Source organism: Vigna unguiculata, chromosome 7 (genome assembly GCF_004118075.2).
Source record: "Vigna unguiculata cultivar IT97K-499-35 chromosome 7, ASM411807v1, whole genome shotgun sequence".
In the NCBI taxonomy this organism is placed as follows: Eukaryota; Viridiplantae; Streptophyta; class Magnoliopsida; order Fabales; family Fabaceae; genus Vigna; species Vigna unguiculata.
In genome coordinates this window covers 6,985,641-7,098,970 of record NC_040285.1, presented here as the reverse complement: position 1 = coordinate 7,098,970, position 113,330 = coordinate 6,985,641, and the positions used below count along the sequence as shown (strand labels likewise).

General features: G+C 30.6%; 6 protein-coding genes across 8 annotated transcripts; 1 reads left to right on the top strand and 5 right to left on the bottom strand.

Annotated features, from left to right (window-relative positions):
- Positions 1-14,285: 14,285 nt before the first annotated feature.
- LOC114190835 (protein BIC1-like) lies at positions 14,286-15,049 on the bottom strand. Its single transcript, XM_028079883.1, has one exon. The coding sequence runs from the start codon at positions 14,872-14,874 to the stop codon at positions 14,455-14,457; it is 420 nt and encodes a 139-aa protein (XP_027935684.1). The 5' UTR covers positions 14,875-15,049; the 3' UTR covers positions 14,286-14,454.
- A 21,640-nt stretch (positions 15,050-36,689) lies between these two features.
- Positions 36,690-39,309, bottom strand: LOC114190387 (cell division protein FtsZ homolog 2-2, chloroplastic-like; the record flags this gene model as incomplete). Its single annotated transcript, XM_028079244.1, is given in 4 exon segments — positions 36,690-37,470; positions 37,970-38,050; positions 38,053-38,059; positions 39,004-39,309. Coding segments are annotated over 4 exon segments (519 nt in total), but the record flags the coding sequence as incomplete, so codon positions are not given.
- A 2,396-nt stretch (positions 39,310-41,705) lies between these two features.
- On the top strand, positions 41,706-62,854 carry LOC114192363 (ubiquinone biosynthesis monooxygenase COQ6, mitochondrial-like). 2 transcript variants are annotated; one of them, XM_028082064.1, is made up of 10 exons: positions 41,706-41,927; positions 42,073-42,181; positions 44,996-45,095; positions 46,206-46,349; positions 56,551-56,609; positions 60,200-60,267; positions 60,352-60,403; positions 61,078-61,251; positions 61,358-61,957; positions 62,413-62,854. In XM_028082064.1, exons 1-10 carry the CDS (start codon positions 41,920-41,922, stop codon positions 62,626-62,628), a joined length of 1,530 nt encoding a protein of 509 aa, XP_027937865.1. In that variant the 5' UTR covers positions 41,706-41,919; the 3' UTR covers positions 62,629-62,854. The 2 variants fall into 2 exon arrangements, with proteins under 2 accessions (XP_027937865.1, XP_027937866.1); XM_028082065.1 differs by lacking the exons at positions 41,706-41,927; positions 42,073-42,181 and adding an exon at positions 42,461-42,586.
- A 7,618-nt stretch (positions 62,855-70,472) lies between these two features.
- LOC114192520 (cell division protein FtsZ homolog 2-1, chloroplastic-like) lies at positions 70,473-79,950 on the bottom strand. Of its 2 annotated transcripts, none has more exons than XM_028082266.1 (8): positions 79,796-79,950; positions 78,427-79,196; positions 77,464-77,763; positions 76,430-76,520; positions 75,304-75,428; positions 74,691-74,783; positions 70,928-70,993; positions 70,473-70,848 (listed from the first exon to the last, which is right to left on the bottom strand). In XM_028082266.1, the coding sequence occupies exons 2-8, from the start codon at positions 79,072-79,074 to the stop codon at positions 70,717-70,719; spliced, it is 1,455 nt and encodes a 484-aa protein (XP_027938067.1). In that variant the 5' UTR covers positions 79,075-79,196; positions 79,796-79,950; the 3' UTR covers positions 70,473-70,716. The 2 variants fall into 2 exon arrangements, with proteins under 2 accessions (XP_027938067.1, XP_027938068.1); XM_028082267.1 differs by lacking the exon at positions 79,796-79,950 and adding an exon at positions 79,633-79,747.
- Positions 79,951-87,860: 7,910 nt separating this feature from the next.
- LOC114190505 (glycinol 4-dimethylallyltransferase-like) lies at positions 87,861-92,587 on the bottom strand. Its single transcript, XM_028079416.1, has 9 exons — positions 92,512-92,587; positions 92,169-92,252; positions 91,980-92,069; positions 91,661-91,762; positions 91,456-91,551; positions 91,148-91,219; positions 90,967-91,062; positions 88,533-88,637; positions 87,861-88,059 (listed from the first exon to the last, which is right to left on the bottom strand). The coding sequence occupies exons 1-9, from the start codon at positions 92,581-92,583 to the stop codon at positions 88,018-88,020; spliced, it is 759 nt and encodes a 252-aa protein (XP_027935217.1). The 5' UTR covers positions 92,584-92,587; the 3' UTR covers positions 87,861-88,017.
- Positions 92,588-100,096: 7,509 nt separating this feature from the next.
- On the bottom strand, positions 100,097-106,648 carry LOC114190504 (glycinol 4-dimethylallyltransferase-like). Its single transcript, XM_028079415.1, has 13 exons — positions 106,515-106,648; positions 106,350-106,400; positions 103,393-103,670; positions 103,205-103,288; positions 103,041-103,115; positions 102,217-102,300; positions 102,029-102,118; positions 101,716-101,817; positions 100,983-101,078; positions 100,819-100,890; positions 100,639-100,734; positions 100,367-100,471; positions 100,097-100,287 (listed from the first exon to the last, which is right to left on the bottom strand). The coding sequence occupies exons 1-13, from the start codon at positions 106,567-106,569 to the stop codon at positions 100,246-100,248; spliced, it is 1,230 nt and encodes a 409-aa protein (XP_027935216.1). The 5' UTR covers positions 106,570-106,648; the 3' UTR covers positions 100,097-100,245.
- Positions 106,649-113,330: the final 6,682 nt, after the last annotated feature.

Here is a 113,330-nt window from a genome sequence, read left to right as displayed (position 1 = left end):
AATTGTCATAGTAAAGTGGTGATTGATTTTCGCATGATTCACAAGAAATTAAATTATTAATTTTGGATTCGATATGGTTTTGGGCAGGTTTATAACCGGGCAAAAATTATATAGTAGGCCGGTGGGTTCTCAACGGTTGGATCAAAATATGTCACTGTTTCTTTCTTTTTATTTGGCTTTATTTAAATTTAGGACGGCAATTTCCCTTTTGCATATGAAAATATTTTTCAATTTACCTTATTTTAGCATTTGTGATTCCTATGTGTAAGAACTTTATGCTTTTCTTATTTTCTCACAAGTGGTTTTACTGCAACTTACTAGTTTTGTAAGGAATTAGTTAAAAGATTAAGGTTTTGTAAAGTTTAAAGGCGTGGGTTTACTAAATGAAAGTTTTGTTTTTTTTAATATTTAATGCTAGTTCTACTTTTATATTTCCTTTCCCATTATATAATTCAGATTTTTTTTAGGTTAAGTAATCCAAAAAGTATTAAAAAAACAGTATTAAAAAGCTCTTAAATAAAAGTCAATTCCAATGACTAAAATATCTTTAGAGACAAATTTAAAGATAAAATTTCTAATTAAAAACCATTTAGAAATTAATATCCTGATAGTATTAATGATCAATTTAGAAACTAATTTATAAATAAAACTATTTTAGTTAAAAATTTAGAAATCAATTATAATTTTTAAAATTATTTTAATTATCAATAACTTTTAGTTTATAAATTGATATGTAAATTGGTTACAATAATGACTAATTATCTTTTATCATTATAATTTATCATTATTTAATAATTTTCTTGTAATAAAAACGTGAAAAATAGTGTTATGAATTACATTATCTGAAATATAATTGTAAATCTATTTTTGTAAATAACGTATTATATTAGCTACTTCTAACTTGTTTGAAAGATGAGTTTGCATTAAGTATATGTAAAGTTTTTTTTTTCTTTAACATTATTTTTCTAAGTTATCTAGATTGTTGAGAAATTATGGTTAATACCTTAGTTTTTGCAAAAGTCTTGAAAGCTTTCAAGATCTCTTTGAAGATTCACCATATGGACTATTGCCTTTAAGGGAGATAGAACGTTAACCAAAATTGATTATAGGCTACACAAAATAGGTCAACCTATAAGACCAACCTAGAAGAGTCCATGGAGATTTAAGCTCAAGTGGAGGCACACGCAGAAAAAGGATGAGATAAATGCTTGTGATACTTGTCTCTAAAGAAGATGGCAAATGATAAATGTGTATAGATTGTGGAGTAATACACAATAGAACCATCACTTATAGGCAACATTTCCTATATTATATTACATGATAAATAAATTCCATCGATCTAATTTTTTTTTCAAAAATTTATTTAAACAACGGTTAAAACTATATAAGAATCAAGAAAGGTGACGAATGGAAAATAACATTAAAAACAAAACAATGCTTATATGAATGGATGTTTATGTCTTTTGGTCTCACAAATAAGCCTAGTACATTTATAAGATTAATGAATCATGTGCTAAGGTTTGTTGTAGTCGGTGGCGGATCTTGACCATAAATTTTGGAGGGACCAATATACTCAAAATTTCTATATGTTCCAAAGAGTTAATATGAACTCCTCACTTCTACCTATAATTCTTTGAATCTTGAAAAGGTCTCTCTAATTCAATAATTGGATCATTCGTATCATGTTTCAAAATATGTGAAGAAATATAATCTATCTTCTTTTCATCTTCACATGCTCCTTTTATCATTTTTAATAAATGAATCTATTCTTTATCTATATATCTATTTAAAAACAATTTAAGAATAAAAAATAATTTATCAAAATCTAATAAAAAAATTGAGAGACATAATTATTCAAAAACAAAATCTATGATAATCAAGTTACAATTAAAGAACAATTATGAAAAAACATATAGTACATAATTTTTCCTGCTATATTCATAAAATAATAACACTCATAAGATGAAAAATATTATTTATTAAACTAATATTTCACTAATTAGTGAGACAAAGGAAAGTTACACCTATCTTCAATAATGAAATATAATATATGAGAAATAAGAATAAAAAAATAAATTTGTGTCTAACATATTATTTTTTTTCAAAAACAACAGAAAACACGTGAGAGTGAGAATATGTAAAAAACTCAAAAGATAATGAAAAAGAACATAAAAATATCTCAACAAATTTGTTTATTATACTTTATAAAGAAAATAAAAAAACTACCTAATTTAATTTTCACTAATATAATATATTACATACAATTTTAAAATTTTAAAAAAAATTATTGGCACATTAAGTGTATTAGTGTATTATATATATATATATATATATATATATATATATATATATATATATATATATATATATATATATATATATATATATATATATATATATATATATATATATATATATATATACTACAAGAAATGTAATTTTTTTGACAAACAAATAATGTTGAGGATAAATTTTATCATTATTAATATTGTGATAGTATTATTTATAACAGTTACAAGATGAAAAAACTGTCACATTAAGTTTATTACAAAAATAAATATATCTTACTAATTTGTAAATTAATAATAATTATTTATTAAAATGTTAAAATCGTTGTTTGAATAATTTATATAATAAATTTATTTTATATTTAATAAAAAATTATATATATGTATAAGAAATTAGATGTGAAAGTTTTTTTAGTTATTATTTTATTTAATGAAAATGCAACTAATAACGATAAATAAAATATTCTCACCGTTTACTTATTAATTGTGACTAATTTTATATTTATCACAAATACTTTTCACAATAGTGATAAAATAAAAAAAATTCACAATAATTATATTTCAAAAAAAATAAAAAATACATATGTTAAAAAAATATTACATTATAAAATTAGTTTTCTTGTAATAAGAATACAATTAATATAAAAATTATTAAATATGTATAAATTGATAATTATTTATTATTATTGACAAATTAATAATACTTTACAATTTTGATATTAGTGGAAAAAAGTATTAAATTTATGTTATTTTAGTCCATATTATTTTTATTTTTTAATAATATAGTTAATAATAGTGATAAATTTTACATTTGTCACGAATTTTATTAAAATTGATCAAATATACATATCACAAATTTATTACTACAATGTTATATAATAAAAATTTTTTATTTGATAAAAATATAATTAATAAAAACTTTATTAAAAATAATCATTTAATGGCAATTATTATTATTAATTGATAAAAACCTTTTATTTAAGATTTGAAATCATGAGCTTATAGTGATTAACCAAGTTACACCACTATACCACTTCACAATTACTATATATATTTTTTCTTATTTAAATATAGTCTTGTACTTTTTATTAATATTAGTAAATAATATATTCACTACAAATTTAGATTTGGTATGCAAAATATAAAGTGGTGCCTATATTATTTTCTCTCTCCCCCTATCTCTTATGTCTCATATATAAAGTAAATAATATTTTCATAGACAAAAATAAATAGATAAATAGAATAAACAATAATCAATTATCATCACTATCATCTTTAGCAATAATATCATTTTCTTCCTCCTCTGTTAAATTAATATTTTCATCATTGCTTTCTTCATCGGTATTGTCAATAACTTCCATAGGCATCATTGGATTTTCATTCGTTGTGAATTGGGTTAGGTCTTTCTATCTAAAGAAAACTTGTGTTCTTTATCAAAGACATTGGATATAAATGAGATTGAGTCAATCTCTTCATTTTCTTGGCATGCTTCATTGGTTGTGTTCATCTTCATCACATTTCTTTGCTACTTCTCCATGAAGATCCCATATAACATAATCTCTTCTTATCCCAATTGTGATCAAGTGCTCATATATGATTCTTTTAGACCGAAAGAGATTATTGTTACACTTTTTGCATGGACAACGTATTAACTCTCCTTCCCCAGGATCGGTAAATGCAAATTCAATAAAGTCGAGAACTCCTTTCTCGTATAAAGGTTTTGTTCGATCAGTAATTTGCATCCAACTTTTATTCAATTCCATACCTATCAAATGCAAAAAAAAATATTATCAAGTTAAAAAAATTTCTTATTAAACATGGTAAAGAACAAATAAAATCTTATAATCAAAATCCACGAAATCATAAAATAAATAATTAAAAATACATATTTCATAACTCACCAAAATTTTTTGATCTTTTCTCTTCAATTTAACACTCTCCGATTTGATCATGTCATTCTTTTCTCTTTGCTGCGTACTCCAAAATTTATATAGAATTCTATTATTTATTAAATTTTATCTTTTTCTAAACAAAAAATCACTATCTTTAATATATTTTATATTGTTAGTTTGTTGAGAAAAATACGTTAAAAAGTTTGTTAATATGTTTAGAAAATAACAAAATTTTGTTAACTTGAATACTTATATAACACAGACTAATTAATCAGTAAATATAACTCAATTAAAATCAGTAAATAAAACATTTGTATTTAAGAATTGATCTTAAGAAAAATTTCTTTTTAAGAAAAAAATGTTAATGAAAATTTATCAATGCGGTTATCTATAACAATACATAAAGAAGATTTCCTCTTTTGTGTGTCTACATTTCAAAATACCAATTTTACCCTTTAAAATATAATTATTTATTAAATTTTTGAAAATTAACCGTTACTTTTACAAGCTTTTTTATAAAATCATCTATTTCTGCTTCTTATTTTTTTCTCTATTTATCAATAGTTATTCTCTCATATCTTCTTATATATTCTCTCATATTTTCTGATATATTTCACTTTATTTTTTAATAAATATAATTTTATTTTATATATTAACTTAATAACAATACATTATCATCACCTATTAACATAATATCACGCATATTTAAAAAAATGCGTATACACAGGTGCAACGGAAGCGCAACAGCGCCTATGTGTACCCTAGTATAGTAAAAAGAAAATCAATGATGATTTCTTTTCCAAAAATAATATAATAAAGTTTGTTATTAATATCATAACTTATAATTTATAATTATTATGCTGTTACTAGTAAAATAATATTTTAAAATAAATAAATAAATAAATAAAAAATAACAAGCGTGAATTCTTAGAAAGTTTCATCATAAAAATATTCAATTTTTAATTTATTAAATTAAATTAATAAATATAATTATAAATTACATGTTAATTGATTTTTATTAAATTTTTAAGGTGTGTTCATCTAGGCCTATGACAGTTACCCAAAAAATTCCCCAAATTCCCTGCTTTCCAATTTTTCACATTCACGTCATTCACGTCTACCTCTCACTCTCACATAAATATTTACTTCTTCAGTTTAGAAACAAAATTATGGTTCAACCATTATTTCAAAAAAATTTGGTGCAATTGCAGTTGGGGTTGTAAAATTTTGGTGCAATCATAGTTCGGGTCTCTATTAAATTTAGCAAGTTATAGTTTCAAATTCCTCCTTTTAAGGTATGAGTTTCATTTTTCAAGTTTTAATTTCTACCCCTTCAAGATATTAATTTCCCAAGGTATTAATTCACGTTGCAATGAGTGTCCTCTGGTATATGAGTCTCTTTTTCTTCCTCCGTGAACAATCACTGCACAATTCTGGCTCATTCTTTGCCTTTTTGTCAAATTTTTATTTTGTTTTTTTCCCAATTTTAATTCCTTTAGGTACTGCATGGAGAAGAATGTTTGAATTTTAAGTGGAGTAATATTAAAACTGATAACGTTGCATTTGAATCTTCTCTCCAAGTGTACGAAAGCATAACAATGATTGTGCTTATGATGTTCCTGATAATAGGGGCAAAAAGCATGATGTCATTCTTTAGAAGTTCTCTTGCTATCTCTGTATGTTAGGTAAATAATTATCATTGCTTTAGTATTGACACTCAACTATTGGTTAAGTAGATATTTTTCTATTCTTATTTTTAACTTATCTGAGTTATATATACCATCTCTTAGTTACATATCTTTCCATTAAATTTTATTTTACATTACTTTGTTATTTATTAGTTTTAATTCTTTTTTTTTGGAATTATAGTGGTAAGTTGAGATTCCAAATTTATGGTTTCATCTCTGTGATATAAATTTATATCTTTTATTTCTTTCTAATTTATTGTCTTTATGGTGCAATCACAGTTGGGTTTTACAAATTTTAGCAAGTTATAGTATCAAGGTTCCTCCTCTAAGGTATGAGTTTCATCATGTTTTAATTTACCTCCAAGGTATTAATTTCTATTTTTCATTACTTTGTAATTTATTACTTTAAATTATAATTATTTGGAGTTGTAACTGTCTAAACGTTGTCTTTTAGTAATGTAAATATGTCATTTTTTTAGATGCAAAACATGTCTAACTATGAAGAAGAGAGACTACAAAGAATTGCAAAAAATGAAACAAAATTTGAGGCTTTAGTAATATCACGCAAAGCTTCTTCTTTGAGAGTGTTAACTCAAAATACCAAGAATAAGAAGGGAAGAAGAAGAGATGAAAAGAATGATGAAGAGTATAAGCCCAAAGAATTAGAAGAGTTACAATCTTCAAGTGAAGAAGATGAAAAGTACAATAAGAAAAAGGTAAGTAATGAGAGTCTTAAAATATATAAATGCTTTTGTTAGTTTCATGACATTTCTTTATGATTATTTTTATTTTGTAGATAACTAAATCATTAAAGTTAAATTCTAAAAGGGTCAATGCTTCTGAGTTGGAGAAGGTTGAGTTGGATAAGGTTCAGGAGTTTGAAAACATGTCTAGGTATTCGTATAACATATTTTTTCTAAAACTAAATAAACCATTACTAATATTGGTATTGATTTCTTTTTCCGAATTTAATTTAGATCAACGTGTAGTTAAAAAGATATGTGGACATACCATTAATGCAAAACTCACAAGTAAAAGAGAATAATTAATGGTATTGGGCAAAACATTTGATATCCAATTTCCTTCCCCCTACTTCAAGCTTTGTGGAAAACATGCAAAATATTTCAAGGCTGAAGCAACTATATGTATAAGTCACAAAGCTCCTTTACAAGTTAAAACATGGAAAGAGATATTGACGATGATTTAACTATAATGTGGAAACATATGGAGGTTCGTATAACTTTATTAATGTGAATGTATTTAATTAATTTTTATTTATGTATTTGATGTATTTTGGCAATGATATATTTGAAACTTTTAATTATTTTGTCACATTCAGGATGCATTATGTTTGAAGGAAGAGGATAAAGAACGTGCAATGAAACAATTGCAAAAGCAATATAGGAATAGACATCACCACTTGTATCAAACATACATTCAAAATAAAGGTAGACCAAATGACGTACATCCTCAAGATTGGAATTGGTTAATAAATAACAAGTGGAATGATTCAAAGTTTAAGGTAAAGTTATTCTCTTTTTATATGTTAAAGTTGAATTTTAATTTTTTTGTACTTTTATATTATAATACTAAATTATTTCTGCATTTATAGGAAAGGAGCTTGAAAAATAAAGTTAGTCGAAGTAAACAAGAGATGAAATCAGTTATTGGCACAAAATCAATTGTCCAAAAGACATTTGGGATGGTAAAGCTACTATTATGTTTTATATATACTAATTTGTCAAATTTTAACAGGGTTTTATATATGATTTGTTTTATATGTTTCACATATACAAGTTTGTTTTTTTTTTCTTTTATTTAACCTAAAATCACATTATCTTCTTTTTTATTTTTTCAAAAGAAAGAAGAATCAAAAAGTGAGGAATGGCCAAGTGCATTGGAAGTATGGAAGGCTACACGTATGAAATCTAATGGAAATTGGTGTATTCCCAATGGAGAAGAAATTATGGTAAGTAAAGAAAATACTCTAACTTCTATTTTAATATATACAAGTTATATTTTACTATTACTAATTTGTGCAAATATGTTTCTTTATTTGATCTAAAATCAAATTCAAAACGCTTTTATTTTACTATTACTAAATATTTTAAATGTTAATTATTTTGTCTTAATATTGTACAGGATAATTTGAAAATTGTGGGTGAGGTCTACGAGGAAGAAATCTCGAAAGCACCAGTACCATTGGTTAAGCATTTTTCATTTGTACTAGGAACAACACCAAATCATTCACAAGGTATGGGAACTATATCAATCACAAAGAAAAATATAGAGAGACAAATTATACAAAATGAATTAGAGAATGCACAAAAAATAGCAAGTGATCTAGAGTTAGAAGTTCAAAAGTTGAATAGCATCATTCAAAATCAAGAGGAAACCAACGCTCAACTTCATAATGAATTGCAATCTCAACGACAATTAATTGAAGATCAAGAACTTGTTTTGAGAACTCAACGTGATCAAATGAAGAAGATACTGAAATAGAGATGAAATGTCAAATGACTAATTTATTAGGAAACCTATCATTTAGTGGATCAAATCAAATGTTTCCTCAAAATGAAGTAAGTTGTATTATTAATATTTAAATTTTTTAATTAATGTGTCTATAATTTCATCTTTATATATTTCTAAAGTATTATTAATTAATTCTTTTATTGATATTTACTATTTACTTTGTTTTATTTTGCAGGATCAAAATTCTTGAAGACACTATATTTATTGTTATTTTTAAGTAACTATTTAATTTAATCGTTCTAAGAGAGCCCCTTAAATAGGTGAGCATTATGGGTCTCTTTGCAAGCGAAAAAGTTACAAAGGGTGTCTCTACAAATACTAAACCCTAGCTTCTAGAAACTAGGTCAAGAAATTAGGTTAAAATGAGACACATTTGGTGTGGAAATGGTGGCTCTCTATATTGATTCCACCTACCACATGCTTGGACAACCAAAGGTACATGTACCATGGTGGTACAAGTTGTTTTATGCTTTATGCTTATGTTTTCCTCTCTCCTCCATATCTTATGCGGCCCACCTTTGATTTGCCATGTAGACATGCTCTAATCCACTCCAATTAGTGTTCACCATCACTTAATTAAGATCAACCTACAAAAAAAAAAAAAACAAAGAAAATAATTCAACCTATCAACTTAGGTCAAGTCAACCCTAGTCAAAGGTTAAAAAGTCAACTAAGGTCAAGTCAACCAAGCAAGCTTAGAGAAACTCAACATAAGAAAAGGGTAAACAAAGAAATAGTAGAGGGATAAAAGTCTCTCCTCTTGTCATGCTTCTTGTTACTCTTCTAGGGAGGGCCTTTATGGCATCATGTGTGGTCATGGATCCCTCATCGAGTTATATTGTTGAACCCATTAGCTTGTAGTTGTTCGGCCTGCTAAGTCCACCAACTTGTCGAGCCACAGGCAGGACGAGACAAGCCAACCCGCTGGCCTATGTTATTAACTTTAATGCATCGCTCCACTAGAAACCCTTGGATTTCATCCACCGCTTGAATGTCGTCAAAAGATTGTGTAAACCGATAGAAAAATAATGAGTTGTTCATAAATAGAAACACTTCTAGGTTTAATGGCAAATGGATAAATATTGCTAAACAAAAATGACAGAAATATTATGACTACTGTGTGAGTGTGTCAAACATGTTCATTGGGGGAAGACACGACAAAGGTTTTTGAGTTACATGTTGTCACCAAGGTTTTGAGAAAAAGCGAATCATAAAGAGAATGAACGAAACAAAATGATTTGATTTCATTTATCTAGGAAGTTTGGGAATTATGACAGAATTTTGAACTATCTCATTTGATTTCAATAAGCCTGGATTGAGTTGCAACTTAGGCCAAATTATGGTTTTTGCATTTCTAATTTCGTTTCAATTTGAATGAGATGCAATTTGTTTGTTTCTTTTATGACAGGGGTTTGGAGATGAAGCTTTGTCATATGAAAAAAAGTGTCAAAAAAATATAAAATTGGCAGGCTAGCTTGCCAACCTACCCAATAACAAGGTGGGTTCAACCTTTCAACCCATTTTTTTTTTGTTTTAGGCTAGCTCGACTCGATCCAAATTTTGCGAGTAGTAGTAGGATAGGTCAAAACGGGTTAGGCTGCCCATTTTGATACCTTTAATCTTAGCCAAATAAGTGTTGCAATGATTATCTAGCAAAAATTATATAAAGGATTCAAGATAAAGAAAAAAACACACAACTACAACATACAATTCTTTCTATATTCTAGTGATCATATAATGGTAGGTGTTCTTTATAGGTGAGCGCAAGCATTGTAATTTTTCACGTAGTGAAGTAATCTCTGTGAGATTTATTCATTCTCTCTTTGCGAGTTTTCTTAATAATGGAAGAGACTCTCTTAAAAGGATTTCTATAAACATGACTAGAAGGGATATCTCTTTCTCACTTTCTCTTATGCATTAAATTAATAGCAATATGTTTGTTTGTCTTATTTTTAGGATGCTCACAGACACCTCCTTTTTCATGACAAAACCCCTTTTTAGAGGAGAGGAGTTTTGAAGCCTAGGCACAACACACATGATGAATCAAACCACTCAAGAAAGGTCACCATTAATCTTTTAGGAGGAGATGAGGGTGCTCCTTCCTCTCCAAATTTAGGGGGCCACCTCCTAGGTTGCCCTAACTTCTAGAAATTGTGTTTTGCAGTTCTCTTTGGGTCCCCCAACCATGCTTGTATAATAAAATTCTCCACCACTTGTAAAGGGTTGAATATTGTTTAGAAAAGTAGAAAGTTTTAGTCGTGAGCCTTTGCTTGTTCTAGGAGTGTTCTTCTCCTTTGGTGTATTATCGTGAAACTTGTTTCAAGTGGTATCAATCTTCACTCATCTTGGGTTGGTCCATTCCCCAAGTAGCATGTTGCACTATTCCCTTCCATTCCTCATCTTCTCATTTTTTTCATTATTTACTTTCTTATTCGTGTTTATTGATTGATGTTCACACATATTCCTTGCTTTTTCCATTAAGTCAATTACTTAATTGAATCCTCTATTCCTCTTAAATCCATAAGAATTGAACCTTCACACTTAGATAACATTTGAGATTATTTTTGTGTCTAGTGAGAATATTTCTTGAGTTTTCTTAGTCACAATCCATCAAACACTTTATATGCTAATTCTAAAATGAACCTACAATAGTTTTTGTTTCTGTATGTGACGTCTTAATCTTTGGGAGAGGTTAAGACAATATAACTAGGAATGGTTTGTGTATAACCATGAGTGGTTTATGTACTTGTTGTAACAAGTGGTTTATGTACTTGTGTAATTATTAATTTGATTAGTGAAAATTGTTGATCAATTTGCTTAAAGGAAAACTAGACATAACCTATGAGTTTAGGTGAACCAATATAAAATCTACTTTTTTTGTGTTGCTTGTGTACTAAATGGTCTTGTCTAGTTTTCCAGGAAAATGGTTCAAATTTTATTTAATTCCTTCTTTCTAGAGTTAGTTATACAAACAAGAATTCTAAAATCGAGTAATAGTAAGTAGCTAAAAATTTAGTAGCTAATGTTCGAGATCAATTTAGGCTCTAATTTACAAACTAATTATAACTTTTTTTATTAATAATAGAGACTATTTTAGAATCAATAATTTTTAGTTTATAAAATGTTTTCTAAGTCAATATAATGACAATTATTTTCTGTCTCTAAATTAGTTGTTATTTAATTATTAGTGTTAATAACATATAATAAGTGGTTAAAAGTTGCTAAAAACATTCATTGCTTTAATCTTTATATTCCTTAAGCTTAATAGGAACATTGTTCATGTTCATTTAGCACATTAATATAGTTTTCAAACCTTTTATGTCAACCCTTTCTTGTAAACCTTTATTCAAAAGTGATGCATTCCAAATAATACTCAAGTTTTAGCTAGGAGTGATTATGTTCCGAACAATACTAAAGGTTTAGCCAAAAGTGGTCGTGTCCCAAAAATACTCAAGTTTTAACTAGGAGTGAATGTGTTCCAGATAATAGTTTAAGTTGTTGGCTAGAAGTGGTTGTTATTCCAAAAAATGCTTCGGTTTTAGTCAATAATAGTTGTATTCCAAATAATATTTGGATTTTTAGCCAAGTGTAGTTGAATGTTTAAATAATACTCAAATTTTTTTAGCCAAAATTGATTAAGATCCAAAAAATTACTCACTTGTAAATTCATAATGTAAATCTTCCTTTCCTTGAGCTTATTTATTTCATGTTATAAAATTTGCTCTAACAAAAGAAGGAGAGTTTTTAAAGCGCTAAGTTTCTATAAACATCTTTTATAGATGTTTGCCACATTAAAACATGTATATGTCCTCCTTATTGGACTCGACTTTGCAAAAATATGAAAGTTTTGACACAATTCAACTCTTCGTTCTTGTGTATCTGACTTTTTTTCCACAAAATGGGACACATTAGGAACGTCATAAGATATATGATCGTCTATTTGTCTTTAGTATTATAAAGAGTTACACAATATGGGAAAGACACTAAGAAATTTTAGACATATCAATTGTGCTGCAAATAAAAATGGTTAACAGACATGGGCCATCATTCCTAGATAATGATAAAAGATGTTGGAGAAGAATAATTTATAAGATCTTGTGTTTATGATTCTTTGAAGTTTGATTTGAAGCAACCACTATATTCTAAATGCACTACTTTTACGACATTGTGAGCGATTTAAAGATTATTCAATTTAAAATAAAGAAATATATGGAAGTTAATAATTTTTTAAAATTATTAGAGTTGTTGAAGGAGATTATTCTAAAAGGAAAAAAATGTTATCTAGTCATAATTATGAAGTTAAGAAAATATTATGTCCAATGGGTTTGGACTATAGAAAGATACATGTATGTTCTAATGATCGTAAATTATAAAAAAGAGTTTACATCACTAAAGGGGTGCAAATATGTTATGCTACTAGTTATTAATAGCTTTGGAAGATGTTTCCATAAGAAAGATGCACAAACTTGACATTTCATGCAAATGGTAGGAAATGTGATGGACTAAGATCCATTTAATTCTCTATGATAGAAGATGATCTGTGAATGTTTTCCAAATTTTGAGTAAAGTCAAGAAACGTGAGAAAAGGACTAGGTACAAATGAGATGAATTATTATGGAAACTTTAGACGTGAACTCAACTCATAATCATTTTTGTTGGTCATTTTATTTGTCTCAGTGGTTGTGTATGAGGAGAAAATATGTTATGTATGACGATTTCAAGCATGTGACAATAAAGAAATGACAAATTTATATTTGAGTCCCTTGATCGATATTTGAAAATGTTCTATTGTGAAGATAACTTTTTTGGTTGCATGCAATGTTGTTTTGTACTATAAACAATATGGTAGACCAAAAAAAAAATATTTGAGAAAATCATCTATATTTCTTTTATCTTTCATATTAGTCTAAATGTGATGCATATATAAGAAAAGTGAGAATGATGAAGTGAAAGCACATGAGATGGGTATATGCTTAAAGTCATCACTCCATGTTATTGGAAAGCATATTGTTGCCCCCAACTTGTCATACACTGTCCAAAGAGAAGGAAAATTTTGTGAGTGTTTATGTGATATGAAAGTGTCATCAAAGTACTCACTAAATATTTAGAGATACACGAAGATTTTGAAAGCATATGCAAATAATTAAGACCATCCAAAAGCTTCTAATAAGGAGAGGTACATTGTGGAAGAAGTCACTGAGTTTTAAGGAAGCCATTGAATAAATCATAAGTAAAATATTTTAGTTCTTTTAGGATCGAAACCTTATTGTCTTAATATTACAAATAAGACAACAGTAGAATTGTTTCCCAACATAAATAATAGTTAAGGTTAATCATTGTTTCCATATTAGTTTATTTGGATTAAATTAGATAATTTCATTCAAACTTATATTTTATTTTATATCGTATGTCTGAACTAGAGTAAACGACTATGTATTGAATTGTGGGGATTTTTGTTTTACAAGTTTTCCTTTGATTTCAAAACAAACAATTTTCGGGAAACAACAACAAATATTTATACCGATTATGACTATATACTTGACATAAATCATCGTTATTTACCTTGGCTGCTGTCATTAATTACATCTAGAAGAAAAAAAAAAATGCTCTTTTTGATATGTAATTTGACGCATTAGTGATTGTAAAGATTTTTTAATTACAAGTTTAAACAGAATGATTTCAAGTTGAATAGATGATTTGCTTATTATTCTTAGATCGCCCTGTATGGCTTGAATCCATCAATTACCTAAATCAAAACGATACGAAAATAAAACCGAAACATCGTTTTGATTCAGAGAAGGTAAAGCTCGTGGTTTAACAAATTTGTAGAAGCTAAAGATAATATAAAAAAAGATACAACAATTGAACAAAACAGAAGTAATAGGTGAATAAAGAGAAAAAATCAACTTTTATAATGTTTACGTATCCAACGGATAATACAAACATCATGAGGGATGAAGGATTAACAAAACATTCATGGCATAACCAATAGCAATAGATGGTTTGTTCTGAGTGAATGAACTGAATAATCCAATTTATATAAACCACAAGAGTTCAACACCTGTTCTCGATTCTTATCCCACCCGATGTGGCCCTTCGACCTTCTTCCACCAAAGCGGTTCGTGCCATCACTATTCTGCTGGGAACCAAAGGAGCATCGAATGCTGTGCAGTCAATCCAATCCTTCAAGAGATCCTCTTGACCCCATATCTCAGGAATCCAAACCCTCCCAGAAACTTCAACTCTATGCCTCTTCAACCTCTCACGACCACTAGCTTCACCTTCAACGCTTTTTCCTTCAGAAACACTGTCCAATGCAGTTTCCACCTTGTTCTTCTGGGGTTTACAAGATTTCTCACTCTTCTCTTGGTGTTCTTGGCCCATCTTTCTGTCGGGTTTCTTCAGTTCTTGGTTGTGATCAGATTCAGTTGAGGAAGAGGGTTGGTGAGACATTAGAAGGGTTTTCTCTTTCATGCAGAGAAGGGTTTTGGTGATTCTGTGTGCTGTGGGTGTGGTAATGGTGGTGATCTAAGTTTGTGTACTGCAATGTTGTGTTGTGGAAAGAAGATTTTGGAGAGTGGTGGGTGAAGAAAAGCAATGTAATGGGTGGGAAATCAGTTCACACGTCACCCACTTGGAGACTCTTCATTTGTATGGTAAGTGACAAAGGTACGTGTCTTTTTTATGGTGGGATTCGAATAATGTGTGGCTTGGTGTAGCTAGTTATTGCTTGAAAATTACAGAAAATGACTAATAGAGGAAAAAGAAAAAAAAAAGAAAAAAGAAGAAGAAATAGAGTGGAAGGGGGTGAGCGATTCCTTGGATGGATTTTTTTGAAGGATTGTGAGGTTGATGTTGATCTGTGAAACAGTCTTCAATACTGTTCGTGCCTTTCATTTCAATCAATGAGGATGCAGGATTTGATTTTGGTAGGGCAGTGTGCTTATTGCATATTCAACTCAAAATTGAAACACATATATCACATACGATTATTGCATAACATATTCAACTAAATGCTTCGTTAATCAAGTACTTAATGATTTTTTTTATGACACAAATTTTATAAGAGACTAATTAAAAAAACCAATTACTTTGATGGTCAAAACTTTGATAGTTACTTTGATGGTCAGTGATAAATTTAGAAATCAATTTATAATAAAAACTAGAGCTGTCAAAACGGGTAATCCGGCCGACCCGAACTCGACCCACCATGGATTGATGATTTAGTGAACCAATCCAATCCAGCTCATTTTTGAGCGAACCAAAAAAATTTGAACCCGGCCCGACCCATCACGGGTTGGCAGGCTAAACGAGTTGGCTCAGAGTTCACTTAATTAAAAAAAAATATTTTTTATTTTTTTTTCAGTCAAAACTAAATTGTAATTTTAATTAAAATCTAAATAAACTTTAATACAATCCAAATACAAACCAAAATAAAAAATACAAATTATTTATGTGTTGGATAAAAAAATAACTTAACATGACCCAAATGTAAAACCCAACTTAATAAAATAAAATAAAAACACTTATGTGACCTTTTTATCTGCGGGTTGGCTCACCAACCCGGTTCACCACGGGTTCAACCCGAATGAGCCGGGTTCTAAATGAGTCGGGTCAAAAATCAACCCGTATTGAAATTTGTAAAAAAATTTCAACCCGACCCGAATCCGTGATGAGCAGGGTTGGCTCGCGGGTTCCAACCCATTTTGACCGCTCTAATAAAAACTATTATAGTTATCAATTTAGAGACCAATTATAATTTTTTGAAACTATTTCAATTACTAATTATTTTTAATTATAAATTAGTATCTAAATTAGTCACTATAATAACTAATTATTTTTGTCACTAAAATTAGCTATTATTCAACTTTTTTTAGTGACCGTAACCATTAAAGTTGAATATAACTCTACATATTTTGTTACAAATTTGAATTATATTTACCATTTTGATATAATTTCATTATGAAATTATTAAATGAGATAATTTAAAAAAATGAATTTAAGCAAGTCGTGCTAAGTTGACATGAATTAAAAAAAAAGTTATGTTATGCTAAGACAATTTTACTTTAACTAAAATGAAGTCATGTCAAATTAAAACAATTTTCATGAAAAAGTTAAAGTCATCACAATTTGAGATGATTTAACTACATTTCACAAAGAACCTAACTTGGTATGACATTTATCATGAAAGTCATTTTAATTTGACACGACTTCATTTTAGTTAAAAGGCTTAAATATACATTTGGTTCTTATTTTTGTTATTTTTATTCAATTTGATTCTCATTTTCGTTTTGTGTCAATTAGGTCCTTATTTTCGTCAAATTTTGGTCAATTTGGTCCTTTTGACTAACGATGTTTAAATAATTAACGTTTTTTAACAGTACATGTCACGTGTTAGCTCCTGGTTTTTTTTGTTTTTTTTATTTTCTTAATTTTTTTTAAAATTTTAATTTTTTTTAATTTTAAAAAAATGTCTATGTGTCAAGTCACAATTGTGTCACGTGTCAGTTTTTTGTTGTGTTATTTTTTTTTTGTTTAATTTAGTCCCTATATTCGTTATTTTTATTCAATTTAGTTCCAATTTTTCTTAAAATAAATCAATTTTGTTCCTTTCAAATTGACACCAAATTTAATATCTTTTATACAAACTATATTAATATTTTTTCTAAAATTGATGTTTTATTAATTATTTTTTAAATTAAATTCTAAATTATTATTTAATTATAAATTGAATAAAATTCTTATATTTAATAGCTAAATAGAATATATTTATTTAAAATATTATAAGAATATAATTATTAAATATTTTTTCTAACAATTATATTCTAAAATACTTTTAAAATTGATATTTAAAAATATTTAAAATATTTAAAATATTTTAGAAAAGTAAATTAATATTTGTAAAATTAACATTTAAATAGAAAATATTTTAGATTTTAATATCCAAAATGCAAGAAAAATATTAAATATTTTAGATTTAAATATCAATTTTACAAATGTTAATATATATTTTTAAAATTTTAATGATTATATTTTAATAATATTTAAATAATTAGATTCTGTTTAACAATTGAATCTAAGAATTATATTCGATTTATAATTGAATTTCAAAAATGAATAATAATAATATCAATTTTAAAAATTAAATTGTTCTATTTTAACAAAAACTAAGACTAAATTAAATAAAAATAACGAATATAGGGATTGAATTGAACAAAAATAACAAATATCATGACTAAATTGAACAAAAAGAAATAATATAACCACAAAGTGACATGTGGCACTAACATTGACACGTGACGCAATTGTGACTTGATATGTGGACAATTTTTTTAAAATTAAAAATAATTTTTAAAATTTAAAAAAATTTAAAAAATAAAGAAAACCAGGAGCTGACACGTGGCATGTACCGTTTAAAAACGTTAACTAGTCAAAATGACCAAATTAACCAAAATTTGACGAAAATGAGAACCTATTTGAACACATAACGAAAATGAGGACTAAATTGAATAAAAACAATAAAAATAGGACCAAATATATATATATATATATATATATATATATATATATATATATATATATATATATAAGCCTAGTTAAAATTAAATCACCTCAACATAGAGACATTTTTTTTCCTGAAATCGATCCAAAATGACTTACCAAATTTAAAATCTTATTAAGAGTTACCTCATTTTTATAACTTTAGATGAAAATTAGTAAAGAACCCTACAAATTTGCTTCTATTTAATTAACTTATAACAGTCAACTGACAGCTTGAATAATATGTGAGATACAGTTAATTGATCAATCCATGGATAAAAAGTATTTAAATATTATTTTTAAATAATTAATATAAAAATGAATATTTTTAAACATAAAATAATTCAGTAGCAATACTGAAGATCTATAAAACATTAATTATGTATCCAGTTATTCTTCTGATTAATAATTTGACCTTACTCTAAAAATCAGTCCTGGCATACATTAAAAACAATAAAACTACTCTTTTACTTAGAATACAAAAAAAGTTAAGAAAATAACATAAAAATATACTTTCCAAATTTATATTTGATAAATAAACCGAGCCTAGGTTTGATTGAATTCTTCTATCAATATACTTATTTATTCTAGAATAAGTTATATTATAATTCAATATTAATGTAATAGGATTTAGTTTCCCTTTTCCATTTCTAAAAAGGTACTCAAAATCATGTCCATGACAACCTTCTAAATTAGTAATTTAACAACCTTTTTAGAAAAAAAAAATGTTGGGGAAAACTTAGTATTTTTAAGTTTACTACAATAAATGTAGATTTTACTGTAGAAACTGGCATTAACGATAATATATGTAAAAAAGTTTTGTACCGATCAAGGACGAATAGTACTCGGTTTTGATAGAATCTTTAGATCGTATACTATTTAGCCTTATTCAAACCATACTCACATAATTATTTCTTACCTAGGTAGAATCTCAGAATCGGATACTTAATCCAATTTATAATTAGTTTTCAGAATTTAGCAAGTAATTTCACTTGGCTAGATACTTGTCGGATTATTGGGCCGATAAGTATTTGACCCTCAAGACATATAAACAAAAGACAACACCAATTCAAAAATAGTTGTTAACCATACACAAGTAATTGGGTCTCTTGGCCCAAGCCCACCTAGATTAGTGGACCTCGTAGCTCAAGCCTATCCAGGTAAGATTTTGTAAATATTATTATAAATAACACATGACTCGAGGTAAATTAGTTACATTTTCATTAATTACCATATTGATTACTTGTTGAGGTGGTTACTTGACTTGAGCATTGAAGTGTCTTCTGTAGACACATTCATCATTTGGTTGGGAGACAAGTACTTGAAGAAGAAGAAGAGTACCAATAAAGTAAAGGATTGGAAGTGCTTAAAAGCCTTTGTAGGATTCTGTAAGAACAATTGGCACCCACCGTGGGACCGACTTGTATTTTGAAAAGGAAGATTGATGAATGGTGTCTACAAGGAGCAAAATGGCCAGAGCCCGAGAAACAAGACTGTCCTTGGCGAATATAGCCGCCATCCCGAAAAATCTGCGTAAAATGCAACAAAAGTTTAATGAGTTTAAAGAGAGAAGTGTCGAGGAGATGAATGTACTAAGGTAGGAGAACTCAAGACTTGGGCGAAAGCTGGAGGCTGAAGGAGTCGCTGATAAAGGCAAATAGAAGGAAATCCTTTATGATCCATACACGACACAAAAAACCTCGCCATGTGTTGTTACCCTCCTTGACACTGAGGAGGTTAACAAGTACAATCCAACCCGCTAGGATAATGGGGATGACAAACTCTTGCGTACCACCCAAAGTAAAATGCCGACACCCTTTCATTGATGGCATCATTGAAACTTCACTCCCAAAGTAGTGGGAAGCCTTCACCTAGAACGTTATGACGACATCATAGATCTTGAGTAACATATCTCTATGTACATCACTCAAGTAAGCTTGTACTCGACTGAAGATGTCGTTATGTGTAAGGCCTTTCCAACAACGCTAAAAGGACCGACTTTCGAATGGTTCACCATCCTTCCAACATACTCTATAGACTGCTTCAACAATTCTTCATTGAAATTTCACATGTTATGAAATTCCACAAGAGTCAGCCCTAGTCGGTTTGAATCGAAGGTTGACTTGGGTTCGTCAAGGCTGAAGGACGAGCCAAGTCAATTATGGTCGAGCCGAGTTGGTGCGGGCTAATGGACTGACCAAGTCGACCTAGGCCTAAGGTTAAGTCGAATCGTGTAAAGATGAAGTTGAGCCGATTTGCCTAAGGACCAAGGTCGAGCCGAGTTATTCCAGACCGAAGGTTAAGCCAAGTCAACACGGGCCACTGGTCGAGCTAAGTCGGCCTGGGTAGTATCTCAAGTCGAGTCAGCTCGACCGAAGGTCAAAATATAACGGTCGAGTGAAGGTCGAACCGAGTTAGCCTAAGATAAAGGTCAAGCCGAATTGGCCTGACACGAAGGTCGAGTTGACTCAGCCCAGGCTAAAGGTCGAGCCGAATCGATCCAAGCTTAAGGTCGACCTTAGTTGACTTGCGCCGAAGGTTGAACTTAGTCAGCCTAGGCCATTGGTCGAGCTGAGTTATCCTAGGCCGAAGATCAAGCCAAGCCGACATGGTTCAAAGGTAGATCCGAGTTGGTTCAGTCGAAGGTTAAGTCGTGTCGGCCCAGGCTGGAGGTCGAGTAGAGTGGCCAAAAGTCGAGCCAAGTGGCTTGTGTTGAAGTTTGACCGAGTTGGCTCGTGCTAAAAGTCGAGGCGAGTTGGATAGGACTGAAGGTTAAAATCAATCAATTCTGGTTGAAGGTTGAGACAAGTTAACCCATGCCTATCACCGAAGTTGAATCTTCTAGAGTTGACTCAGACTATAGGTTAAGACTAGTTCTCCCGAATCGAAGGTCAACTAACTCAACTTGAGCTTAAGGATGCAATTGAGTTTGTCTTAAAATAGAAATTAAATTGCTTTATCCAAACAAGAAAATTGAAATATAAGATATTTCAAATACTCCATTCAAACAAACTATTTAAGAAATGAAGAAAATTCAATTGCAAATAATTTAAATACTATATATTTCAATTCCTTGAAATTGTTAAAATAAACTTACAAGAAGAGTAAATTAGCAATACAAGCCAAACATAAACGTTTAAGTAAACGTCAATTATCATAATATTTTATATTTTAATAATAATTATTTAACATTTTCCATCAATCATAAATTATATTAGGTATAATTACTGATTTGGTACCCCAATTTTTTGGTTAATTTCAATTTGGTAACCATATTTTTGGTTTGTTTAATTTAGTATCCCAATTATCTAAAGAGATTCAATTTGGTCCTCTCTGTTAAGTTGGAGTTAACACCGTGTCCGTACAAGACACGTGTCAAGCCAAGAAATTTTTATTTTTTTTATTTTTTTTTCAAAAAATTTAAAAACTGTCATGTGTCAATTTATCATCGTGCCACGTGGCAACTTGCAATCATGACACGTGGCAGAGGTAATAGTTGTTTTCAGTTTAGTACCCCAATTTAAATTTTTTTGTTCAATTTAGTACCCCAATTTTTTAAAATGATCCAATTTCGTCCTTTCCAATTTGAGACCAAATTAGTAATTACAACTTATATATACATGTTACAATAACTTATTTTTAATATATACATCAAATAATTTCACCGAAATACTTAAATTATTTTATTTTTTACATTTTAACCTTTTGTAATTTTTTACACATGAAATTTTTTACACTTGTAAAAAATAAAATAATTTGAATATTTAGGTGTAGTGATTTGATGTATAAATTCAAAACAATTATTTTAACATGTATATATAAATTATAATTAAACTTAGTTACTAATTTGGTCTCAAATTGGAAAAGACGAAATTGGATCATTTTAAAAAATTGGGTACTAAATTGAACCAAAAATTTAAATTGGGGTACTAAATTGAAAACAACTACTACCACTGCTATGTGTTATGATTGTAAGCTGTCACGTGGTACAATGATAAATTAACACGTGACAGTTTTTAAACTTTTTGAAAAAAAAAATAATTTTTTTTGAAAAAAAAATTAAAAATTTCATGGCTTGACACGTGTCCTGTACAGACACAGTGTTAAGTCCAACTTAACAGAGAAGACCAAATTTAATATCTTTAGATAATTTGGGTACTAAATTGAACAAACCAAAAGTATGAGTACCAAATTGAACTTAACCAAAAAGTTGGGGTACCAAATCAGTAATTATACCATTATATTACTAGTGTGCACCACTTATGCCAAGAATTAGCCTAAACTTGACCATTTCAAAAAGGTTTAATTAGTTATTTAGCCCTCTAATTTATTGGTCTGGTTTATTTTGGTCCTCTTATTATTTTTTTGGTTTAATATAGTCTTCTAATTTTTTTAAAAAGATTCAATTTGATTTTTTCCGTTAAGTTGATGATAACGTCGTGTTCGTATATGTCACGTGTCATTTTGTGAAATTTTTAATATTTTTTAAACTTTTAATTTTTTATTATTATTTTTTTATTTTTGTATAAAAACATAAATTGCCACATATCACACATGTCAATTCATGAATTTTTAATGTTTTTTAAATTGTCACGTGTTAGGCCTTGAAAATAAAATAAAAAAATAAAAAAGTTGAGAATTTCACAAAATAACATGTGACATATATGGTCAGAGTGTTAACGGTCAAAATGATCTAATAGAACATTTTTAAAAAATTGAAGAATCAAATTGAATCAAACAATAAGAGAAACAAAATGAATCAAATCAATAAATTAGAAAACTAAATAATTAATCAAGCCTTTTAAAAATTTTGTTAAGAATAATGAGTTTATTTACTATCTAGAATCCACTACTAATATTAAATGGTACACCATTAATCAGTAAAAAAAATATTATTATTTTATTTTAAAATAAGCTTAATTATGTTTCAAGTTTTTCATGATCTTTTGTATTTTTAATTAAGTTTTTATTAAATTTTTATTATTTATTAAATATTTATAATTGTTATAATTTTCAATTGAATTCATATTATTTAATTTTTTCTTAATGGAGTGAATGTTATACTGTTTCCTCATCTTCCTTGATTATCTTCACCATAATATTATTTTACCAATCACAAGATTTTACGTTTTTTTAAATAGATAAAGGAAAGTAAGATTACAAACTAAAATAACACTTGTATCACCTGATTAACGAAAAAATTAAATTGTAATTATTCAATTAAAAGTATAAAAATTTTGAGTATTTAATAAATAAAATATTTAATTAAAATATCTAAGTATATGAAGAGCTTAAAATTTAACTAAATATTTAAAATATTATTGTAAAACTCTAGAAAGGTGTTTTTGAATTGATTACCTTCTATAATATTTTTAACAAGATTGATTAAGGTCCAAAAATGGGAACAAATATTATATTTCATTCTATGGAAAATTGGGAATAACAAACAATTACAACATCAATTCTGACGCATAAAATATACAATATCCAAGCAAATTATAAAGGCATGTGCAAAAAGTAAAGATCATGTATTGTTGAAAAACAATTTGATACACACCGTAGCTCTGAACTTGGTCGGGCGGAGGAACAAGTTTGCCGAAAAAAAAAAGATTATTAGTTTTCCCAACAATTTCAAAGTTCTCTATTTCACGTTAAAAAGAAAAAAAAGGCTTTTCCAACAAAAAATGTAAAGTTAGAAAATTTTATATTTTTTGAAAAATATTTAAATTTGTAAACCTTAAAATGTTTAAAGAATTTTCATTAACTCATGAATGAAGATTGATTAATTACGAAAGTATGAAAGTACGAAGTACATATGAATGTTACCAAAAAAATCCAATTTAGTAATCAATATTAGCAATAAAAAAAATTGGTAGCAAATTATGTCTCAAATGGTCACCGTAGTAGTAGTTACAAATTAGTGATCAAAATAATGATTGAATTAGTGTATAGTAACATTTATGTGTAATATGATTAATATGACTGAATTAGCCATCGAAAATGTTTGATGAATAAATGTAATGTTATATTCACCGAATTAGTTAACAAAATAATATTGTATAGTCACTTAAAATTTGTTGGTGGCTAAAATATGTTCAATAGGATTATTAACAACCTAAAATTTTTGGTCACTAAATGTAATGTAGCGAAAAAAAGTTCGATGACTAAATTGGTCTCCAGTACTTGAAGGTGACCAAATAATTAACGATTGATCACCGAGCAAAATGTCGGTAGCTAATTAATTTGTGACTAGGATTTTCGCTACCATATATTTGTGGTCATTAATTTGGTCGTTAACGATGTTTGTAACTGATTTCAGCATTTTAACACCAATTTTGTTGGTCGCTTAAACTCATTCTTTTTGAAGTGATGGTTTTACCTTTCAAGAATAAAAACCAATATAAGAATATAAACCTTTATGACTCTGAAACTTGGACTTGCAAAGGATAAATCGATACAATATTCGAAAGTGGATTTTACTATAAGGATCATCTTTATATAAAACATGCTTTGGTCATAAAGGAGTCGAACATACCTTAAAGATTCAAAGTGAACTCATTAGATTACTTAAGCTAATTACACTAAACTAATCCTATGATTACACTCTAGTTAATTACTAGTCCTAACTACTTTACATGGGTGGTACTACAATTTTGTTGGTCGCTAAAACTCATTCTTTCTATAGTGGTGGTTTTACCATTCAAGAATAATAACCAATATAGGAATAGAAACCTTTATGACTCTCAAACTTGAACGCGCAAAGGATAATTCTATTCAATATTTGAAAGTGGAATTTACTATAAGAAAGGATCATCTTTAATAAAACATGCTTTGGTCTTAAGGTAGTCGAATAGACCTTACAAATTCATAATGAACTCACTAGATTACTTAAGCTAATTACACTAAACTAATCCCATGATTACACTCTAGTTAATTCCTAATCCTAACTAATTACATGGGTGGCTACTTACATTTCAAGAAAATTGCACATTAGCAAAAATTCATTAGTAATTTGAGTTTATCAATGGATTTTCAACGGTAAAATAATTCAATGTTAAAATAGTCATCGATAAATTTTACCAACAGATTGTAAAATCTATTGTTAATTATCGACAACCTCAAATATGTTAGTACATATCCATTAGTAAATATATGTCGGTAATTATTGACAGTTTTGGTTATTAGTAAAATTCGTCAATACATGCCGCAATTTGGTCTTCTTCTTTCTCCTCCCCTTATTTTTTTTCTTCATCTTATTCTTCCTGCTCTATTCTCCTCCTCCACCTCTCCTCCTCCTCCTCTTCCCCCTCCACTATTGTCGTTGCCACCACTGCTTAGTTTATCATCGCCACATCCTCATCTTTCTCTTTTTCCTCATCTTCCTCCTCTTCTCTTTCTCCTCCTTTTCCTCTTCCTCTTCTTCCCCCTCCTCCTCCAACATCAACTGCCACTATCTACTATTGCACCACTACTAGAAATTCCCATATTACATGGGAATTTTCTTGCAAATTTGTTAAAAAAATTTGCAAGAAAAGATTGTTTTCTGCCATTTTTTCTAAAAATTTTAATTGGCATGTAATTCCTTCGTGGGTAATCATTTCCTACAAAATTATAAAATTTGCAAGTATTTCCTACAAAATTTGTTGCAAAAAGTGTTTTATACAAAATATTTTGCAAGAAAATTGGTAGCAATTTCTTGCAAATTTTTTTTCACAATAAAATTTGTAGGTATTTCCTACGAAAAAATTTTCAAAACAAAATTGACAGAAAATATGAATTTTTTTAGTAGTGCACCACTACCACCACTGCATCAACCCCATTGTTGCACCTATTCTTCTTCTTCCTCTTTATCGTCCTCCGCTTCTCTTCGTCTCACACATCTCCTCTTAATATACAAAAGAATCTCACTAAACTTGGCGGGAAATTGCCGCTTATTTTGTTGACGAATTTACCAACAATAACATCTATCAGTAATAGGAATCCCAAATTACTAATAAAGTTTACTGATGGAATTGACTGTTGGATACATTACCAATGGAAATATTCATCAATAATACAAATTATAATTTACTAATGGTTCCCATTGACAAATTTTCCCAACGAACTCGTTACCAACCAAAATATCTAGTGGTAATTCAAATTCTAAAATTCGTTGATAAAACACAACGGTAAATTTGGATTTACCAACGAGTTTATTTACATTCATAAAATTTCGTTGATAAATACAAAAAATCTTGTAGTGTTAATTTTTGGAGATTCACATGGATTGTTACTTAATCGATGGAGAAGAAAATGGAAAATTTGAGAACAAGCACTACTATTTGCAGGTTGAAAGGGAAAGTAAAGAAGTTATAATCATTCATATGATTTGAAAATGAGTGTGGCTTAAAAACTTTCCATGTGTCCCTTCGTGTGTTGAAAGACAAACCAAAATTTTTCTATTAAGACTAGGGATGGAAAAAAAAATACCCATGTCTGTTGGTATCCGCAAATAAAATTCGCAACGGATAGTTAGTATCCACGTGTATTTATTACCCACGAGTATTTTAATACTCGTTTTATAGACAGGTCAGGTGTAAGTAGGGACGTCAAAAAAATCCGTACCCGCGGGTATCTGCAAATAAAACCCGCAACGGATAAAAAACGGTTACTAAAAATGGATACACGCTACCCGCGGGTAGGTACGGGTATTTTTGATACCCGCATGTTAGCGGGACGGGTATCATAGTATCCGTACCCGTGGATACCCGTACCCGCTAAACTTACACCCCTTGACATTCTTCTCTTTCCTTTTTTTGAAATTGGGCATATACATCAAACCTTATATAGACAATGACGTTTATGGTATGCTTGTTGTCAAATGATGGAATCAAAATAAGAATACTTGGCATGTGACAATTGACATTTATTATTTGCTTATTTTGTTTATTTTTCAGGAACCAATCAGAGAAAGTGAGTTTGTTTATCAAAGCACTAATTAAAGAATTTTCATTGTGTTGAACCTCATTTTATATTTACTTTTACAATTATTTGTGTAAGCCCCTTTTTCCTTTTCAGTTGAGTTTTGGGGCCTAGCCTGCGTGGGCCTAAGGCCGGCCCAATAAGGGGACCCAATACCCTTGCCAACCCCTAACCCCTTCATTCTGTTCCATTTTCAGAAAACAACTCCTTGTTCCCTCCCCTCGTCTAGTGTAAGAGCTCTGCTAGGGCATAGAGGTTCTCTCCTTGTTTCGAGATAGCAAAGGACATTGTACTTCCAGGTAAGTCGAACTCCAACCTTGTCCTTCTCTTCCTCCAGTTCAGAGGTTAATAGTTTTGTCTTGGGTTCTCCCTAGCACCCTTTCTCAACTCTGTGTGGGTCTGTTTTCAGCTCCGTACCCTGCTCCTGTGCTCCACTACTTTTCTTGGGTTACTACTCTTTTCTGCTAGCGTATAACAAGGTAAGGGGAGCTAGGTTTTTAAGTTTAAAGTTATTGTGCATGCTTATGTTCTGTTCCATGTTGTGGTTGCTTGAATGGTGTTTGAATCGTGTAAAAATGGTTGGCATATATTCTGGATGTTGCTCTATGTCATTTTTCTGCCATGCAAGTGTGGAACAATGGGGGAGAACTGATATTCTCGCCCAGGCGAGCTCATCTCGCCTAGGCGAGAATATCAGCAGCTCGCTCAGGGTTCTGCCTCGAGCACTCGCCCAGGCGAGGGGCTGCGTTTTGAGCGACAGGACAGCTCGCCCAGGCGAAACAGCCTCGCCTAAGCGAGGGATCGTGAAACTCTCCAATGACCCACTGTTGCAGGCTCGCCTAAGCGAGAGCCCGTCGCCTGAGCGAGACAACTTCTCTCGTCTGGGCGACGACTCCTAGCTTGAGCGAGGCTGCTGCAGCGGGTGGTTTCAATTCTGTTTTTCTTTCTTTGTCTGATGGGTGAATTATGTGAGTGATTTATTTACCCCTCTTCTTTTCAAGACCTAAAGCATGTGATTATATATGGTTGTCTGATTTCCATGAACTAAAAGTCGTATGTTGGCATGAGCAATACATGAATTGTGGTTGGTTGGTTGGGAACTTGCATGAGAATTAGATGTTTGAGATAAAGGTGGTGGATATGGTATGAAACATGAATTTGGTGTGTGATAGGCGTAATTCCATGAGTCTCGTGAGAGACCTCATGGTGGCGTGTAGTGTATATATTAAGATATGGATTCAAGTAAGGATTGCATCCCGAAACTCTAAAGGGTCAGTGAGTCTCAAGTAGAGCAAACTGGCCCAAGTGGTGAGAGTAGCGGGAGGCCCTAGTCTCTGGCAGGATAATGGCCTCAGACGCTTAAAGGCTAACCTTGTGTGTGGTAGGGTGAAACCCATTGGCAATGGCTCTGCAGAGCAGTAGAGGCCACCACAAGTGCAAGCGTCCAGTGAATCCGATCTTAGTATATGTATCCGAATAATTGAGTCATGGTGTCCTGTTTGTCTGCAATAACATGATTCTCTACACACACTGTGTTAAAATGCTTGAACTGTTTAAGTACTTATCTACTATACTATGTTAACTTTAAATTATGCTAGCTCACCCTCTCGTTGTTGTGTATGTTCTCGCCTTGATTCTTCTCCTTTGCAATGATCACCTTACGGTGGGAGCAGATGGAAAGAGCTCTGGAGGTGGATCTGCTGGTGGTAGCGGTGCTGCATAGCTTGGACCAGTTACCTGTAGCTCTTAATCGTAGTTGTTATGGCTTTAATGTCCCTCTCGTTTAAATTTCATTTTGGTTAGGGCACTGTGATATGCCTAAGTTTCAATCTTCCTGAATACTCTTGGATGACTGTATCAAATACACTCTATCATTTTCTGTTCATCTAATTGCTTCTCATTACTATGATTATGTGAGACTTTATTAAGTAGATGATTCTATTTAAAAGGGATGTCACAATTTGGACTTGTATCAACTTGAGTTTATTTGAACTTTATTTAAAATTTATGACAGTGATGTATTTTATTTTATTTTATTTGAATTTATGATTAAATATTTGTTTTTTAAATAATTTTGCAAATACCCACGGGTATTTGTAGATACCCATGGATATGAAAAAAATAGGTGGATACCCGCACAATGGATACCCGACGGATATGGATACGAGTACGGGACAGATATTTATCCAGCGGGTAGGGTACGAGAGAGCTACTACATGTACCCTACCCGCCCCGTTGACATCCCTAGGTGTAAGTATCATACTATCTATACCCACAAGTATTTTTTACAGTAAAAAATTAAATCAAATTTATATTTTATTAAATTAAATTTATACTTTATTAGATTAAATTAAATTAAATTTATATTTTATTTCATTTTTTTTTGTTATTTTAATTTTAAAATTTATAAAATATCTTTTTTTTTTAAATATTCCTAGGTATCCACAGGTACCGTAGGTTTTTTGAAATCTGCATGTATTTTTTAACGGATACCCGCACGTGTAATAAGATAGGTAGCGAGTGAATTTCTTTGTTACGAGTCGAGTTATAGGTAGGCACTATCCGCACCCGACCTGACTCGTTACTATCCCTACTTAAGAGTGTCTTTTAGAGTGTAGAATATTACAAGGGAATCAATGAATATTTTATAATCTAAGAGATTTACAAAATAATGTTTTCTTTATATTATGTGAATATTTTTAACCTTTCTCTTATAAGTTTGCTTAAGACCCATTTTTTGTTTTAAAAAGATTTTGGGTGTAGTTTTATTATATGGCCAAAGGTTAGCCCACTTGTTACCCCCAGGACCCCCTTCCAGCTAATCACTACTTTCATTATGTCTCCCCAAACCAAAAACGTCTCACCTTCTTTCTTCCCTTTCTACTATAGAAGCTTTGCTAGGGCAGTTGCAAGATCCTCCTTTGAGTTAACCAAACAACTCCTCATCCATGAAAGTTGAACACTAAAACTCCTCTTTTTCCTTCCTTTCCATTTCAGTTTCATTGGTTATGTTTTAGTCTATAAAGTCTCAATCTTGTTCTTTTGTTCATACTTTTCAGCTCTCTAATAAGTTTATGGAGTTGTGGTGTTGTTCCTATTAGAGCTCTCTTCCCGCAAGTCTGTTTTGTAGTGTTGAGGTAAGGGAAGCTAGGGTTTTGCACGTTTTTAAAATATTTTACTTGTTTTGGTTCTGTTTCACGTTCTAAATGCTTATAATGCCTGCTTGTTGTTGTTGGTTAATTGGAAATGGTTGAAATGTTGTTTGGTTTTGGATGTCTAATGCTACATGTGTGAGCAGGGGAGGAACTTGTTGTTTTCGCCCAAGCGAGTAACCCTCGCCTAAGTGAGAATAACAAAAAACCCAACTATGTTTTTGCTTGAGTTGTCACTCAGGCGACATGCTCTAGTTTTGAACGAGAGTAATCTCGCCCAAGCGAGGAGATCTCTCTTAAGCGAGAACTCGCAGATCTTCACAATGCTCACTGTTTGTAATTTCACCCAAGCGAGGGTTTCTAGCTTGAGCAAGATTGACAGTAAATTATTTTAACTACTTGATTGCTTCCATGATTGATGTGCTTGGTATGAAATTAAACATGAATTGGTTAGTTGGTTGTGCATTGGCATGAGATTATAATGCTTTGAAATAACATGTGGATTTGTATAAGAACATGTATATGGTATGATCTAGACGTAATTTCATGAGACTCTTGGAGAGACCTTATGGTGGTGTTGTAATGTATGTAATTAGATAAGGATTCAAGCAAGGTTGCATTTTGATATTCTAAAGAATCTGTCAAACTCACGTAGAGTAGATTGGTTCAAGTGGTGAAAGTAGCAGAAGGTCTTAGTCTTTGGCAAGATAATGGCCCTAGATGATCATGGGCTAATCTTATGTATGGTAGGGTGAAACCCATTGGCAATGGCTCTGCAAAGCTGTAGAGGCCACCACAAGTACAAACATCCAATGAATCCGATATCTTTACATGTATCCGAATAATTGAGTTTGAAAGTCTTAATTGCTTGCTATCACATGCCCTGTATGCTTACTGATTCAATTGTTTATAATCTGTCTGCTTATTTATATGTTAAGAATTTTTTTTTTCTCTAGCTTACCCTTTCTCTCTATGTTTGTGTTCTCTATTTAGCTTTTCCTTTTTGCAATGATCATCACATACTTTGTGTGAGCAGACGTGGAGATTTTTGAGGATTGTTCAGATAGTGATGATGCTACTGTCTAGTTTGGGCATGTTAACTAATGCTCTTTTGAGCTCCTTTTGTTGAACTGTTTTATTTTGTAATTTCTTGCTCTCCAAGCAATTCAACACTCCCTTTTGAACAACTGTTTCATGTCTAAGTTAAGTTTATGGCATTCGTTTTGTGCCTTAATTTTTCTTTTTAGTATAATTTGAGATATCTGTAATGACTATCATTTATACTTTTGTTGCGTATTCCAAAACATTATAATTATGCAATGTTTTATTTATTGAAATTTATCTATTAAATGGGATGTCATTTGAAATTTTTTTATTTTTTTTTCTTTATTCTTATTTCTTTGTTATGCTTCATATTTTTGGTCCATGTTCCTATTATCTATCATCAAGTTCTTTCCAACCTTATTTATATCATATAATTTATCTCGTATTTAAATTCTTTTGCTTAGACAAGAAAATTCTAATTTATTGAATTTTTTTCTCATTTGGATATAATATTTCAACTACTACCAAATGTATAATTTTTTTTAAATAGTATTGTAAATAATTGAAAACATCAATATTGATGATTTTTTAATCAATTTTATTTAATGTTATTTTCAGTCAAATGTTTTCAATAATTTTTGTCGGGTGTTGAAGGAATTTTTTTCTTAATTAACATTGGCCGCAATTATTTTCAGTTGACATGACTATAATTATTTATAAGTATTTAACAACGTTATCAATTGGACTTCTTTTTGCTCACTTTTTGATTACGTTTGATTAAAAAATTCCCCCGGGTGGCATTGGTAAAAGTAATCCTAATTAATGTTGACTAAAATTTTCACGGTCAACATTAGAAAAATTGTCCTATCATATTGTTGACAAATAATAACATCGATATCGATTATAAAATAATTATTGTATACATCAACAAAAAATAATCACTACAGACAGAAAAAAAAACTACAACAATTGCAAATGGAAAAAATCTAGTTCCAATTTGACAACAGATTCTTAACATTAGTCAAGAAAACCTTTACTAATATCAAGCAAAAAATAATAGTAGCATACAACAAGTAAAATAATTCTAACAATAAATAATAAATAAAAAATTAATAATTCTTATCAAAACCTATAGAAAGAAAATCTTACTTGAAATTAATAAAAATGGATAGTTAATATTATTGTGAGTATCTTACTTAAGGATAGTGGATATTTTAAAATACTCGCGTATAAACAGGTAAGATACAAGTATTATATTATTTGTATCTGCGATACTTGTTATCCTAAAAAAATTAAAATTTATTTTATATATTATTAAACAAAATTTAATTAAAATTAAAATTATATTTTATTTAGTTAAATTCAATTAAAATTAAAATTTAATTTAATTTATATTAAATTATATTTTTTTATAATTTTATTTAAAAATGTAAATATATATATTTTAAATATTCACGCATATGCGAGTATCACATGTACTCGCAAGCTTTTAAAAAAATTATAAATATTTTTTAAACAAATATTTAATGATAAACGAGCGAATAGTCAAGTGATTTTTTTCTTCCAAATCCAATTACAAGTAGAGACTATCTATACTCACTGGATCAATTATCATGATTCTTGTATATCAATTTTAATTAAGTCCATCTTCTTAATCAATTTGATTGGAAAGGAAAATATAAAAATAAAACATATGAATTTAAGAAAATGAAAATTTTCAAACTTTTACTTTTTTCCTAAGTTCAAAAAGTTCAATTACATTATTTTAAAATTTTAACCCTTTTCAAAATTCTTCATCTAAACAACACATTTTATTATAAAACATTTTAATTGTTTTACAAAACTAATTTGTTATCTTTAGGTTTTCTATCTAAACACAGTATTCAACTTTTTTTCTCCTAACATACATTAAATCAATATTTTTATGGTTTATATAAAATGAAAATAATATAATAAAAGAAATGAAATGCTAAAATAAAAGGTTCTAAATCAATCCTAGACTACATTTAGGACTTATGAAGATAATTTTAAAGAAAAAAAAAACTATTTATGAGTTAAAACTATTTCATGTATGAGATAAAAATAAAAAGTTAGAGAAGTTAGATAAGAAAACTTTATAATATAAGTTGTGCATTAGTTAATTTAAGTTATTAAGAAAAATTGTTTTTATTGTTTTCCTCCTAATACTTTTATGATTATGAATTTAACGAAACTAATCTATAAATTAAATAATTAAAAAAATTATATATTGAGAAGCTTTAATATTTATATACTTCCTTTTGCAATAATTCAATTAACTCTTTATTCAATGATTTAATTAAATGAGTTAAAGTCTGAGTATATAACATCTTTACATTCTTTTAATAATAAAGTATTAATGCGTCACATCAAGAAGACGGTGATTAAGGTGATGCAACACGTTTGTTTGTGACTGACATAACCAACATGTTTAGTGACCGTACATTACACGTGGGTTGTCTACTCCACAACCTTACCTATGTCCATTTATGACATGACTGGTTCCAGTTCTGTAAAACTAGAAAGTTAAAACAAAATTAAATTTAAATTAAAAGATACATTAAATACTTCGTTTTTCGTGTATTATGTATCTTTTTTATTTAAAAATAAACTCAAAAATATTAAAAAGAAAATCTGTTCAAATTTCTTACCTTTTTTTCTTTTAATGACTTTGTTAAGATAAAATTATGATAGATAAAATTAGTTACGGAAAGGAGTTTCGATAGGGTTAAATTTAACTTAACAAACTTTTTCTAAGATAGCTATTAGAAGGAGAAAGAGTTTGGGGCAATCATATGTAGAACATGTTCAAGATGTCTTTTGATAATAAGGTAGTTTAAAAGAGATGTTAAAGAGAAGATGTAAACATCTAATAAACTTAGTAAGTGGGATTTCGTAAAATAATAAAGATTAAAAGTATTATAACGATCATTTCTAGATTATAAATAGGAAGTTATTTTTTATGCTATTGAATAAATTATTCCTTAAACTTTTTTTTTAAGTTCAAAATTAAGTACACAATGTCTTTATAAGCCAAATTGATAATTTTGTTTGAGGATATGCAAAACACTACTAATATAAATCATTCAAAAGAGAGATCTTACATCTTATAAAATAAATTCTTGATACCAATAACATCTTGTTAGTGAACTATGATCATAAACTCTGTATAGAAACATCAAGATATCATAGAAAAGAAAATTACATGTAACAAATTCACCTCATTAACAAATATAACCAATGGGAAACAAACTCGTGTGAAGAAAACACAAATTTCTCTTTTCACAAAGGTTTTCTAAAATCTCATAAAGAATGCTTCTTTCTTAGCTCAACATAACTCTCTCAAAAGCAAACATACTTCTAAAATTTTTTCTTAAAATATCATGTTGAAAGAAGTCAGAATGAGAGAGTTATATTAATTTTAAGTTATTAGTTTTAATAGAGTTTTAATCTATTAATTTTACTTACAATTAAATAAATATATAATTGATTAAAATGTTCTTTAAAGAGTAACATTTGTGATTTTATTGGTACTTTTGATTAATTGTTTCAGTTCTCCTTTGTCGAAATTTTCAACAACATTGATATTCCCTTTACTAACCTGTTCCTTCTTTAGACCAGTGATACTCTTCTAAACATTTGGAATGATGTCAATGTTTACACTTTTTACTTTTTACTTTGGATTTTAATACATTTTCTACGCTTAATATTTTTATATTGGTTCATCTATAAATCCATAATACATTTGTTCTTTATTAATAATTAAGTTTCGTTTAGTAGTAGAGTACCACTATAAAATACAAAGTAAATATCATTTGGATCTTATTGCTAAAATTGAGTATTGTTTGAACTACATCGTCTATTAACTAAAATTAAGTATTGTTTGGAATGCAATAATTGAGTTTTAATTTTGTATATTTTATTTTTATTTCTAAAATTGTTTGATAGATTCTATAAATTGTTCGAAAGAATATGTGTATATATTCAATGTTGTATAATAAGAAAAGTAAGTAAAAATCATTATATTATCTTTTATTCTTGATAAATCTTTTTTCTCTGTAAAATTTCATTCAAAGTAGTGTATTATAATTTTTATTAATGTATAAGAAAGATATTTCTTTAAATTTTATAGAGAGGAAGTAAAGAGATATTTGAAAAATTTTAAGTTTGAATATTTTTTTATAATTTTTTAAAAATAATTTTAACTTTATTACTTCATTTCATTAATGTTTGTAAAATAACAAATGTTTATTTTGTCATTACATCTTATTTATGTGTAATTATATAATATTTTATATAATTATATCACTTTTATCTAATTAATATGAACATGAAGAAATTAGGTACATGTATATGTACAGATACAAGTATACCTATTATTCAGTTGAGAAATGGATGAAACAAAATTATATACCCATTAGGTATAAAAACAAGAATGAAGATAAATTTTTATTTTATGAATGTGATAATAAAATTCATCCTAACCCGCTATTGCGAGTACGAAACTAGTATATAATATTATTTGATTTTTTTTTTTTTTATGTTAACTCTTAGAAAAAAGAAACTTGCTCCATTCTTAATTGTTCATAGATATTATTGTTAATCCATGTTAAACTAGTGTACATTACCCATAGACATAGATTAAAGTTAATCGATATCATAATTGAACAAGGTTAAACTTGTGTTGTGATAGCTCTTTTCTTTTTTATTGCTATTCTCTTTCTTTAATTGTTTGTGGTATTTATCGAAGACATTCTTCAATCGACGTTATACTAGGAATTTGTCTTAACTTATATGTACATATTGCAGACTTAACGTTTTACATACAAATACAGTAGAGGCAAATTGAGTATAAATCCATTCTCTTCCATATTATGAAAGTTTTTAACTAACCAAAATAATTAGTCCCTTTTATCATTTTAATCTAATCTGATATATAAACAATTATGTTAGGAGAATAAAACATACATTTGAACTTTATTATTCCTGAACCTCATACAGAAAGAGAAACACTACTTTTATATAACGCGATTAACATGGTATGCACGGTGATTTAAACTTCAACAACCTATACACAAGCCATATATTACAATTAGTTTTTCTCTTACAATGTGAAAGTAAGACATTTTCTTAAATTTTGACGACAAAATATTGTGGTCAATAGTCTAGGGGGTGATTTTTTTTTTTTTGAAGTAATGGTCATTCACTCACTGAAATTAACTCAAAAATAATGGAAGGATTATACTAAGATTTTAGAAACTCAAATTGATTGCTAATCAGTCTCTCTATACACCCAAAAGGACAACTTACAGTAAAACCTTTTTTTTTTTTAAATTAGTACACGCCCATTGCATCAAACTAATTTCTTTTATCAAGGAACAATGGTTGTGTGTGTGCTTCTAATGATGCAAATTACATAGGAGTGGGGTACGTGGAACAGTTCTTTTAGGATATAAGGAAAAGAGAACTTAGTTAAGAGGGTTAGAATATTAATGAGATAGTTAATCGAAATGTTAGTTAGATATAAATTGGAGGTATTTTGAAGAATCAACAACAACAAACTATTTTGGTATATCTAATGAGTTTGTTAAGTGTAAATCAACCTCAGTTTGCTTCTAGCACAAATACAGTCCCTTTCAGTGGAAGTATTTTGAAGAATCAACAACAAACTAGCTAAACTTAGATGACAAGAAAACAAAAATGGAAGAAGTCTTGTGAGTTATTGTCCGACGACCCAAGTTTATAAATATAATCTGCTAGCTGCAATGGAGAACAAAGCACAGGCTATGAGCATACCCCCGTCCCCCCTGTTTGACTAGAAGCAACCCATGATTGCATTACATTCCTATAGACGATGAAGGCGAGCCTGTCCAAAAGATGTTGTTGTGCAGTATCCGAGAAGGAATACTCAAATGTGCATGTGTTCAAAGGTGTTAAGAAGATGTGAAATACTCCAACAGTAAAGTACGAGGGTTCCACCTAGGTAAAAGAAACATACTCAATCTTCTTACCCCCCAACAACATGGAAGCAAACAAAAACATACAAAGTATGTTTAACAAATTTCAAGCCAAACTGAACGAGCTAAGGTGTCTCAGAAGATATTATGATAATTATGACCATATTAATAAAATCTTACGCAGGTTACAGCCCCTAAGGACGACCAAGAGCCTGGACAACATGTCTATTGAATAGCTTATAGGGATCCTAAGGTGCATGAATTGTTCTTGGTTCATAACAAGGTCAGATCAGTCCCCCCAGTTATGTTCCAAACAATTCCAGTTGCCCTCTCTATCCCAATATCCAGCAAAGGTGATTGGATGGCATTTAACGCAGCATCTCTTGCCCTTGATTTTCCTTAAACACATAAGAAGCCACATAATAAATTTCAATAAGATAGGTAGCAAAATATTAGAATGTACTCAAAATTCGTGTGAATAAAATGACAGAAAGGAGGCTAAATCGAAACACAATGCCGTTGCACTTTAATATTACAAAAAGGAAAAACAGAAAGTGTAGAAAAGGTTAAAAATTGTATTCAATCAACCAGAATATACTTGCATTATCATAGAATATACTGTGAAATAAGTTAGTTATATAAATGAGGAAGCAACCTTAGAAATATGTAAGGAACAGGTACAGAAAAATTACTTAACAAAAGTATTGCAGAAGGAAATCTGTTTAACATGCAGAACTTCGGGGATCTGCACCAACCAATGGCTAAGAGGCCCTCTCTTACAAAATGACAACATATATCCTTCCCCATCAATGTTCGTATTTATATATTGGCAAGGTGCATTAATCAAACCATCTCAGATAACTAACTGATATAACTGACACAGCTATCCATACATACCAGTTGCAGTTCCTATCCCCATTAGTGAAGAACCAGCATTGGCCATGATAGCTCGAACATCAGCAAAATCTACATTCACAACCCTGGTATCTGCAATAATTTAGTAAAGACAATGAATATTAAAGATTTTACAGAAATATATAATCAATTTTAAACCATGGGCAGAATCAACAATTGGTCTGCTTGTTCAAACATTTTTTAAGAAAAAAGTACATTTTTTAATAAAATAGTCATTTATTAGCAATTTTATAAGTTTGGGTGAACTTATTTTAAAAAGTAGAACCAGATTTTTAGTTGCTTGTAAACAAACAGTTTTCTTCCTTTTTACAATCACTTTCTTTAAGCACAAACAAACAGACCCAATATATAATCAGAACAATCTACAAGTTGGATGGCCAGTTTTTGTTTTATCAACATATGATTTCATGCGGAAAAAATAATCAAACAAATAATTGACTGAGTTCTGACAATTTTAAATCGACCTGTCAAACAACTTTGTGCCCTGTAGTCAAAAACAGGGAAACAAATACTTCAAAATAGTAGTCATGTCATGTCATATTCATGTTAAACATGTAGTCATGACAGACACTTCATGAGAACTTGAATACTCCTAGCTGCATTTTACTTGTACTTTCAAACTTCAATACCAACACAGATGATATAATAATTTGATAAATTGGACAATTTTATTATTGTACACTGACCTGTACATGATTTTATAACAATATTTAAGACAAGTATTTTACGTCAATTTTAGATGTATTACGGTTGTGTTGTAGACATAAACAGTGATTTTTAAAATTTATCATATTTCTCCTGACTTTGTTGTATCTTATCTGTGTCCAATGTCATATTCAAGCCTTCAAGACCACAAAACAGATGTCAGCACAACAAACTATAAGGTTGCAACGTACCCTTTTCATTCACCCTTTTGCATTTACATCTTTACAATCAATTTTTCATAGGAACAAAAATATGAAGGAAAATAGCAATGCAAGTGTTAGCGTTCAAAGATAGCTAACAATATTTCATACCGTAATAATATCAGATATGCCGCGAACACCCTGTCGAAGAATATGATCAGCCAAATTGAATGCTTGACTTACAGGGGTAGACTGAGAAACTGCCGTTAGTAACTTGTCATTTGGAATAACTATAAGTGTGTCTACATTATCTCTCAAGGCTGTAATTCCTTCTTGGACTTGAATAGCTCTCTTTCTTCCTTCAAATGAGAAAGGGGTGGTGACAATACCAACCGTCAGTACACCCATTGACTTTGCTATACCAGCAATGATTGAAGCTCCACCTGTGCCGGTTCCCCCACCCATTCCAGCCTGTAAAAGTTAATTGCAATTTCCAAGCTTAGTGAAATATACGAATAAAGATCAATTTAAGGAGCTACGAGCAAGACTGTTCCAGATTTTGAACATTTCACATATTTTAAGATTTCAAACTGTATATCAAGAAAAACACAGGTTGCTAATCATTAAAAACTAGAATAGTAAATACTTCTTATAAACCCCACCCCTATCCTTTTGAAATAAATTTCCCAAACAACCAAGTTTTTACTTGATATTAATTGTACCAAGTAAAATTAAGGCTTAACATTTGGTTCCTATTTTTGTTGATTTTATTCAATTTGGTTCCTATTTTCGTTTTATGTTCAATTAGGTCCTTATTTTTGTCAAATTGTGGTCAATTTAGTCCTTTTCACTAACTGTGTTTAAATAGTTAACGTTTTTGAACAGTACATGCCACGTGTCAGCTCCTAGTTTTTTTGATTTTTTTTTTAATTTTTTTTTAATTTTTTTAATTTTTTTTTTTAATTTCAGAAAAAGTGTCCACGTGTCAAGTCACACTTGTGCCACGTGTTAGTTTCTGTTAGTATTCTTTTTTTTTGTTCAATTTAGTCTCTATATTCGTTATTTTTATTCAATTCAATTCCTATATTCGTTATTTTTGTTTAATTTAATCCCAAATTTTGTTAAAATAAAACCATTTAATTTTTAAAATTGACATTATTATTACTTATTTATTAAATTTAATTATAAATTGTAATATTTAATTATTAATTGAATATAATTTTTAGATTCAATTGTTAAATAGAATATAATTAAAATATAATTATTAAAATTTTAAAAATATATATTAACCTTTGTAAAATTTACATTTAAATTTAAAATATTTAATATTTTTATTGCATTTTAGATATTAAAATCTAAAATATTTTATATGTAAATGTTAATTTTACAAATATTAGTTTATTTTTCTAAAATATTTTGAATATTTAAAACATTTTTATATATCAATTTTAAAAATATTTTAGAGTATAAATATTAGAAAAAAAATTAATAATTATATTCTTATAATATTTTAAATAATTATATTCTATTTAGAAATTAAATATAAGAATTTATTCAATTTATAATTAAATTTAATAATTTATAATTAAATTTAAAAAATAATAAATTTAAAGGTCAATTTTAGAAAAGATATTAATATAATTTGTATAAAAGATATTAAATTTAGTGTCGATTTGAAAAGGACAAAATTGATTTGTTTTAATAAAAATTGGGACTAAATTGAACAAAAATAATGAATATAGGGACTAAATTGAACAAAAAAAATAATACTACCACAAATTGACATGTGGCACAATCGTGACTTGACACGTGGACCATTTTTTGAAATTAAAAAAAATTAAAAAAATTAAAAAATAAAATAAAATAAAAATTAAAAAAAAATTAAAAAATTAATAAAAAAAAAATCAGGAGCTGACACGTGGCATATACTGTTCAAAAACGTTAACTATTTAAACACCGTTAGTGAAAAGGACCAAATTGACCACAATTTGACGAAAATGAGGACCTAATTGAACATAAAACGAAAATAGGGACCAAATTCAATAAAATCAACAAAAATAGGGACCAAATGTATATTTAAGCCTAAAATTAAATTCAACATTATAAGAATAACAAACTTTTACGCCCTTTTTCCCTTTAACTATCTTGGTCATATTATATTGAACTACTAGCTTACAAACACGTTTGATATAAAAATCATCTGTTTTCATTTATATATTAAGCTTTTAAGAAGGATAGTCCGGCTATGACAAAGTGCTTAGAAATCGAATTCTAGTTGTCAACTTTTAACTCAAATAAGTATCATCAGATATGAAAATCTCAAATAATGAGCCTCCACTTAACAAGGAATAAGGAGGATCGGGTGCTTCGAGGTCCTGAACTAGCCTCAAGTCTGATTTGTGCAACAGAAGAGAATGATTCAGACTTTTGGATAGAAATTCAGACTCCTTTTTGGTAGAGATAAGACAGAGAAAATAGAGAGGGAAAAGAGTGCAAGGTGAGAGTGAAGTGTTGTTTTGTGGCAGAAAAAAAGAGGGTTCTTGGAAAAAGAAAAAGCAAAAAGGGACTCTCACATACCATAAACATTTATGTATTTAACTAATTTATTAACTTTCTAATAAAGTGGTACGAAAATAAATAAGAATAAAATAAGATTAATACAATATTATTATTTTACAAAATTTGGTAATAAAATAATGCCCTTTTTTTTAGTTTTGTTTTTCGACAAAAATCATTGTTAGAAATTTAACAGATAGATAACATGATGTAAAAATTATTACAAATTATTAATAAAATGTTAAAAAAAATTAGGTAACAAAATTCGTCAAAAGAAGATTAGTGAGAGATGAAGCGTAAAATTAACACCAAGTTCTTAACCAAGAAAAGAGAAAAGCAAAATCACGTTTCATTTGCAGCAACGCAATTAAGCGCTTCACATTTTTCTTCTTTAACGCGATTTTGCAGTGTATCCCACGTGTGTTCGATTCGAAAGCACAGCATAGCCCCTCCCATGGTCTGAAATCCAATTCCGTAAATACCAAATACTTCATCCTTCTTCTTGTATTCCACCATTTCCATATTCACACAATGAACAGGTATGAATGATTTTTTCGGATATTTCAATCACTCTTGTTTCTTCGTATGCCAGCATGAGAATGTGGTTTATAGTGTTTATTGTGCTTTTCTATCTTCCTATTTGAGCTTCTGTGTTGGGCTGTGACTCTGTAACTGATGTAATAGGGTGATGAAGAAGACTATTTCAAACGTCTGTGCCCTCAAAATTCCAAGAAAGTATTTTTGTACTGAGGGTGTGAAAGTTGGTGGTTCCGCTATTGGGGAGGCGTCCAATGTAAGCATACAACATAGCATTATGAATAATTATATTTTTCTAGTTTTTTATAGTGTGTGTGTGTACGAAATTGAATTCATTTACATAGTGTTAGAACAATACGGGGATAGTTATTTTTGCAATAGATTTTGGAAACTACAAATTTTAGCAATATAATTTGATAAAACGGGCTTGATTATTGTGTTTCTAAATTGTCCGTTTGGTGTGGATATTCTTGAAGATTGTAACCCTGTCTTGTTGATACAGCTCCAGGTTTCTTCTTTGGAAGATTCCTCTAATACTCATTGAAAGATGCAACCTATTTCCTTTAATACTTCTAGGGAACAATCACATATTGTGGGCTAGATTTACTTAAGGCTTTCTGTAGTCATGGGATACTTTGATGGCATCTTGATGAGCTTTCAGGTGATGATCAGTTTTGGTTTGTAATTTTATAGTCACTGTTTTACAGAATCTGGTTGGGATTTGAGTTTGGCATAATTGTTTTGAGTAACATTTTGAAAAGTTTCGAGCAATATAGTTGGTACTTGTCTTTTATTATAACAGAAAATTGAATATTTCCAGGAGAACCCATTTTGATCTTACTGGAAATTCAGATTTGAATTACATTAAAACTGCTGAGAAACAATTGGGATCTCAAGGAGCATGTCTGGGACAACAGAGAAGGGAGGGCTTCAAATACTTTTTGTTCTTTTATCAATAACCAACATCCAAAAACGTACTATAGAATAATACCTTGGACCAGAATATTTATTTAATGAGTAATCAATAGTGTGCTATAGTTGCAGTAGCACTTTGGAGGAGTAATGCAGTGTAGTAGCCCTAGACTTCTATGTGATTCAAATAGTGGTGTGGAGCCGTTTTCAGTAGTGCTCATAGTGGCTAAAATAATGGCCTTTTTAGGCTATAGTAGTAGCGCCACCTTGATATGGTTCTTAAAATCCCACTTTTACCACTATAGTAACATTTGTTTAAGGGTTGTGGGGTTGAATTGTGATTTCTCCCCTATTTTCTGATGAAAGGTTTGCTTCAGAAACAAAATTAGGATGTGAAACCCTCTTCCTTGGGCATTCCACAAAATTACCTCTGTTACTTTACACTGTATATAACATTTTTTTCCCTCTGTTCTGATCTATTTTATTTCTCTAAACTTCCCAGTTCACATTCTTCTCATTTTAATTTAATTTGTGGTGTTCGTTTTTGTTTGTCGTCTTTCATTCTTTTGACTAAATTACATGTTCCTAGATGGAAAGTGATGTCTAGGTGAACTGTGACTTATATGTGTAGTCTACATTTTAGTTTTTATTAAAATGTTTAAAATAGAGGTCATCTCACTTTTCTCTATCTTACTGATGCCTGCTGCTGTATTGTTAATTATTAATACCATAAAGACGCAATACCCTTTGGTTTGCGTAATAAAATAGAAAGACAGCATACAACATTCCTTTAATCCTCTCATTTATGCTGCAAGCTCTTGTTTCAAGTAGCAAATTTACGAACAGAAAGGAAAAACAGCAAGATATGAAAGCTCTTCCCATCTCCTTCTACAAGCATATCTGGCAACTAGTACTCCACTTGACCATGAAAACCTTTCAATCCTGACCATGAACATTTCAAGCACTTGAGACAGATTCAAATGTCTTTGGCCTTTCTCATCATTGGTCCCAAGCTGGTCTCCAATTCACATCATTGTAATACCCAGAAACCCAACCAAAGATTCTCTACTAGTACTCTAAGTCTTCAAATCACAAATAAAAGCAAGATCTCTCCACCAAATTTCTGGGCAATGACCCCTTACCAACTCAGGGAATGTTTATTTAGGTATTGGTAGCACTGATTTTGAGAGAATTGACGCGGAAAGAATTGATTTTGAGATGATTGATTAGGCTAAACAAATTGATTTGCATGTGGGAATGATAGTTTTGAAGTATGTTAACGCTGAAGTGTTATCACCATTTATATATTAACATTGATAATATTATTAGATATGTTTTGGGAGTCCCACACCTAGAATAAATACTTGTCAACGTAAAAGCTAAAAGAATTTTCTTATCCAAGAAATTCTGTTTACTGTAGAATAGATTTGGAGAATTCCCAATGTTCTTCAGAATCTAGGCTGCCCCATTTTCTCTGAGGAAACAGCCATTTGGATTTTTCCACATAGGTATTCACTAGGTTGAATCTTGCTATATTCATGACTATTTGGTTACAACCTATGATGTTAATCAGTTATCTTTCCAACCACCGTGTTTGCTCCAATTCTTTTGACGCCAAATCAACTGCAAACCAGAAGGAAACACTAAAGTTGAGCAACGTACCGTCGCTCCCCCATGCGAGGAGCTCTCTGCATTAACACCGATCTTTATCATTATTAAGTTGGACAAGTATCCTCATTGATGTGATCAATAAACTCTATGAATTAACTCCGACTGGAATCATTTTTGTGTTCGGCAAGTTGTCCTTTCTTCCTTGAACAACAAGCTCTCTGGCTAAATCAAGCACAACAAGGAGAAATTGTGACACGATTCTTTTCTTTTATTAAGTTGATGAGGATTGTAGATGAGTAGCATCGTATCTTTAATTTATATTTTTTACCTTTACTTTTAGTAGTTTATTCTTGTTACATTGATTAAAGTAATGACTGTGATTACTCAGTCCTCAACTTCTTTGTAATCTTTGTCATATGTGATGATATCCCGTACTCGCACCTTTATGCATTTTCACATTATTATATTAGTTTATATTGAAAGATAATCATTTCCACTATGGAATATCAAATGAAAATGCCCTATTCATATTCTTGAAAATTTGCAGGAGCATGAGAAGAAGCAGACTATTAGCAAAATTATTCCACAGTATGATATTGCTATTGTTGGAGGAGGGATGGTTGGCATGGCTCTTGCTTGTTTCTTAGGTCGGTAATAATCTGCATGGAGTTGGGTGTGTCTAAGTCATAGTTTTTGTTGATTCGATATCTGACGATAGTTAAGCTTTAGCATAATTCGTCATTTAATCATGTCTTGACCGAGTTTAATTTTTTTGTCAATCTGCATCTATTTAACTCCTTATCTCAGGTGAATTGACTAGAATAAAAGTTCCACATATTTTTTCTATCTAAATTTGTGGTGACTATTGAACTGATTCTGATCCGGATCCATAAAATATTTGACAATCTGTTACATTATTGATATATGCTTTAATTAGAATTCTGCGTACTCGGATCCATCCTTGGTCATTTGTTATAGCCCGGTTTGGTTGTTCCAAACCATGTCAATGGATTGCTAATCACCACTTTATCATAAAATTATATTAATTTGTCACCTGTGGTCATTCATTTTGAGATATTGTTAAAAGTAATTTATGTTTTTTGTGCAGCACTTTTAATCATAATTAGATTTTATTCTTGTAAGGTTCGAGGAAAAATTAAAATTGAATGGTTAGGCTTTTAGGATATTACTTCAGTGCATCTTAATCACCGTAAAGGTTTGGTATTTGGTAACTCCAGTTTTATCAAAGAGAGCATTATAGCATGTATTTATCCGATAGTCCATTTATTTGTGATCATTTACAGAGAATATGGCTCTACGTTGTTCACTTGTTGTCATTCAAAAGACTGCCTATTAGATTTGAAGCTTGCATTTACAGTTTGCATATATTTGTGACAAATTGTGTTTTTGTTCTTGCACTTCAATATTGTATCCTACTATCCTTGTTTTCATCTATTTGCCTCTAATTTGTATTCTTTATATTGCCATGAAGTGGGCTAAGAATGATAATGGCGATGAGTGAGGTGGAAATAGTAAAATAGAAGGTGATGTCAGGAACACTATTAGAATTTTCTTTTTTCCTTTTAAAAGCTCTCTCTAGAAGCTGTCTAGAAAAGTGACTATTTCCTTAAAATAAACTTTTGTCCAAACACTCATTAAGACAAGAGAGACACCAAATAGTAATGTTATTGATGATGATGATGATGCTGGAGAATGTGTTATAACTTAAAATCTGGTCAATTATTTTGTTCTTCCAGCAAGTATGCCAATGACAAAGCAGTTGAACGTTGCAATTGTTGATAGTAATCCGGCTCTAAGTAGTGGCTTGCACATCAAGAAGGAAGATCCCCCTGATCCAAGAGTCAGTACAGTAACTCCTGCTTCCATATCTTTTCTCCGAGGTATTATGTCTTAGGTTTGTTAGTCAATAATCACTATAGTTGTCGTTTCAAAATCTAATTCTTTATTTTTTTATCTTGTTTGTTTGTTAGAAATGGAAAAACTTGTATTAGAGAAAAAGGACAAAAGTAAATGTGAAAGATGAGATATTTTTACACATTTAAAAGCTTACATATTTGTGTGTGTATGCATGCATACATACATACATACGCACACACATATGAACCAATAATATAACATGCCTACTAAATCCTTCTATACCGAAGTGGACAGCAATAAACAGAATTCAAAGAGAAGCCATTATCATTATCGTTTCCCATCCAAAGTTGAATTTGCCTCATTGTCCTCCATAGTCCATTCATCATCAATGTTATAAAATCATACAGACTACTACTAGGTGGTATAGGTAAATAGTCATAACATTAATTTCATAGATTAATTCTTATCCTCTCAAGCACTCCAATTACACTAACAACTAGATGATGTATAAGTCAAACTCAATACTTTGATAGCAAATGTTTGTAATTCTGGATATTCATCACCATATGATGCCAAGCACTGTGCTAGAATTTGGTTTAATCGCAGGTCTTAGACTGCCAAAAAATCCCTATTTTTTCTTGAAACTCTCAATTTGAACATCAATCTTGTTGATCTCATCAATGTCTCCCACCAACCTATCCAAACGATCATACATTCCATAATTCACTTCATAATCAACTTTAAATTTAGCATTATAGTGCAATATGAGATTAAGATAATAGCTACAACATGCAATGGCCTATGCAATTAGTTGCTCCATCTTTGATCAATGATTTCCTAAAGGTGAGTGTAGCTTAGTTAGATAAAAATAAATAATTTAATCTCCAAACAAAGTTTATAACTAAAAAATAAATTTGAAAATCAATTATAAGTGAGAGGTAATTAGTTATTATTTTATTGTTTTAGTTGTACAATATCCTAATTATCTCTGTCTGTGGTAACAACACCATCCATATATACAATGAGATAGATACATCTTTGGGGAGGATGATTATCATCACCTCGTACATCTCAAATTGCCGATAATAGTCCAAAAGCGTCCACAATGTAGGGACCAACATAAATGACATAACATATTAGACAAATCCCCTAGAACAACAAAATTAAGAGGTTGCTCCATGTAGACTTCACCATGATCACTATTAAATATAGTGAAACTAAGAATGAGATTAATCTCCCTTGTGTAGAAAATACACATAAGGGTTGTATTTATAATAAAGAAAATATGGACTAAGTCCAAAATACACATGAAGAATAATAATAATAGAAATTGAAAATAAGATAGAGATAAGATATCTAATGATCTATCTTAACCCTCTCCCTCAGGCTGGTGCATACAAATCGTTTGTACCAAGCTTGTTACAAATATAACCAATTCTCGGTTCCGGTAAAGACTTAGTGAAAATATCTGCTAACTGATCACTTGAGTTAACGAACTCAGTCTTTATGTCTCCAGATACAATCTTTTCTCGAATGAAATGACAGTCAATCTCAATGTGTTTATTCCTCTCATGAAAGATAGGATTAGAACTGATATGAAGAGCAACTTGATTGTCACATACATGTGTCATTTGAGTAACATCTCCAAATTATAACTCTCTAAGCAATTGCTTAAGCCAAACAAGGTCACAAGTGGCTGAGATCGTAGCTCTATATTCCGCTTCTGCACTAGATCTTGCCACAACACTTTGTTTCTTGCTTTTCCAAGAGATCAAGTTACCACCAATGGAGACACAATATCCGGATGTAGATCTTCTATCAGAAGCAGACCTTGCTCAATCAGCATCTAAATAACAAACCACTCCGGTATGGTTATTGGAACCATACAACAACCCTTTTCTGAGAGCAGTGTTAAATTTCGGCTATGGCGAAAACCGGTAACAGTTTCCCAGCCTTCTACCACATCAAGGCAGAGGTGAATCGGTTTTTTCATGGCGGCCGCTTTTGGCATGGCGGGTGTCGTCGGCGTAGCGGTTGTGGCGAAAAAATCGGACCCAAAAACAAAAATCATGATCATGAACAAAAGAGCATAGAAGTGAAGAATTGCAGTGGCAACATTGTGGGACGAAGAAGATAACTTGAAACCCTAAATTGATCCTTCTTCTAGTGTTTAACAAATTTGGCCTGGCCCATTAAAATATTTATTTAAACAAACCTGTGCAGATTTCTCTTCACTCACTCTCATTCTTTTACTCGATTTTATTATTTCACCCAAGTTACTGCAACAACAATAGTAAAATTTCTTTACCCTAAAATTTTCTTACTTTTCTTTAACCCAAAAGAGCAAAGCACGTTATTCTTTCACCACGGTACTGCAGTCACTGCTAGCCACCACCGCCAGCTGTTGCTGCCACCAATCCCCACAGTTGGCCGCCACCGTTGGTGGCGGAAGGCGGCTCTGACAGTGGATCTAGTGACAGAGGTGACAAATTTTCCTTAAAGACCCTTAGGCTCTAGATATCATATTAAATATAGTGAAACTAGGTATGAGATTAATCTCCCTTGTGTAGAAAATACACATAGGGCTTGTATTTATAATAAAGAAAATATGGGCTAATCCCAAAATTCTCATCAAGAATAGTAATAATAGAAACTGAAAATAAGATAGAGATAAGATATCTAATGATATATCTTAACAATCACCATGTAGAAATTCATTTTTCTTTTGTCTAGCTAAAGCGTGGCCCAATTTTATAACCATTGGCAGGTAGCTGAACTTTATACTGGTCAATATTACCATTCAGTCTTAAGAATGTACAACCATAAATACCCAATGATTGATTTTCCACCTAGAGAGGAACCAACTCTCAAGTAGCACTATTTTGAAGGTAACATCTCATCAATCATCTTTTGTGGCCACTATAAATAAGAAAGCTCATTTAGACTTATAATATAATAAGGACAAACAAGTGCAATATATGTGGAAAGTCGGTGATAATTAAGGTTTGTATAGTGGGGAGAAGGGTTACAAGTAGAACATGTACCTTTTTATATAGAATAAGGCCAATAATTTTCAAGAGATTGGATTCAGTACATGATAGTGTTAGGGAAGGATTAGCCATGGCCTCCATTGTGTTATTATTTGTTGAAGACGAGTCTTGTACTAGATTTTCAATAGGTCATATATGAAGATGATACACCTGAAAATATGCTAGAGAAACATCTCGAGTTATGGTAGTCATTTAGTGGTGATGAAGGTAGATTGATAATGGTTGGAAAGTGACAACATGTCATCATTAGAAGGAACAAATTTGAAGAAAGAATTGTAAACAAACACAAAAAACCTATGAAAATCATGGTAGTTGAATCGTGAATCGTATCGTGTATCGGAGAGCTTAAATTTTGAATTGTGAATCGTATTGTATCGTGAATCGTACGATTCATAAACATTAATAAACATTAAAAAAATGTAACATATACTTAAATATATAAGATATATAAATATGCAAAGAGACAATTAATAACAAAACAACCTCATAGTCAAATAAAGTGGTTGTATCTATGTATATTTTACCACAGATTCACAATTTCAGCAACACAGCCTCCAAAAAACATTGTGGTTGCTGCCTAAGATTCCTTTAACTATGGCTATATGCTACTAAACAAGTATTGCATTATAGCCATCCAAAAAATAAGTGTTGTTGTTGCTTGTATCTTAAAGAACCACAAAAAAACATTCTAGTCTAAATCATTCATATTTTATCATCATCATCTCCAAGATCTACATCACTTAAGTCATCTTCATCTTCTAATGAAAGTTCTTCCCCTTCATTAATGTCTTCAAATTCCTCCTCATCTCCTACTATGGATTTTCCTTTTTTATTGGTCTTGGCATTTAAGTTTCTTGGCCCTATATTAGCAAAAAGAAAAAGAAATAAAGTTTAGTTCTAGTTTGGTGACATTCAAATTTTAACTTGTGAATAGAAATAATTACCTCTCTTCCTTTTTTTGTTTGGAGCTCCCTCTTCATCATCAAAGCACTCATGTATATCCATCCATGAGGAATCAATATGCAAACAAGGATTTTCTTTTTTTGTAATCCATTCATCATCTGATTCAATATCTGACAAACATATGGGATCATAAGTTTCTCCCTTCTCTTTACTCTTTTGTCTCAACTCAAGTTGGAGATTGTACTTTACATAGACAAGAGCATTTAGTCTTTGTTGTTCCAATCTATTTCTTCTCTTAGTATGGACTTGGTCAAAGGTGCTCCAATTCCTTTCACACCCTGTTGCACTACATGTCAGACTCAAGATTTTCATGGCTATCTTTCGTAGCTCTTTACCTTCTCCTCCATAACTCTCCCACCAAAGAGCTATCAAAATAAAAAAAGTATTGAATTATAATTTAATGTAATTAAAAATTATAAATCATATAAAAGTGGTAATGAGAGTAATTTCATTACCAGGTTGTTTCTTGTTTCTAGTAGCTATTGCCATGTACATTCCAAAAAGCTCCTTAGCTCCCTTGAACTTTTCAAGTTGTTGATCAATTGTAACTCTTGTGCTAACATCCAAAACCATTCTTTCAAATGTTTCATATAAACCAATCAAGACCTCCCTATCCGGATTGAAATTTTTGTCATAGTGATATCTAACACAACAAAAAATAAGTTGAAGACATGAGAAGAACGAAAATATAGGTACTTGGTAGGAAATATTTAGGTGAAATATGCATTACCTAGGATTGAGATAATAGGCTGCTGCATGGAGAGGCCTATGTAGTTGCAAATTCCACCTAGTGTCAATAATCTTCCACACTTTTTTATACCTTGTTTCTATCTTTTGGAAATTTTCAACAATTTGCTCCTTTGCTCTATCCATTGCTTCATAAATGTATGGCATAGCTGGTTTTGCATCACCATCTACAAGCCTCAACACTTTTCCGAGTGGAATCACACATTTTAAGCAATAAGTGATTGATCTCCAAAATCTACTATCACTCAACACCAAATTCATAACTTGCTTACCCTCACTTTTGTTAGCATGTGGACTAGTAGCCCATTCCTCTGAAGCAAACATTGATCTAAGAGCATTCTTTTGTTGCTTAATACAATTTAATGTGAGATATGAAGTAGCAAATTGTGTGACAGCTGGTCTTGCTAATTCTCTTCCATTAGAATAGCTTCTATACAAATTAAGAACCCATGTATGCCTATATATGTAAGTGGTGATTTTCTTTGCTTTGCTAATAGTATTGTAAAATACTGGAAGCTCTCCAATATCTTCAAGAACCAAATCAAGGCAGTGTGCTGCACATGGGGACCAAAATAATTTGGTTCTTTTTTCCATTAGCATTCTTCCAGCTGCCACAAGGTTATAAGCTCCATCAGTAACTACTTGGACAACATGCTCCTCTCCAATTTCCTGCACCATGCTGTCCAACAACTCAAACATTTTCTTCCCATCTTTAATGACATCACTAGTATCAATAGATTTCAAAAAAACAGTCCCACTTGGACTGTTAACAAGAAAATTAGTCAATGATCTTCCTTTACCATCCGTCCATCCATCACACATCAATGTACATCCCCATTTTTCCCAATCAGTTTTATACTTTTGTAGACATTGTTGAACATTATCCACAACTTTTTTCAAATATGAAACTCTTACCTCATTATATGAAGGAGGTTTTAATCCTTTGCCATACTCTCCAACAACCTTCAGCATTTGTATAAAAAGAGGGCTCCTGACAAGGTTAAATGGCAATGCATTGCCATAAATACAGCTGCAAATTTCTCTAATTACATCTTCTCTATTTTTATATGATGCATTGATTGTCATTTGTTGAAGATCATTTTTTCCGTTTGTCACTTTTCTTGCTAATTCTTCTCCACAATCAAAGCTGCCATCCTCTGTCTTTTTTTCTTTTCCTTTTAGCATCTTCACAAATATTTCTTTCACATCATCAGGACACTACAACATGGAATGACATCTTTTTTTGTTCTAGCAAGGTGTTGTTTCATTCTTGCTATACCACCCCAACAAGTGTGAGAACAAAACTTGCATTTAACCTGTAGCCTATTTGGTGGAACACTGTCACAGTAATTCCAAGTGATGTCAACCTCCCTTTTTGACTTACTCATGTTTGTCGAGAGTCGAAAAGTCGAGAGTCGAGAGGTCGAAAACAACTTTGTTCGTTAACGTTAATATGTTTCAAAGAGAGAGAGAGTTTCAATGTGAATAAAATAAAGGGGGAAAAATTTAGGGTTTTAAATTGGGGGAAAAATTGGCAGGGGGGAAAATTTAGGGTTTTAATTTGGGGGTAATTTTGTATCGTGAATCGAATCATGGTTCTTACGATTCGCACTTGTATCGTACGATACGTTTACGATTCGGGAGTAAAAACGATACATCTCACGATTCGTATCACGGAGGGGCTATATCGTATCGTATAGTACGATTCGTATCGTGAATCGTACGATACTTACTACAATGATGAAGATCATTAGAGAATTATGGTTACCCTTTTTTAGAATGAAATGGATAAAGTGGGGTTCCTGGTCATTAACGATAGATGATGACATCTAGTTAATGAACATAGGTGTGAGGTATAAACATAGAGGGAGGGGAATGAAAATGGATAGAGTGGGGTACCTGGTCATTAATGATAGATGATGAAATCTAGTTAATGACATAATATGTTGTAAGGACTGTAAACACTAAATGTATCAAGGCCAAAAGGGCGGGGGGTTAATTGTCCAAGGAACTTAATCACGCACCACTCTTGGTCATTCATTTTAACTGATTAAAATGAGAAATCAATATATTAAAATTGGTTAAAATACTCCGATGGTCCTCATTTTGGTTCAAAAATCTCAAATTGGTCCTCGAATTTTAATTGATCTCAATTTCGTCCTCATTTTTGTAAATGTGTTTTAAATCAATCCAATCGTTAACAATGTTAAAATTATTAACGTTAACTTCATTTTAATTTTTTGACGTGGCTTTATTCATTATTTTGAGGATTGAAAAATTGGTGCGTGGACCCTGATAATTAAAATAAGCCCTGTCCTTGAAACCCTAAATTACTGAATTAGGGACTGAAATTGCAGCCAACAACTTCTTCACTTCCACCCTGTCCAACAAAAAATCAACACCACCAATTACATACCAATTACAAAATTAGGTTTTCCAAAACCAAAATACGAAAAAAAAATGTCCACCAAAACAACAAATATCATACCTTGAACTTTGGGCAACCCAAAAATTTTCTCTCCCTGTTCTTAGTAGTTCTAGCAGTTCTCGTGATTGTCTTTTCACCGCAATAGCAAACAGGTGTTAAATCGAACCTCCTCACCGCACCTCCATGAGAAGAAACGCTGGAATTTTTCATTTCCCAACCATTGCAAGTGCAGGACGAGCAAGAATGAGAGGGAGACATTACCAATCTTACCAAATCAGAACGCAGGAGACAACTTCACCTCAACCTTTTCAAACCCTAAGCTTCAAATGTTATGAACATAAACTATTTTTAAAAGAGAAACCAAGAACACATGTGCCAAAACAACTGAATGACATGTCAGAATATACAAAACAGCCACATCATCAGGAATAAACGCCATTTGTCAATTGATAACGAAAAGGGTTGATTTAAAACACATTTACAAAAATGAGGACGAAATTGAGATCAATTAAAATTCGAGGACCAATTTGAGATTTTTGAACCAAAACGAGGACCATCGGAGTATTTTAATCATTAAAATTTGATAGTATATCTTAATATATATCACATAGACTTTACATATAAGATTTAAGTGCTTTGATGTTAAAGACCAAGCAAGATATCGATCAACACATAGATTTGTTAATTGATTACACAATTACATCAAATTTGCCATGAGAGATACAACATACAAACTTTCTTGATGCCAATAGACACGAATTTTATATTGGTTCACTCACAAGGAGTTACATCCAGTTAGTCAAGACAACCTGAACTTGACTTTCCATTATTTGAAGAGATTACAAGATCATTACAAATAATTTCTTGAAAAAGAAAATACAACCTTCTTGAATCACACGAGAAACAAACACAACAAGAACTTCTCTTGCAGATATGGACTCACACTAGGAGCACCAAACAACACAGCTGGATACAAGAAAGATCAAACCCCAAAGATCAACTCTCCCTAGCCAACGAAGAAGCTTCTTTCAAGACAACAATGGAGACAATCACAGCTCCAACACTTCACAATTGATCTTACGAATTGTAGCACCTCTGACTTTCTCTAAGAGAAAGTTGAACAAATTTTCCACAGTGTTTTTGTAGTTTCAAAACTTTTCTTCATCTCACATAAAAAGAGAGACTATATAAACAATGCAAACAAACATATTAAACCGATTGAAAGTAATTGTAAATTGATTGATTTTCCTTTAGTGAGTAAAATCAAGTCATTGGTTGTTATTTCAGCCAATTTGATATGTTGATCACATTAGTGGATGATATGCAGAAGCTATTCAACATGTTAAACTCCTTTTTAACAGACTAAATAACTACAAGACACACATAATCAACCACTAAGCTTCTAGGTTGAGCAAAAATGAACCATTAATTCTTCAAGTTTCAAGGATTCATCCAATCTTCATTCTTCAAGGCTCTTTAGGACAAGTACAGCATGCCCCAAAAAATTGTGAGGAATGATAGTGTAGAAGTGTTTGAGTAGTTTCAATAAGATGTTTACTTTTTTATTTTGCTAATCCATGTTCTTGAGAAGTATGAGGACACAAGGTTTAACAGAGAATACCACTGGATGCCATGTACTACTAGAACTACTGAGACAAATATTCAAGAGTATTGTCATTATGAAAAAACACAATTCAATATACCAAATTGTGTTTTTGATTTCATAAAGAAAGGTTTAAAATATAGAAAACACTTCTGATCAATTATTCCTTAACCAAATCCAAGTACATTTAGAATAATCATTAACAAAGGTGATAATATTTTAAACCAAATGAGTTAATAGTACAAGAATGACCCGAATATTGGAGTGAACTTAAGATAAAAGAGACGAAACTCATCCAATAAGACTATCAAGAAAAGCTTATGAATATGATTTCCTAACTAACATTACTCACAACTTAAAGTAGACAAATGTTTTAAACTCATCTCCATCTTCTACAATTTTGTCAATCTGCAATGTCCTAGTTGTGCATGAATCATCATTGAAAAGGCTGTCAATGCACATACGATGGTAATGTTGAGAGATAGTGAAGGCCATGTGACTCACATTCAATGCGGATCGTCTGGTTTGATATTTGATGATGCAATATAACATTATTTTTAATGGAAATGAGCATAATATCATGGGATTGGGTCAATTGGGTGACAAACAATAAATTAAAAGGATAATTAAGAACATAAAGAACGAAGTCAACAATAAGGGAAGAGAGGGGTTGGCTAGTGCCAATGTTGCAAACTTGTGTTTGTGGACCGACAACAACTATAAAAGGAAAGTTGGCAGGATTAGTAAAGGAGGAGAAAAGAGAATGATTACTAGATATATAAAGGAGGAGAAAAGAGAACAATTACGTCATGGTCACTTGTCCAAACATTGGTTTTGGAGTTAGTGTGTTGAGCCGGTTTTTGAGCTCTCCTTTCTAGGATCATTTGGATGTTGTAACTTAAATCTTGACAATACATCGAAAGTTTTACCGGCAAAGGACTCATTTACAAAGACAAAGCACATGTAGATACTATGTAATGGCTGGAGGAAACCTAATATATTGGAAGACTATGAAACATAATGTCAAGGTAAGATCCATTGCTAAAGTCAAATACAAGGTGGTGACTATATTAAAATGTGAGTTCATCAGGTTGAAGCAAATTTTAAAGAGCTCCAATTTGAAGCGACTATGCAAATAGCATTGATATGTGATAACCAAACTGCCTTGCATATTGCATTTACTATTGTTTTTGATGAGAGGGCCACGTTGAAGTAGATTGTCACCTCATCGACTCTAGTGATCAACTGGTCAATGTCTTCATCAAATCCTGGAGAAGTCTAAGAATTAGCTCTTTCTCTCTCTCTCTATCTATCTATATTAATATATATATATATATATATATATATATCCTCTATTGTGTAGTAAAACACATAGCTTTCAATCTAATTATTACTCTCTTTTTTCTTAACAAAAACTTTTTGTCTATTTTTAGATTCTGGTGCTTGGAAATATGTTGAGCAAAACAGGCATGCTTATTTTAATGCAATGCAGGTAACTTTTTTTCTCTCTCTCCTATTCACCCTATTATTATTTTCTCTTGTGAATAGCTCAATACTAGAAATGCATTCTCTAAGTGCATAGTTATTAGGAGCACATTTAGGAAATTGACACAAATGTTGTGCAAATACTAATAAAGCACAAACAACTCTACTGTAGCATGTCGAGTAGCAACACTCATGACACCTGTATGTTATATGTCCAATCCAAAGTATCAAATGCCTTCTCTATATCAATTTTAATGGCTAAATTACTACCAAAACAGTGTGAATCATATTTATAGCCTCCATAACAATGCCAACACAAACTCTCAAATTTGTGGTGCAATAAATTTGACAATTTTCTTTAGATGATATTTGATAAAGCAACGAATGGTTGCTTAGATAATATTCATTACTTATTAGAAGTTAATTGGAAAGTTAAATTACCCAGTTGTAACAAGACTAGATATCTCGTTTGCTGTGAGTAGAAAAAGCCAATTCCACAACTCTCAATGTGAATGTCACTAGGATGCTACTATCAATTTACTTCAATCTCTAGAGAGCACTTAAAAAATGAAGGCTTACCATTCGAAGATAAGGAGCATATGGAGATTGGTGGTTAAACAAATGTTGATATTGCAAGCACTCTACTATGTTCTCTTGGGGAAAAATGTGAAATTGTGGAAAAGCAAGAAGCAAATTTGGTTGATGTAATTGGTCATAGATTCAAGATATGTGAACAACAGTCAATGAACTCGTGTGATAGTCAGGCGACACTGCACATATTTTCAAATACTATTATTCATGAAAGGACTGAAATCATTGATTGATTGTCTTTTTGTTTGGGAGAATGTCGTATACTAAGATAGCAACAAAATTCATAAAGGGTATGTTTGGACAAGCTTCTCCATAAGGACTTCTAACATAAAAATATGAAGAAAAAACTAATGGGTTTTTCCATAAGCTAAAATTATACCATTTACAAGTTAAAAATAAAAAATTTAGAGAAGTTATAAGAGATTGTGGTAGTAAGATAATCAGGTAGGAACTTAAGATTATTGCTAACTTAAGATTATTGCATCTGAGATTGAATCCTTGCAATTAATTCCATCACACTAATATATACCGACCATGTACTATTATAGACATATTGTCAACCTTAGTTTTATTCTCTAAATTCAAGTATAAGTTGAAAAGAGTAACTAAGTCCACATAGTAGGATAAGGATTTGGTGGTGGTGATTAAGAAATAACACAATCAAGGGAATGAGTGAGACGAATGATAGATAGTAAGTTAAATGGAGAATCAGGGACATAAAGAACATTATCAATTGATAAAGAAGGAAAAAGATTAACAGTACCAACACCATGAGATAAGACCTTAGATCCATCAATTGAAGGTAAATAGCTTGTAGAATATAGAGAAGATAACAAAGGTTTATTACCCATAATATGATCGGTGGCACCTGAGTCAAGAATCCAAGGTCCAAAAGGGAAATAGATTGATTTAGCCCAACAAAAAGATCCTCATACCATTTGAGAAATTCATTGAGAATAACAGAGTGTTTTGCAGATGAAATAGGATCCACATTTGATGGTTGGGAGAGAGGATCATTTTGGATCAAGGTTATTAGACTCGAGAGTCTACGTAGACACGTGAGAGTTTCGTAGACTCATAAGAGTCTACTTCGATCCAATGTTTCCATCTAATGTCAGTCCTGAGTTTTGTTTCTTGATGCGTTTTTACTCTTAGGTATAGGAAATGAAGATGCACTAACACTGGGATCACACAAATTTGAAGTAGTTCCACCTCCGGACATTATAAATCAATGTCATTCAACTAAAAATGAAATAATTTGTTGTTTTAGAACATAGAAATAAAAAATAAAAATTTAAATCAGGAAAACAAAATATATATTTAATATATGTGAGATAATGCATGGAGGGAGACAGAAAAATACGAGAATGGTGAGCTCCACGCGAAGCAAAGAAGATAAATGGACTGGCGAAGGATTGCGATGCAACAGATCACCCACTCGCCGGAGGATTGCAACGCGATGGACGACGACGGGATGACATACGAACTATGGTAAAGCTATAACAAGAGGTGGCGAAATGTGAAGTAGAGGTATTTTCACCTTCTCTTTCGCTTTGTTCTTCGATTAACTTATTGGATTTGTGAATTGGGCTTCTAGATCTCCTTTCTTCGATTTAGGTTTGGGGTTTTCATTTGGATTTAAACGAACGACAAATTTTGTTGTCCTTTCTTGAACTCACGAGTCTGTTATGAGTCAACCGAGTCTAGTCATAAATGAGTTTACAAATGAGTAAACTTGTGACCAATGCCCAGACTCGTAGACTCGTACAGGTGTGCGAGTCAACCTCGTGGGTTTGATAACCATGGTTTTGACTATTGCATCAGATCCAGGTGGCTGACCAAGTAAAGCATAACAACTGATAATCTTATGACCGAGTTTGTGACAATGTTTACACTTGTGACGCCCTTTGCTCGACTTGCGAGAGCAATTACGCTCACCACATTGAGAAACTAAAGCAGAATAATCATCATCAGCGAAAGCATGGGTAACAACAGAGGTAGAAGTCGTGGAAGCCATAGATGAAAAGGAGAGAAAAACCCTAAAAAAACAAAGTTCTCAAATCAAGCCAATAATCCCATATCCAAGTGAGTAGAGGATGGTGACTCAAACGCAGGTAGTCATTGCTAGGGTCTGACATGCACTGCCACACACGAATGAAACGCTCTCGCAGTCGCAAGGTTGAAGTGGCTTGTGAAAGCTCTTATCAAGGTGATTTTGGCGGCGTGGTGGTCGCTAATCCAAGACGATTTGAGTGGTGTGATCACCGATTTGAAAGGCAACTCCAGTGGTGGTTGCGACGACGAATGACATCGGTTGCGGCAGTGATGGTGGTTGTTACGGTGGCGAAAAAGAAAGTGTATATATAGAATTACTATAGAACCTAGGCTTTAGATACTATGTTAAGAAGTTAACTTTAAACCTAACTCAACCTTACAAAATTGGCTTGTAAGGTGAGGTTTGTACCCACTTATATACTATGACATCGCCTTATCTCTAGTCTATGTGAGATCTCTAACACACTCCGTCATGTTGACATATATACATCTCGATTATGGGACTAGACATTAATGGATGGTTCAATAGCGGGTGACACAATAGGCCGAACAAACAACAATTCTTACTAGGATAAGTTTTAACCATGGCTCTGATACTATGTTAAAGTAGTGAAAACTAGGTATAGGGTTAATTCCCCTTGTGTAGAAAATACACGTAACATAGGGTGATATATTTATAATGAAGAATAATGAAGAAAATATGGGCCAAGTCCATATACACATAATATTGTAAATAAAATAAGATATTGTAACTAACAATATCTTAATGATATATAACATCGAATGTAACATTTTATTCACGTTTCTTATTTAAGCACCTAACGTCCTTTATAACATATTTTTTGTGCTTGCCTCAGACCGGTGATTCTCGTTGTCTTGTGGGTGCATTTTGTTTTGTCTGCCCTTTGACTCTATTCAACAATTCATGAATTGTTTTGTATCTCATCGCAGGTCTGGGATTATACTGGTTTGGGATATGCTAGATATCATGCAAGAGATGTAAATAAAGACTATCTAGGGTAAGTGTGGACATGCTGTCATTAAGTAAACCCCTTTTGCAAAAGCAGCTATTCCATTTCTAATTGGCAAACTTGATCACTTAGGTGTGTGGCCGAGAATAAAGTGCTCCACAATGCCTTACTGTCATGTGTAAAGGTATGAATTTGCATTTTCTGTCTATGTTGCGCACTATGGAATTTACTTGGTTAGTAATTTTATGATAAGCATTTAGCCACTTGGACAAAGTTCGAAATTGGGGGGTCTGATCGTCATTCATAATTAAAGCCGATAGGATTTCTCAATCACGCTCCTGTTCTTCAATTCTCTTCTCTCCTGACATGTTATTCTATTGTACAAAAATGATATTTTTTTGTCTAAATGATGTTAAGATGTCCTAGAATGGCTAGGAACATTACCAAAATAAACCTAACAAGACTTGGAAAATTCTATTGATCTAGCTTTCGGGGTTGAAATAGGACCAGTTCATTTATAACTGCTAGGAACTTCATCAACTACAACGTCTGAACTTTTATTATTTTGCTGTCACTTGTATTTCAGTTCAGAGTGCTAGAATAATCTCTCAATATTACTAATAATAGTGTTTTGGCTGTTTTTCTAATGGGATGAAATACTGTCATATCCTTGGATGTTTTGCTGGTTCAGATATATGTTTTAATGTTAGGACCATTAAGTCAGTAAATCTAGCTATGTTTTGGCTGCTTCCATTTTTTCCCCATTAAGAACATGGCGTATTTCATTATCTATGAGTAAAATTTGTCATTTTGGGGCATATACTTACATTACATTGAGAACGACAACCTTCTTGACAGGATTCTGATTTCAAGACAACAATCTATCCTTTGAGATTAAGTTCAATGACTTTGAATACGAGCTCTATGTCTGTAGTGGAGGAGAATACAAAATCCGTAGAACCACCATCTGCTCAAGGGCATGGTGCAAAGCTGCAACTTAGTGATGGAAGTAGTTTATATGCAAAGTTGGTGGTAAACAGTAACAAAATTTTTCTTAACTGCGTTCTGGAGGACAATTACCAACCCCCTTATTATTGTTATAAGTTAATGTGTATTAATAAAGATGCTTGTTTTGAAGGTTGGCGCTGATGGTGGAAAATCACATGTTAGGGAATTAGCAGGAATCAAAACGACTGGATGGAATTACTCTCAGAATGCAATAATCTGCACAGTAGAGCATGCCTCTGAAAATGTATGTGCATGGCAACGTTTTCTACCCACCGGTCCAATTGCTCTTTTACCCATGGGTGATAAGTTTAGCAATATTGTTTGGACCATGAGCCCAGCAGAGTCAAACAGTCGCAAATCAACTACTGAGGAAGAATTTTTAAAGGATGTGAATTATGCTCTAGATTATGGTTATGGACCTCGTCCTACATCAGGCTTATTAGGAACTCGAGACATGTTCTCTTGGTTTAAAATGGATGCAACAATATCAACTAATGAATTCTTTGAAATTCCTCCAAAAGTGATCAAGTTGGCATCTGAAAGGATGGTGTTCCCTTTGACTTTAAGGCATGCCAATTCCTATGCATCAAAACGTGTGGTTCTTATTGGAGATGCAGCCCACACTGTCCATCCTCTTGCTGGTCAAGGAGTTAATTTGGGTTTTGGAGATGCATTTTCTCTTTCAAGAATTATTGCAGAGGGGATTGCTTTGGGAACTGATATTGGAGAGGTATGTTATGTCATATGTGTGCATTGTGTGTTCCGGGGTCGTATGATTAATTGCTGGTTGGAATCCAAAAGGCTTCCTTCCTAGATTATCCCATTCATATATAGCTCTAGCAAATTACATCTTTATATGTACACATTAAATTTTATCAACTTAAATTTCTTCTTTCACAAAATTTTAAAACTAAATTGAGACTTTTGCTGACCCCTTTATTTAAAGTGTTAAAGTATTAGTAATTTCTACTGTCACCCCTTTTTACATCTATGAATGTCTAAACTATCTAAAATTTGGTATACAAGATTATTAAGATAATAATACACTATTCAACAATTATATTAGTAAAATGTAATATTTTTTGTAAATGTGTAAGTTTACCAAAATTTGAGTAACTTTGGAACTACTAATCATTTTGTACATACAAATTTGATATGGTTATATCTTTGTTTATTCTGCTGCAGGTAAATTTATTAAAGAAGTATGAAACAGAGAGGAGATCAGCCAATATTATGATGATGGCGATCCTTGATGGCTTCCAAAAGGCCTATTCTGTTGACTTTGGACCTTTTAATATTCTGCGAGCTGCTGCTTTCCATGGGGCAAACTGTATATCACCACTCAAAAAAGGTATCATTTCCTATGCTTCAGGAGAGCACAGGTTGCCCATTTTCTTGTGAATACATAAATGTCAATAATTTTGGCCTACTTAGCAAACTAAGTTTTAGCCAATGGTTCAACACCCCTAAAGTTTTCTTTTCTGCTTTCTTAGTTTCTTTTTTGTTTGGCTTAAGCTTGAAAAGTTACACTTGTAAAGTTGTTCTGTGCAACATTGGGTGAAAGATTAATCTTTTTTCTTACTCTGCTTTTAATGCTGTAGTAAATATATACTGTTATTGGTGATTCCTGGATTCTTCTTCGGCTACAATGAGTATTTTAAACGGAAGTTTACACCATATCCTCTTATTTTTTGTGGTCAACATTTTAGGTGAGATGGCATTAGCCATTGAGAAATTGGTGGGGCTTACATGAACCGAAATTAAAGGTGGAAATAGGTTTCAATCATTTCCTAAATTCAAGGCTTGAACTTGGTATATTTGCATAGAATTTTTTTCTAAAGGAGTAAACTTAGTTTGAAAACTTAATTAGAAAGTCTACTGTGATATAGTTTTAGGTTGACAAACGTATAACTCCAAACTATTACACCAAAATTTAGGTTCTATATAACCCTTTCTATTTTCTTTTACTTATAACCATTTGAAAGTTCAATTTTAAAATAAAAAAGTTTAAAAACAAAGTGTAAGTTTGATTGTTTATTGAGTTTTAAAGGTCTTTTTTAAGCTATAAGTTTGGTAACAAAAGTATACGTATTTATAATTGTCTCTTTCAATAAGAGCATTTATAAAAATAACATGTATGCAAATATCAAAAGTACATATTTAATAACATGTATGCTTTTATAACTTTTACTTTTAAAAATATATAAAGTCATTTTAATTCATATCAAACAGTTATAAAGATAATTTAAATAATTTATTATATATAACAACAATAATAATAATTAAAGTAATTTAATAAAAAATTCCATATAATTTTTCAATACACTTTTACAAGGTAAAAATATTTTTTTAAACACAACTTATTAATTTAAAAAGTTAAAATATTTCATAAATGTCATTTAAATTTTAAAACTTAAAAAGAAGCTAAACATAATAAGAAATCTGAAACTGAAATTTAGGTTAGAGACTTGGTTTAATAATATTTAAAAATGTCGAAATTTTATTTAATAATATTGTTTTCAGTAACAATTGATTTCATGAAGCAAAAAGAGAGATTAAATGATAGAGAAAAGTGAATAATACATCATATCATGTATCTTACTGATTAAATCTTGATAGAGATAAAGTAAATAGATTCTTGTAATAAAATAAAATTCCAACAAACTCCTGAGTTTGGGGATTTTTTTTAGTTGTGAAAGAAAACACGTATTTCGGCCGCTGTTCTAACTTGTTGTGCATTTCACACAACTTTCGTCTCCAACTCTATCCATCCATCTACAACAACTTCTTATTTTTAAAATACCACTTCATAGAATAAAAAGTGTTTTGGAATATCATTTTGCTTTTAATTTCTTTCAATATAAAATTGTACTTTTCCAAATTTGTAATTATTGATTTTTATAAATATTAAAGAAATCGTATATACAAATATGACTAAGTACCTTTAATAAATTATATAATTAAAATAATTTATAACTACATACCCAAACACACTAAGAGAGTTAACATATTATGTAAAACTTTATTTTATTGACTTTTAAAATTTTGGTTGGGTAACTAGGTTCCTGAATATGCGATGTCATTTACTAATTTATCAATAATACAAAATATAAGAGATACATTTTTAAGAAATATTATGTTAGAACTAAGATTAATATACAAAAATTTGTGGGTATCAAATATTTAAAATACATTAAAATTAAGCTAAATTATTTTTATTTATATATTAATGTAGAAATACGCAAAAAAATAATTTCATCAAGTTTACAATGTTTTTAAGTACATAAATGCAAAGTTCATGTACCATAACATTTTTTTTATCACCGAAGCACCATAACAATTATAACTTAAAATTGGCCATTCAAACCAAAAACCTTGTTAAAAACTAATGAAGAAAATTACAACTAATTCAATTCAAACGCCTCAAAATGTCAACAATTCATGTATTAACAACACTCTATAACTCAATCAATTATAAAAAAAAAAAAAAAAAAACTCTTTTACGTGATAGTTGTTTGCTCCTCAACAGCAGAAAAGGAGTTGAAAAACAGCAAAAATTTATGAGTATAAGAAGACATCACCAAAACAAACAAAAACATTCATAAAAAAATTAACTAGTTGATAAAACAACATCTAGTAAGAGGATGAGTTAAACCTTGAATATTCATAAATAGAGTAAAATATTAAGTATAAAAAATATTATATACTATTAGTTGTCGACAAAAGATATTCCTAAAGATAACTTTAAATTTTGATACTTTTGAAAAATATTTTTCAAAATTTCCTTTTAATTAAAAGCTTATTTATTTATTTATTTATTTATCTCTGAGTCAATAAAGCAGTGTAATCTATCTATTAAATTTCTACCATAATAATGATTTTTTTCGAAAAACAAAACTAAAAAAAATGGCATTATTTTATTACCAAATTTTGTAAAATAATAATATTGTATTAATCTTATTTTATTCTTATTTATTTTCGTACTACTTTATTAGAAAGTTAAAAAATTAGTTAAATACATAAATGAAACTTTATGGTAAAATATGTGAGACCCCCTTTTTGCTTTTTCTTTTTCCACGAACCGTCCTTCTTTCTGCCACAGAAACAACACTTCACTCTCACCTTGCACTCTTCTCCTTCTCTATTTTCTCTGCCTTCTCTCTACCAGAAAGGGGTCTGAATTCCCAACCAAAAGTCTGAATCATTCTCTTCTATTGTAGAAATCAGACTTGAGGCTAGTTCAGGACCTCTTCCTCAAGCTGAGCCTCACCTCCCTATGCGTAAGTCGATCTCAATTTCTCCCTTGCTATCAAATTTTCGAATTTTGGGTGCTTCCATCTTTCTGGGTTGAGTTAGGGTCTGTTCTTACTCTTGACATTTTTAATCCAGTACCTTAGGTTGTAAAATTGAGGTGCCCCCCTTGTTGAAAGAGTTCTTGCTAGTAGTAATTACAAAGGTAAGGGAAGTTAACCATTCTCCTTTAAATTCATAAGGAAATGTGTTCTATTGGTTTTGGATTTCGTGTTTGAGTGTTGAATTGATATTGAACTGTAAAATTTTGTGTATGATTGAAATTGTGTGAAGAACCTGGGCATTCTGCATGTGGGAACAATAGAGTAATCTGGTATTTTCGCTTAGGCGAGTGGCTCTCGCCTAAGCGAAAACACCAGAAAACCCATCCTTGTTCCTACGCGAAGCCTCGCCTAGGCGAGCTGAGGCCGCTTAAGCGAGAGACACTCTCGTCTAAGCGAACCAGCTTAGCCTAAGCGAGAGTTCGCCCAGATTTTTATTTTTGCCACTGTTAAAGCCTCGCTCAGGCGAGACTGATTCGCCTAAGCGAGATGGCCTCTCGCCCAGGCTAGATTGTATAGCTTGAGCGAGAGTTACTGCAGTGGGGTGCTTGATGTTCTGTTTTAAAGGGTGAAATTATATGTTTAAATGTGATCTTGTGCAATTAGTCTTTTATATGCTTGGAATGTCATTGCTAATATTGTGAGTGGTGAAATTGGATGAATATGAATTATGAGAAGTTGTGGTTGAAATAGAACACATGTCCTCTTGCCAATCAGTTGGGGGCCAGCATCCGTCAGGTGGGGCCTTCCACAATGATAACACTGAGGCCTGGAAAGCTGAGGCTGTTGTGGCTGATGTGAAAACCTCCTAGGTCCCTGAGGCTGAGGCCTGAAGTATGGCTTCATCCTATCATTTGGTATGCTCACGGACCTAAATGGTCCTCCCACTTTCTGTTGTGATCGCCGCTGAATCTCGACTTCAGCTTTTAACTTCTCCATTACCCTTGCCTTCTTTACCAAGGCAGGGAATTCCTTGATAAAGAGTGGGGTCACCATGAGCTTGAGATCACCCCCTCAATCCATTCTCAAACTTCCTACACTGTCAATCTTCAGCCATCTTCAAAGTGTGAAATCTGTCTAGGTGTTTGAACCTTTCAGCATACTCCGGTACAAACATATCTCCTTGCATCAACTGCAAGAATTCAACCTCTTTGACATACCTCACACCGTCTGGAAAGTATTCAGCATAGAATTACACAAAATATACATTACACGTGGGTTGTCTACTACACAACCTTACCATGTCCGTTTAATGACATGACTGGTTCCAGTTCTGTAAAATTAGGAAAGGTGAAACAAAATTAAATTAAAATTAAAATATACATTAAATACTTCGTTTTTCATTTATTATGTATCTTATTTATTTAAAAATAAACTCACAAATATTAAAAAAAAAAAACTGTTCAAATTTCTTACCTGGTTTTCTTTTAATTAAAAAAGTACCTAACTAAGACATTAACTAAAAGTAATGCATTCTAAAAAATATTAATTAAATGAATAAATTAAAAGTAATTAAAGTGTATTATATTTTAAAAAAGTATACTTTTTTTTTCTTTTAAAGAAGTACAAAGATAATATAATAGTTACGTACAAATCAAATGAAAAAGAAAATTTCATTATCATGTAAAATATGTGTTGAACATCAGAAAATTTTATTTAATGATTTTGTTAAGATAAAATTATGATAGATAAAATTAGGTATGGAAAGGAGTTTCGATAGGGTTAAAAATCACTTAACAAACTTTTTCTAAGATAGCTATTAGAAGGAGAAAGAGTTTCGGGCAATTATATGTAAAACATGTTTTAAAAGAGATGCTAAAGAGAAGATGAAACATCTAATAAACTTAGAAAGTGGGATTTCGTAAAATAATAAAGATTAAAAGTATTATAACGATAATTTCTAGCTTATAAATAGGAAGTTATTTTTTATGCTATTGAATAAATATATAAATTATTTCTTAAACTTTTTTTTTTAAGTTCAAAAATTAAGTACACAATGTCTTTATAAGCCAAATTGATAAAAAATTTTGAGGATATGCAAAACACAACTAATATAAATCATTCAAAAGACAGAGGTCTTACATCTTATAAAATAAATTCTCGATACCAATAACATCTTGTTAGTGAACTATGATCATAAACTCTGTATAGAAACATCAAGACATCATAGAAAAGAAAATTACATGTAACAAATTCACCCCATTAACAAATATAACCAATGGAAAAATAAACTCGTGTGAAGAGAACACAAATTTCTATTTCACGATGGTTTTCTAAAATCTCACAAAGAATGCTTCTTTCTTAGCTCAATCGAACTCTCTCAAAAGCAAACATACTTCTAAAATTTTTTCTTAAAATATCATGTTGAAAGAAGTCAGAATGAGAGAGTTATATTAATTTTAAGTTATCAATTTTAATAGAGTTTTAATCTATTAATTTTACTTACGATTAAATAAATATATAATCGATTAAAATGTTCTTTAAAGAGTAACATTTGTGATTTCATTGGTACTTTTGATTACTTGTTTTAGTTCTCCTTTGTCCAAGTTTTCAACAACATTGATGTTCCCTTTACTAACCTGAACCTCTTCCTTCTTTAGACTAGTGATACTCTTCTAAACACTTGGAATGATGTTAATGTTTACACTTTTTACTTTAGATTTTAATACATTTCCTACACTTAATATTTGGGGGCTTCTCGCTGCACCCGCAAACCTCTCATGTACCCCCAATAATTACCCTTTTGACCCTAATCAATTTTTACCTGTCAAGGTGGGTGGGTGAAAGCAATGTAATTACCCCTCCCCCTCGGTAATTACACTCCCTCTTTTTCCCTTCGACAACCTCACCCTCTACGGTGACGCCTTCTTTTCTCACAAAGCCATCACTCTCACCACCCACCAACCCATCTGCTTCTCCTCCTCCATCGGCAAAGCCTTCTTCATCTACCCCTTCCGTTTTCTTGACCCCCAAACCAACTCCACCGCTTCCTTCTCCTCCCGCTTCTCCTTCTCCATCATCTCCTCTCCCTCATGCCCCTCCGGTGAAGGCCTCGCCTTCCGCATCGCCTCCTCCACCCACTTCCCCGCCCTCTCCATGGGCCTCCCCCAACCCTCCCCCAGCTCAACCTCCTTCTTCGCCGTCGAGTTCGACACTACCTTCGACCCCTTCCTCGGCGACATCAATGAAAACCACGTGGCCTTCGACGTCAATAATGCCTCCTCCTCTATGTCCGTCGACGCCTTCTCCCGCGGCATTGACCTCAAGAGTGGCAAACTCATCACTGCATGGGTGGAGTCATGCAATCAAGATGGTACGTGTCTGGCTCGCTTATTCCTCCACCAGACCTTCCACTCCCATTCTTGTTTCCCAAATAGACCTCTTTGAGACATTTGAAGACTTCATGCACGTTGGTTTCACTGCCTCCAATGGGGAGGGGTCAAGTGATTACACAGGTAAGTATCAAAAACGAAATTCGTGATCCGTTTCAGAAAAGTATGAAACGGATTCCAAAATTCGTTTCATAAAAAAACATGAAAATTTATGAAACGGATTTTGGAATCCGTTTCATACTTTTCTGAAACGGATCACGAATTCCATTTCTGAAAAAAAAATTAAAATTTGTGAAATAGAATTCGTGATCCGTTTCAGAAAAGTAAGAAACGGATCCCAAATCATAAAAAACGTGAAAACTTATGAAACGGATTTCAAGATTTGTTTCATACTTTTCTGAAACGGATCACGAATTCCGTTTCTGAAAAAAAAATTAAAAAAATACCAAATTGACCGCTTTGGAGAGAATGAAGCACATAGAAGAGAATTAAAATGAAGGGACCACACTCAGAAAGCACAAAGGACCACTTTGGAGAAGAAACGGAGAGGAGAAAGAAGTTGTCGAAATAATTGGGGGTGCAGCTCAGATAAGCAAAATATGTTACCGCAGTAAATATCATTTACTGCTCTTCCACCCATTTTCACTCACTACCAATTACAAATTAATTAGGAATAAAATGGTAAATTTGGAAGGTACTGAAGAAGACTTGAAGGCGCACGGAGAAGGCGCCTAATATTTTTATATTGGTTCATCTATAAATCCATAATAAATTTGTTCTTTATTAACTTAATTAAGTTTCATTTAGTAGACTACCACCATAAGATACAACGTGAATATCCTTTGGACATTATTTACTCTTAACTAAAATTGAGTATTATTTTAACGACAACATTTATTAGCTAAAATTAAGTATTGTTTGGAATGTAATAATTGAGTTTTAATTTTGTATATTTTATTTCTTATTTCTAAAATTGTCCGGTAGATTCTATAAATTGTTCGAAAGGATATGTGTATATATTTAATGTTGTATAATAAGAAAAGTAAGTGAATATCATTCTATTATCTTTTATTATTGATAAAAAAAAAGTTGTACGATTTTATTTAAGTGGTGTATCATAATTTTTATTAATATATAAGAAAGATATTTCTTTAAACTTTATAGGAAGAAAATAAAGAGACATTTGAAAAATTTTAAATTTGAACATTTTTTTTATAATTTTTTAAAAGTAAATTTAACTTTATTGCTTCATTTCATTAATGTTTGTAAAATAATAAATGTTTTTATTGTCATGACATTTTATTTATGTGTAATTATATAATATTTTCTATAATTATGTCACTTTTATCCAATTAATATTAGATACTTTAATTTGAATTTTATAGATTTAATATTGAATTAACAAGAATACATTTGATAATACATTTGAATTTTATTTATGTGTACTATGCTCTTTTCTTTTTTATTTTATTATCTTTCTTTAATTGTTTGTTGTATTTATTGAAGACATTCTTGATCAACCTTATACTAGGAATTTGTCTTAAATGCAACATAAATCACATGTTCTCTAATTTGACTTAGTATGTGTCAGATAACTAAATATATTTTGAGTTCTTACTTTTACACACAAACAAAAATTTTCTATAAGCCAGATAAACATAAGTTGAACCTCTCAGCATTAAAGAAACATGCTCTGTACAAGCTAATGAACTCATTCAGATATGCCAAGAAAAACATTCATGGAAAGGGGAAAGTAATTAACTTTCGTGTTGCGCATGGGATTAAAGAAATTGGGAAGAAGAGTATCAATCCCTTGGATATCGTGAACCTCCTTTCTTCTTTAGGAATTCAGGTATCTCAAACAACCCACCATCACTGAAAGAGGAGGATCGCCGATTAATGCCGAAGCTTGAATCTGCCTGAGTGAATTGAGTCGCCTGTGATGTGTTCGGAAGAAAACCATAATTACATGTATGCATGACATGAATAAGGTTAGGTAGAACAGTTGATTCATACCTGCAGGGGCCTCCCTTCACCCTCCTCTTGACGCTTGAACCCAGTTGCAATCAATGTTATGCTCACCTGTATGAAACCAATTTTCATGGTTCAACACAACGATCGTATTATATGTTCAAATATTAAACTAACTTTAAGAAATGCTAATTTGAAGAGCATTCATCCCCAAATACCCCCAACACAAACAATCACTGGACTAGTCCACCGTACATGAAGAAAGATACCACTACTAGCTTGTGTTAAGAAATGAGCATTTGAGTGGCAGAAACTGACTTAGAAAGGATTGGATCTAAAATGCAGCAGAATAACTTATATGTACATATTGGAAACTTAACGTTTTACATACAAATACAGTAGAGGCAAATTGAGTATATAAATCCATTCTCTTCCATATTATGAAAGTTTTTAACTAACCAAAATAATTTATCCCTTTTATCATTTTAATCTAATCTCATATATAAACAATTATATTAGGAGAATAAAACATACATTTGAACTTTATTATTCCTGAACCTCCCTCATACAGAAAGAGAAACACTACTTTTATATAACGCGATTAACATGGTATGTACGGTGATTTAAATTTCAACAACCTATACACAAGCCATATATTACAATTAGTTTTCTCTCACAATGTGAAAGTAAGACATTTTCTTAATTTTTGACGACAAAATATTGTGGCCAATAGTCTAGGGGGTGATTTTTTTTTTTTAAGTAATGGTCATTCACTCACTGAAATTAACTCAAAAATAATGGAAGGATTATACTAAGATTTTAGAAACTCAAATTGATTGTTATTCAGTCTCTCTATACACTCAAAAGGACAACTTACAGTAAAACCTTTTTTTTTTTTAAATTAGTACACGCCCATTGCATCAAACTAATTTCTTTTATCAAGGAACAATGGTTGTGTGTGTGCTTCTAATGATCCAAATTACATAGGAGTGGGGTACGTGGAACAGTTCTTTTAGGATATAAGGAAAAGGGAACATAGTTAAGAGGGTTAGAATATTAATGAGATAGTTACTCGAAATGTTAGTTAGATATAAATTAGACGACAAGGAGAGCAGAGCACTTTAATTGTGCAGACTGCTCTTTGTAAAGGGGAAACCCTTAGAGGAGAGACTGCTCTCCTATTTCTTGTTCTTCTCATTCTACTCAATAAAAATCTTCCCTTTTGTTTTCAATTCTTGGATCCTAACTAATTGGTCCAACCTAATGGATGTTGGAGGGAGAACAAACGTTAGAGATGGAAGAAGCACAAATTTTGGGCTGCAGGGAAGCTGCCAGCGTTTGTGGGGGCAGATCCAATTGGTTGGATTGCAAGGCTAAGAAAATCAGAAGTGTAAAGAATTTATTCATTCAATAAGCTGCAATATGCATCAATGAGCGTGGTATTACTTTGGTTCTGTTAAAACTAGGAGTGCTATTGTATTGTGAAGCTTTCAACAAACTGCTTTTTGGGTGTATGTATGCACATTTGAGTATTCCTTCTTAACGTTGGATGTATATTTTCTCATTATAATGAACTCTTCCTTTTTTTCATATATATAAAATATACATCAGCTGAAATTTGGCCTGACTGGTTTTAATCACATCCAAATTCAAGTTGGTATCTCAAGAAACCCTGTTGTTGGACCACCTCTGTCCATTGTCTCCAGCTGTTGGCTGTAGGCTGCCACTGCCTGCCACCATTATTTTGTCTAGCGAAGTTAGGACTAGGTGTGCCTCGAGGAACATCACTAAATCCCAATGGTCAAGTGACCAAAAGCTGCACAATGTGCCACCACACATTGACTGCTGTCAACTCTTCACCAGGCGCATGTGTCCAACACACTGCCTTCTCAACGTTGGAATCACACAGGACCACCACTGTTCATCAGTCGGCGTCTTCTATGAACATTTCTGCTCTTGTCCTCCTGGTTTGCTGCACTTAGAGATTAAGGCCCTCTCCCTTCACAGCTTAGGGTTTTTCCCTCTTTCTTCAAACATGTTTGTGGCTCTGTCTCTGGAATGGCCTCTACTAATTTTGCTCCTTCCTTTTCTGTTTGTCCGGTTATTACTGGTAACAAAACTCAATTAGATAAACTACTTATCTTAATTTGCATCGTTGGAGTTATAGTTCCTTAGTTAAGGATACCAAGATCATTTGGAAAAGGAAGTCAGTGTTGTTCCAAATGAAAGAAAATCTGTGGCAGAAATTGAACTTCCAGCTATGTGTTGTTTTATATAACAAGTTGAGCAGATGTCTAAGAAATGCTCAAATCCTTGACGACATGTTCTTACTTTTAGAAAAATGCGTGGGATATTTTTCCTAGTGAAATTCAAGGTCTCTCTGATTCAACTCAAGATATGGTGACTAATTCATGTTAAGGCATAGCCTACACATTTGCAAGCAAACAACCCTCAGTTTTGATGACAACTATAATACAAAGTTTTGGTATATCTAATGAGTTTGTTAAGTGTAAATCAACCCCAGTTTGCTTCTAGCACAAATACAGTCCCTTGCAGTGGAGGTATTTTGAAGAATCAACAACAAACTAGCTAAACTTAGATGACAAGAAAACAAAAATGGAAGAAGTCTTGTGAGTTATTGTCAGACGACCCAAGTTTATAAATATAATCTGCTAGCTGCAATGGAGAACAAAGCACAGGCTATGAGCAGACCCCCCGCCCCCCTGTTTGACTAGAAGCAACCCATGATTGCATTACATTCCTATAGACGATGAAGGTGAGTCTGTCCAAAAGATGTTGAGGATTGATGATTAGGAGCAGGGATACTTGCTGAATTCCCAAGCAAGAAACTCCCTAATTTGTGCAGTATCCGAAAAGGAATACTCAAATGTGCATGTGGTCAAAGGTGTTAAGAAGATGTGAAATACTCCAACAGTAAAGTACGAGGGTTCCACCTAGGTAAAAGAAACAAACTCAATCGTCTTACCCCCCAACAACATGGAAGCGAACGAAAACATACAAAGTATGTTTAACAAATTTCAAGCCAAACTGAACGAGCTAAGGTGTCTCGGAAGATATTATGATAATTATGACCATATTAATAAAATCTTACGCAGCTTGCCTAGTCTATGGAGACTACAGGTTACAGCCCCTAAGGACGACCAAGAGCCTGGACAACATGTCTATTGAATAGCTTATAGGGATCCTAAGGTGCATGAATTGGAGTTGGAACAAGATGGCGGTAACACAGACGGAAGGTTCAGAGGCTGTTGTACAAAATCCAGCCTTATCCCAACTACCACCCAAGCCTCCAGATCTGAATTTGCATGCCGTAACCAGTGGGATCCCTTCCTATGGCAGGAAAGTATCAGAATGCTTTCAGGAAGGGTAGATGAAGATCATGGTGACGAAGATGAGCATGGGATCAGGCTTCCACCACTCCGACCTAGAAGACAAGGTTGATTTTAGGAGTATATTGTTAGGATATAAGGAGAAGAGAAATTAGTTAAGGCAGTTAGAATAGTAATTAGTTAGTTACTTTGAGGTGTTAGACAGGTATAAATAGGGGAAGGAGATCAGAGGAAAGGATGTTAATTTTGTAGATTGAGCATTAGCTCTGTGTTGGGGAAACCCTTGGAGGAGAGAGTGCTCTCCTAGTTCTTGTTCTTTTCATTCTATACAATAAAAGTCCTGATTTTCTTTCTCATCTCAATTCTTGGTTCATAACAAATTCGTTTCTAGTGGAATCACTGCATATCATTTACAACTTCACATTATTAATGTTACAGATTTACACAGTTTAACTTACTTGACCGGTGAGTGATGGATCTATTACTGCTCCAAATATTAAATTAGCAGTTGGGTCCACAAGATCATATATAACCTCTGCTGCTGCGTTTACCTGTAAATCATTACATTAAAAGCCATACATACAAAAGGCTACCATACGCATAGCAGCCTGCAAGAGTATGGTGAATTCAATACATAGCATGTCATGAAGGCCATGTATTCCTCCAACAAGTATTAGCTCAATTAAAAATCCAAGTTCAAAAAGTAATCAACGGAAAAAAAGAATGTTTAAGTACAGTAACAAGATAGGTGGATTGCCTTTTAAAATCCCATTTATAAGCACAAGATTTTGCTCTCAACCAAATATTTTATCCATGTTAACCTTTACATATCACAAAATAAATTATGCAGCACAACATCCCAATGAATTAGGCCCTGTCAATAAAAATATATTTACATTGAGTATCATGAAGCTCCAAGTCCTAAATGATACAAATTCCAAAGGAGCAAAGGAAAAATGTATGCCAACAACAATAACAGTAACAATAAAGTAATTAAAAGGAGGGGGAGGGGGCATTTTAAATTATGGGTAACGGAAACAGATATTGAGAGACAAAGGGATAGGTATCTACCTCAAACAAGGTCAGATCAGTCCCCCCAGTTATGTTCCAAACAATTCCAGTTGCCCGCTCTATCCCAATATCCAGCAAAGGTGATTGGATGGCATTTAACGCAGCATCTCTTGCCCTTGATTTTCCTTAAAAACAAAAGAAGCCACATAATAAATTTCAATAAGATAGGTAGCAAAATATTAGAATGTACTCAAAATTCGTGCAAATAAAATGACAGAAAGGAGGCTAAATCGAAACACAATGCCATTGCACTTTAATATTACAAAAAGGAAAAACAGAAAGTGTAGAAAAGGTTAAAAATTGTATTCAATCAACCAGAATATACTTGCATTATCATAGAATATACTGTGAAATAAGTTAGTTATATAAATGAGGAAGCAACCTTAGAAATATGTAAGGAACAGGTACAGAAAAATTACTTAACAAAAGTATTGCAGAAGGAAATCTGTTTAACATGCAGAACTTCGGGGATCTGCACCAACCAATGGCTAAGAGGCCCCAATTCTCTTACAAAATGACAAGATATGTCCTTCCCCATCAATGTTCGTATTTATATATTGGCAAGGTGCATTAATCAAACCATCTCAGATAACTAACTGATATAACTGACACAGCTAACTACTAACCTATTGTAACTAACTTCTAATAGGGGTTTGCCTAACAGAATTATTTCCTGTTTTATTTTCTTAATTTATATAGGTTAGTAATATTACACTAGTATTTGCATTTAACAATGACAAAAGAATCTGTAGCTGCAGATATTTCTAGGTAAAATCCGTGACAAATACTAAATATTTAATGGATATCTTTAATGATATAGGTAGGTAATGGATACAGATATTTGATTACATGCTTTTTGATGAGATTGGTACATGTATTATGATATCCGACTAATGGATAACTGCTACCTACCGCTAATAATTATTTGTATAAATCTTTTCCTTTTGGCATGCATGCTGAAAAGCTATCACAACCATTGAACATATATATGAAGGTTCAAGTTATTACACAATCTTTTTGCAAGCAAAACAAAGGATCAAGAGCTCCTACAGAACCAATCTTTGCATGATTATGATTCAAATAGAAGTTCAAGACTAGGAGGCTACATTGCAGTTTCCATACATACCAGTTGCAGTTCCTATCCCCATTAGTGAAGAACCAGCATTGGCCATGATAGCTCGAACATCAGCAAAATCTACATTCACCAACCCTGGTATCTGCAATAATTTAGTAAAGACAATGAATATTAAAGATTTTACAGAAAGATATAATCAATTTTAAACCATGGGCAGAATCAACAATTGGTCTGCTTGTTCAAACATTTTTTTAAGAAAAAAGTACATTTTCTAATAAAATAGTCACTTATTAGCAATTTTTATAAGTTTGGGTGAACTTATTTTAAAAAGTAGAACCAGATTTTTAGTTGCTTGTAAACAAACAGTTTTCTTCCTTTTTACAATCACTTTCTTTAAGCGCAAACAAACAGACCCAATATATAATCAGAACAATCTACAAGTTGGATGGCCAGTTTATGTTTTATCAACATATGATTTCATGCGGAAAAAATAATCAAATAATTGACTGAGTTCTGACAATTTTAAATTGACCCGTCAAACAACTTTGTGCCCTGTAGTCAAAAACAGGGAAACAAACACTTCAAAATAGTAGTCATATCATGTCATATTCATGTTAAACATGTAGTCATGACAGACACTTCATGAGAACTTGAATACTCCTAGCTGCATTTTACTTGTACTTTAAAACTTCAATACCAACACAGATGATATAATAATTAGATTAATTGGACAATTTTATTATGTGTACACTGACCTGTACATGATTTTATAACAATATTTAAGACAAGTATTTTACGTCAATTTTAGATGTATTATAGTTGTGTAGTAGACATAAACAGTGATTTTTAAACTTTATCATATTTCTTCTGACTTTGTTGTATCTTATCTATGTCCAATGTCATATTCAAGCCTTCAAGACCACAAAACAGATGTCAGCACAACAAACTATAAGGTTGCAACGTACCCTTTTCATTCACCCTTTTGCATTTACATCTTTACAATCAATTTTTTATAGGAACAAAAATATGAAGGAAAATAGCAATGCAAGTGTTAGCGTTCAAAGATAGCTAACAATATTTCATACCGTAATAATATCAGATATGCCGCGAACACCCTGTCGAAGAATATCATCAGCCAAATTGAATGCTTCACTTACAGGGGTAGACTGAGAAACTGCCGTTAGTAGCTTGTCATTTGGAATAACTATAAGTGTGTCTACATTATCTCTCAAGGCTGTAATTCCTTCTTGGGCTTGAATAGCTCTCTTTCTTCCTTCAAATGAGAAAGGGGTGGTGACAATACCAACCGTCAGTACACCCATTGACTTTGCTATACCAGCAATGATTGGAGCTCCACCTGTGCCAGTTCCCCCACCCATTCCAGCCTGTAAAAGTTAATTGCAATTTCCAAGCTTAGTGAAATATACGAATAAAGATCAATTTAAGGAGATACGAGCAAGACTGTTCCAGATTTTGAACATTTCACATATTTTAAGATTTCAAACTGTATATCAAGAACCACAGGTTGCTAATCATTAAAAACTCGAATAGTAAATACTTCTTATAAACCCCACCCCTATCCTTTTGAAATAAATTTCCCAAGCAACCAAGTTTTTACTTGATGTTAAGTGTACCAAGTAAAATTAAATTCAACATTATAAGAATAACAAACTTTTACGCCCTTTTTCCATTTAACTATCTTGGTCATATTATATTGAGCTACTAGCTTACAAACACGTTTGATATAAAAATCATCAGTTTTCATTTACATATTAAGCTTTTAAGAAGGACAGTTCGGCTATGACAAAGTACTTAGCAATCGAATTCTAGTTGTCAACTTTTAACTCAAATAAGTATCGTCAGATATGAAAATCTCTAATGAGCCTCCACTTATCAAGGAATAAGGAGGATTGGTCCTTGACACTAATATTTTGACTTTATCATGTAACAGTTAGAACAGTATTAAAAAGATAATTCATACACAATTACAATTTAAATTTGCAGAAGCTAAAATTGGACAAAAATAAAAGAAAGGTAGCTGAACCTACTGTAACAAAGACCATATCGGCTCCATAGATTGCCTCTTCTATAGACTCTCTGCTTTCTTTAGCAGCATTCATTCCAGTCTCAGGGTTACCACCAGCACCAAGACCTCGCGTAAGCTCTTGACCAATTTGCAAACGGTTCTCAGGGTAGACAGGTGACATTCTAATGGCTTGAACATCAGTATTAACAATCCAAAACTCCACACCATGCATCGAACTCTCTATCATGCGATTGACTGCATTAGACCCACCTCCTCCAACGCCAATAACTTTGATCTTTGCTTCATTGTCATCACTTTGAATAGACACAGGTCCTAGGCTCTCAGATAAATCTTCACGTGAGCTATCCTTTCTTGGGCTGTTCAGTGTACTGCTCCCTTCTCCTCTAAGCATTGACACCTCAGGATGTAAATCAAGAAAAGGTCCCTGGCTATTATATGGACTGACACCGTGAGAATTGGCTGAACACTTAACTTCAAGTAAACCCGACATCTGGATGCCACCAGAAAATCCATTCCTGCGGTCATAAATTTTCATGCAACGAGCTCTCCCAGGGTAATTCCCCCTCAGATTTCTTCCTCCAACAGTAAACAGCCTTGCTGAATTTCTAGTATTAGAAGGTGCAACAATTGTTGATACACAAGTGGCCATTTTGATTTTGTTGGTACCAAACTTCAAAGTTGGGATATGTTGGTAAATGTACGGAAGAAAAATAGAAGCTAAACAGTTCAGACTTGCAATTCACCCAGAATTCTTTCTCCAAATACCAGTTCCTAAAATAAATAAACAGACATGTTATTGAGTTCATTCTCACCTATCGGTTTCAAAAACTGTTTCTTGAAAATTATTTCATACTACTCAGCAATCAATTTGCCGTCCAAGAACAGTTGAGTTTCAAAATTTATATCCAAAACTTTCAAAAAAAAAAAAAAAAAAAAAGAAAGAAACATCCAGATGTTTTCCCATCTTTGTCTCCAACTCCTTCTGTTTTCATCTTATTCAAACTCTCCATTTCAAACCCTCTTCTTGCACCACCCTCCATTGACTCTCCGGTTAACCTTGTTTAATTGCATTTCCAAAATTACTGTTTTTTTTTAATAAAATGTAGAACTGAAACACAACATACTCTAACACGCCACTCATAACAATAAGAACACAAAGGGGCAATACACAAAATGGGGAACAATTGAATGAGTAGAATGAAAATACCAACAACATGCAAGCTGAGGGCAATAAGTTGATAAGAAAAACAGATGCATAAAATCGTAATTGACGAATGAAGTGGCAAAGGATAGAACAAAGAAAAGAAAGCACAATTGATGATAACGAAAAGAAGAATGAGAATATGTATGAGTGTGAGAGAAAGAGATGCCTCAGAAAGTGGAAAAAAGAGCACGGAGGAGCGATGAAGAGCATGCATTTGGGTTGCGGAAGGATACAAAATGGAAATGGTGAAATCAACAGCGGGGTTTATGTGTTGAACCAACCACTGAGCAGCAGCACCCTTTTCCTTTTCTTCCGTTCACAATTCATTTTCATTGAAAATTATATTTTTAGAAATTTTCATTGAAAATTATATTTTTAGAAAATAATGTGTGCACTACGTCAGCAACTTTGTTCTTGTGATTCCATGAACTTTTATTATTTTAACTGCATATGGTACAAATTATTTATTGTGCTGAAATAATGAATAACACTTCACTACCTAAACATGTGCCATTTGTTCAAGAAAATTAAGTTGTAATTAATTTGCATACTATGTTGGTTTTATTCCAAGAAATAAAACAATATTAGTTAATCAATTAAAATATTTTTTATTAAGCAGATTCACGCGTAATTTTCTTTATTATTTTAATGTAATTTTAATATAAATTATGAGTTTAATATTTATTCCAAGACTTTTATAACCTGAAAAGTTTTAGTTAGTTACTATATGAATAATAATAAATCTATTATATGAAGTAATGAGTTATAAAAAAAGGAAAATGACCATTATAAAAAAACGACCATTTCATTTTATTTTATTTTATTTTTGCCAAGAGAGAGGAAAATTTGTATAAGATAAATTTAGATGAATTTGTCTAACATAATTTACTCATTATGATACGACATGCAAGTTTTACATTAATCTTTCCTCATTAACAAAGATATAGCCTTCGATACATTTATAATTTTTTTGTAAAAATTTGAAAAAGAAAGGTGACTTATGTATTGCATATATTAAAAGGATCATAGGAAAATTTTTGTAAAGGAATGATTTAAATGTAACATCATAACTTAAAAATATATTGTCAGTGTGTAATTCATTGTACGGCATAAATCTCAACGAAGGAGCATCTTCTGCAATATGATAAAGTACCATAATCGTAGAAAAAGTGTTTTGTCTTCAAAAATAACAAAATATCTAAAGGAATGAATAACTCTCATAACTGATATATATGATAGGAATGAAGAGGAATATATTAAAGAAAAAGAAAAGGATTTTCAAGAAGAATGAAAGCACAAGCAAGAGACAAGGAAAGAATAAAAGGAAGAAATGACAAAATTTCAAGGAAGATTTAGAAGGAGAGGTGTAAAGAAAATGAGGAAGAAATAAAGAGGCAAAATTACGTCTAAGTCTTTCGAAGATCATAGAATACTAAGGTTGTGTTCATCTGAGGTTGAAAGGAATTGGTAAGATAAATTACGAAGTGATATTTATGTTCGTTTGTGGTTAAGTAAGAACGAATGAATGTATTGATTAGCGAAATGTATTACTTTTAGCATCTTGCATAATGGGAGCTGATTTGAGATTATTAATTGAGCAAATACACATTTATCTTTTGTGAAATATTGAGCAAATACACGTTTATTAAAAAGGGATCTAATCTTGTCATAGTTGGAATCGATCCAGGGCATGGTGTGAGTGAAGAGATCTGATCTTGGCAAAGTTGGAATTGATCTCGGGCATGGGTCGAGAGAGGGGATCCGATCCCACATCACTTGGTATTTTTTTTTTCAATTTTAGTGGTTAAAAAAATTAACAAAATAAATTTACTCATACAAATATCAAATTATACTACTTATTACAAAAGGGTAAAATTGTAAACTAACCAATACTTCTATTTAAACATATTTTTAATCTATCACACCAATCAAATCCCTCACAAACTTTCATAAAATTTACTTCCAAATCTACTTATAATCACCTCTAAATCCCTTAAAAAAATCAACACATAATTCACTCTCAAATCCACTCAAACTCATCCACTCCCTCTCTCTCTCAAATCCTTTCTCTCAAGTGAACACAACATAAGGACGAATCAAAGAATGTTCTATAAACCTTAGAAGACAAGTTTGAATGTTTAAGGTAGAGCAATAGAGGCATGCAATGTACTAACTTTAACATACCACTTTCAAGGCCATAAGTTAGTTGTAATCAATTACACATGCTACTTTGCATGTGAATTTTGTAGCTACTTCGCATATTTCTTCTTTTTATAAGTGTAGTGTGATGATTACATTTTTAATCACATTTAGAATGTTTAATCTTAACTTTCTTGGATTATAATTGAGACTAAGTTCACCATTTTAATTGAGATTTACCTAATTGGAGTTCTCAAAGCTTCAACTGAAATCATTGACAAAAACCAATTTGTATGTCATGATAGAATATAGATGATCTAATTAGATGAGCTTCGTTAGAAGGCCTAGTTCATCAAATTTTACCCGACTGTTTGATGGATTGTCTATAGGTTGAATGTTTATGATAAATAACTTATATGTTTGAACGCACACATGTTCTCTAAACTTTCTAACATGTGTTTTGTGCAACCGAAAACAAATTGAAGTAACACATCATTTATAGTTGGTACAACAATAGACGGTTCAATAGACTTATGAACAAGTTAACAGTTTATTTTGTTTGATGATTTTAGTTGAACAATTTTATTCAATCGTGTGCATAATCCTATTATGGAAAGAAATGATTGTGATCAATTTATAATGCAACTAGAAACAGGTAAAAATAATACACTACAAGAAATTTTATAATTACTAACAAAATTTTACAAATGGAAAAAAAAATTGTTGGTAAAATGATTTTATTGATGAATTTTAGAATTTTTATTACTAAGATATATTTTAGTGGTAATGGATATGTTAGTAAAATCTATTGGTAATTAAAAATTATATTACTAATGGATATGTTATCAACATATTTATGGTCATAAGTAATTATTAATAGATTTTGATTATCTATAAAAATTGATAAATTTTCCTATTCATCGATAAAATTTACTAACAAGCATTTTACCAAACAATTCTCTGATCGTCACTTATACGTGCCATGTGTGTGTTTGCTTAAACACTTTAAATTTTTGTTATATAATTGTTAATATTGCTTAAAGATATTATTTTAGCTAGTAAGAATATTTTCATTAAACAATGGGTATAACAAGTTTGATGAGGTTTCAAAAGTAGAGTTAGGGTTAGTGATTACCTCATCCTTTGTGTGTGCCATCAGACATAAGTTTGCATTTTCTATGTTTAACTTTGAGTTAAAATCTTCTATCATTGTCATCATTCTTTTCTTCTTGAATTTAGGTTTTTCTTTCACCTTGGGGTACTTGGTCTTTTTGGCTTGGTCTTGTACATTCGTAGTAGTTAATCTTAATATGATTTTCATCTTTCTTTTCTATGAAGCTCTATTTTTTTTTGTTTGTAACCTCTTATTGGTTTGGTCTTTCATTTAAGAATCTACTTAAAAAAAAATTAACATAAGAGATATTTCTTCATCAGTTGAGCCTTCCAACTCAACCTCTAAAGTATCATTTTCCTCCTCTAAAGCTTCAAAGCTCTAGCTTCCTTTCATCTAAGTTGGGTTTGCTTTGAAGTATACCTTGCATGAAGAACTTTATCAAACGAATTTGAGGCTTCTTTATTGTCATGGTCTTGGAGATGCACCTTGTGCATTCTCAAGATTCCTAAAAAACTCATCCTATGCAACCTTCTCTAGATCTTGTGCCTCTTAGATGTCAATGGTTATATTAACACATAGTAACGTTAACACTAGATGATAAATGCTCTGATTGATATGAACCCAATCAATCATATTTACTTTGTTAGATGTAACTGTAATGATGTGTTCATTTTCAAATTTAGTTCTCTTTCAGACAAAGACTCTTTTAACTAATATTTTGTGTTTAATGAGTTAACAAACATGTAGAGAATATTGTGATTGAATACTCAATGAAAATAATTGTTCTTGTTTACACTATGTTTTAGTTATTGTCAAAGGCTCTTGGTCAATTGGAGAAGAGAGAAGTAGAAAGATCTAGTTAGTCAACTAATGTAGAAGATACCTAGTAAATTTTAAGACATTTAGACAAATCTGTGGAACCATTTGTAGTACTTCATGACAATTTTTTGCTAGTTTTTCTTGACTGATATTGTACTTGAATTTGAATTTTAATGTGTATATATATTTGTTATACTTTGATATAAATTTAGTTATTGTATATATAACTTGTTAATTTGACGAGTGTTATATTTGTAAGACCCTTTTTTATTCTGCTCCCTTTTTATGGGCTGTCCTATAGCAGTGGGCCTAAAGGCTGGTCCATAGGATAAAAGCCCTTCGTGTTGCCCTAATTCCACACTCCCATTCACTTTCAGAAATGTAGCTGTCATCTTCCCCGTGCGCCATATTGAGCTTTGCTAGGGTTAGCTGTCATCCTCTCCGAACGAACTTCGACTTCTCCACCCCGTGTAAGTTATTTCCGAACTCGTAGTAGCTTTCCACTAACTCTTCTGTAGCGTTCCCATGAGACTCTTTTGTTAATCACTTCTGCTTTATTCTCTTGGTTTCCTTCCAGCCGCTGTTTTCTTTCCTCGAGTTGTTGTGCTCTTGCGTTCTGTGTCGAGGGCGTGTCAGGTTACTTCGCTAGCTTACTTCCAGGTAAGGGAAGCTAGAACCCTATTGTTCGGTACAATGATGTTGTTTTGATGATATTCTGTGATTTTTGTGCTTATATGTGACTGTGAGTGTATGGTATGAGTTGTTTTGTTGTTTGGGTATGAAACTGTGCTAATGGCAGAGAGGAACAGTGGCAGAGTCTGATAAACTCGCCCAAGCGAGCCTGTCTCGCCTAGGCGAGACTTACAGGGACTCGCCTAAGTATTTCTTCGCGAAGGGTCGCCCAGGCGACCCACTGTACGTTTCGGGCGAGCGAACGTCTCGCTTAGGCGAGGAGGGTCTCGCCTAAGCGAGAACGCGCGCAGGGTTCTCATACTGGAAGTCGAGCTCTCGCCTAGGCGAAGGGAGCTCGCTTGAGCGAGGGTCCTCCTCGCCTGGGCGAGGCCTTTCTGCTTGAACGAGATGCTGGACGAGAAAGGGGTTGGTCTTGATGTTTCCTTGATTTCAAAAAGTTGACAACTTGCTTGTATGTGTATTATCTTTAAATTTATGAACTGAATGGCCTGTATGAATGAGGTGGTGTATGAGTTGTGATTTATGACTTTTAACATGATGTGAACATGATAATTGTATGAGATGATTCATGAAATTGAAATGATGAGTTTGGTATGAGTTCGACATGAGACATGAAAGGGTTGGTATCAATGTGGCATGGTAATGGTATGAGACAAAGCTCCACATTCTGGGTTCGAGAACAATGAGTTGGCATGGTTTGGTTGGGAATACTAAAGAGGTGGATTACGAGAAATTTTATGTATATGTATATATATATTGTGTGTATGCATGCCGAATCTGTTTGATTGATTAAGAAAGTTTGGTCCGTGTCAGTACGTAAGTCCTTGGGGATCTCTAGGTGAGATTCCCGGGGTCGTGCTTCAGTGGTCGGGACATAATCTCATGGCCCTTGTTAGTGGGTGTCCATGGTGGTGCCCCATGTGTATAACTAGGTAAGGATTCAAGGTAAGGTTGCATGCTGACACTCTAAGGAGTCAGTTAGTCTCACTTAGAGCGGACTGACTCCTGTGGTGAGAGTAGCAGGAAGCCCGAAATTCATTAAGGACTAACCTTATGGTGAGGGAAAATTGATTCATTGTAACACTTGTAACACATAGCTCGGGGTGAGCAGAGGTATCCACCACAAGCGCAAGCATTCGCTGAATCCGACCAAGTTATATGTATCCGGATGAGTCAAGTCGAGTCGTAGTGTATTGCTTGGAAAGTCGTACATTCTTGTTTGATATATGTATAATGGACTGTGAATATGTATATATCTGACTTTATTGATGAAATGATTTTGGCTCTAGCTTACCCTTTGTTTGTTTGATTGTCTTGTGTGTGGTACTTCTCTTTTGCGATGATCATCAATTTATTGATGTGAGCATAAACGAGAGGTTCTCGCGGTCAACAGGGGAACGGTGACTCCGCTGCGTAGCCCATCTGGGCTGGAGCTGGTGTTTTATCTTGTTGGGTTTCTTAGGGCTACAACCCATGTATTTCGTTGACTTGTGACCCCTTTATGTTTCCTTTAACTTTATGTCTGGTTTCCCGTGGCATTGTGGTGTGCCTTACGTTGTAAGGAGTGAGTTTAAACTCCAGGACTGCGTTGTTATATTATAATCGTGTGACGTTTTCTTTTAATTACGTTCATTAATTAATTGGACGTTATAATATTTATTTTTTTTATAACTCAAATATAAATAAATAAATACAATAAGTATAAATAATTTTGGTTGAAAAAATATATATAAATACATAAATGATAAAGGAGCAAAATAAAATAATATTAATAATTTAGAAATCCATAATACTTTACAAGTTTTAAAATCTATGGTAATTTACGATAGTTTTGAAAATAATTATGTTACGAAGGTTCTAAAACTCATATAAGGTCTCAAAACTCATGGTAGATAAGTAAGATTTTTTAAATTATGTAACTTCAGAGAGATTCTAAAACCTCCACTAAATATAAATACAAAAGGTTAAAAAATTCGGTTGATTAACATTTCTTGAAATTTAAAAGAACTCCAATAAACACATTTTCCAATGATGATTTAACTAAAAACTGAAATTTCGGACAAATAACTTAGGGAAGTTTTAACCTAAATAATATAAAAATAGACATCCATTGCAACCATTTTTTTCATAGGGCTTCGTCAATTTGTCTTTAATAATCAAATTTTGGAAAGACTTTTTTATTTAACTCGTTTTTAAAATTAGAGACAAAATTAATCATTGTTTTCTTATTTTTCCAAATTTTAATTAGTTTTCTCATTGTAACGTAGACAGGATAAATAGAAAAATTTATATATTTTTTATTAAATCTAAGGAAAACAAATGTATTTCATTGTTTTTTTAGGAAACCAAAAACTATGCTTAAAATGAAATGGAGGGAGTATATAATAAACTTTAAAAATGTTACTCCAAAATTTCCTTAAATCAGATATGTTAATTAGTTCAATTCATCCATAGTCTGTCTAATAAAATATAATGTAATTTTAAATATTAAATAATTTTATTTTTAAAATATTCTCTCTATGTATTCGTGGTCAATGGTATATCCTTTACTTTGCAAGTGAATTGCATACAAAGACAGATAAAGGAAACAATGAACAAGAATAGCATCTTTCCATTTTCATTCCTTTCATAAATTCTTAGTAAATTGATGCCTTGCAAACGTATATGTTTCCTTTTCTCCTTTTTTTTAACTCTTCATGGTGCCACTTATGGTTTGACCAAAGGATAACGTATCTGTTTGCACTTAAATATAATTAAAGTATTTAAATTAATTCAGCACAATTTTTCACAATTTTTACGAGTTAAATATGTTGTTGGTTCCTATATTTTTGGTAAAATTTGGAATTAGTCAATTTTAAAATTTTGGATTAATTTAGTCTCTCATTTCTCCACATATGTTAATCTAATCCTTTAAACCAAATTTTGTTAGCTCGGATTATATTTGAGTTGTTTATACAGTTTGACACATTTTTGTTTTAATGTTAAGTTAAATACTATTATGAAATGTATTTGAAATATCAAATAAATCTAATAAAATTTGATTAAAATGACTAAATCCACGTATTTTGAAAGATGAATGACTAAATTGGTTCAAAGTTTCAAAATGGACTAATTCCAAAATTTATTTTAACTTAAGGGACCAAAAACATATTTAACCCCAATTTTTACATTTAAATATAAGTTATAGTACCATAAAATTATTGTAGTACCGTTAATAAAAAAAAACAACAACTAAAGATGATAGGGGGAAGATAAATGTAATATTTGTAATTAATTTCAACTAGAAAATGTATTCAAGCAGTAAGAAACTTGTCTAACATGTATCTAATATATAAATAACCATATATTTAAAATGTAAGAGAAATTAAAAAAAAATGTATATTCTGCTAATTTTCAACTTTACCATATTTATCACCAAACTTTACCAAATTTGTTATTCTAGAATACATATAAAGTCTTCTTAAAAGTAATGAAAAACCTAAACTAATACAAGAGCTAATCATACTCAGGGAGAACATATATCTCTGCACTAATTATTTCAATAATTTTCAAATGCAAACAACTCTCTTGTTTATTTCGTTGGACGTGGTTATCAACATTGTTTTAACCTTCACACATCTTTATTATCTGATTAAAGGCATGAGAAAGTATGCTACGTACAATAACTGCAAAAAGAAAAAAAAGACATCAATATATCATATAGCCAACTTTGAATGAGAAAAAGACATATTTTAGTGCAAAAATTTAAAAATAAATGTAGAAAAAATTGACCAAAATTCACATCGAGACATGCTTTGCATCTTGAACAATGATGTGTGTTTTTTTTACTACAATATGAAACTATAATCATAGAAATTCATGTTCAGAAAAAAACAACTTTAGCTGATTTATCCCGGATTCTGTATCCAATTAGAAATTCAAAAAGAAAACTTATTTTTCAAAACAAGGGAAAATTAATTGGATGGTTATTTTATTTCTTTTAAATCATAATACAGATATTTAACTCCTTAATATGTGCAAAATGTTTTGTTAAAGGGTTAGAGCACCCTTCAAGTGTTCTTTTTAATTTAATTTTATTTTTTGCTGATAAAAAAAAAAAAAAAAACTCCTTAAATGGTAAAAAATATTAAAGCATTACCTTCCAGATCAACATATAGAAGGATCCAATGGAAGCTTTGCTACTCAAATCTACAAAATTTGCTTTATACCAGAGAATCCAAGCCAGAACAGCATGTCCCAAACCCTAAAAACATTCATAATTTTCAAGACACTACGTACTATCAAGATTGGGAAATTGTAATAATAGCCTATCCAATATGCAAAAACATTCCTAAGGGCACATTTCTTCATTTAAGATTGATTTTCGATTATTTAATTTTATTATTCTCTTCTAAGTTGCAATTTTTCAGCCTAAAAAATATATTGCCAAGCTTTATTTAAAACAAGAACTTTAAAAACTTTATGAATGCATCACGAGAATCAAAATTAAATGACCATCACACAATACAATCCAAAAATCATTATTGATTTTCAAATTTCAAATTGCATAATCTACAAGTCATTTTTAACTTTTGGCTTACATAATCCAACAAGAACAAAACAAGAATTTTAATATTTATGGGGTGTAAGGAAGAATATTTGCCATGACTCAAGGGTGGTGTTTAGTGCTATCAACGGAGCAGGTAGGGTACGGGTAGTAACTCCCTCGTACCCTACTCGGTGGATAAATATTCGTCCCGTACCCGTACCCATATCTGTCGGGTATCCGTTATGCGGGTATCCGCCTATTTTTTTCATATCCGTGGGTATCCACAGGTACCCACGAGTATTTACAAAATTATTTAAAAAATAAATATTTAATCATAAATTCAAATAAAATAAAATAAAATACATCACTATCATAAATTTTTAAATAAAGTTCAAATAAACTTAATTCATACAAGTCCAAATAATTATAAAAGTAAATATAAAATGACATTCAACACAATAAAAATTCTTTAACCAGTGTTTTGATCAAAAAGTCTACTTTCTCCAATTGATTCCTAAAAAATAAACAAATAATAAACCTCAATTGTCACGTGCCAAGTATTCTTATTTTAATTCCATCATTTGACAACAAGCATATCATAAATGTCATTGTCTATATAGGATTTGATATATATGTCCAATTTCAAATAAAGGAAAGAGAAGAATGTCAATGGGGTGTACTTGGAAGAAGACAATGTACCAATACTTAGAAGTTTGAAGAATGAAGACAAAAGACAAGATGTGCAACTTAGAAAAAATTAAGCTAGAATGTTTTTTACTAATATATATATATATATATATATATATATATATATATATATATATATATATGAGGGTACTTTTGTAAATTAAAGTTTAGCGGGTACGGGTATCCACGGGTATGGATACTATGATACCCGTACCCGCCCCGTTAACATGTGGGTATTAAAAATACCCATACCTGCGGGTAGCGGGTATCCATTTTTAATATCCGTTTTTTACCCATTGCGGATTTTATCCATGGATACCCGCAGATACAGATTTTTTTGACATCCCTAGTGGTATTGAGAGAGGCCTCGAAATTTTTTGACATATTATGGACACAAAAACACACTAAAATTGTATGTTATTTAAATAACAATTGGATTGACTCTTCTTTTGATAGGAGACTCACTTCTAGATATCATGTTTCTAATTTGATCTCTTGGAAGATCAATAAACTAAATGCATTAACAAAATCTAGTGTGGAAGCATCATAATATAGAGTTATGACATTAACTACATGTGAGTTTATTTAACTTAAACAATTACTTAAAACAATGCAATTTGGAAGACATCACTCAAATTACACTTATATATTAAATAAAATTGTTTTTCATATTAGTTCAAATTCTTTCATGAACTGACCAAACAGATCAAGATTGACCATCATTTTATTAGAGAAAATATCGTATCTGGTTCTACATAGATCAAGTTAGTTAATTCTAACAATCAACTACAAGACACTTTTACTAAATCATTTAAAAGACACTTTTACTAAATTCTTATGAAATCTTAAAATTGATTATATTTGTAATAAACTTGTTACATATACTTTATACTTTATATATGCATCATCTTAGGAAGAGTATTAGTTGCAACAAGCTTACCTTCATCTCTTTGTATTTTCTTTTATATATATATATATATATATATATATATATATATATATATATATATATATATATATATATATATATAACTCTAAGTGTTCTATACATATTAGTGATTCGCTCTATGCCTCTCTCTTTTATTTTAACAAAGGATATGAATTTATTTAACAAAACACTATTATCAAAATGGAAATGGAGACTTAGAAATGAAAAAGTAAAGATTATGAAAGGAAATCTCATAACATCAAAGTATTTAGCATAAAAGAATATGAGAGAGAGGAGAAACAATTGAGGAGCCGGGAATGTGGCTAGATAATAAATGGTAATGAAAAACTTAGAACGGAGGAGAGTTAAAAAAAAAAAACTTATTACGTGGAAAATAATCTTAACGCAATCGTGTAACAAAAATACTACCGTGACAATTTTAACCAAAAGACTGGAAGATGTTAGTCCCGCAACGAGGGCAATTCCGAAAGCCATTTCAAAAAGGAAAATACAAATCCAGAATACCTGCAAAAGATTAGTTAGAAACAACCAAAGAAAAATAAAAGGTAACAACCAATTGAACAAAGATGTTTTTATTAGAAAAACATACCCGTTTTTGACCGAAACGTGCTGAAAAAGATTGGATACCAAATGTTTGGTCTCCGTCGATATCAGGTATATCCTGTTGAATCCAATAAAAGGTTTTATAACGGGTACATATAAAATCTTGTTAGAAGTTTCATATAAAAATAAAGTCAATTTATAATAAATAAATAAATAAATATATATATATATAAATAAAATATAAATTTTATTTTATAAATCAATTTTATGAGATCGAATGAAGTCTAAAATTCGTTATTAATAAAGTTTGATGTCGAAAACAATGTGTGTTTTGAAAAAATAGAGTGTTCTTACCTTGAACAATGCGATACCCAAAGAGTAGAAGCTCATGAATATAATAACAAAAATCAGTGATCTTGGAAAGATAGTAGTCCTCTTCAACACAAAAGTCTGGACATTGTTACATCAAAACACAACGAAAAAAATAATGTATTTAGATTCCTTTCGTCTTTCTTACTTTAATTAAAGACATCAGAAATTAATGTTATTAGAGGACAACCTGCATGTGAGCGAAAAATGTGATTGGAAATATAAGTGCCCAGGTAGCACAGACGCATATTGCCGCAAGTAGTGGATGTCTTTTCCATCTCATCAGAGGCACCTGAAATGTTTCACCATTTTAAGTGGGAATTTAAATAGGTTATCATAAATTGTGTAGAAGTCTATGATACTGTTCATGAAGTGAAAAAAAAACATTTTTTTTCCATCTTACTAATATATTTTCTATTATTATGGATATTATTATAACCTTTACATGCCTTAAAACATTTGAAGGGACAAAAAGAAGTTTATATGCAATCGAATAGAAGAGAACTCACATTGATTGAATAAGCAGTCCATAGTGAAAAGCACGATACAAGATTCCAAATCAATGGCCAAGAACCTATAGTCCAGGCAAGCCAAAAACTCTGTACAAGATAATTAAAAAAAAAAAAAAAACTCCTTATACTTTGTCAACGAAGATCTTCTAAAATATGAGTGTAAAAGGGAAATAATACATATGTTACCAGAGTTAAACTTGATGCAACAATAATAACACCCGTTGTAAAGGATATTTGCCCAGATACCAATGGAAGATAAGGTTTGTTTATCTGCAATAAAAGGGAGAATAGGAGATTAAATTGGTCAAAGTTTTAAAAATAAACTAATTCAAATTTTCATTCAAAGTTAAAAGATAAAAACATATTTAATTCTAAGAATAATATCATTTTCTTTATTAATAAATATTTTTGAATAATTATTTTAAGAAGATAATTAATTTTTTAACGGAGTGATACTAAAGTCCAAAAGGCATAATAATAACTTATCATTGATCAAGATATTATTTATTTGTAGTAGAAAGTTTGATACCTTGTCTATTTCAAGATCAGATAATTGATTCACACCATTAACGTAAATATCCATAAACAAGAGAGGTACCATAGCCTGAAACAATTTCGGAACTCAAAAGCTGTGAATGAAGTTAAAGGGTAGTTTATAAGTGGCTATTATAAGGAGAAGTAACTTATAATTAGAGTCTCACCTGTAACACCCCAATCAAAAACAATGGAGATATATCTGATACCTTCTCCACTACCAAGAGAGATGCAGAAACTGTGCTTAAAATCTGACCAACAAAGATAAAATCTCTCATTTATAACTTATTAAGTTACTAAATTTTCATCTAGAATTCAATGTCCAAACTTCTTTAAATTTTAAAAATAAATTAATACAGTCATTTGATCCGAATTATGTATATTGCTTGTTTTCACGTGTCAAACGCGCGTTTTATTCTGTTATTTGAATTGTTTTTATTGTTTGACATACTTTTACTATATTTACCAGAAAATACGTTTAACATGTTAAAAAAAATTAACATACTTAAATTAAAAGAACTATATATTCATTCACTTTTAAAGTTTGGATATCAAAATGTATGAAAAACTTAGATATTGGCGAATTTCAATTTCATACCAAAATTTAGAGACAAAAACATTTCAGAATTATATTTGAGTTGTTGATACTGCTTGAAACACTTTTACTTTAATATTAAGTTAAATAATATTATGTAATGCGTTTGAAATGTCAAATAAACTTAACAAAATTTGATTAAAATGACTAAATTCACATATTTCGAAAGATAAAGGACAAAATTGATCCAAAATAGACTAATTCTAAAATTTACTGAAAGTTAAAGACAAAAAATATATTTAACCGTTATATATACAAAAAGAAAGTGTTTCGTATTTGAAAAAAAAATGAACTTACTCGAGCAATCACGCTGTAAGGATAGCAAAACCTGTAGAGAGCAACTACAAATTTTTTTATTGAGACCAAAAGGTTTTTGGAATTAGAATGTTGTGGTTCAGAATCAAAATATGGTCTTGAGATGGCTTTCCCAACATGTTTTTTGTTGCATTCTTCATACGTAGCCTCTCCTTCGATCCATTTGTAATGATTGTTCAATCTTGATTGTTTGAACATCAAAGGATTATATTCTATTTGAGTTTTTCTTTTGTATTGAGAAGCTTTTGAGTCACAACAACCTAAGCACCAAATGTTTGATCAAGTATTAGTGGTAATAAATAAATAAATTATACATTATATATTTATTTTGGTTAAGTTGATAAAAAATATCAATATAAATGCATAATCAATTTTAACATTTGAAATATATACATAAGTGCAAGAAGAAGTAATCATAATGGAGGAAGAAACTGCCTTATTTATTTTGTAATGGCAATTACTTTCTGCACGCACCTATCATTTTTGGAATTTATTTTTTGAAACATAATAAATAAATTCAGAATTCTTTTTAGAAAGCAAACATTCTCTCGAAAAACATTTTCTGAAAATATTTTGATGAAGTGAGAAAGAAATTTGATGGGATGCAGAAAGAAAGTAATTGCTTTTTTTAATTGTTAGAAAAAGCCCAAAAGTCCATCGTCCAGCCCACATTACATAATTTATATCTACATCAAATGACATGCTTGATTGATGTCTTACATTTGCCTTAGAAATAGTATTTTAACTTATAACGTACACATAAATATTCATTTTTATACAACTAAAATTTATAAGAAATAAAAAATTTTCAACATAAAAATTAGATTATAAACTATATCTTAGTTTGAATGACAAATAATTTATATACTGTTGTATAATATTGATTTTTTATTAAATTTATTTCCAAAAGTTATTGAAATTTAATTTTAAAAATAATAATTATAAAAATAAACATATAAAAAAATTAAGGGCTTAAGTGATTTTCATGTGTGCGTGTTTTTTTTTGTTTTTTTTTTCTGTTTTAATTTTTTAATTTTAATTTTTACTTTATTAAAAATCAAATAAAGTAATATAATTGATTAATATAATATTGTATGACATTTTTATGTGATTTTAATATTTTATGTGATTTTTAACATCTTAAAATTTAAAATCAATGGCTTTATTCCATATTTCTAAAGTTTTCATTCTAATTTTAAACTATATGTAATTTTAAACCAAAAATATTTTATAAAAATGTGAATTTTAATAAAAATAGAAGTGCAACATTTATATAAAAATTAAATTTGATCTCAATATGAAGAGGGACAAAATTGCTCAATTTAAAAAAAAATTGGTATTGAATTGAACAAAAATAATGAATATTAAAATCAAATTGAATATAAAAAACTAACTATGACACATGACAAGATATTGACTTGACATGTAAACATTTTTTTTAAATAAAAAAATCTCGAAATAACACGTGGAGGTCACTATTCACTGTCAATTAATTATTTACATGACGTTAGCAAAAAAGATCAAATTGAACAATTTGATGAATATTACGACAAATTAAACAAAAAAAGTATATTATTAGAATCAAATTAAAAATACTTAACGAAAATTAGAACCAAATCAATATTTAAACATTGATTCAAATATGTATCTTTTGTTGTTTGACTCTTGGTATATTACAATAACATTTTTAATTTAAAAAAATATTACATAGTTTGTTTTACAAAATATTGAAAAGGAGAAAAAAAATGAAAAGTCCTTAAAAATGTTATCGAAACAAGTTTTCTTTATAATAAAAACTGTAGTGTTAATAGAGGTTATCCAAAGAAAAGGGGATGTGAGACATACTTGTATAGTAAATATTCTTGGTTGAACGTTTACAGCGCCAGAGATTTCCACCTACAATTACCAATGATTCAAAATATCAGTCTATAATGAAAAATTTATCAAATATCCAAAGTTAGGTTTTTTTTTTTTTTAAAAAAACAAGGTATATTAATTAAAAAAACTAAGTAACGGGTGAAGTTAGAGATATTACCAGTTGTGAATGAAGATGCATTATTAGCTGAAGACATAGCATGCACAGAATCCATGGAAACAACTTAGCACTTTCTGTAGAGAGAGATGAGAGGAATAGAGGTTTATATACAACATTAAATATGTTATTTATCTACAAAATACACACACTTTATCACACAAAGGTGAACCAAATAATTAAACAAAAAGCAATTGCAGGCATCCTAATATAAGTTTTTTCATTACTAAAGAGTAATGAATTTTTAAAATCATTAAGAAATAAGTACTAATTAGAGGTGGTTTAATGGTTTGGAAGATCTAAAACAAATATGTTATTTTTATTTACTAGTCAAATAATTTAAGTTAATTTTGTAATTAATTTAATAGAAATATATAGCACTAAATGAATTTGAAACTTTTCTTCTTAAACAATATTTTATATTAATTTAATTAAAATTTGTTTTAGATATAAAACAAGAACTTTTATCTACTTTGAGTTTTGAATCGGTCCAACAATGATGTTTGATCTACTTAGACCTGTTCCAGAAATTCAATTGGATCTGACCGGCCCAGTTTAATTCCAAAATCTGTGAGTGTGCTCATTATAGTGTTTAAAAGAACAGGTCAGAAGAAAAAAACAAATGTGTATAATAATACTTCAGAAACAGTCAAACTTAAGAAGAAAAAAAAAAGGTTCATGATAGGTGGTGGTGAAGAATGTTTCATAAAATATGGTCTTTTCTTTAAAAAAATGAGTTTCAATAGATTTGTCTAAGCATTACGATATATTTAATTAAGACTTTTGTGTTAAAAAGGTTTATAAAATCATATTTTATTTATAGGTTTTAGTGCTATAAAGTTAAAAAAAAAAAAGTTATAGTATTTAAGAAAACAGGTAATTAATAAGTTAAATTATTCATTACTATTGAAAAAAACATTTAAGTTGGGGTTAAATAGAGTTTAAAATATTTTCGTAATTTGTTTATAAGACGATGGTGAATGGTTTGGAGATTTTCGCAAGTAACGTGTAAAAGGCAGGAAAAATTTAGTATAGCTGCAAATGGATAAAACAACGAAATACTTAGATTTTTATATTCAGTTCTCTTTCATAAAAGAATAAAGAGTTTCATTAATAAATAACTAATTACAAATATTTAATTGTTACTTCTGGCTCTAACAAAAAGAGTTCTTTGTATGATTGTATACAGGAATAATCCTCAATAAAGAGGATATAAACAATTTTTGTTCATTGCTAGCAAGAAAGAACTTCATAAAGATTTTACAAATAAAGGAATACTCTCTCTATTGTCTTGTCAAAAGTTCTAAAAACCTTGCACTAAAGAAGATTTTTAACATTATTGCATAACTTAGTTTTTCGTTTAGACTCAGTCACTAAAAGCATTAGTCGTTTTCTGCATAATAAAATAACAGAAAGGAAGCTATCTAAAAACACAATGCTGTTACGCCTTAACATCACAAAAAAGGAAAAATAGAAAAGGTTAAGAAATTGTATTATATTAACTATGGGTGGAGACATAGATTGAATTTGTCAATAGATTAATTTGGATTTAATAAAATTAATTGGATCTATAATTTAAATTTAATAAATATAGTTAAAATGGATTTTAATTAAAATTCATATTCATTTCAACTAGATAAACTAAATTTGAATTTTTTTAATTTAATTTAAATTAGATTAAAATTAGATTGAATCCACTTTGTCAATAAAATTAAATTTAGTGAGATTGATCTAATATACCTAACTATAATTCAATTAGATATGGGCTATGCCAACTCAACTTGACCTTTGGTTAGAATTAACATAGGTCGACCTTTAGTCATCACTCATTCGATTAGATCCAACTCTGGCAAACTTTCAACTCGGACAAACATAGCCAACCATCGACCGGAGGCGACTCCGATGAACCTTCGATCAAGGTTGACTTGAGTCGACTAAGGCTAGCTCGACTCAGTCAAGTGAACTCGGTTGACCTTAGGCTAGGCAGACTCAACCAATCTTCACTCAGGTCGACTTGACTAATCTTAGGTTGAGCTGACTCAATGGAACTTTGACCCACTTTTGGTCGAGGCTAAATCAGGCGACCTTAGACCTGGGTCGACTCGGTCAACCTTTGACCTAGGCCAACTCTAGCAAACCTTTGGCCTAGATCAACTCAAGTTGATTTAAGTTGACCTTCGACCTAGGCCGACTCGGTCGACCTTTAACCAAGACAACTCAGTCAACCTTTGATCGAGCCTACTCAGCTGATCTTCGGTTGGGTCGACTTGGTCAAGCATCGTCGATCAGGTCAACTCAGTCGATTTTCGTTTAGGTCGACTTGGTTGACCAGGCCAACTCAATCGACCTTTTTTTAGGCAAATTATTTAATATTGCTAATTCGACTCGGTTGGACTCCAATTGACTTTCGATAAGGATCAACTCGACCAACCTTCAACCCGAGCCGACTCGGTTGGGATCGACTCCGTCCGAATTAGTTCAACTCGACTTTCAACTGGAGCTGATGTGGGTCGACCTTTGTTTTGGACTAACTCAGGTCGACCTCCAATCAGGATCGACTTAAGTTGATCTTTAATTAGGGCTTACTTGGCTAATCTTTGGACCTGACTGACTCTACTAGTGCTGAATCGACCAAATCTTCAACTAGGGCCAAGGCGGGCTAACTTTGGTCATGATTGACTCGGGTCGACCTTTGAACAGGGTGGTCTTTGGCCATTGTTGACCGAGACTAACTATTGTTGAACTTCAATCGAGACTAACTTATGCCGATCTTTGATAGGAGTCGAAGTTGAGTTGATCTTTGGTCAAGGACGACTTGGTTTTACTGTCAACCAAAGTTAACTGAATTAAGCTTTAGTCGGGGCCGACTTGTGCCAATCTTTGGCCTGGTCCTTGACCGCCTTGGCTTGACTTAGACGCATCTTGTTTTTGTATTTTCAAAATCCAAAAAATTATCCAATTTAAATGCAATCCAAATCCAATTAAGTGGATTAAGATTTTGATTTCAAATTAAAAAAAAAAAATATTCAATCCAAATTCATTTAAGTGGATTGGATTTAAAATTCAAAAATAATGATTTAGATTTGGGATAAATTTATTTAAATGGACTTAAAACAATATGAATGTAGATGATTATAAATTAAGGATCTCAAAATTTTGATCTTTTGCCCATCCTTATTTTTAGTTATAAAGTGTAAAAATGAATTTTACCTGTTGGGTTTATATTTATCAAATTAAGTTGATTCATTTTTATTTTAATCTTGATTGAATTATCTTTAATTTGAATGTAAGACCATAATTTTTGAAGTTTTTTTAAAGTTGAAGTTTAATTTTAAAAATGCCATACAAATTATAGAGGTACGGACTTGTGGTGTTAGGTGTTGTTAATTGTTTGCACAACTTACTTGAGAGATGAAGTCCAACTTGGATAATTTTAAGGTGTTGTGAATTTTTATACAGTGTGCATTCGGTCTAGTTATTAACGTGACTAGTTTTGTACTCGAACCCGATATGAAAGTGAAAGCACTTGGTTGTTTAAGCTAAAGTTGTCCACGTGAATTACTTAAGGAAGTTTGCACTTGAAGCTGTTCACTAATTTACCTGGCTTGAACATATTTGTTAGAAAGTGGAGTTTTATTACGCCGATGTGATATATATCTCGTGTCTAAATTTAGAATTTTTTTAACTATGATTTTGATGTCATCTTAGAAAATAAAATTAAAGTTTAATTTAATTTTACAAATCAATGTAAGATAAAATTTGCATTACATTTATATATTATAAAATTAGTCGACATGTGACTTCTAATACTAATACTAAAATGTCTCAATAAAATTATATATGATTTCTTGTGGCCGTGTGGGTTTTACTTCTAATAGGTACGTTAAAAATTATTAATCTTCTCTTTAATGATTATTGCTGCCAATTTTTTATTATCGTTGCTCTTCGTAAATTCTTATAAATTTGGAAAAATCATTTATGCTCAATTGGTAGTAGTTTGCTGTTGTTGTGTTCTTTTCTAAAAAATTTCCTTAAATCAGATATGATAATTAATTCAATTCATCCATAATCTCTCTAATAAAATATATGGTAATTTTAAAATTTAAATAATTTTATTTTTAAAATATTCTCTATATATATTCGTGGTCAAATGCTGGTATATCCTCTACTATGCTAGTAGATTGCATAAAAAGACATAAGGAAACAATGAACATAGAATAACATTTTTCAATTTTCATTCCTTTCATGAATTCTTAGTAAATTGATGCATTGCGAACGTATAAGTTTCTTTTTATCCTTTTTCTTTAACTCTTCGTGGTGCCACTTATGGTTTGACCAAAGGATAATGTCTCTGTTTACAATTAGATTTGAGTAAAATTAATTATGAATTGCTAAATACAATTGAAGTGTCTCAAAAATAATTAAAGTGCTTTAATTAATTTAATTACAAATTTTATATTCAAATATATGTTATAGTACCATAAAATTATCAATGGTACTAATATTGTTAATGAAAAGAACAATTAAAGATGATCCGGGCCAATAAATTTTAATAGATAAGTTTTAATATATAATCCATCCAATTGGATCCAAGTCTTTTTTATGCTAACAATATTGGAAGAATTAAATTGGATTTTATAAGGAAAAATATAATGGAATATTGTAAAAGAATGATTTTGTCATTCTAGAATACATAAGTCTTCATAAAACTAATCATATTCGGTGAGCACATATATCTGTACTAACCATTTCAATAATTTTGAAATGCAAACAAATCTTCGTTGTCTTTATCTGATTAAGGGCAAGAGAAAGTATGCTACGTACAGTAACTGCAAAAAGATAAAAGACATCAATATATAATATATATATTTAAGTCCTTAATTGGTAAAAAGAATATAAAAGTATTACCTTCCAGACCAACATATAGAAGGATCCAATGGAAGCTTTGCTACTCAAATCTACAGATTTTGCTTGATACCAGAGAATCCAACCCAGAACACCATGTCCCAAACCCTATATAAATTTCAACACATATTACTCCCAAGATTATGAAATTGTAATAGGGAGAAAAAAGTTGTGTATTTTTTTTCATCAATTTTCAACTTATAGCCAGAACCATTCACTTGTGTATATATATTACTAAGTATAATTCAAACTTATAGGTGTAACAAGCATATTACCGTGACAATTTTAATCAAAGGAGAAGAAGATGTTAGTGCCGCAACGACGGCAACTCCGAAAGCCATTTCAAAAAGGGAAACACAAATCCAGAATACCTGCAAACATTAGTTAGAAACAACCAAAGGAAAATAAAAGGTAACTACCAATTTAACTAAGATGTTTTTATTAGAAAAACATACCCGTTTTTGACCGAAACGTGCTGAAAAAGATTGGATACCAAATGTTTTGTCCCCGTCGATATCAGGTATATCCTGTGGAATCCAATAAAAGGTTTTATAATTGGTACATATAAAAGCTTGATGTCGAAAACAATGTGTGTTTTGAGAAACTAGAGTGTTTTTACCTTGAACAATGCGATACCTAAAGAGTAGAAGCCCATGAACACAACAGCAAAAATCATTGATTTTGGAAACATTGTAGCCCTCTTCAACACAAAGCTCTGGACATTGTTACATAAACACACAATGAAAAAACTTATTTAGCTTTCCTTCATCTTTCTTACTTTAATTAATAGGCTTAATTAATAACATTTCTTATTAGCAATGATACTATTTATTTTCTAATTAATGTTTGTTACTTATCTTTTGAATTTGTTACTTATAGGTAACTATTCACTCTAGAGCGAACCAAACTAACCAAAAACCTTACAAGGATTTGTTTATTTGTACATATTTATAACCTAATTGTTGAATTGATGAAAATAACATGTCTTGAAAATTTTCTTATCAATTAGGATAACTTAGGAGTGAGTGTTAGTAATTATATAATAAATTTTAAGTTCATGGTATTTCTTGTCCCAAATCAAAAATACTGGGTTAATGTTTAACTTTTCTTATTCTCTTGTAATAGAATGTTATGAGATGTAACTAAATTATTGCTCTGAGAGTGTTTTCTGTAGTTTGTAAAATTTATACATAATGATTATTTTGTGGTGTTTATGTTATTTGTGTTAATCTTATTTATTTGTTAATAGAATGATTTTTAGAGATAAAAACCATAATGATAAAAACCATAATGTTCTGATGTGTTTTTCCCGATGATTTTTCATGATTGAATTTATATTAAGTATAATGTACCTGCATGTGAGCGAAAAATGTGATTGGAAATATGAATGTCCAAGTAGCAAAAATGGTCATTGCAGCAAGTAATGGATGGCTTTTCCATCTCAAGAGGGGCACCTGAAAAGTTTCAAATCAGTGCTATCACCATCTAAACATTGTAAATGGGAATTTAAATAGGTCATCTTAAATTGTTTAGTAGTCTATGATAATATTTATGAACTAGAAAAAATAAATTTTTTTTCTTTCCATCTTACTAATATATTTAGGAACTAAAAATAATAATTTTTTATCTTTTATATGCAATCTAATAGAATAGAAGAGAACTCACATTGATTGAATAAGCAGTCCAAAGTAGAAAGCACGATACAATGCTCCAAATCAATGGCCAAGAACCTATAATCCATGCAAGCCCAAAACTCTGTAAAAGATAATTGAAAAAAGCCTCCTTATACTTTGTCAACAAAGATATTCTAAAAAAAATAAAATTAGTGTAAATAGAAAGAATATATATGGCACCAGAGTTAAACTTGATGCAACAATAATGACACCAGTTGTGAAGGATATCTGCCCAGAAGCCAATGGAAGATAGGGTTTGTTTATCTGCAATAAAAAGACACAACAAACTAGTAACTTTTGGAGAAGTTTTAAATTTAACCTGTTTAAAAATTTTCTGGTAATTTATAAAAATTCTATGGTTTTCTTTTGAATAATTATTTTAGGATTAAATATGTTTTTGATTCCTTAACTTTCAATGAATTTTGGAATTAGTCCATTTTGAAATTTTAGACTAATTTACTCTTTCATCTTTCGAAACACGTGGATTTAATCATTTTAATCAAATTTTAGTAAGTTTATTTGATTTTTTGTACACATTTCATGATTGTATTTGAGTTGTTTATACTATTTGGCACATTTTTACTTTGATGTTAAATCAACTATTATAAAACGCGCTTGAAATATCAAATAAATTTAACAAAATTTAATTAAAACCATCTCTGTAATAAGTGAATGCCCTTTTTTCATGATTGTATTTGAGTTGTTTATACTACTTGACACATTTTTACTTTAATGTTAAATCAATTATTATAAAATGCGCTTGAAATATCAAATAAATTTAACAAAATTTAATTAAAAGGACTAAATTCACGTATTTCAAAAGATAAAAAACTAAATTGGTCCAAAATTTTGAAATGGACTAATTCCAAAACATATTGAAAGTTAAGAGACAAAAACGTAACTTAAAAAGTTCTGTTAGAAATGTATGTTTAACGGAAAAAGACATAGACAAAGTAATTTATGATTGATGAAGACATATTTATTCGTAGTAGAAAGTTTCATACCTTGTCTATTTCAAGGTCAAATAACTGATTCACACCATTAATATAGATATCCATAAAAATGTGAGGTACCAAAGCCTGAAACATTTCCAGAACTCAAAAGTTGTTAATGAAGTTAAAGCGTAGTTTATAAGTGGCAGAGAAGTAGTTTATACATAGAATATAACCTGTAACAAGCCAATAAAAAACAATGGAGAAATATCTGATAGCTTCTCCACTGCGAAGAGAGATGCAGAAACCGTGCTTAATGTCTGACCAACAAAGATAAAAAAATGTCTCATTTAGAACATTAATGACATCATAGTTATACACAAAAAAAAAAAAAGTTTCATATTAGAAAAAAAATTGAACTTACCCGACCAATCACGGTGTAAGGATAGCAAAACCAGTAGAAAGCAACCATAAACTTTTTTATAGAGACAAAAAAGTTATTGGAATTTGAATCTTCTGTTTCAGAATCAGAATATGGCCTTGAGATGGCTTTTCCAACATATTTTTTGTTGCATTCTTCATTCGTAGACTCTCCTTCAATCCATTTGTAATGATTCTTCAATCTTGATTGTTTGAACATCAAAGGATTGTATTCTATTTGAGTTTTTCTTTTGTATTGAGAAGCTTTTGAGTCACAACAACCTAATAAGCACCAAATGTTTGATCAAGTATTAGTGGTAATAAATAAATAAAATTATACATTATATATTTATTTTGGTTAAGTTAATAAAAAAGATCAATATAAATGCATAGTCAATTTTAACATTGAAATAAGAGAACACCAAAGTACTTTTCTCAGTTAAAACATTAAAAGAATAAAAAACAGAACTTAATTTTTCTAAAACATATAATTAAGTGATGAGATTATTAAATTAAACTAAATACATGTGACATTAAGTTCAATTTATATAAAAAATTAACACTACTAATTAGGTGTGACAATATGGGATTGTTCCCGCGAATTGGCCTGCCAAAAGAATGCGGGATGGGCCAAGAAATTGAGTCCATTGGTTCGCAGAAGCCTAACCCACATCCTGTGCGGGCCGGCCTATGACCCACATAAAAAAACTTGGATTTGTATATATCAGTTACTTCCCTTCTGAACCTATGTATGAACGTTTCAAATTTTTGTATAATTGAAAATACAAGTATTATGTACTTTTGAATGGACTAAAATTTGAATAATGCATCGTATATGTTAAAATGCAAATATGACTATGATGAAAATGTTGAATTATTAATTTAATCAAACTTTCCAAAGTCCTTGTTTAATTTTGTGAACTTGTTAAAGCTTTTCAATTTGTTGAGCTTTAAAACTTTATTATAAGATTTAAAAAGAAAAAGTGGATAGACCCGCGGGACAAGCCAGAATTTTCAACCCGCGTTAAAAATACGGGACAAGCCAGCCCAATCTACGCCAAGTGCGGGACGAACCTAAACAGGCTAGGTCAGCCGCATTATACTCTTATCTCAAAATCTTAAAAAATTTTATTTATAAATTTGTTTACCTTATAGGATATTTAACTATTATTTTTTCTGATATAGAATTTTATTCACATTTAAATTATTTTCAACTTTAGTATATTAATTGACATTGAATTAGTATTTCAGCTTTTTATTTTATTATTGTAATTAAGCAATGTAAATTATTTTAAATTTAATTTAATTTTTTAGTGAAAAGTATATTTGTATCCTTTCAACTAAGACACACACCTCCCTCAAGGTCCCACACAGGTTGACGAAGAGCACGGAGTACGTTAAAGAAAATTACTTTATAAGTGTATCATATATAAAAACTCACACTTTAATTTATCCTATTCATGCATCTTCGTCGCTGTTAGAAAAGTCCAAATGCCTTATGAGTCATATTTTAAGTTTAACTATTTGAAAATGTATTAAGAATGGCACAACGTACGATACACTTTGAGATCTACAAATGTAAAATAATCTGGACGTATGTATAATAGTTTTTAAATTATGTAATGTGCTATGCATCAATTCAAAATATATTTTTGAATCTAAAAAATATAAATTTGTAATTTAAAATACATTTTTAAATTTTGAATTGAGTACTTCAAAATACATTTCTGACTAGTGAATAATTTAAACTTTTCTCACACATATAAAAGTGCAGAAAAAATCAATTCTAAAAAAATCATTCAAAGTTTATAATTTGACGAAGTTTACTTTATCCAAATAGACTTTTTAGAAAAATATGAGAAAGAAATAAAATAATATTTTTATAAATTAAGTTAAATTAAAATTAAAAATTGAACATTTATCTAGCGAAAGTTTTAGAAAATTAATTCATGTATATAAACTAACTTTCATCTACTGAAAAAGTTAATTTAATTTTGTTTACTTTTTACTATTGAGAAGTTCCTTGAAGAAAAACCCGGTTCAAACATACTTACTATACCATTATCATATAAATGTGAATGTTTGCAAAGTAAAACTACAAAATAGTTAGTATAAAGCCCATAAAGAGTTAAAGTGATTCTATCTATTAATACATTCCACCAAGCATATGAACTTGTGAAAAAGAGAGATAATAACGTAATAATAAAGTAAAGGAAATTATATTTGTATTGCTTGAATCTTTCGAGATTTTAGATGATATTTTTCCTTTTCTATTTATATACTACTTCTTTTATTAATTTTATGTCATTATCGTTCTCTCTCCACTAAAATCAAACAAATTATAGGTTACAAATTTTATATAAACTTTAAGTTAAAAGACTTTAATTCAAACATGTATTTTTTTCTTGTTTGAAAAATAACACATAACACTCATGCTATATATTACAATGGCATTATTAATATACACTATAAGAAATTCTCATATTACATGAGATTTTTCTTGCAAATTTGTTAAAAAAAATTGCAAGAAAAGACATTTTTCTGTCATTTTTTCTAAAAATTTTAATGGGCAGGTAATTCCTTTGTGGGTAATCATTTCTTACAAAATTATAAAATTTGCAAGTATTTCTTACAAAATTTGTTGCGAAAAATGTTTTATACAAAATATTTTGCAAGAAAATTGATAGTAATTTCTTGTTAATTTTTTTTCACAACAAAATTTGTAGATATTTTCTACGAAAAAAATTTTAAAACAAAATTGACAAGAAATATGAGTTTTTTAATAGTGACATTATTATTTTGACAAAAAATACTATAAATATTAAAAAGCAGAAAAATATGAAAAACTCCTTAAACAATGTCGATGTAATATATTCTGAATAAGTTTTGTTTCATATATAAAAACTGTAATATATCATTAAAAAGGTTATCCAAAGAAATGTGCGGTTATGTGAGACATACTTGTATAGTAAATGTTCTTGGTTGAACGTTTAGAATGCCAGAGACTTCCACCTACAATTACCAATGATAACAAAATATGAAAAATATTTCTAATGAAAGATTGATCAAATACACAAATAAAAGTATATTAAACCAAAGAACTAAGCAAAGGGTGAAGGTAGATACCAGTTGTGAATGAAGATGCATTATAAGCTGAAGAGATAGCATGCACAGAATCCATGGAAACAACACACAACACAACACTTTCTATTGGAAAAGAAGATCAACACACCATTGCAGATGAATAGATGAAGGGAACAGAGGTTTATATAGTACACTCGATTATCTTGGTTTATCTACAAATGGATACACTTGATCACACAAGGTCAACCAAATTATTAAACAAAGAAGAAAAAAAACAGCTGCAGGCGCCGTAGTATAAGCTTATTCACTAAGAAGTGATTATCTTTTATGATAACTAATTAAGAAATAAGAAATGGTGTTTGATTATATAACTTCATGCAGCAAGTAGTATTAGATGATTTCAACACCGTGCAAACTCAATATATATAAATATTATTATTTTTGACCTCAACAAATTTTTACAAGCACTTTACATTTACTATTTTATCTTTTTATATTTATATTTTTTATAAATCCAAAAATTAACTTTATTTTAATGAGCTAAATACTTGTAGATTATCAAGTGATGCATTAAAAAAACATTTAGGCATCGATCTATTCATTAAAGATGGTCAACTTAATCCAGTTGTATCTAACATGCAAATTTGATTCCAAAATTGTGAATGTGCTCATTATGTAAATTGTTTAAAAGAACAGATCAGAAGATTAAAATAAATGTGTGTATGGCTTCAGAAACAGTCAAATTCAACAAAAAGAGGCGGTGGTGTGTAACGTATGATAAAATAAGTTTTTTTTCTTGGGAAACATAATTTTAATTTTGTTTATCTATTGCATTGTTGATGTTATCTAAGCATTACGATATATTAAATGTAGACTTCTGTGTATTTAATATTAAACAAGTTTATAAAACGTGCTTTATTTATAGGTTTTAGTGCTTTAATACCAAATAATTATTGTTTCACCTTTATCAAGACTAGACCATTTTCTTTTCAACTGGCCATTATTGTAAAAAAGGATTATCACGATGGTTAAAATAGAACTTTTACCTTGGATCTTGAACCGTTGTTGTAATGACTTCTCGTTAAAAGTCTATCACACACAATTACATTTTCTTTAACTATCATTATATTTGAAAAATCATGACAAGTACAAAGCTTGTCGACAAATAAGTATTAAGTTACAAATGAAATAAAAATGAAACAGTTTTATAACGACAGTTTTGTCATTGAATCGTCATTATACAATATAAGAAAATAAAAAAGAAAAATAAATAAAATTGTGAAACAAAGATAATCATGATCATAACCGTAAATAACCATAATCATAACTGCAATTACAAATGTCAAAACAATGACGGTGATAGTATGAACCATCGCTAAAAACGTAATTTTGTTTTACATCAAACCTGTCAAAAAATTTCACAAACCACATCCAAACAAATCAAAAACACGTCTAGAGATACTTCAAATGATTTTAAGATTTGAAAATGTTACAAAAAACTAACTAATCTTTTATACAAAGTTGAGGAAGACATACAAGAAAAAGTATTCTAAAGTAACTCTTTCTTATATCTAAGAAGAAAATACTTTGTTCACACTTGTTGAAAATAAGCTAATGTTTTTAAATCCAATGGACTTGGGTCTTTGAAATTCTATAAAGGTGAAGTTAGAATTAATACATATGAAAGTTAATAATGAGTTTTATATAGCATATTACCTAGTCTCCTTTCTTATTATACTTTTTTCTTGTAATTTGATGGGCAACAATTATGGGAGAGAAAGATGTAAGGTTTAGATTTGTTCTTTTTTTTTTTTTCTTTTTTTCTTCCTACTTTTTTTTTTTGTATTTGGGTTGGGGTAATCCTATTGCCCCTATTAATACATTTGTTATTGTATATAAAAAAAATAGCATATTACCTAGCACATTCACTTTTATAATCGACTTGCACAATGGTTGTCATCCGTTCTATCATGTAACAAACACACTTATAGCTCCCAACTTGTTTATTAAACTACACCCACAGTAAAAATATTTAGATAAATTAAATAATAGAAAAAGTGAATTAATGATACTATAAATACTTGCAGGATATCCATGTGACCTTTTGAGTTGTAATAATTGATTTACCATTCAATATATTATGTCCACTAAAAACACTAAAATAAAATCATTTCATGTTAGAAAACACGACATTGTATATTCAAGGTGAATGTAGTTACTTAAAATAGATTTATGTCTACTATAATTTTCAAGTAAACATAAGGTTGTCTATGCAAGAAGAAAAAACATACAGCGGTATAATCTGGAATTGGTAAAACTAGTAGCTGTTAATGACGACTGCATTGAAAATTAGTTAATACATATGTAAAATGCTAAAACTATAAGTTATTAAACAAAGATAAACTTATCTATATATTGATCAAGGTAAACTTGTTTCTTTAGTTGCATTATGGAATTAGTTATGTACTTTTTTGTTTCTAGTTTCCTGTTACCCATTGGGTCATGAAATAAGGGTCTATAAACACGTATGTGCCATCATTTCCCACTTTTAAACACAAACCATGCAAGTACCTAAATTGCATACATTAATAATACATATATAATAAGGTAACAAATAAAAATGATTTTAAAAGTTAACTTACATTATTCATAACTACATAACATATATGTTTAAATCCTCGTTGCTTGCTAAGATCTGCATCAAATCATATTTATATATGAACAATGGAAGCTCTCTATCTTTGCCAAAAACATTACCCAAGGAATCTTTGTTGGCTTTGCCCTTATGGTTGCAGCAACCTCTATCATGTTGCAACCTCTATCATGTGGCTAATGGATCCTCTAATTTTTTTGATAAATGTAACTCATGTTGCTATACACAAAACAAACATGACATTAGTTAGGATACTATATACTACATATGTAACAATATTAATGGAGATACAAACTGATTTAATGTGTGGTTTCATCCTCAAGAGATGTTTCAGCTAGGTGATAAAGGTTTGCAACACTTGTAATACTATACCAACCTCTAATGTTAGTATAGGAAGTGCAACATTACCATAACATACAATCTCCACAATAACCTTTACTAAATGAGAGGGGAGACATTCAACATGTACAACTCAATCTTCTCTTGAGTGGTCCAACCTCTATTCTAAATTGACTTTAATCACTAACACTTCTTCAACTTTGTAAAACATTATTCATTTAATACATAACACAAAAAATTAAAACACGTTCTGAAATACTTATTTCATTGTAAATTTTTTATTGGTTATAAAAAATGAACCAAGGTGAGAACCAATATTCGATTTTGATAACGGGGATGCATGAAGAAATGACACAAAAAGAGCTCAACAAACCCATAAAAAACAGGATTTCTTTCTCCACCTTCTCCGAGCATTTCTTCACTACCTACAATTTTTCCAAGATTTCCTAAATCACCATTGACTTTTTGATTATGGTAAAAAATAATTTCTCTTCCCTTATATTTACCCACCCACGAGCACTCACCCCTCGGACTATTAGTAAATACCAAATTTTGAAATTCGATTAAAAAATTACCAAATTTGAAAATCAAATTAAGAAAGTTACCGAATTTTGAATCTAGTTAAAGAAGTTACTAGATGTTAAAATTATATATATATATATATATATATATATATATATATATATATATATATATATATATATATATATATATATATATATAATTTCAAACTCTTGTGTATTTCTTAACAAAATTTTGAAATGTGATAATTTTCTTATCTAGATTTCAAAATCCGTTATCTATCTAAAATGTGAGGGAGGGAGTGCTTGTCGGTAGACAAATATAAGACGAGAGAAAAAATAGTTTTTACCGTAGTTAAAAAATCAACGGTCATTTAGAGTATTTTGAAAAAACAATTGCGGTTGCTGAAGATGTGAGGAAAAAGCCCCTGTAAAAGAATCATGGATCTGAAAACCTCAAGGAACAACTAAACCAAATTTGAAATCCAGAAACGTAAATGAACATATTAAAGCTTCATGACCCTAATGCAGGTACAATGAATCTTGGCGCAAAGAAAAACATATTTAAACAAACCAATGAAAATGTGTACATATGATTTATTAGAATTTATACTCTTTCTTTAAGTCTGCTACCCTAAAAACATGATGAAAAATTAATCTTCACTAGGTTTATAATATACCCTAAAATCACCATTAGAGAAACAAATATATTATATGATCAATTTGTGTTTAAAAAAGTTTGATTAATAAATGCACTTGAAGGGAATCGTTTTGCGTCGCAATTCTGTGTAAATATATATTTGTGTTTATTCCCAATTTGTTAGTATAAAAATAATTCATATGTGCTGATGTCGAGTTCAAATACCATGGGATTTGTTAATCTTAAGAATTCAGTTTCTTACGTGAAGTTTTAGTAAAGTAAAGTTTAGAAAAATAATATTTTTTTAAATGATATCAACTCAATCACATAAGAGATTTAGAATGTAAAAGTACCTTGCAGTGAATTCAAAAGTATAATATAAAAATTATTTAGTTATGAATTAGTTATCTTAAAAATCAGACCAATAATAGTTTGTAATTGATTAATAGTATTAAAAGAGTTTAACCTAAAAGTCATTTAATATATATTCTGTTTAAATTATTTAAGGCTTGGCTATAATTTTTTCAATAAAGCTTCACAATACAATTATATATGAATTTGAATTAACTTACGTATAAATTAATTTGTATAGGTATCTCATATCTTTTTCCTAAATTATATATTTTTATAATTTATGTTGAATTTACTTAATTGGTAAATTTATTTATTTTTTAAATTGTGAAAATGTTTCTTTTTTATTTTGATTAAATTAACGTATAGATTATTGGTATAATTTTTCGAAATTATGATTTTATTTATTTTTATTTAAGTTGATTTTAAATTATAGAAAATTTATATATTTTGTAAAAAAACATGAAAATGTGTGTCTTTTATTTCGATTAAAATGAATTTCTATTTTCCGCTTTGCCCTGCGCAAACTGTGGGTATCGAGAATGGTCAACTATGAAAGTCAGTCAAATGTATAATTTATTTCGTGGAGTTTGGGGTATCCAAATCTGGTGGTAACTTGGTTAGTGTGTGTTTGTTTATTATGTGCTTGAAGTGGAAAATAATAGAGTTTCTTTATTAATTAAAAATATATTAGAAATATGACTCACCCATTAAAAGTGGATTCATCATTATGCTTTATTAATAATATCTCTTTATAAATTTTCATTTATCACTTTTCATTCCAATTATTTATTACTTTTTTAGTTGAAAATTTGATATTTTTAAATATAATTTTGTATAATAATGTTTGAAAGTTTGATTTATTTGTTTTTTAAATTATATAGGTTAATATTCTGAATTTTTACATATTATTTGTATAATATCACTTTTGAATTGTGGTTAATGTTTGGTAAAATAGATAAATATTTTAATTTTTTTATAATTAATATATAAAATAAGTTTGGGGAAAAATGTTTAAATAAATTTATCTAACTCATCAACTTACGGTAGATTGGATTAAATTATAAATTTTTTAACTTATCAAAATACTAACACCATTAAATTGACTAAATTTTAACTTAATTAGTGTGTAGTGAATCATATTTTATGAATAAAATTGACTCAGTTTAATATCTCTAATTATCTACACTTACACTACAAAAATATGAAATTCTAAAGGAGTTTATTAATTAGGGTTATAATAACTTCTAAAAAGAAATAGCCATATAGTAGAAGTTTTAGAAATTCTTATTAAGTGATAGAGTCTTTTTTAAGAAATCCAAGTAAAATTTGAATTTTCACCTTTTTTTTCATTTTTTCTCTTTTCATAAATTTTTAAATTTTTAATTTGGTGTTCAGACTCTCTCCTTCTGAAAGTATTAAGTAGTAGCTTTTGCATGTCTCCTTGCGTGTTTGAAGCTTTTTTTGTTCTCCTTCATCACTTTTTGTTCATCACTTTTTGTTCTTATCAAAGTGTTTGAAGCCCTAAGTAATAAATTTGTCGTTCTCCATGCTTTCTCTTTCATTTCACACCATTCTTTCTCTTTCTATTTTATCAATCTTCTCCTTCAATTCACTTTGTGCTTTCATCTCCAGTGTCACTGTGTCATCTACATCATCCCCTTGATTTGAATTTTGATTTTGTCTCCCTACTTCTATCGATTTCTAAACCTTAGTATGCCCAGAGTTTGTTGCATTTAATGAGTTTTTCAATATCAGACATTACTTATGCAATAGGTAGACTCAGTAGGTACACTTAATATCTTGACTAAGAACATTAGGATGCACTTGCAAAACTTATGAGATACTTTAAGAGGTTTAATAGATTACACCATTGAATAAAGTGGATATCCCATTGTACTAGAAGGGTACAATTATACTAATTGAATCTCTTATTCAAATAAGACAAAAATTGACTACTAGTTGTGTATTTACACTTGTAGTGTGGTTTAGTTACATGGAGACTAGCTAGACAAACAATTATTCCAAAGATCAATAATGGAATAAGACGTTGTTGCTCTTAAATTGGTTAGTAGTGAAGCTAAGTATTTGAAAAAAATTCTTAGCCAATATTTCACTAGGAATGAAACCAAGCCCATATGTATCAATACATTGTGTTTTCTAATCACTAATATTTATAGCTAAAAACAAAAACTACAATGGAAAGAACACACATATACAAACGAGCCAAAATTTGGTGATGTAGTTGCTAAAGAGTGGAACAATTTTCATTGGCTATGTGAAATCAGAACAAAATCTAGTGAATCCTTTGACAAAACCTATACTTTGTGTTTGGATGAGGAATTTCAACAATT

What these genes read in the sequence shown, in the direction of transcription:
- LOC114190505 (XM_028079416.1), bottom strand. Translation starts at nt 92,583, where the DNA reads ATGGTACCTCTCTTGTTTATGGATATTTACGTTAATGGTGTGAATCAA. An exon ending in TTGCATCAAGTTTAACTCTG is followed by an intron (nt 92,070 to 92,168) that starts GTAACATATGTA and finishes TATCTTGTACAG; the next exon opens with AGTTTTTGGCTTGCCTGGAC. An exon ending in TCTATATGTTGATCTGGAAG is followed by an intron (nt 88,060 to 88,532) that starts GTAATGCTTTAA and finishes TTCTTTTTGCAG; the next exon opens with TTATTGTACGTAGCATACTT.
- LOC114190835 (XM_028079883.1), bottom strand. Translation starts at nt 14,874, where the DNA reads ATGAAAGAGAAAACCCTTCTAATGTCTCACCAACCCTCTTCCTCAACT.
- LOC114192363 (XM_028082064.1), top strand. An exon ending in CTATTGGGGAGGCGTCCAAT is followed by an intron (nt 42,182 to 44,995) that starts GTAAGCATACAA and finishes GAAAATTTGCAG; the next exon opens with GAGCATGAGAAGAAGCAGAC. An exon ending in GTTTATATGCAAAGTTGGTG is followed by an intron (nt 61,252 to 61,357) that starts GTAAACAGTAAC and finishes CTTGTTTTGAAG; the next exon opens with GTTGGCGCTGATGGTGGAAA.
- LOC114192520 (XM_028082266.1), bottom strand. Translation starts at nt 79,074, where the DNA reads ATGGCCACTTGTGTATCAACAATTGTTGCACCTTCTAATACTAGAAAT. An exon ending in GCATATCTGATATTATTACG is followed by an intron (nt 76,521 to 77,463) that starts GTATGAAATATT and finishes AAATTATTGCAG; the next exon opens with ATACCAGGGTTGGTGAATGT. An exon ending in GGGGATAGGAACTGCAACTG is followed by an intron (nt 75,429 to 76,429) that starts GTATGTATGGAA and finishes TTTGTTTTTAAG; the next exon opens with GAAAATCAAGGGCAAGAGAT.
- LOC114190504 (XM_028079415.1), bottom strand. Translation starts at nt 106,569, where the DNA reads ATGGATTCTGTGCATGCTATCTCTTCAGCTTATAATGCATCTTCATTC. An exon ending in GGACTGCTTATTCAATCAAT is followed by an intron (nt 101,818 to 102,028) that starts GTGAGTTCTCTT and finishes GAAACTTTTCAG; the next exon opens with GTGCCCCTCTTGAGATGGAA. An exon ending in CTTTGATTAAAATTGTCACG is followed by an intron (nt 100,472 to 100,638) that starts GTAATATGCTTG and finishes AAATTTATATAG; the next exon opens with GGTTTGGGACATGGTGTTCT.